General features: G+C 42.1%; 1 protein-coding gene across 1 annotated transcript; it reads left to right on the forward strand.

The window, feature by feature from the left end:
• Positions 1–63,631: 63,631 nt before the first annotated feature.
• On the forward strand, positions 63,632–102,047 carry LOC122665554 (heat shock factor protein HSF8-like). Its single transcript, XM_043861708.1, has 2 exons — positions 63,632–64,100; positions 100,648–102,047. Exons 1-2 carry the CDS (start codon positions 63,840–63,842, stop codon positions 101,944–101,946), a joined length of 1,560 nt encoding a protein of 519 aa, XP_043717643.1. The 5' UTR covers positions 63,632–63,839; the 3' UTR covers positions 101,947–102,047.
• Positions 102,048–144,179: the final 42,132 nt, after the last annotated feature.

The raw sequence follows: 144,179 nt of genomic DNA on the forward strand, positions 1-144,179 counted from the left end.
ACCCAATAGTAGAAATGAATTGGATGACAACTTTTTGTAAATGATAAAACAAAAATTAAAGACAACGCAAGTGTAAGGGAAGATAGAAAGAGAGACAATGGAGAGACACTAGCAACTTAGAGCGGTTTGAACTTAAGTGATCATACGTCCACTAACTTGATCACGGATCAATAATTTTACTCCACTATTGACCCCTTTTTTATAGGAATCAAGTCCTTCTACACTCAATCATAGTCCCTCGGATTGAGGATTCAAGTCACACAGGCGAAAAGTTTCTTTACCCATGCCACACAAGCCAATGGTTTTGACCCTAGCAATACAAGCTAAGGATTCCTTTCACAAGTACACGAAGTACAATTAAGCCACATAGACTTCAATACAATTCCTTTTTCTTTCAAGCAGTAGCTTCATGTTTAAGTGCAATAGTAGCTTCTTTCTTCAAGCAGTAGCTTACGTTCTAGCTCACAGTTGAGGCTTCTTCTTCAAGCAGCAACTTAACACATTCATCACAGTAGAATCTAGGGGTGTAACCGGTCAGGCTCAGTCGGGCCTAACCGGGCTTCACCAATTTTACAGGTTGCACCGTGTCCGACCGTTTAATCATTCGGGCTTGCAACAGTCGATGTTCAGTCTTTAATTGGGGCAGCCTTATTCGGCTAAAGGGCCTAAACCAGGCCTAAAACGGGCTAATGAGCCTTTTAACTCTAACAAACTCTAAACGGTGTGGGCTTACTGATTGGCATGCGACCAAAATTTTAAAGTTCAAACCATTACCATTTGGGTAGGCAAGTGAAGGCTAGTTTGCATCTAAACTACTAGTAAGGTCTAAGATTTACAAATATAAATTTGAAAGTAAATTATATGAGCCAATATATGAGAGAGAATCCAGTTAGGCATTCTACAGACGCCCATTCGTAAGATGCTCAAGCCCATGAAGATTTGACTCCAATTGGTGCATGGGCTTGGGCATCACCACATCACCCTTTGACTTGATTGAGTCCCCATAGAGCCTGTGTTACATGTAGCAGTGTAGCATAACCTGTTGAATATCTAATTGAAAATAACTTCCACCATTTTTCTTTCAAAACACATCAAAACTATCCTAATTGACAAATTAAAGACACTGTTCATCTTCTCTTGAAGAATACATGCTTCTTCATCAATCAATTCATATAGCAGAGCAGCAGTGCAACGTTTGAACCTAAATTCAGCAATCAATATATACAACACAAAGAATCAAGACTTCAAGAGAGTAGAAATTAATAAACTTAAGTCTCCCAAGTTTGAAACAATTATGTGCAATGTTCAAAGTCAACGAGATACGAAACTAGAAGGCAGCTGAAAATAGAAGTGAAAACAAAGATGCCATAGACTTCTAGTATGAAATGAAAATTGACTTGAAGATTGAGTTAGAAGAACTAGAAGATAGACTGACAATACATACAGAAAGATAGTACAAGTTAAAAGGTAAATGTAATAAAAGATAGGACAAGTCAAAACGTAAGAAGAAGAAAGACAATACCTGCGGAAAGTCATCTAATAGACTAAACAACATTACTTGCAACCTACAGTAGAAGTAACTAAAGATCCTTGAGTAGGTACTGGAGCATCATTGGCTACAACACTCTCATTCATAGACAACACATCTTTTAAACTATCGGCCAAATCATTGGCATCATTACCCAGTTCAGCTTTAAAGAAATACAAATGAATAGTACACATAAGATAATAAGAATATGACCAAAAAAAGAGATAAATTAATATCAATTTAACAAAATGTACACTCAAGAGTTTTGAAGCCTACCATTCCCTTCCCCTCTTGAACATCACAACCCTACTTGAAGAGTCCAAGATCAAGATTCAGAGACAGCAATCCGGAAATCTAGGCTTGACAACGAAGCATTAAAGTACAAGAGACAAGAGAAGCCGTTCAAGCGGCGACTTGCTCAACGTACGAACCTCCTGAGTTACACAAGGGAAACCTCCACACCTCCACTTTGATCTTCTCCTAATTAGGTAGGCCATTTTTTTTTATTCTTAATCATCCAATATACATTATTTTCACTTTTTTCGTTTTGCATCTCTGGAGGAAAGTGATCCCACCTCTCTAGATGGTGATCACATTTACTCATTGCTTTTCTTTTATTTTTTTGTATCATGTTATGTCTCATGCATGCATCTTCATGTGCCCCTCATCCCCTATAGTCTAAGATTCCACCATGCTCGCACCTATATTACTTCGTATCTACACTTCCTTCACACATTCTCGCATCATCTCATTTTAGCTTGCATATCTATTTTCGTGTCTTTCACACTTGATCTCCATGCTTCACCATGTACATGTATAAAAGTATCATTTTCGGATCTTATGTTTTTCCCATCACTATGTTTAGATTAAGGCCTATCATGCTGAGGTTCAGTAAGACTTGATTCTCTTACTTTTACATTCCTGTATACTAATCCTTGCCTTACAGCCAAACCTCCGGGTATGTGTTTCTTAACATCTCGTGTATCTTATTTTCCCATGATTTTGTCTGCATTTACATTCTCCCAAATCATGTTATTCATTCCACTATTGATAGCATACAAAGTGCGATCCAGCGGAAGCGAATACAAGATCATGATATCGATGGGAGATGTCATTCAATAACAGAACAATATAGGGATCGAACATTACCTCGAGCCTCACAGATGCAAGACCTCCAGCCGATGATAGCCCTTTCGTGATCGTTCCTCGCACCACACAAGCTTTGCGTTTCCCACACGATCAAGCTATCTCCTTCACACTTCCAAGGAACACAAGGCCTTGGATTTCCTCTAGGATCAAAACACTAAGAGAGCAAGAGGGAGAAAACGGATTTTGGAGAGGGAGAGAGAGCTCCACATTTTGGGTCCTTGTATATCTCTTGTGTGATTTTGCAATCCCACAATAATATATATTTGCACCTCACACAATCCCAAAAGGCTAGCTCACATGGGTGTGATATATTGAGTTTCCAATTGTGACTCAATTATCTACCCATCCAATCTTTCTCAATGAGGAAAGATCTACATTACTAGAGGAATCCAATATTGGGTTGAATATCCAATATTCACCCAATGAGTTTTCTTTTCTAACAATCTCCTCCATCCTACTGTAAGATCCAATCTTACAAGAGGATCATGAAAAGGAAGCCATGATCAACCGTTACTGCGTGAATGAGTGGAACCGAAAGGAAAGGGGTAGGATCACAATGGGATTCTACTCAGTTTCCAAAGTGTTCATCACCGAAGATGCTAAGCAGATGTAATAATCAACACCCAAGGTAAGTAGTTAAAACACGCATCAATCCTCCCACAAAACAATGTTGCATGGTTCAATATAAGGCATGTGCACGAGATTGTCAAACCTCAATGAACCGATACACTGATCGAGAGATTCAATTACCTTGATTGGACCGAGGAAACACATTTCAAACAAAATGTTGAAGAAAATAGATAATGTTTTGTGTATATATCTAAAAACATTTCAAAAACATTTTGAAAATGCTACCGGAATCGGATTTGTGTCCAATCCTGTATAGAATACTCTCCTCAACATACTCCCAACGTATGGGTTGTGGGTTCTATGTTAAGCATCTCTTTCGAACACAGTCAAACATTGAGAATCCAGTGCACCGATATATAGTCAGAGAGAGACATCAACCGTTGGTACACCAAAACTCTCAACATATGAATGCATCGATAAGGACCCCTCAGGTCAAGGGACCAATCGTGAACTACTTAAGAGAATCTCATTTTCTTTATAAACTGACAGTACACCACATGTGAAATTCTTAAGTGATCCAGTCCAATGTACACTCACATTTGTATCTTGGAAAAATATCCTCCCTAAGCACACACAATGTGACCACCATGCCGGACGGGATGTCCAGTCCCATCCCTAGTGGTGAACAGTTTTAGGTATTAATACCTATGGACAATAACTGAGCTCAACAAATGATCATGCTAATCAAAACCAAATTTATTAATTCAAACAGAAGGAGTTTTGTACATCAGTGCCAGTTACCCATGAACTGCACCCCCATATTCCCAACATGTTTCTCAAAAATACTAGGAGACAATGCTTTAGTCATGGGGTCAGATAAGTTATCTGCAGTATCAACCTTAGCTATGGCTATGTCACCACGCTAAATAATCTCATGAATCAAGTGATATTTTCGCTCCACATGCTTGTTCCTTTGATGAGCTCTTGGTTCCTTCGCTTGTGCTATAGCTCCCCTGTTGTCACATAACAATTGTATGGGTCGGTCCACTAGCTCAGGCACCACCCCTAGGTCTGTCAAGAATTTTTGGAGCCAGACACCTTCCTTGGTTGCTTCACTAGCTGCCAAGTACTCAGCTTCTGTTGTGGAATCAGCTATTGACTTTTGTTTGGCACTCCTCCAAATCACTGCACCCCCACTAATCATGAAGACCATCCCAGAGGTAGACTTTCTATCATCCTTGTTAGTTTGGAAATCCGAATCTGTATATCCAACTACTGACAACTAATCACAACCATATACAAGGAAGTAATCTTTGGTCCTCCTCAGGTACTTGAGGATCCCCTTGACAGCTGTCCAATGTTCTTATCCTGGATTGGATTGATATCGACTCACAATTCCTATAGCATGACAAATATCTGGCCTGGTACACAACATGGCATACATCAGACTTCCTACCGCAGAAGCATAATGAACTCTCTTCATAGTCTCAATTTTCTCAGGAGTTTGAGGACATTGTGACTTGGATAGACTGATTCCATGTCTGAGAGGCACATTACCTCTCTTCGAATCCTGCATGTTGAACCTCTCAAGCACTTTGTCAATGTAGGTGGATTCTGACAATCCCAACATCCTCTTCTTACGATCTCTCACAAGCTTGATTCCTAGGATGTAGCTGGCTTCACCCAGATCTTTCATTGAGAATGTTTTGGATAACCACATCTTTACAAATGAAAGTAACTCCACATCATTTCCAATGAGTTGTATATCATCCACATATAGGATAAGGAAACAGACGGCACCCCCACAGATTTTCTTATACACACATGGTTCATCAATGTTTTGTTCAAACTCAAATTCCTTGATAGTTTGATCAAAATGGATGTTCAGCTTCTGAAAGCTTATTTTAGTCCATAAATAGACCTCAATAACCTACATACATTTTTTTCCTCCCCTGGGGAGACAAAACCCTCTGGCTGACTCATGTATATGACCTCATCAAGATAACCGTCAAGGAAAGCAGTCTGTACATCCATCTGTTAGATCTCATAATCGTGATATGTAGCAATTGACAATAGAATTCGAATGGATTTAATCATCACTACCTGTGAGAAGGTTTCATCATAGTCAATACCCTCTTTCTGAGTGTATCCCTTCGCCACCAGTCTTGCCTTGAAACGTTCCACCTTTCTATCCACACTTCTCTTCCTCTTATAGATCCATTTACAGCCAATGGGTTTTACCCCTTGTGGTAGATCTTCAAGAGTCCAGACATAGTTAGAATCCGTGGAATCTATTTCACTGCGCATAGCTTCCTGCCATTTCACCGAGTCAACATCCTTAAGAGCCTTAGCGAAAGTATAAGGATCTATGTCTGAACAATCAGACACCATGTGGAATTCTTACACCTTTTCATCCTCCTCAATGAGAAGGTTCAAACGAGCTAGTGGTCTAATAGACCTCCCAATCCTCCTAGGCTCTTGAGGTTGTTGCTGCTCTACTGTGGGTTCATCAACTGAAATTTTTGTCAACGCAGAGGGCACTTGGTTATTAGATACTTCTTTAATGACCACTGGATCTGATCTTGGTGAGATCATGTCATCCTCAAGAAAAGTCGCATGCTTACTAACTATGACTTTCTGGTTAACAGGGTCATAGAAGTAGTAGCCTATTGTAGTCTTAGGGTATCCCAAGAAATAGCATCTGTCTGTTTGGGATTCCAACTTATCTGTCTGTTGTTTTCTTACATGTGCTATGCAACCCCACACCTTAAGATGTTAGAGACTAGGCTTGCGTCGATACCACAATTCAAAAGGTGTTTTGGTCACAGACTTTGTTAGTACCCTGTTCAATATATAGATGATAGTTTCCAGTGCGAAACCCCAAAAACTCAATGGCAATTATGAATAACTCAACATGGATCGAACCATGTCCAACAAGGTTTGGTTCCTCCTTTCTGAAACTCCATTCTGTTGACATGTTCCTGGGGCAGTCAACTAAGTTATAATCCCAACTTCTTTCAGATAGTCCCTGAACTCATTTGATAAATACTCTCCTCCTCGATCAGATCAAAGGCACTTGATGCTATTACCCAACTATTTTTCAACCTCCGCTCGGAACTCCTTGAATTTCTCAAAGGTTTCTGACTTGCGGTGCATCAAGTATATGTAACCATAACGAGAGTAATCATCAGTGAAGGTTATGAAGTATTCGTAACCATACCTCACCTGGACGTTAATGGGTCCACACACATCAGAGTGTATCAATTCCAACACAGCTTCGGCTCTTCTTCCTTTGTTAGAGAAGGGTTTCTTGGTCATCTTTCCTTATAAACATAACTCACTGGTTGGATAAGGTTCTACCTTCAATGATTCCAAAGGTCCATCCTTCACCAACCTGTTTATCCTTTCTACTCCAATATGACCTAACCTCAAGTGCCAAAGCTATGTTAAATTATCTTAGGCTGATTTTCTTTTTATAGAATTATTGGAGATCTCATTTACCTCTAGTACCGGTTTTAAGAGATATAATCTGTTATGCAATAGGCCAGTAGTAACAAAGGAGTTATTAAATCGAATAGTTAACTTATCACTAAAAAGAAAAGTATAACCATCTTTTACTAGCCTACTAACAGAAACAATGTTCCTCCTAAACAGGGGAACATAAAAACAATCTCTCAAAATCAAAGTATTATTACAAAAAATTAAAGTAAAATCTCCAACGGCCTCAGCACCCGTACCCGTTTTTAAAAGAACTTCATCCTTACTCAGCCTTCTTGTTAGCTTGAACCCTTGCAACAGGTTACAAATATGAGGGGTAGACCCTGAGTCCACCAACCATGTGTTAGTAGGTTCCTCTGACAAATTAGACTCATAAAGGACTAAGGTTTCAGAAATACCTTCTTCCTGTTTCTTCTACTCCTTTTTCTGAGCAGCCAAGAAAGCATGACATTCCTTCTTCCAATGTCCGTCCTTCTTACAATAGAAACAAGTCCCCTTGCCCTTGTTCTTCTGAATTCCCTTGGCACCGACCTTAGGGTTTTTGTCCTTGTCAGCCTTCTTCTTCTTCTTCTTGCCCTTGGGCTTGGAGGAAGAAGACTTGCCCTCTGTAGTCAAGACCTCCACTTTCTGCTTCTTGGATGCAGCTTACACCTCTTGCAATATGTTGCCCAGCTCAGGGAGTTCGATGGAGAGTTTATTCATGTTATAATTAATAATAAAAGATCTATAGATCTCCTGAGGCAAAGAGTAGAAGATGACATCCGTCTTATAATTCAGCTTGAAGGATGTCCCAAGGTTCTCCAGTTCTTGGAACAAGTTCCACATTTTCATCACGTGATCTATAACCGGAGTTCCTTGAGCCATCTTCGTGCTATGGAGGAGTGTCACTAGTTGATGATGGGCATGTCTTTCTTCTCTCCCATACATCTCCTTCAACTCCTCCATCATGTTATTGGTCAAGTACAGGTCCTTGACCGAATCAGCGATGGTCTTTTTTAGAGAACTTAACACGAGGAGTTTGGCCTAAGAGTTTTTCTGTCGAAACAACTCATAGGCCGGCTTAGATTCAGGGTTTTCGTCATTAAGGAATTCAGGCTCTTCTTCATCTAGGACAGACATTAGACCTTCTGCAGACATAAGTAACTTGATATTCCTCCTCCAATCAACATAGTTTAGGCCGGTCAAAATATGGTCTTTAATAAGGGTGGGATAGTTGATTTGGGTTGACATTATTAAATCTACATGATGTACAAAAATTAACAATTAGCATGATCTACAACCATTGAAATAACTGGGGTAAGAACAATCAATGGTCAATCACACCCTAAGCTTCTCTCTAGCTTATAGGGCATGAATTAGAAAACCATCAACCCTTATGCTCCTGACTTAGCCTATCGGAGTTCATCATTCGTATGTTGGTTGGATGGACTATTCTGTCCGTCACTTAGACTTCCAATGTGATTTGGCCACCTAAGTGTCATGTCCATTCCTATCGACTGACACACACTCAAGTCAAGTGTTTATCCTTAATTTTGGAGGGAACTATGGTGTTTGTGGGTTAATGCCTATTATCATAGTACATATACCACTGACCACATTCTCTACCTATCATATGTGAGATGAGTGCGGATAATTTCACCAATTTATCCAAATATTGTCCTATCGGCATTTACAAGGGTAGATCGATAAAATTTCTACACTTACCAACTAAGGGAGGCCATGAGAATCCCACCAACCAGGGTTTCCCATATCATACTTGTATTAAAATTGAGGAATAACGGGAACGCATAAAAAACCACAATCATACATCCAATGTATAAGCATAATAGCAAATCCATCCAAGGAAAAATATAAACACCAATGCTTATAGGATAGCATCTTTAATCAACATGAGTTCATATCCATGATAAACTCACTTTGATTAAAAGATGGATGGGAGCAATCATAGCCTCATATGTTACTCTCACCCATGGCAATAATAGTGTGATAATGCATATGCAATTAACTATTACAGGAAAAAAATTCCAAAACTGTAATAAAGTTGGACACTTCAAGTGAACAAGTTCTTCCTTCAATCTTCTCTCCAACGAACTGGCAAGATCCTTGATCCACGATTAAAAACACGATCCCGATCTCAACACGATCTCCAAGCGATTATAATAAATAATTTAAACTAATTCAAAAATTATTACAACCCTTTCCAAATAAAATTACAAAACAGGAAACCAGTCCACCAAAATTGGACTGCCTGGAGGATAAAAAAGGAAATTACATATCAAACCACATCCATGCCATGCCTAGCACACACATCCATCTAATGCATGTAAATTTTAAATCCCATAACCATGGTCCTCATTACATACATGATGCTCAAAAATTAATATTCTAATATTTTATGTGAAAAATGCCAAAAATACATAAAATCATCATTACCATGACAATCCAAGTCATATGATCATGTGCATCCAATGCACCCATCATATAACCATTACCATGACAACTTATGTCATAATGATTATGTGCATCACATGACTATTACCATGACAATCCAATGTCACAATGATCATGTGCATCATATAGCCATTACCATGACAACTTATGCCACAATGGATATGTCATATACCCCCACAATGTAATCACATACATGCTTAAAATAAAATTAATAAATCATAAAATTATGATAAGCCATTATGTCTATTGGGGAAGGTGGGTGAAGGAGAGAATCTCCCCACCCATCTTCTCCAAAGAATCTCCCTTCAATAAGCAAACCAGAATTTTTTTAATTAATTTTTTTTTTTTTTTTTTGAAAAACTGCTACACAAGGTAGCCAACGGAAAAGCATAGAGAAGGGAAGATCGCATGCGCAGAGTGCACAATGGCACACAAGCACCATCGCACGCGGCAGGCTCCTAGACCGTACACGCGGCAGGCAGCTATGGCACCCAACAAGGGGGCAGGCCGCAACAAGAGAGGGGGGTTGGGGTGCATGTGGTATGTGGGGAGCGCGCAGGGTAGCAAGCCAGCGGCCCCTCCCTCCCTTGCATCTCAATCCCAAATTTTTTTTTTTTTTTTTTGATAATAAAAACTGAATAAAATTTAGAGCATCACATGTATAATGAAGAAGAGAAGACAACCCCATCGATAATGAGGCTCTGATGCCACTGATAGCATACAAAGTGCGATCCAGCGGAAGCGAATACAAGATCATGATATCGATGGGAGATGTCATTCAATAACAGAACAATACAGGGATCGATCATTACTTAGAGCCTCACAAATGCAAGACCTCCAGCCGATGATAGCCCTTTCGCGATCGTTTCACGTACCACGCAAGCTTTGCATTCCCCACACGTTCAAGCTATCTCCTCCACACTTCCAAGGAACACAAGGCCTTCGATTTCCTCTAGGATTAAAACACCAAGAGAGCAAGAGGGAGAAAATGGATTTTAGAGAGGGAGAGAGAGCTCCACATTTTGGGTCCTTGTGTATCTCTTGTGTGATTTTGCAATTCCACAATAATATATATTTGCACCTCACACAATCCCAAAAGGCTAGCTCACATGGGTGTGATATATTGAGTTTCCAATTGTGACTCAATTATCTACCCATCCAATCTTTCTTAATGAGGAAAGATCTACATTGCTAGAGGAATCCAATATTGGGTTGAATATCCAATATTCACCCAATGAGTTTTCTTTTCTAACAATTATGCCTAGCAATAGAGAGACCGGCAAGTCCGGACGGACTGGGGTGCCTAATACTTTCCCCAGACCGTAACTTGACCCGTACCTAGACCAATGGATCATTTAATCCCCTAAAAGGACTTAATATGAGAGTCATACATTTACAATTTGGGTCCTAGACCCTCCTCTAGGTGGCGACTCCCTTACATTTCATCCGCCTATCTCTTCTCCCCAAATAGTGATGAGGTGGAGGACCACGTGGTGATCCCCTGCCATGTCATTGCCCTTATAGTGGCGACCCCATTGGAGAATAAACTTTTATTTGTGTAAAATAGGTTAGACTTTTGAAGTGCTTAGCATATATGTTATACTGTTATAACATGCTTTTTCTTTCATTGCATGCTTTTGGATGCTAACTTCTATGCACTAATTTGCATCATACTTGCATACATGATCACACACTGTTGGTCATCCAACTACTATAAAGTTTAACTCCATTATTTACACCTTGTAGCGTAACCCTAGGTCCGGTGTGTAGACACGCGGTTTACCCTTGGTGAAACTACAACTCTTAGCACCGTACCGTTTGGTATATCAAAGCGGCTTGCGCCACTGTACCGCTTGATCATCTTACTCGTAGGAGTGGTGAGACGTATATAGGAGCACCTTGCTAAGGGAATCCTTTTTCGATCCTATTATCCTCTAACCAGCATGCATCATCTAGGGTAAATTCCGATTTGAACCTAGACTTGAACCCAAAGATTCTTCAAGCTCCCCCGCCCCCCTCATCTCCTTTGAATGTTTTTCTCTTTTTTCTTTCCTATGGTTAGGGTGTGTGGTGAGGATTGGTGTTTTGAACTTTGGCGTAATATATAGGTGTGAGATCCCATCTTCAAAATAGAAGGCCAGATTTCAAGTTGTCAATGATTGATTTGGTCTTTAAAGCTGGACAGCAAGACTAGGAGACCTGCAAAATCTGAGTAATGGGGTCTTCTTTAAAGAAGATAAGGTTGACAGGGTTTAGTCTCATCAAACCTTCTCAGATCTCACAACATCCATCTCTATCATATTCTTTCCATATCAGGCTTTGCAAGTGGTTCCTAAATGATAAGAAGAGCAAAACCCGCCTTGCCTCTCTCTCTCTCTATTTCCATTTTAAGACTTATTTCCACCCCCTTTTGACCATTGCAAGGGCTACTTACTTCTCCCCTCCTTAGTATTGTAATGTTGTGGCATAGCTAGATTTAACTTTCTACAGTCTCTTTTACCTCGAGGAGTGCTTCAATTGAGTGCTTCATCTTCTGTTTTAATAGACTATTATTACTATCACCCAAATGCAGTTTACCAACTTAAGTTAAAGTAAAGAAAGCAGAATTTCAGAAGGATTTTAGTTCACCCAGATTGCAGTTTACCAACTCTATTTTAATAGACTATTATCACTGTAAGTAATTTTCAAAGTTATGGGCTTAATTAATTACTTGGACTGGTTAATTGGTGGGGATCCTATTACTGGAGCTGGTTCAAGCATGTCACCCGGTTCTATTTGGGATGGGCCAGCTCTAGCCCATTGTGGAAGTGGGTTAGGGTCTTGGGATAGTATTTTTATAAATACTAATAATGAGGGTCCCTGTTGTCACGTCATTCACTTCCCTATTTCTCCCACAAGAAAAGGGTACCCACAGTGAAAACGGGAGACTGCAGAAGATCCCTTCAAGGTTTATTGGTCTAAGGCTGCAGATTAAGGAGGAGCTCAAATTGGGTATCTATTATTATTCTTCATCAACATACAAAGGTGAAAGGTACAATCCCTCCCCTTCTATTTTCATTACTGTTATGTTCTAGGGTTCATATGGGCATGATAGTTCTAGGGTTTATCCTTGTTTAAACCCAAAGGGATTGGATTAGTCTAACAAGTGGCATCCGAGCCATCCCATATGACTTAGAATCAACAATGAATGTTTTGCATTAAAAAAAAAATTTAAGGTGTTTCAGCCGCCCGAATTGGGGTTTATTTATTTAATAGTTTCTAATTTGTATGCTCGGTAAGGGATTGAAGATGACAAAGTAAGATCTCATGAGCAAACAGATGAATAGAGATTATTCAAGATGGGTTGAGGGTGTGAGATACCTCCTCTTTTATAGCGGTGCATGGCGGAGTGGAGAGTCCCTAGTTGATGTGGAGTCTTCTTCGTAGATGGAAGAGTGAACCACAGAGTGGATAGAGTTCCTGAGTAGCAGGGCTCCTCCCTGGTTGGTTGTCTTCCCGTGAGACTTAGTGTCCCAGTAGGGTTGTCCTTCTTGAAGGATAGATCCTTCTACGTGGTAGATAGGGTCCCTGGTGCATGAGTCCATCTAGGTTACGCAAGTGGTAGGTGAGGGCCCGGAGCCTTCGTGGTGGTGTGTATCTTGTTGGCGACATGGTGGTCATGAAGTCCCACTCGTACTTGCACCCTGTCGAGGTCCCAACTCTTCAGTGGATAAGGCCTGAGGGGGAAGGATGTACAAGTCAACATTGGCCCAAGGGGGATGACGCCCAAGTGTGGGTGACACCCTAGTGGGTGGCGCCCAAGTGTGGGTGACGTCCTAGTGGGTGGCGCCCAAGTGTGGGTGACCCCCCAATGGATCTCATGCTGTCGGTGTCCGGGTGTTCTCCCGCTGTTCCAGGACATGTGGTATCTTCTGATAGGTTGGGATGATTTGTGCTTCATCATTTGCCCCCCACTCTCTTGGAACAATGTGCTCAAGAGAGTCCTCCATACACTTGTAAATTATCTAGGGGGTTGGTAACAAATAATTTCTCTCAGGGGGTAGGTCTGCAAATTGGGGGTTGAGGGAGAGGTTGTGGGTTCAAACCTCTCCTCTCACATCTTTTTACCTTTTTTTATTTTATTTTTATAGAGATACACATTCTCCTTTTCCCCATTCACTTTCCATTTTCACTCATTTCTTTTTCTCCTCTTGTCTTCTTCCTTTCACTTTTTTGTCTTTTGGCTCTTCTCTCCACCTTATTTTTTGTCCCTCTCTTGGTGTGCCCCCCCAAGTGTTTGTCACATGTCCTCCTTTGCCCATTAGCCTTGGGACTTGGTGTCTTGTGGCTTGCCTTTGTGGTGCCTTGTGGCTTGCCTTGAGCTTGCCTTTGTGGTGCCTTGTGGCTTGCTTGTTCGTCACCTTTCGGCATCCGTCACGCACCCACTTGTCTGACGAGCCCGTCGCACCCATTGTGCCATGTCGTGCCCTATCCGTGACGCCCATCGTGCCTACGATCCGTCACTCTGCATCGCGCCCAATCCATCACGCCTGTCGTGCCCGCGATCCATCACGCTCGTGCGCCCATTCCATCACGTCTGTCACGCCCTTGTGGGTCACGCCCGTCGCGCCCGCTCCGTCACGTCCATCGCACCCCTTGTGCATCATGCTCGTCGCGCCCTATCATGCCCTCTCGTGTGTCATCGCGCTCGCCTTGTCATTGTCACGGTCACGGTCCAGGCCACAGTCACGGTCACGATCACGGTCACGCCCGCCTGCCATCGTCTCGCTCGCCTTATCACTGTCACGATCACTTGGTCATTTTTCTCTCTTTTTTTTTTTTTTTTGAGGTGTCTTTCCCTGATCAGTTCACATGTTGGTGGTTATAGGTTGACATCCCTCTTCGGGCACTGGAGATTTGTTGCTCCGAGTAAGTAGCTTGATCCCTCCTTCTTCATTCATGTCCTCTCCTGACGATTCTAATCCGGCCACGGCCCTGCTTGAGTCTCCTGGGGGGTCTTTGTCTGGGTCGCCCTCCCTTGCGGGTACTACCTTGTCACTGCCCTCTCCCCCTGCCAGTGATGGGGAGGAGGAGGCTCCTAGAGGCCCTGCCTCTACTGTCAATAGGGGTCACAAGGTTCCCCGTGCTTCGTTTGGGGACCTGTTTGAGTTTAAAATAATAACCGCAAGCGTACGGGTCAATCGTAGCTACGGGTCGAACACGAGGAGGTCAACCTTGAATAAATTTCCACTTTTAATTAACGCGAAGTGTACAACTTACCAAATATGGAAACAACCTATATATAGAAACTACCAATTATGAAAACTAGCAAATATAGAAGCAACTAAATTACCAAAGATAACAAATTAAAAATAGAAACTAGGGCAACCACTAAGGTAATGGATGAATTAAAAATAAGAAAGTCACTTGAGAATGAGTTCCACCATGAGAATTAGGGCAGATCAATGACTAGCATATTAGGGCAAAGCATGCATACGGCCTAAGTCTATAAGATATGCGGCACGGCTCATATACGGCTAACATATCCTATGAAAACAGTGCTCATACAACATACAATGTAAACAAAAAAAAATACATGAACATAATGGTGTCACAATGGATACGGCTAACGAACATGTATATAGTTCCCCTTGGAATGACATACAAGCTGTGGGCGGTCATCCATCGTAAGTCCAATATTGATCATGTCCATTAATCACATAGACAATGCTAGCCATCAATTCTTCCTTCTCTCATGGTTTCACCCACTCCCAAAAGGAGAGGTTTAGCTAGCCATGAAAGCAATGAAGAGGGAAGAAAGGATTGATGGAGAAAAAGACATAGAAATTATTAAAACTAAAATTTATAAGAAGAAGAACTTAACTGATTCGAATAACTCCAATGAAGATGATTCCATCACTTGAATCCCATCACTTGAAGCCGCATCCAATATTGAAGAACAAATTACCAAAGTGTATAATGAAGATTACACATATGATCGAAGGGATGGGGAAATAAAATTTATCCTAACAATGATTCTAAAAAAATAAAATTACATATGATAACCTAATTACATAAGATCTAAAAAAAAAACTCAAAAGAAAAGGAAGATGAGAGAATCGGGAATGGGAAGAGAGAGTTATCTAAAACTTCAATTAAAACCAAAAAGTTGAAGGGAAAAACGAATTGGAAGCTTGCTGTTCATTACATGAAAGAGAAATAAGAACGAAGACCAATAGAAGAAACATAAAAATCCCAAAAAACAAAGCTCTCCCGAGAAGAGGGCGCTTGCTGTTCTTATATGCCCATCGTGCTCTGTGTGATGTCCTCTCTACCGTTCTTTTTTTACAAAGGAAGTGAACTCCCAATTGGAAACTACTAAAACCGTGGTTGATTACCTTCCAATTCCAACTCCCTAAAATCCATGTGAGAATGAGAGAGAGAGATTTTTAATTCTCAATCTACAACGTGTTATCATATGAGAGAGAGTGAGAGATTTCTTTCTTTTTATTTTTATTTTTTTATTTTCTATTCCTTCATCATAAATAACTTCACTAAAATTCATTATTGGGCTATATCTTTGTATCCTGAGCCCAGATGGAACCAGCCCGAGAATTAAAGTTGCACCGTTTTGAATTCCAGACGATATGAGCCCAATATCCGCTATTTTCCGAAAGATTCTCAATTTACCAAAATTACCCTTATGCCCCTATGCTTGATTTTACTCTCTTCTTCTTCTTCTTGTTCTCTTAACTCGGATCGACTTGCTCTGGTCTTCAGCTCCTGTCTTCATTGAATCTTCTTCTTTTCAGCTCCTTTAGCTTTATTACTCCACTTCTATTAAAATTATCCTAAAACCAGAAAACACAGAAAATACCTCGAGTAGCTCCGTAAAATGTGAGTAAAATGCATGCTTATGACCCTAAGATTTCACACATTACTGTGCTCATCAGGACCCTCACAGTATGTTGGCCCACACTGTTAGTGTCTTGACCACCTCGGACCTAGCTTCCATCCATCACAAGTTCCATATCTCTCCCGATCATTCTTCGTGTCCCCGGTCCTGACGACCGTGCCTACTCCCATAGAGAGGACGAGGTTTGCCTTTACCGTGTTTTCTTCAGCTATGGTCTTCGTCTTCCCATCTCCAGCTTTGTGGAGTTGGTCTTGGAGCACTGGTGCCTTACCCCTGGGCAGGTGGCGCCCAACTCATGGTGGATTATTTTAGGAGTGCATGTGTTTTTTGCCCAGGCGGGGCGTGTCGCCACTGTTCCCCTGTTTTTGTACTTCTATAAGCTGAGGAGGGGAGATGGAGGGTGTTACCACCTCACCCGTCGTGTTCCCAAGGGGGCTCTTGCTACATTTGATCCTATTACGGGAATTATTGACTCGGTGAAGCGCTGGAGGGATCGCTTCTTTTTTGTTACAGTCCCTCGATGTGTGTTGCGGTCTACCTGGGAGGCCGTTGATATCAAGGGGGTGAACCGCCCTCTCGCGTTGAGTGACTCTGAGCTCGACACCCTCCGACAGTGCCAAGGACGTGATCCGTTCGACGTCCATCAGTTGGATTTCGAAGCCTTCTTGTGCCTCTGGAAGTTGAGTCCTGGTAAGATTTTTCCTTTTTTGCCTGCAGCCATGTTTATCTTCTAATTTGTCAGCGATTTGACTTGTCCTGTGGTCTTGGTTTGATGTTGTTATGTAGTGAGTATACGGCCGGACCTTGACGTTTACTGATCCCGCATGTGGAGGAAGGGCTCTTCGATCATTCCTCCTGAGAGTGGTTCTGGTTCTGGAGCTGCTGGTGTCGACATTCCCCTGGTCCCTGCTCCTTCTTCTCTGGCGGTCGCTAGGACCAAGGGGAGGGGTGGTCCGGACTCTTCCAGTGTGACGAGGTCTGGCGTACGTGTCATTTTTCCACGCTCTTCTTCTTCCGTCGCTGCTGCTTTGGGACCTCCTGCTCAGCTTCCCACTATTGCTCCCCTAGGGCCTTCTACTCTATCCCCCTCTAAGGGGAAGGGGGTGAGTTCTTCTTCGGTCTGCACGGCTGTCGATCCGCCCGTCGCTTCGTCGCTGATGCTTTCCTTGGACCTTGAGGAGGGTGCGACACTGTCTGGGCAGGGCATGCCCCGGGAGTGGTTGGATAAGGGGAGGCTCCCTGTTGTGAGTTTAGCCCTACAGGGGCTTAGTGACGCGTGTCTGGCACAAACCCTCTATCATGACATGGCCTCTGTGAGTTATTCTTCTCATTCTCTTTGCGTCATTGCCTCTCTTGTACTTGGGGTGTTTACTATCTGCTATGTTGGTGCTAGGTCCAGTACCGTGTTACTGAGGCGGTGCTTCGACTGGAGGGTCATGCCTTCCATGAGATCCAGATAAAGCATGCACTGCAGAACGTGGAGAGGGAGCTTCAAGGGCATACGGCTGCCCACGAGAGGGTTAAGGCACACGAGCGGAGTGTGTCAAAGGAGCTCGAGGTGGCATCTGGGAAGCTCATGGTGGTGTCCGAGGAGCTCTGAGTGGCATCTGCTGTGGCGGATGAGAGTTCGACTAGAGTCCATGCCCTGGAGGAGAAATTCCATGCGTTGAGGGAGAGTCATGAGGTTGAGCTGTTAGTGGCTGGGGAGTGAGCTATGGCTGAGTTTCGGGGGTCTCGGGCGATGATAGACTTGTTCCACGAGAGTGCCCAGGACGTATATGAAGGGGGTGTCCGTGATTTGGCGACTCGTGTTTTGAAGGAGACCCTTGGCTACGATTTCTCGAGATTCTCTGAGTTTGTCTCAGTGCTGTCTGCGATGACTCACGCTTCTACTGGGGATGATGCTGCTGTGCCTAGAGTGAGTGCAGTCTTGCCTGAGGAGACCGTGGCCTTGCTTAAGGAGAGCATGGTCGTGCCTGGGGAGAGTGTGGCTCATCTTCCTGAGGACGACATGATGTCCCCCACAGGGTCCGACGTGACTCCTCCCATCGATGACCCATGATTTTATATGTATTTGTGAACAGCGAACCTTTGAGATTTTGAACTTGGCTGTACTTGTGATTCCCGTCACTTGTAGTAGATTTGTTTTCCTTCTACTTGCCTTCTTGCTACGTAGGATCTTGATGGTCTTCAGTCCCTGGCAGTCGAGAGATGCAGGTGGCCTCCTGTCGTACTGGTTGTCAGACCTTGGTGGTCGTTGGGCCTGGGTGGCCTTATGCCGTGGTGGCCTATGGGCCTTGGTGGTCAGCGGTCCTTGGTGACGTTATGCCTTGGTGGTCATCGGACCTTGGTGGCATTACGCCTTGGTGGTCAGCAGACCTTGGTGGCATTACGCCTTGGTGGTCAGCGGACCTTGGTGGCATTACGCCTTGGTGGCCTACGGGCCTTAGTGGCATTATGCCTTGGTGGTCAGCGGACCTTGGTGGCATTATGCCTTGGTGGCCTACGGGCCTTGGTGGCATTACGCCTTGGTGGTCAGCGGACCTTAGTGGCCTTACGCCTTGGTGGTCAACGGACCTCGGTGGCATTACGCCTTGGTGGTCAGCGGACCTTGGTGGCATTACCCCTTGGTGGCAAGTGGACCTCGATGGCATTACACCTTGGTGGTCAGCGGACCTTGGTGGCCTTACACCTTGGTGATCAGCGGACCTTAGTGGCATTATACCTTGGTGGTCAGCGGACCTCGGTGGCATTACGCCTTGGTGGTTAGCGGACCTTGGTGGCATTACGCCTTGGTGGTCAGCGGACCTCGATGGCATTACGCCTTGGTGGTCAGCGAATCTTGGTGGCATTGTGCATTGGTGGCCTACGGGTCTTAGCGGTCATCGGACCTGGGTGGTCTTGCGCCTCGGTGGTCATCGGACCTTGATGGTAGTCGGCCAACAAGCAGGAGTAGACAAGTGTATCCCAATTTCCCAATATAAATTTCAAATAAAATTTTTAAATAACTCTTGAAAATCTAAATCTACTGTGTATCATGACTGACTGCCGACTCTGCTACTGCTACTTGGCTGACTGGTGACTCTGCTACTACTGCTGCTAGTGTTTCTCTTACTGGTAGTACTTCTTCAGGTGTTCTGAGTTCCAAGTGCGCTCTACCTTCTTGCCCCCCTAAGTCTTCAAGCGGTAGGTCCCTGGACGTATCTGCTTGGAGACTATGTATGGTCCTTCCCAGTTGGCTGATAGCTTTCCTTCTTTCCTTGGCTAGGAAGCACTGGCCCTTCTCAGGACCAAGTCTCCCTAGTGGAACAATCTCTCTCTTATCCTGGTGTTGTAGTATTTGGCGGTTCATTGCTGGTAGGCTACATTCCTTAGGAGTGCTTTCTCTCGGACTTCATTGATGAAGTCTAGGTTCGCCCGTAGTCCATCAACGTAGGTGCGCTCGTTGAAGTGTAGGACTCGATGGGACATAGCAAGGACTTCGACTGGTGCCAGTGCTTCTATGCCATATGCCTGGCGGAATGGGCTCTCCCCTGTGGGTATCTTGACTGTGGTCCGGTACGTCCACAGTACACTTGGTAGTTCCTCGACCTACTTCCCCTTAACGCCCTCTAGCCTCTTCTTGACCCCTTCTAGTAATGTTCTGTTGGTCACCTCCACCTGACCATTGGCCTGTGGGTAAGCTACCGAGATAGGCCGATAGTCGATGTTGTAGCTCTGATAGAATGCCCTGAACTTGGGGTTATCGAACTGTTTGCCGTTGTTCGATACTAGGATTTGTGGCACGCCGAATCTGTAGATGACTTCGTCGCAGCTGAATTTCTCCATTTCACTCTCCGTTATCTTGGCCAAGGGCTTAGCCTTGACCCACTTGGTGAAGTAGTCAATGGCGACGACCAGGTACTTCCTGTTTCCTTATGCTACCGTTAAGTCGCCTAGGATATCCATCCCCACATGGCAAAGGGTATAGGGTTGAGGATTGATGTCAGTTAGGTGGCGGGTAGATGGGGTACTGAGGCGAATAACTGACACTGCTCACACTTCCTAACATACTGTATGGCCTCCTCTTGCATTTGTGGCCAATAGAGTCCCTGGCGGAGGACCTTGTGGACTAGGGCTCGTCCTCCCATGTGGCTGTCGCATATCCCCTCGTGGACTTCTGCTAGGGGGTACTCGGCTCCCTTGGGTCTCAGGCACCGGAGTAGTGGTGCTATGACGCCCCGCTTGTATAGCACCCCGTCCAGGACGGTGTACTTTGTAGCTCTCATCCTTATTTTCCTTGCCTCGATCTTGTCTTCTGGTAAGACATCGTTCTGCAAGTAGTTGAGTATAGGGTCCATCCAGCTGGGCCCTTCTTCGATGGCATTGACCTGCTTCTCTTGGTACGTTGGTTCATGTAGTACTTCAATGTACACCGCCCCTGCCAGGTTCCAGAATTCATCATTGGCTAGCCTGGATAGAGCATCAGCAGCAGTGTTCTCGATCCTGGGAACGCGAACCATCTCGATTTTCATGAACCCCTAGATCAATGACCGGGCATGTGCTAGGTATGCCGCCATTCGCTCGTCCTTTGCCTCATATTCTCCATTCACCTGGTTCACTACGAGCTGGGAGTCACTCCTGATGGATAGGTGTGTTACTTGGATGGCCTTGGCCACCTGGAGCCCAGCCAATAGTGCTTCGTACTCTGCTTCATTGTTGGATGCCGGGAAGGTGAATCAAAGTGCATACTGGATCCGGAATCCCTCGGGGCTGGTGAGTATGAGGCCTGCCCCACTTCCTATTCCACTACTCGAACCATCCATGAACATCATCCACTGTCCGCGGTCCTGTTCCTCTGGTTCCTCTTCCTCTAGTTCAATCTCAGATAAGGTGCACTCGGCGACAAAGTCCGCCAGAGCTTGACCTTTGATGGCTGTCCGGGGTTGGAACCTGATGTCGTGTTTACTCAGCTCTATCGCCTAGGCCACTAGTCGCCCAGAGACGTCTGGCTTATGTAGCACCTTCTTCAGAGGTAAGTTAGTGAGGACCCTGACGGTATGGGCTTGGAAGTATGGTCGTAGCTTCTTGGCTGCTACCACTAGTGCATAGGCTACCTTCTCGATCCTAGTGTACATGGTCTCTGCGTCAATCAGAACATGGTTGACATAGTAGATAGGTCTCTGGACCTTGCCTTCCTTTTTCAGGAGTACTGCGCTTACGGTGACCTGGGTGGCGGCTAGGTAGACTCGTAGGTCGTCGTTGGGTTCTGGTCGCCCCAGCAGTGGTGGGCTCTCCAGGTACTCCTTCAGTTGTTCGAATGCCTTCTGGCACTCCTCTGTCCACGTGAAGTCCTTTGGACTTTTGAGGTTCTTCAATGTCTTAAAGAACTACAGGCACTTGTCGCCCGATCGTGACACGAACCTCTAAAGGGTTGCGATCGTTTCGTTCAATCTCTGCACCTCTCTGACTATCCGAGGGGGTGCCATCTCCTGGATGGCCTTGATCTTGGACGTGTTGGCTTCTATTCCTCGTACTGAGACCATGAACCCCAGGAATTTTCCTGACGTTACCCCGAAGACACACTTTGTGGGGTTCAGCTTCATCTGGTTCCTTCTCAGTACTGTGAAGGCTTCCTCTAGGTCGGTGAGGTACTGGTGGGCTTGGACGCTTTTCACGAGCATGTCATCCACGTACACCTCCATGTTGCGCCCAATTTGTTCCTCGAACATCTTATTGACCATCCTCTGGTAAGTGGCCCCTGCATTCTTTAGCCCGAATGGCATGACATGGTAGCAATAGTTCTCCTGGTCTGTCCGGAACGCCTTGTAGGGCTCATCGTCCTCATGCATAAGGATCTGGTTGTACCCCGAGTAGGCATCAATGAAGCTCAACATCTCATGGCCGGCGGTAGCATCGATCAGCAAGTCGATCCTGGGTAGGGGGTACTCATCCTTTGGGCATGCTTTGTTCAGGTCGGTGTAGTCGATGAACATCCTCCACTTTCCATTAGGCTTAGGTACCATGACCACGTTCGCGAGCCAGGTGGGGAACTTCTCTTTTCGGATGAACCCTGATTGGCTCAATTTCTCTACCTCTTCTTTGATGGCTGCCTGTCGGTCGAGGGTGAAGTTACGCCTCTTCTACTGGACGGGCTTCCTGGTCGGATCGATGTGCAACCGGTGCTCTGCTATGGAGCGTGGTATGCCTGGCATGTCAGAGGTCGACCATGCGAAGACATCCATATTGGCTTGGAGGAGGTGCCCAAGGTCGTTCTTCTGCTCGTCGCTCAATAGTGAGCCTATCTGCACAACCTTGGAGGGGTCATCCTTGCTGAGTGGCCATGGGACGAGGTCCTCCACCAGTCTACCTCTCCTCTCTGTCAGTTCATCTCTCTGGTCGCTGACCAGGTTCTCTAGGTAGAGTGCCATTCCTTGGGTGTTGCCTTTGTTCTTCTTTATGAAGGTCACATAGCACTCCCTTGCTTTCTCTCCTCGGACCTCACCTACCCCATTATCGGTGGGGAACTTCATCTTCAGGTGGAGTCGTGATACGACTCCTCTGAGGGCTATCAGGGATGGTCGCCCTACGAGGCCGTTGACTGACACTACGGACTTGACAACCATGAAGTTCACCATGATCGTCACTTGCTAAGGTTGTACTCCGAAGGTGACTAGTAACTCTATGGTGCCTCTAATGGAGGCAGTCGCGCCCGAGAATCCATGGAGGTAGGTAGGTTTCAACTTGAGCTGATCGTCCCCAAACCCGAACTGTCTGTAGGCTTCCAAGGAGAGCACGTCTACAGATGCCCTTGTGTCTATCAGTACCCTGTGTACAGGTCGGTTGGCTACCTCCACCTGTACCACCAGGGCATCCTCATGAGGGAAGCTTAGTCCTTCCAAGTCTTCATCCGAGAAGGAGATCACCGTCTCGATCTTGGCTATCTTGCTTGGCTTCTCTGTAACTCCCACAAACCGGGCATGGGCTTTGGCCTTCCTGGTGGACTCCTACCCTGGCCCTCCTAGTATGGTGAGGATGGGGGCTCCCTTGGTGCCACTAGGCTCTGTTGCATCTCTCTGCTCTTCTAGGAGGTCCCGATCTGTTCTCCTTTCTTCTCTTCTGGGTCCTTCTCTGTCTTGGTCACGACCCCTATCACCCTGACCCAAACGGCCATCACGTCTTCCTCTAATGTACTTATTCAAACTCCCTGCTTTCACAAGGCCTTCTATCTCCCTCTTGAGTTGGTAGCAGTCCTCTGTATCATGCCCATTCTCCTTGTGGAAGAGATAGTACTTGTTAGGGTTACGCTTCTCTAGTCTGGCTAACATGGGTCTTGGCCAATGGAGTAGGTCACGGTCTTGGATCTGCATGAGCATCTGGGACCTGGTGGTGTTCAGTGGTGTGAACTCAGGGTTGCCTGCTCTTTCACTCTTCTCTGGTCGACGGTTTGTCCGCCTAGATGGGCGGTCATCCTTCTCTTGGCGGCGCTCGGTCCTGGACCTCTTACTTTCTTTACGGTCATCTGGTGCTGACCTCTTGTTGTGTTGCGGCTTGGCCTCGATCACCTTCTTCCTAGCCTACAGCACCTCAGCCATGTTGGCAACTTTGTTACACTGCTCTAGGAGCTCCTTCATGGTCCTGATCTCGTGACGTGCCAGGTCCTTGATCAGGTCCAGGTCCCTGATGCCCCCTGCTAAGGCAGCATGCTGGGTCTGGTCGTCCAAGTCTTGAACTTCCAAGGACTCTTTGGTGAACCTACTGACATATTCCCTGAGAGATTCCCCAGGGTTTTGTACCACGCTCAGTAGATTGATGGTGGTCTTCTTTTGTTTGACGCTGCTCTGGAAGCGGGTGACAAATTATTCACACAACTCTGCGAACGAACCTATGGACCTCGATCGTAGCCTGGAGAACCATGAGGTAGCTGCACCCTTGAGGGATGCAGGGAATGCTCGACAAGAGATGACGTTCGATCCCCCGTATAGGGTCATCATCCCATTGAAGTAGTTGATATAGTCGTTAGGGTCAGTGGTACCACTGTAGAGCTCAAAGGTAGGCAACCTGAACCTGGAGGGGAGTGTGGCGGACATGATCTCCGTGGAGAACACATAGTGACCTGGTATGGAATGTGTCTCGCCCTTGGTCTGCTTCTTCAACCCTTCCAGCTTCTAGTCCAGGTCGCGTAGTCTTCGATCTAGCTCCTCATCTCATGTCTGTCCTTCATGCCTGGCAAGCCGTTCACTGCGACCTCGTTCCCGTCCTCTCCTTGAAGTTCCCTCCTACCTTGAGTGCTGGCGGGATGGTGAGTGGTCGCGCCGTGACGAACCCTGGCGTGAAGGTGAAGGGCTCTCCTCCCAGTAGGTCCGGCTACGTGGTGGTATGGGACTTCCTCCCAGTCAACCTTCGAACACGGACCTCCGGATGGATAGCTCCGGGCTTGGCACCCTTGTCCGGGGTGTTGGTATCCTCCCACGCTCTCACCTTACTGGGAGGTCTTCCGTTCTTCTGGGATGTTGGGATGGATCCCCCTGCTGGTGTACACGACTTGCTTGTCCTGCAACTCTCCCCGATCTGTCACCCCTGGGAGAAGACCTCCTAGGGTTTGATTATTGTCGTGGTACAGGCTCTGCTCTTAGTGATGACGATGTTCTGCGGCAATGGGACGTCGCCCGCTGCCTCAGGTAGTCTCGAAAGAGTCCCTGTTCATCAAGGATCTGTCTCTGCAGGTCGTTAATCTGACCCATGGTGGCTGGTGCATTGGGGTCAGGTACCACCTCTACCACTACGTCGTTTGCATTATCGTTGTTGGGCTCATCGACTGCAACTTGGTCATCATGTGAGATCTCTTCCTCCAGGGGGACATGGTCTTGGTCATTGGCTCTGCGCCAAGAGCACTCTGGAGGGGGTGATCCATTCCTTACTACGTGGTTGGTGGAAGCGAGCTAGTAGGTATGATGGCTAGCATCGGTTCCCACAGACGGCGCCAATCTGTTGCATCAAGAAATCATCGAGCGGTCCTGCGAGTGCCGTCACCTGTAAAAGGACCAAGGGGTCACCAGAGAGAACCGGTGTGCTTCCGGCCTAGGGCTCTCCGATGCCAAAGTGAGATCTCCTGAGCAAATAGATGAATAGAGATTATTCAAGATGGGTTGAGGGTGTGAGATACCTCCTCTTTTATAGCGGTGCATGGCGGAGTGGAGAGTCCCTAGTTGATGTGGAGTCTTCTTCATAGATGGAAGAGTGACCCACAGAGTGGATAGAGTTCCTAAGTCGCAAGGCTCATCCCTGGTTGGTTGTCTTCCCGTGAGACTTAGTGTCCCAGTAGGGTTGTCCTTCTTGATGGATAGATCCTTCTACGTGGTAGATAGGGTCCCTAGTGCTTGAGTCCATCCAGGTTACGCAAGTGATAAGTGAGGGCCCGGAGCCTTCGTGGTGGTGTGTATCTTGTTGGCGACGTGGTGGTCATGTAGTCCCGCTCGTACTTGCACCCTGTTGAGGTCCCAACTCTTTAGTGGTTAAGGCCTGAGGGGGAAGGATGTACAAGTCAACATTGGCCCGAGGGGGATGACACCCAAGTGTGGGTGACCCCCCAGTGGATCTCATGCTGTCGGTGTCCGGGTGTTCTCCCGCTGTTCCAGGACACGTGGTATCTTCTAATAGGTTGGGATATTTGTGGTTCATCACGTAGGATTAAAACACTTAAGTTTTATGCATTGATTGGAATACAATGGTATATGCTTAAAATTTTTATAAAAAAAAAAAATGTATCCTTTTTTGGTACGAGATACTTATTGTCTTACCAAAAAAGAAATACGTATGCTATAATTGAAACCCCACCCTTTCGTCTTCTCGCCTCACTCCCCTCCCCCAAATCACTCTGACCGCGGAGGTGTTCTAGGCTTCTCAGCTGATTCGTGCTTCCCACTTTGAATCTCATCAACAACCTGTAGGAGAAGAAGTAAAAGGTACTACGTCTGCTCTCTTTCTCGCACATGTTATTTACTGCAACTGCTAGGGTTTGAGTTCGCTCCCAGTAGCATAGGTGTAGCTGAAATTTTAGTTACCTACAGTTTGGAGATTCTAAACATTCCTTTTCTGCTGTAGGTATAATCGACCATTACAGGGTTCCAATCTCTGCTTCGTGTAACAATCTGGTGGAGGTCGTTCTTCTATTGCTCTAGTGCTAAACCCTACTCTGCTTCAGGTTCTCTCTCTGATGTGCTCTAAAATCCTTCCCTCCCTCAGCAACTGTGCGAGAAAATAAATCCCTATGCACTAGAGCAAGAAGTAAAAGTTTCCGAAGTACGAGAGATCACCAGTAGAAAAGAAACCATGCTTGTCCAACATGATGAGAATGTCAAGCAAGACCACTATTGCAGCATTGAGGAAGCTCAGATTTTCTTGCATAGCAGGTAACCTGCTTGGGCGCCCAAAAAAAACGTTGTTGCTATTTTCTGCCCCAAGGTCGGACCTTTATATGTTGTTGTTTTTATGTTTTTATTATTAAATTTAAAAGTTCCATGAATATTTGCTTAAGATCTTCTCTATTTTTGATAGATTTAGTTCTTTGATTTAGCCTGCAGACTGCCCAGATTTTGACCACGTTTCCAGGCTCTCATCAATTGTACTCAGTGACTTCGGAGTTGTGAGGATGCATTCAAAGGTACAAAATTTTCCATTCTTATTCCAAACAGATGCTATAATGTTGTCTGCTATTTAATTTTTCCACTCAGATGGAAATCTTCCTGTTACGTGTTTCTCACTGAACTCAGTCAAGATGTTTGGAACAGGCTCTTTGATTAGGATCAATTATGACTTTCTTCCCTAATGAATCACCTTGTTTATCCAAAGTTCAACAGTTGGAGAAGTACTTCTGCTTTCACGGGATTGTATGAGAATTATCTCTTATAGATGGAAAGGTACTTTCTGGGGTTTCTTACATTTGTATTCAATTGAATGTCATGCATACTAATGCCTAGACAAAACTGAATGCACTGGGCTTATTCCTTGTTATGTGTTTAGTCTCCTACCCCCCCTCCAAAAAAAAGTCAGCATAAAAATAATTCTATTATGTATCACTGTGAATCATGATTTTTTAGTGGCATGTTACCCCATTAAGGTTCCATAACTCAGGGTTCCTCCATCTCATAACATCAATCGGAGCCCAAAGATAACTGTTTTATGCTCATTTATATTGAATTTGGAAATGCTATTAAATTTTTCTGGCAGTTACATTATCATTGTCCTTTCACAAAATATCTTGTTATAGGTGCAACCAACTAACAATTTTGTCACAACAAACTCTGAGATTTACCTATGACAAAATTTTGTTTAACATCATTGATTCTTGTCAGCTTTACTTCCAGTGTAATGTGATTGGCCAGTCAAATTGCAATACTTGGTATTATTTGCTATCTAGAGTTATCTTAAATACTTGGTATGATTTCCTATCTAGAGTTTCTTAATTAACTTTCATTTATTTGATTAGCTAATCAACTATCAATTCTTGATATGGTGCATCTCCTACAGTTATTTTCATCTAACAACCATTTGTTCCTACGCCATATTTCCATATATTTGAGTATTCATTTGTATATAGCCTTGTAAAGATTAACAACTTCATTGATAGTTCGTTCACAAGTTTCATCAGCTTCTCGAATTTGACCAAGGAAAGCAAGGTTGTCATAGACATTTGTTGTTGTGTATATGCGACTCTAGATTAAATATGAATCTGATCTTATTGAATCAAAATTTCTTGTGTTGTCATGGTATGATCTTAGTTTAAACTATCTTACATGCTCTTTCCTGCGATGCTTCAGCATATTGTATTAATTTTTTTTTTCAATCAGCTTCTCACCAAGCAGACAAGTTAGTTCACATGCATATTTCAGTTCTTATATTAGTTTCAACACCAAATTTGAACTCTTTCTCTCTCTCTCTAGAATCATTTCGTTTGAAGCTGATACCATTAGTTCTCCGATTTACATTCACACTCAGGTCCCATGGCAGTGAAGATTTACAATTTGACATAGTGGAGGTGAACTACATTGGGTGAATCTCCAATTATCTCAATCAGGTACCATTTGAATCCATCTTTACCCCAACATTTACTTGATCAAAATCCAACAACAAGCAACATAAACAGAATATGGATGTTTTTTTATATAGGAAACAACCAAAACTAGATAAACAGAAAAATATCAAGATTATCAGTTAAATCGAACATTAAGTTTGTCGATTCTAGCTCGAACCGCCAAGTTATGAGCTACATTTATATAGTTCTTGTCCCGTTTAATAATATAGACTGTAGAAAATAACTTAACGACTCTACTAACTCTTGACTCCCAATGATCTTGGTTTTGCGACCCTCAGAGAATTCATGTTCTTCTGCCCTTTGCACTCCCTGCATAACCAAATCACACCTAAATTGATTCTATATCAACAAACTGGTTTTTGAAGATGTTTGAGATCAATAATCTTTACTAGATTGTGGCTATGAACCAAATGACAATCTATGGAAATGACCTGTGAATTAAAGCATGAAAATAGATCATAGTAACTACAAAGAATAGCATTCAATCCAAGGTTGGAAATCCTTTAGTTCTCCATTCAATTCTTCTCCAATACATGGGAGTTCCAAAAAAAAAAAAATACCTCCACCAAGGGAATTTATCCTTCGAAAGTAGTACAATGCCATTGCCTGTATATGTTCCCAAGATATACAATCAAAAACATTTCAATCTGCCAAATAGAGTGCCCCATCCTTGTGAATAATGACCTCCCTCTTCAGAGACAGCAATCTCCTTACAATTGAGCACATAATTGATCCTCCATAAGTGAACTTATTGATCTTGCTTCCAATGTTAGTGGGTTCAATTAAATCATATGGTTTTCCCTTCAGCAGCCCAATCTTACCGGTCAGGATGAGTTTCATGATCATGTTTAGTTCGCTTTATCCAAGGATCAATCCATGCAAGTACCTAGAAAAATGAACAATACAAGTCAAGTTCTTATTAAAGGCCAACCAAGGTGCATTGAGAAGTAGAAGTATGAATTCCAATTAACTTATGTTATATACTAATGAGAAGATGAGAGAGTGAGGAAAAGAACCTCAGTTATGGTTAAATACCAAGTAAGTAAATACATAGTTACATGTTTTGCATTGCAATGAGCACTCAGCATTGTTTAGACAACAATATGAATCCCATAGTAATATGAATCCTCACGTAACATACACCCACTCATCAACCCCCCCCCCCTCCCCCCCCCAAAAAAAATAATTCACCAGCTGTATGAAGTGCTAGAATAAATAATGTAACACTAAAAAATCTTAGTACATGTAGCAAATGATTGAGTTTCAACCATGTGCTGTAATGGATATGGACGATGGACATAAACAGAGGAAATAAAACATTGGGTGGCGATCCCCCATCAATGGATAAATTCGTCCCTATGCATAGATGGCTTTCTGATGATGGATCATCAACTAATACTACCCAACACAGAAGTATCTCTCATGAAATATTAAATATCTACATAGAGGAACCAGGCTGGCCTTCAATAACAATTGAGAAAGGCAATAATGGAATCTCAGGTTCAATACAAGATGCCAAGGCAACGAAGTAATCGAGCCCTGCTACGGTGAAAAAACACTTCAAGTATTTGGACTGATGTTCCATTGCAGCACAAGTGATCCATGTCAACTACGAAGAGTGAAATGGGAGTTGGTTTGCCTCTTCGATTATACCAGTACATGTATCAGATATAAGTACATTAAAAAGGATGTAATCTTTACAATGAAAAAGTGCTGATGTGCGCAGTCCATAATTATGCAAAATCTAGCACAGCCCAACTAACCATTCAAAGCCAACATAAACATTAAGAATTGGAACTTACTTGAAGGTACTTAGGGAAGAAGCCTAATGAAAGCTTTTAGTTCATAATCTTCCGAAAGAATTTTCCACCATTTGGGTTAGGCTTCTACAAATCCATTACCTACTCCCTTGCTTCTTATTTATTTACAACAGTTCAATAAAGTGGAGACAGTATTCTTTACCTCTTTTCCCATATAACTTGTCAGAATTACCTAGGGAAAGAGAAGCAAAAACAGGAAAACAAGATAAAATCAACAACAATGAAAAGGAATTAAAACTTACTTGAAGCTACTTAGGGAAGAAGCCTAATGAAAGTTTTTATTTCATAATCATCCCAAAGAATTTTCCATAGGACTCAAACATGACAATGAATAATTAGAAGAGCAGAGTTAAACTTTGGCCTATTTTAACTGATTATAAATTCCTGATAGAAATAGTAGAGTTTAGAATTGAACGATCATCATGATGCAACTGAGCATTAGTGCTTTATACCTCAGTAGCTTGACTAGCAGCATTTCTCTTCCACTTGTGTGTTACCAAGCCAATCCAAACAAATACCTCAGCACCACAGTCTAGTAAATAGCACTTCTTGTTCTCTAACATCGATTTAGAAAGTTTACCCTCTACCATCTTCAACTTACCATCAGTAATGCTACAACAACCAATGATCACAAGTAAGCACATTTTTTAATGAAAAAGCACATACATTATAGAGCATTAATATGTTTCGTAATACTAATCTACGTAACATTTTCTGGAAAATCAGGAGTTTGTGAGAGTGAGAAACAACTTAGAAAATCCTCCAAGAACATTCTTTCTGGAGTAGTGTTCTCAAATTAACAGGTATGCATAGTTTAAAAAGAAAAAAAAGAATAAGAAAATTCATAAGCAAAAGAAGATTAATGAAATCAAGGGGGTGAGTGTACAATTGACATTCTTTCTGGAGCAGTGTTCTCAAATTGTACAATTGCATCATTGACAGCCAATGTTTTCGTGAAAAAAGTAGCACCTATGGTTGATTCTTGCACCACCAGAAAATAAAAAAATATATATAAGCCCCCATAAATCCAAGGTAAAATATTTAAAATAAACGTAGAGAACTGAATGAAATGAGAATAGGGAAAAACCTGAAAATCAACAAACTGACCTTTAACAAATGCTTTCCACTACTCCTTAAAAGCATAAAACAATAAGCATAGGCTAGCTCTTACCTGCGCGTGGAATTCCTTTGGTTCATCACTAATAATATGCTTAACATCAACCTACAGAGAGGATTTTACAAGAGAATCTTACTATTATATTACTAGCAGCATTTATTCCATTCACAATTGTAACACATATAGCTGACAGAGCTATAAGACTCACCATAAACTACTTCAAGCAACTCCACAAGAAAGAAAACTGCAATGGAAACAGGTCTGGAGTCATAATGTCCTAATTCAGCCTGACTACTACAATACAATAATAAAAGAACAAAAGAATAGGACTCTAAGTGATCCCTACAATTTTGGTGAACCAGGTCTAAACAAGAAAACTGGTTCAAACAAGAATGTAAATGATGATTTCTTTTATTGGCACACCAGGGGAATCCCTAGTAATCTCCAAAAGCTTCATGTCAGAAGATTGCATTTACCAACTCCCAGAAATCAAAGTAGAAATGTATCAGTCCAAATCAATTTAGTAGGTTATCTACGTGGATGAAAGCAAGCTTATTCTCCCCATTAGTCTATTAACAGACAACCATTTTCAAACAAAATCCAAAACCTGCTCTATGAGATGCTGATTTTAAGAAGCTATCTAACTGAGGCTGCTTATAACCAAGTGTTGATCCAATGTCGTTTGATACAACAATCAAACTCAATTTATCCAGTTCCACATGGTTAACCTCACTTACTGAAGACTTAGCAGATTATCCACATAACTGACAACTAAATACATGTCATCCATCACCATATTCAACCAAAAGAGAAAAAAATAGAGGACTTATAGATTTTTTTTCCACCTCCAAAATTGTCCATCCTTCCACAGGAATGTACTTTGCCTACGTTCAATCCGTCTCTAATTGACCTTTTGATCCATTAATAATGATATAAAATTTCTTATAGATGCCTTTGAGCGCAAAGTAATAGTAGTACAAAATATGAAATAGAGCTAGGCACGATGACAGCTTAAAAAACCAAAAACAGTTTGAGAACATAGAGAACAAACTACCCATTTGGTACTTTAGTAGCCATAAAAAATTTTGATCGTAGATTTTTTTATCAGCATAAACAATAAATTATGAAAAAGATCAATAAAACAGAGGCAACATCTGAAAAATTCTAATGTAATTGGTTTCCCAACATCTATTAAACCAGCAAGCAGTAGCATATATCAGGTCAAAGGTGAAAAGGTTAAAAAAAAAAAAAAACAGACTAGAAAGTAGGAAAACATGTAAAAGGGAAAAGTGAACTTACAGAAGAGGGGAAGCACCGGAGAAGGGTAGGTGAGAGGAAGGGTGGACGTGGGTGACCCTTTAGAGGGAAGGGAAAGGAAAGGGCTGATGCCAACCCCATCTATCAGTGCAGAGACCAAGTGGCAAGTGCTGCCGAAGAAGGAAGGGAAGATGACGAATCCATGGCACCTATGACACTGTAACCCTAATCGATGAACATGAAACCCTAACTGCACAAATCTTACCAAAAAAAAAATAATTAAAACCTAAATCGGACTAAACAAGACAAAGAGAGCAAAGAGAGACTCTGAGACAGAGTGATAGCGAGAGGGAGAGAGAGGGGAAGGAATACCTGCAACTCTTTCTTTTCCCCTTGCGATACTCTGCAACTCCTTTCCACGAAACTGAAGAACCCCATGGACTTACCTGTAGATTCTAGGGTTTGAAACGACGGCTAAAATCGCAGGGATGAGAGTGAGTTTCACTCTTCAAAACAAAATCACTGTCTTGCCTGAGAAAAATAGGAGAGGTTGGGAGGAAATCTTGGAGTAGAGAACACCTCAATCGAGAACGAAGCGTTCGCCAAGAGAGAGAAGGAGAGAGAAGAAGTGTATTTGGGATCGTATTTCTTTTTTTTTTTCCCGATAATTGGCATCGTATTTCACTCAAAACAAATTGACATATAATCGTATGTTGTATGATGTTTTGGAATTCAATTAACAAACAAGATCTATCGATACCAATTCCATGGATCAGATTACTCCCAACCATGGATTCCTTTATCTGCACTGCCGACCAGAAAAACTTTTACCAAAAAAAAAAGTTCAAAAGTTTGAAAACGGATTTCAAAGTTTGAAAAAGGTAAAAGTTAAAAATTAAAAAGGTAAAGTAAAAAAATTAAAAGTAAAAAGGTAAAAGAAAAAAAAAAGGTACCTTTTAACTTATGGGTCAAGTCTGACCCAGTCAACTTGACCTGACCCATTTTCAACTCAGTTAAAGATTCCTGCCCCAGTCAACGGTAATCTGACCCGAGGCCCAAGATCCGAAATTTCTATCCATTTTTAACCTAGCGACCCGACTTTTACCTTTTACTTAGTTCAATTCACCCAGACTGGTTTGAACTAGGCCGAACCAGAATTGAACCAAAGTTTGACCAAGGAGAGTGCAATCACTCTCCAACTTTGACCGGCTCGTGTGAGCTCATGCCAAGTCCGTTTTGGCTATTTTTGGACTTTGTGGTTTCATTTTTTTTAGGCCTACGTCGTGGTGTCCTCTGTTGGTCAAAATAGTAATTTTAGGGGCACATTTTTTTAGGTTTGTGTTCCTCCCTTTGTGGGATTACTTTTTTTAATTAAATTTTTAAATTTTGGCATTATGTTGATTATTTATGGGAACTTAAACTTGTCAAAACTTCTGTTTGTGCATGACATCATTACACTAGAACATTGATAAATTTGTTTTAATTTGTGTAATTCATATCATTCCACCTTTTGATTGTAAAATATTATTTATGGGAGCCGTTGGGGAATGAGATGTTGACCACCAAAGTGGCACTTCAAGTTTCTCTATAGTTTGTCAGGGCAGCAAAGTTGGTAGTATTTACCCAAAGGTGATACTTTCCAAGTTTAAAGAAAATATATATATGCACATACACTTTTGGGAAGGAATGATAATTTAGGGGTTCTATATACCCAAAGGTGAGTATTATGAGAGGACCCCATCTTATGCCCCAAAAGGTAAAGCTGTAGTGCGGTTGAGACTCTCATTTGGATGATAGTACTAGTATTTTATATTATCTCTAATAGTAGTTGATTTGATTATTTTGGTATGTTTATAGCATACCTAAGTTATGCTCCCATAGATTTAGTGTTTATACTTATCTAAGTTATACTGTCTCCAGGATGTCTATTCAGGGTAGTCTATTTTTCATTGTCACTGTCCTATCTGGAGACAACTATAAGAAATGGAAAGAGGACCTGGATGTAGCATTATGTCTGATGGAGCTGGACTTAGCTTTTAGATAGCCTAAGCCCATAGTTACAGCCACTGGCACTATTGAGGAGAAACAGAAATTAGAAAAATGGAAAACTGCTAACAGAAAGTGTGTCACCTTGATGAAAAGATCTATCCCTAAGAATATGAAAGATAGTATGGAAGAGATGAACATTGCAACTGAATATCTAGCTGCCATCAAAGAAGTTTTTGAGATTTTCCAAAGTGCTGAGAAAGTGGAATTGATGAATCAAATCCTCTCAGCCAAATTTGATGGCAATGGAAGCGTATGAGAGCATATTCTGGAGATATCTTCCATGGCGAAGAAGCTGAAAGATCTAGAGACTAACCTGGATGATGATTTTTTTGTCTCTCTTACACTGAAATCTCTTCCAGAGCAGTATATGACTTTGAAGACCACCCACGCGGCCTTGAGGAAAAAATGGACCATGAAAGAGTTGGTCTCCATTTGCACATAAGAAGAGCAAAACAAGAAAACTTAGAAGAAAATTGAGAGTGCAAATGTCACCACTTCTAAGGGTGGTGTTGGACCTTATAGGAACAAGAAGAGGTTTAGCAAGAAAGGCAGGGTTAGACCATATGACAGGACTAATAGGGATAAAGCACCTCAACGGGATCAGTCTCAAGCAGGCAAGAAAGATATGGGCGGTCTAGAGTGTTTCTGGTGTCACAAGAAGGGGTATATGAAGAAAGACTGCAGGGCTAGGTAGTCCTGGTTGGCAAAGAAGAAGGATTCTGGTACTCACTTGTCCCTTGTTTGCTTTGAATCCTTTAATGTTAATGCCTCTATGGATTCATGGTGGATCGATTTTGGATCCTCTATTCATGTCACTCATTCCTTGCAGAGGTTCATCAGAAGGAGGACACCAAGCAAGGATGAGGTGGCGGTGTTCGTTGGTAATGGAGTAGAGGTTGCTGTTGAAGCCATTGGAGTAATTAGAATTTTCTTGTCTGGTCGTTTGTTTTTGGATTTAGAAGACATTGTGTATGTTCCCTCCATGAGGAGGAATTTGATTTCTGTTTCAAAACTTTCGAGAGTGGGATACTTTTTCAATTTTAATAAAGATGGCTTCAATTTATTACATAATTCTGTTGTAGTTGGTAATGGTAGTCTTGTTGATGGACTTTATAAATTAAACTGTGATTTTCCAGCAGTTTTAAATGTTGGTTCCAAGTGCTCTATGTTAGATGAGTGATCTTCCATGTTGTGGCATACGCGCCTGGGTCATATATCTGTGCAGAGGATGGAGAGACTGGTAAGAGATGAGATCCTTATACTATTAGACTTCCATGATTTATATAATTGTGTGGATTGTATGAAGGGAAAGATGACTAAAACAAGGAGGATGAAAGCAACTCGTAGTAGTGGTTTACTAGATCTAGTGCATACAGATATTAGTGGCCCATTTCCTACTCCTTCACTGGGTGGTCAGCGATACTTCATTACCTTTATTAATGATTTCTCATGTTATGGGTACCTCTATCTCATTTTTGAGAAGTCAAATTCTTTGGATGCCTTCATGATCTACAAAGCTGAAGTGAAAACTTTTCTTTCAAGGAGAATTAAGACAGTGAGGTCTGACAAAGGAGGAGAGTATTATAGCAGGCATGGAGATTCTTCCCAGCTACTTGGTCCCTTTGTCAAGTACTTACAAGAGCAAGGTATTATTCCCCAGTATTCTATGCCAGACACACCACAACATAATGAAGTTGCAGAAAGAAGGAACCGTACTCTGAAAGACATAATGAGAAGCATGCTTAGTAACACCAGTCTTCTAGAGTCCCTTTGGGGGGAAGCAATCAAGACAGCTGTTTATATTCTAAGCAGAGTACCCAGTAAATCAGTTCCGAAGACACCTTTTGAACTTTGAACTGGAAGAAAGCCTAGTCTCAATCACTTGCATATCTGGGGTTGTAGAGCTGAAGCGAGGTTATTTAAACTACATGAAAAGGTATTGGACCTTAGGACGGTCAGCTGCTTCTTTGTGGGATATCCTGAGAGGTCCAAGAGTTACAGATTCTACTGCCCTAATTCAGTGAACAGGATTGTAGAAACCAGTCATGCCAAGTTCATTGAGGATGGTGGTGGATTTCCTAAGCCTAGGAATCTTATTTTTGATGAAGAGAACACTGTTTCTTTTGATGTTGTGCCTAGTACCAGCCTTCAACTGCCTATTATTATTGATCAGCCTGCACCTGAACCTGCTGAAGAGGTGATTGTTGAGCCAGTGGCACCTGTTGAGCCAGTGGCAGTAGCTAATCCTTTTGATCCCATTCAGCCAAAGGAGGTTTTGAGAAGGTCTACTAGACCTCGTAAGTCCGCCATCGGATCCGATTATATGTTATACCTAGCAGAGGGTGATTTTAATATTGGGCAAGAAGAGGATCCAACCAGTAACAAGCAAGCTGTCAATAGTGCCAATTCTCAGAAGTGGTTGGAGGCTATGCAGGATAAGTTGTTGTCTATGGATAACAACAAGGTTTGGAAATTGGTTGATCTTCCAGAGGATTGTGCACCCATAGGCTCCAAATGGGTGTACAAAATTAAAACTTATTCTCAAAGTAGAGTAGAGCACTCTAAGGCCAGGTTCGTAGCAAAAGGCTTCACACAGAAGGAAGGTGTGGACTTTCATGAGACCTTTTCCCCAGTATCCACAAAAGAATCTTTCAGGATTATCATGGCGTTTGTAGCTCATTATGACCTAGAGTTACACCAGATGGATGTTAAAATGGCATTCCTGAATGGAGATCTAGCAGATGATGTCTACATGGTTCAACCAGAAGGTTTTGAGATTACAGGGAATAAGAGGAAAGTTTGCAAGCTAAAGATGTCACACCCCCATCCCGACAAGGGATAAAATATAATAAAAAAGGTATGACTAAGATGCTTACCAACATCCTAAACCTCCTCCAGGATCATGGACGTAGTGGCTTACCTCACAGTCATATAAATGAGAATCAGATCAATTATCAGAATAGCGGAAGACTTATAATAAATACTGTTGATCCTCATTTAGGGAATAACTACAATGGTAATAAATACATAAGGTGGATTATCCTTGAATTTAAAAGTTAATATAACAGAAGTTCTTTGATAAGTACAAAGAAAGGAAAGAAACCTACATCAAGAAATGTAATATTCAAAAGTAACAAGGAGAAGATAAACATCAACGGTCGTAGACCAACTTCGCATCCACATCCTTTACTAGGTCCTTTATCATCCACCGGTACTGTACAACCTGCATCATATTCTAAAAAGAAGGATTCCCTGAGGGGTGAGCTTCAACTAGCCCAATGAGCAGGAAATTAAATCCACACACACACAACATATATAAGACTGCAAGCCGAACCTAATGAGCAAACATCCTTGACGTCCCATACCACCAATGATGATTTACACATCAGATCCGATTTACAGTCATGCGACAAACACAACAATATGATTTGTAATATGAATAATGATGATGATTATGATGAGATGAAATGTATGCATGAATGCTATGCTATGTAGAGTAATGGAATTGTATCCCTGGTACCGGAACACACCCTCGATCCCCAACGTATACCCCTAACTACGTCAGTGGAAGCCTATCGGTCCCAGAACACACCATTGGTTTCCCAGCAAGCCTCCGACAATCTCAACCACGGTACCAGAACTTACCCTTGATCCCCGGGTTGGATTATCAGTAAGGTGATACGGCGTAGGAACTTACACATCTACCTTCCTGTAAGTACTGCGGTCCTTCGGGACAAAGATTTCCTCTGCCCTCGCCCTTTGTTGGTATATGGCGACATAGAGTTTTGGGAGATACATGTGTGTGTGTATGGATGTGGGTAACATTGTCAATGTATGATATCAATAAATGGGGGATTGGGATCATGCATTAAAATATGCTAATACAATGAGAAGTCGCCACCTAGGGTTAGGGCCTAGGACCCATTAAGTGTAGCCCTACCCGTGGTGAGCGGCATCGGGCTACGTGACTTCATATGGTCCGACCAAAGGTTCGGGTAAGGGGTCAGGTTACGAGTGTAGGAAGCTGTTAGGCACCCACCTCGCCCGGCCAAAGCCGGTCTCTCTGTGTTAGATGTTACATAAGGACGAATGTTGTCTCTCTCTTATTACGGGGATGGGGGATATTATGAACTACATCCAGATGCTATGAATTGAACTAAAGCATAATAAACTACATTATATATGTGAAAAATGCGGACTAAAACGATAAAATATGAAAGGACTACATTGGATCAACAAAAATGCAATAATTATACCTGTATGGTTGTATGCCCCTGGCTTAGGGGAGATGGACGAATGGACCGACGCTGCTTCTTTCTCGGTAGAATAATGGCTCTTTCGAGTGATTTGGAAAAGAGTAAACAGACAGAATAACGTCTGTAACAAAGGAGTTTCGATGGTTATCCGTGCACAGACGGGATACCAAAGCCAAGGAGCCAAAGCGCTCTATACTCAGAGGGACAATCGAAGGATCTGTCCACCACAAGAAAACTTCAAATATTCACACACTCATGAGAGAAGGAGGGGAAATGAGGGTGAAAAAGGGGGGAAAAGAGGCTAGGAATCACTTGGGGAGGGTCTCTCCACCCAAAATTCCTTGGGAAATGTGGGAGGGGACCCTCCTATTTATAGGGAGGGACCCTTTCTCTCTCCTGGCCTGATAAGTCCTCCACGGTGCCGTGGAGATGTCCACGACGCCGTGGGGGACTTTTTCACGGTGCCGTGGGTGACGTCAGCAGGCTGATGTCACACCCCCTCATGGCGCCGTGGAAATCCGGTACACATCCCCACGGTGTCGTGGGAAGGTGCCCACGGTGCCGTGGGAAGGCGTCCACGATGCCGTGGGAAAAGTCCACGACGCTGTGGGAGCGTAGTGCCATTTTTCTTTGTTTTTGGGTCTAAAATGGGCCATTTTGTGCTCAGCATGGTTCTTGGTCTTATGGGTCAGGTATCTTTGGGTCTGAAAAGAGGGAGAGTGCGTCGTCCATCGTCCATGTCCCTTTGTCATCATTGCCAATCAGGGGGTGACAAAAAATCAGCGTCTACAGTTTGCCCCTCTTTGACCGAGGCCTGTGCCAACAGCCGAAGGGTAAAGACAAAAGACCAACAAATTTTGTCACCAAGAGCATGTACTGCTGACGCTTTGCTCAAAGGCGGCAGAGTTGCTAAAAACAGGCGGTTAATCGCGATGAAATCTTTCGATAATCTTCAAAAGAAAAGCTCGGACAAACCAAATCTTTATCTTGTGAGCATTGCTCAAACAATTTTTTAGGGTGATAAGGCACCGCTCGACCAAAGACCTAGATAAGGCACCGCTCGGCCCGAAGATCAAATTTGAGGGTGATAAGGCACCACTCAACCAAAGACCTAGATAAGGCGCCACTCGGCCCGAAGATCCAATTTGAGGGTGATAAGGCACCACTCGACCGATGATCTAGATAAGGCACCACTTGGCCCGAAGATCAAATTTGAGGGTGATAAGGCATCACTCGACCGAAAGTCAAACTTGGATGGTTATAAGGTGCCACTCGACCGAAACCATCAAGTTTGGAGGGTGATAAGGCACCACTCGATCGAAAGTTAGTATTGAGGGATTTCACTGGGGATTTTTTTTTTTTTTTTGGTCCACGGCGCCGTGTGGGGGTCCGCCGGCCCCGTGTATGGGCGGCACCGTGCATGCATGGCCCCGTGTGCACGGCTCCGTGCCAGACTTCATGGCTCCATGGGCAAACCTCCACGGCGTCGTGGGCCGCTGTTCCACGGGACCGTGGAGAATTCCACGGCGCCGTGGGCGCGATAGAGAATTTATAAATAGAGGGCTCCCTCCCTCATTTCTTCACTCTCATTTCTGCTGCGAAGCTCTGCTGTTTTTTATTTTTGACTTCAACCCCTTTTTATCCGCTCACACCATGTCTTTCCGCCGACGAGGACGCCAGTCTCACTAGGAGCCATTACTCGGTACTACTGCTCGCGATGCACGGGCTGTATGGTATCTTTCAGGGGTCACCCTGGTCGACACTGCCTGCCATGGTTGCCGCTCCATATGGGGCCAGGTCAGTATTCTTACTCTTTCCCTTTCAATTTATGCATTTATTTATATTAGCTTCATACCTCACCACATAGATTAGAGGTAATGTCCCCAGATTCTGCCCCAAGCTCCTAATGGCACGTAAATCCAGGTAATGCCCCTAGATATCATCCTAGGCACCTAGTGGCACACAAATCCAAGCGAGGCCATCAGACAATACCCTAAGTGTCTTTTGGCATGCAAATCTAGGTAACACCTCTAGATACCCTCCTAGGCACCCAGTGGCACGCAAATCAAAGCGAGGCCATCAAACACCACCTTAATTGTCCTTTGGCACGCAAATCAAGGTAACGCCTCTAAATACCCTCCTAGGCACCTAGTGGCATGCAAATCAAAGCGAGGCCATCAGACACCACCTTAAGTGTCCTTTGGCACGCAAGTCTAGGTAACGCCTCTAGATACCCTCCTAGGCACCTAGTGGCACAAAAATCAAAGCGAGGCCATCAGACACTACAAATTTAGGTAACGCCTCTAGATACCCTCCTAGGCACCTAGTGACATGCAAATCAAAGTGAGGCCATCAGACATCACCTTACGTGTCCTTTGGCATGTAAATCTAGGTAATGCCTCTAGATACCCTCCTAGGCTCCCAGTGGCACGCAAATCAAAGCGAGGCCATCAAACACCACCTTAAGTGTCCTGTGGCATGCAAATCTAGGTAACGCCTCTAGATACCCTCCTAGGCACCCAGTGGCACGCAAATCAAAGCGAGGCCATCAGACACCACCTTAAGTGTCCTTTGACATGCAAATCAAAGTAACACCTCTAGATACCCTCCTAGGCAACTACTGGCACGTAAATCAAAGCGAGGCCATCAGATACCACCTTAAGTGTCCATTGGCACGCAAGTCTAGGTAATGCCTCTAGATACCCTCCTAGGCACCCAGTGGCACGTAAATCAAAGCGAGGCCATCAGACACCACCTTAAGTGTCCTTTGACATGCAAATCAAAGTAACGCCTCTAGATACCCTCCTAGGCACCTACTGGCACGTAAATCAAAGCGAGGCCATCAGACACCACCTTAAGTGTCCATTGGCACGCAAGTCTAGGTAACACCTCTAGATACCCTCCTAGGCACCCAGTGGCACGCAAATCAAAGCGAGGCCATCAGACACCACCTTAAGTGTCATTTGGCCCACAAATCTAGGTAACGCCTCTAGATACCCTCCTAGGCACCTAGTGGCACGTAAATCAAAGCGAGGCCATCAGACACTACCCTAAGTGTCCTTTGGCATGTAAATTTAGGTAACGCCTCTAGATACCCTCCTAGGTACCTAGTGGCACGCAAATCAAGGTAACACCTCTAGATACCCTCCTAGGCACCTAGTGGCACGCAAATCAAAGCGAGACCATGAAACACTACCTTAAGTGTCCATTGGCACACAAGTCTAGGTAACGCCTCTAGATACCCTCCTAGCTACCCAATGGCACGCAAATCAAAGCGAGGCCATCAGACACCACCTTAAGTGTCATTTGGCCCGCAAATCTAGGTAACGCCTCTAGATACCCTCCTAGGCACCTAGTGGCGCGCAAATCAAAGCGAGGCCATCAGACACCACCTTAAGTGTCATTTGGCACGCAAATTAAGGTAACGCCTCTAGATACCCTGTTAGGCACCTAGTGGCACGCAAATCAAAGCAAGGCCATCAGACACCACCTTAAGTGTCATTTGGCATGCAAATCTAGGTAACATCTCTAGATACCCTCCTAGGCATCCAGTGGCACGTAAATCAAAGCAGGGCCATCAGACACCACCTTAAGTATCCTATGGCACGTAAATCTAGGTAATGCCTCTAGATACCCTCCTAGGCACCCAGTGGCATGCAAATCAAAGCGAGGCCATCAGACACCACCTTAAGTGTCATTTGGCCACAAATCTAGGTAACGCCTCTAGATACCCTCCTAGGCACCCAGTGGCATGCAAATCAAAGTGAGGCCATCAGACACCACCTTAAGTGTCATTTGGCCCGCAAATCTAGGTAACGCCCCCTTTTACAGCCTCTCCCTCTTTCTCTTTTTGTTTTTATTTAATTGTTTAATTGTTGTCCTCATTATCTCGGCTAACCATTTGCCTTATTTTTCTTTGCAGGGCAGCTCCCTTCCTTCGCCCAAGAAATATTGTGGGCTGGAGGCTGTTTCAGAGTGGTACCACACACTTTGCCCGATGGTACAGTCGTGGGTTGTTCGGACCGGGCTGGGGCACATCGCCTCGTCCCTAGCCCCCGAGTTGGACAGTCCGACTGCGAGGGCTCTGATGGGGAGGTGGTGGTCGAGCACCCATACATTTCACCTTCCCTATGGTGAGGCGACGATCACCCCCCTAGATTTCTACATGATCACGGGACTACCCTTTGGTGGATTACCCTTGACTCTGACTCCGGAGGAGAGGATTATAGCCTCGGCAGAGCCATCAGAGCGCCTGGAGTACTACAGGCAGCAGTTGGGGATTGCCATTACAGGGAGAGAGATCCCCGAGTCGGTCCTGAGGGGTAGCTGGGATGAGAGAGTCGTTACAGACCAGTCGCCGTCCATCCTTTAGGATCAGCAGGCTCGATGCTTCCTCCTATTCTTGCTGACGGAGGTGATCTTCAGCGATATGATGGGTACGGTGATAGTCGATGCCGCATATGTTCGCTTCTTTGAGCATTTTGATGTGGTTGCGGGCTACGATTGGGGGGGCTCGGCGTACGCCTACTTCCTGGATATGTTAGATTATCTGGTTGTGGGGTCGCCGAACCTGATCGGATGCTGCTATGTCTTATGGGTTAGTTCTCTCAACTTTGCCTTTTTCTCTTTCCTTTTTTATTTTTATTTTATTCTTACTTTTTTGAGCTCATTTATGATTGCCTATTGCAGACGTGGAGCTATGAGATCCTTCGGTTCCGGGTCCCTACTTTCAAACCTGCAGATGACCCCAGAACCACCTTTCCTCAGACTACGCGATGGCGTAAGTCCCACTTGCTCAAGAGCGGTCGCCATAAGGACCTTGGGTCCATTCGCGGCCTCCTGAACGAGCTGCAGTCGACCAAGGTAAATTTAAAGTGGTTGTTTATCTTATTTTCTCTTTTCTTCTCTTCCTTTTTATTTTTGCATTGATCTTGACTCTTTCTTGCCAGGCTTCTCTCCGTCCTTATTTGGGGGAGGTGATTTTAGAGCCGGACATGTTTGACAGGGCCTTAGCTCTCTCCACTCGCAGGGTCCTTTTTGAGGGCCCATGGGGGTTTGCTTTTTACTTGGGAGAGCGGGTGTCCCTGCAGTGGTCTGAGGCTCGCTTGGTGTCCTACCCTCCTCCTGCTCGGGTCCATCAGCCAGCCTTGATGGATCGGAATGAGATCAGGCACTGGAGGGTTGGTGAGCCCGCGATTGGGCTGGTGCTAGCCGAGATGGACTATATTGACTTCCTTCTCCGAGAGACAGTCTGCGTCCCCCTCACCCACGAGGGTCCTCAGGTAAGATCTTCTCCATTTTCCCCTCTTCTCCTCAGATTGTTAATCTAGCTTTTATTCTGATGTGTTTCTCTTCTTGACAGTTTCCAGGTCGCCCCATGATTCCAGGGGTCTATGGTGGTGGGAGTTCTTCTCGCGCCTCCCGAGTAGGGGAGGTGGAGTCAGGTGTTGGGCCTTCTAGAGAGGTTCCAGCCCTGCGGATTGCTGGTCCAGATGACCACATTCCAGGGTATTGTTCATGGTTCATTTGCCACCACGAGCCTGGGATGGTTGAGGTCATCTTACCACCCCCTCGGGCTGCAGATACGGACCTAGGCCTCCCTCTTCCTTATAATGGGGTAAGCACATCCGACTTTCCTAACTTCATCTGTTATTTTTCAAATTCTTTACATCTTGGGTGATTATCATGTTTAGGTGGATGCAAGCCGATACGCCGATATGAGGCGCATGATGGCGAGCATGGATGAGATGATCATCTCGCTTGTGGACGCGGGCCATAGTATGGTAATGCTTCGTCTCTTCCCCCCCCCCCCCCTTCTCTTCTTTCTTTTTTTTCTTTTCTTATTTCAATTATTTATTATTTTTTTCCTTGCTTATCTTTTGATTTTCCTCTCTCTCTCTTTCTCTCTCCTTTTTTAGAGGGTTGAGCTCGACCATTGTCGGAGAGAGATTGAGAGACTCAGGCTTGCAAATGATCAGCTGCAGTTCAACCTTATGCAGGTTGAGGTCGAGAGGGATGCCCTGATAGCGTCCCAAAGTGGAGAGGGGGGAGGCTTGGATGTTGACGATTACTCCCCTGAGTCATGACCGCTCCTCTCTTTTTTTTTTCTTTTTTTTTTTATTATTTGGAAATATTGTTACAACTATGTACATTTATGTTCCTTCCCTTCTCTTTTTTTTGTTTATACATTTTGGTATGGATATTGGTGCAATTTTTATGTACACGTTTCTTCTTCTTCTTTTTTTTTTGTACACATAAACGAATTGTCTATGAATTTATTGGATATTTCTTTCTTTGAAATGCACATGAGACTCCATCCCTTTCCTTAGAAGCACAAATTCCATTGGTAAATGGTTCCATTACACGAGCAAGGACAGAGAAATTGAGAAAAGACAGACAAACAAGTAAAGATAGGAACATCCAATTGATATCACTTATTTGTAACATTTTTCGGATAATAGCATCACCACTTCTTGTGTCACATCTCTGGGGTTCTGAAATTTTCCATCTTAGGTTGTTCCTGCCTCGGAGATACTAAGGAAGTGATATAAAAACTGATGTGAGTTAAACCCATGAATCTCACATAATTGTTCCCTGATGTTTCTGATTTTTCTCTCTCGGCCTTCATCCAAGGGCAGTTCCATTGGATTTCTTGGACATCTCTCTCCTCCAAATATTTCTTCCAGTCTTGGACCTTGTGGAATTCTGACTTTTCCCTTTGTATTTGATAATGCATAGGCCGGAGGTGAGGACACGGAATTGGTGTGACCAATTTTAGTTTTTCCATCAACCACATTTGGAATACCGCCGGTGACCCATGAAGGAAGTCTGTACCGTATTTCTGAGACTGACTCATGGTATCAAACCCTTTGAATGTTTCTGCTAAAACGGTAGGAGCGATGTCGCATCCTTCTTTAATTTGCCTCACCACTTCTGCAATTATTGGCGACATGCCTTTTCCTGGAGATGCTAACAAGTACCTCACAATCATACAGAATAAGTATGCCCACTTTCTGCATCGGATCTGTCTTTCTTCTTCAAATCCATTATTGTTGAAGATCTTCACAATTTTCAACGCATCCACCTTGTCATAATTGAGAACTTGCTTTAACTCCTTATTCATGGCAAAGAAATCTCCCAAATTTTTTAAGAGCTGTTCTTTCTTCATAGTTGGGAGGAATGACTTTCCTCGAGGTGGTGACATCATGCAAGCCCAGAATTCTTCAATGGTCGGAGCCAGCCAGACTTTTTCGCAGCGAAACGCGTGCAATTGGGGGTTCCAGCACTTTGACACTTCCCTTAGTAAATCATGATGGAGCTTGAAGCAACCGATCATTCCCAATACTATCAGATGGTGATCCTCTAGGAGTGTAGGCTCGTCTACATTCATCCGGAGAGTCCACTGACGCAACTGTTCGTCGAGTCCTTCTTTCTTTGGTCCTCTCATGCTACCTGTATCAAGGATTGGGTTAGCATTTTGTGACACAAAATGAATAAATCCTTTGTTAATAACCAGCTCTAGATAACTTTTACTCCTAAGCTAGGCCAAGGAATGGAAGGCCAAATGGCGAGATTTACCCATATGTGCAAGGGACGCCGGCTGGCAGAATTTATGGGAGGAAACCGATACAATGCCTTCTTTTTTTTCTTCTCTCTTTTTTTTCTTTTTCTCTTTTTTTTTTTGAGACCGTACCCGAATACATCGAGTTGCCTACGTATCCCTTCGGAGGAATCAGGTCGAACGTAGTTCAAATTGCTTCACATATCTCAGACAAAATACTTCTTTAGCTGGTCCATATTGACCAGACCCCGAAGATCTTCTCCGTCAAGATCAGAGAGTTGGACCGCCTGTCCTGGCAATATGGTTTTGACTTTGTAGGGTCCACTCCAATTGGGTCGAAATTTTCCTCTTGGGTCGTGGATTGGAGCTCGCTGCTCTCTAAGGACCAAATCTCCTTCTTCAATGCTCCGAGTGCGGACACCCTTATTGAATGCCCTAGCCATTCTTTGCTGATATTTCTTGAGATTATCCATGGCCTTCATCCTTTTCTCATCCAGGAGATTGAGCTCTTCGCACTGGCCCTTACCCATTCCCCTTCGGCAATTGACTATCGAGTAAGACTCGAAGAGAAGGGACCAATTTCTACCGTATCGGCTTCCATCCCATATACCAGGGAATACGGGTAGCTCTGGTAGAGGTTCGGATGGATGTCCGATACGCCCATAAGGCTAGTGGAAGTTTCTCCGCCCAGTCGTTGTGTGTATCGACCATCTTTTGCAATATGACCTTCATATTCTTGTTGGCTGCTTCTACTGCTCCATTAGTCTGTGGCCGGTAAGTAGTAGACTTATGCCTCTTAATGCCAAATTGGTTACAGAGTTCTTCCACTTTTCCCTTGAAATGCAGGCCTTGATCTGAAATCAACTGTTGCGGCACCCCGTATCTGCAGATGAGATTCTCTTTTATGAACTTTGCCACCTTGGCGGAAGTTAGAACTGCATAAGATTGAGCCTCAACCCATTTTGTGAAATAGTCGATGGCGACTAACACGAATTGATGTCCATTTGAAGCCTTTGGAGTTATTTTTCCAACTACATCAATTCCCCAGGTAGAAAATGGCCAAGGGGCATTTAATGAGTGCAACTCTGTCGGAGGAATATGAATGATGTTGGCAAATATCTGGCATTTATGACATCGCCTTACGAAGGCAGCACACTCAGCTTCCATAGTGACCCAATAGTATCCCATCCTGAGAATTTTCTTGGCCAGCATCCTTGCATTCATGTGTGGTCCACATATTCCTTGATGGATTTCTTCCATAATGATTTGAGCCTGATTCTCATCTACACATAATAGTTGGATACCATCATAAGACCTCTTATATAACAAGTTTCCTTGGAAGATGAATTGAGTGGCATATTTTCGTAAATGCCTCTTCTCTCTTTCTGAAAACTCTTCAGGATATCTCCTTTCCTTGATGTAGTCGACCACTGGAGCATACCAAGGTCTTCCATCCTCCGGTGAGCGTATTTGGTTCTCCATATCTTGGGCAAGTCCTTCTTTCTATTAGGAAGGGCTGGATCTTGTCTCGAGTGTCACATTCTACCATGGACGCCAAAGTGGCTAAAGCATCGGCGAATCGATTGCTATCCCTGGGCAGATACTCAAAAGAAACTTCCTTGAAGCATTGCGCCGTTGCCCAGATAGACTTGGTAGGGCTTCAACTTCTCATCCTTAGTCTTCCACTTTCCTTGTGTTTGATGGATCACCGCAGAGGAATCTCTGTAAACTTTAATTTTGTCAACTCCTACAGACAGAGTCATTTCTAACCCAATAGCACAAGCTTCATACTCTACTATGTTATTGGTACAACTAAATTCCAATCTGAAGGCCATTGGCAAGTAAAAGTCCTCTGGGGTTATCAATAACACCCCTGAGCCAAATCCTTTTTGATTGGCGGCTCCATCAAAGTACAATTGCCACCCCCTAGTTGGTCCGGCTTCTATGGAGTGCAAATCTTCATCTGGGAAGAGGTCCTCTGTTACTCGGGAATCATCCTCTGAGGGAAATGCTGCTAGATGGTCAGAGATTGCTCGCCCTTTCACAGACTTTTGACTGACATAAGTTATGTCGAATTCTGATAATAGCAACAACCACCTAGCCATCCTCCCTATCAATGCTGGTTTCTCAAAGAGGTACTTAATTGGATCCATATGAGAGATCAACCTGACGGGATGTGACACCATGTAGTGCCTCAGGCGCTTAGTTACCCAAACCAGAGATGTACATGTCTTTTCTACTGGGGCATATCGAGTTTTGTACTCGATGAATTTCCTGCTCACATAGTAGATTGCATGCTCTTCTCCATCCGCCTTGCCAACTTGATCCATCATTGATCCGACCGCTGTTTCTCCTACTGACAAATATAGGAGCAAAGGTTCACCGAACACTGGAGGGACAAGTATGGGAGGAGAAAGTAGATACTCTTTGATCTTCATAAAGGCATCTTGACATTTCTCGTTCCATTCTTTCGGCTCTTTCTTCCTTAGGAGTTTGAAGATAGGTTCACAAGTGGATGTCAACCAAGATATGAATCTGCTGATGTATTGGATGCGGCCCAAAAACCCTCGTACCTCTTTTTCTATCCGAGGTGGTGGCATTTCCGTGATGGCTTTTATCTTGTCGGGTCCACTTCTATCCCTCTTTACGACAAGAAATCCCAGTAATTTTCTGCTTTGGCCCCAAACACACACTTCTGAGGGTTCAGCCTTAGCTTGTATTCTTTGATTCTTTCAAAAAACTTTCTGAGAGCTGCAAAATGGCCTTGTCGGTCAATAGATTTGACTATCATATCATTGACATATACCTCTACTTCTTTGTGTATCATGTCGTGTAGGATAGCCGTGGCCGCTCTTTGATATGTTGCCCCAGCATTTTTCAACCCAAAAGGCATTACTTTGTAACAAAACGTGCCCCAGGGTGTGGTGAAGGCGGTTTTCTCCCTGTCCTCCGGGCACATACTAATTTGGTTATATCCTGAGAAACCATCCATGAAGGACAGTAGAGCATGGCCTGCAGTGTTGTCTACCAAAATGTCGATGTGGGGTAACGGAAAATCATCCTTCGGGCTGACCCTGTTTAGGTCACGAAAATCCACACATATTCTGACCTTCCCATCTTTCTTAGGGACTGGGACGATATTGGACAACCATTGAGGGTACTGGGTTACTTGAAGAAATCCTGCATTCCATTGTTTGATTACTTCTTCCCTGATCTTCTCACTCCATTCCGGCCGCATCCTTCTTAACTTCTGCTTGACTGGGCGAGCCTCCGGATATGTTGGTAATTCATGTTGCACAATCTTTGGATCGATGCCGGGCATATCCTTGTAGGACCACACGAAGACTTCCTCAAATTCCTTGAGGAGAGAGATCATTTAGGATGTTTCGTTATTGTTGAGAGAAGCACCAATTTTGATCATTCGAGGGCATTGATTGGTCCCTATATTTACGGGGTGGGTATCCTCTCGGACTGGTTGAGCTCTTCTTTGCTCCAATTGTTCTAACAGATTACGATGTTCTAAGACATTATCATCATCAGAAGAATAGGAAGAAGAAGAAGAAACATACTCAAAATCAGTAATTTCATTCATGATAAGGGGAAGAGTACAGATAGACCCAATGGACTGGCCATTTCCACCGGACTCAGATACAGACTCAGAGACAGACTTAGACAGGACTATGCTAGAGCTAGTTACAACTTCAGACTCATTAATATGGAAATCTTTCATCATTCTTGCCCAATTCGCTATGGATCCTTGGAGAGGTTGTATGAGAAGATGTGGTGCCAGTCCTTCTTCTTCTTCTTCAATGATCACCGCTACTTCAAACAGTTTGCTAATCCCTTGATCCCCTGTGACTTCCTTCTTGCTGGCTTGATCCAATTCCATGGCTATCCAGTCTACTTCGTTCTTAAAGAATATTTCAAGTCCTGGTAGACGTTCGCCCTGCTCTTGATTGAACCATGGTTCTGGATTTCCACAGTAAGGGAAGTCTTCTCCCTCTTTCACGAAGTACCCGTTCAGAGTCTTGAAATATGGCTCACCATTTGCCGTACTATTCTTCTGTCCTGTGGCTTTCTTCCTTGGGTTCTTTAGGTTAAACCCTAATCCACAATGGTTGGCATTGGCTGGTATCTCTGGGAACGCCGGTACCCCCTGTTGGTTTTTTCCCAGTCCTAATCCAGGGAAATATTTCATCTTTCTCATAATCTTTACAGAGGCCTCGCTCCACATCGTCAAGAATTTCCCTAGACTCTGGTCTTCTTCACTTGCAGAGGTAGTACAAATGTGGCCGATTTCAAACCCACCCAGCTGCACTTCTTGCGAGGATGAACCACCTACTTCAATGTTGGCCAAAGTGTGTACCATTTCCAGGTCTCCAAAAATGGTAATCACTTTCTGGTCATATATGAATTTCAGCTTTTGATGAAGACTTGATGCTAGGGCTCCCGTTGAATGCAGCTATGGTCTTCCAAGCAACATATTGAAGGATGCTTGAATGTCGATGACTTGGAAGTCTATGGTAAAACAGGCTGGTCCAATCTTGATACTGGTGGTAAGAATCCCAATTACCTCCCTTCTGGAATTGTCGTATGCCCTGATGGTTTGACTGGACGACTTCATTTTGTCTAGAGATAAACCCATGCATCTGGCTGCTTTGAGGGGCATCACATTGAGGGCGGACCCATTGTCTATCAGAACCTGGGGGACCTGATCCATGTTACATTCCACCGTAATGTAAAGTGCCCGGTTGTGATTCTTTCCTCCTGGGGGTAAATCCTCTTCTGAGAAAAAGAGTGACTGAATGGCATAAGTGGCCCTCACTATGTGAGATAATTCCTCATGCCCCATTTCTATGGGTACTTAAACCTTGGTAAGAGCTTTCAAAACAGCTTCTCGGTGGGTTGGTGACGCCATTAATAATCCCCAGATTGAGATGTTGGCTTGGGCTTTCTTCAATTGGTCTAGTACTCGGTTTTCTAGCTCAACAACCGCTGTTGATTGGCTAGACCGATATTTTTCCACTGTCAACTCTTTATTCTTGAAGTTTCGGCCACTCCTGATTTCCGCCACCTCTGACTCTCTTTCTTTAATGACCAACCGGACTGGGCAAAAGTCCCCATCTTCTTCATCACTATCAGTGATGATAAGAGGACCCTTGGGACAAATTCGGGTTTTACCTCCTTCATCTGACAAGGCCACGATAGACTTCCGGGCTTGATTTAGGATTCCTGACGGGGTTTCTGCAGCAACTTTCTTTGATTGTATGGGATTCTTACGGTATCAATTGGCCAATGGCATGAAAGGCTTCCGAAGCCGCTTGGTACATCTTTCTTGCTTCCGCCAATGACTTATAGAAGCTGCGATCCTTCTTTTCTCCTTGAGAAATTAAACTTTCAGATCTCTTTTTTGGGGTTGAAATAACTGGGTGGATATTCCCTGTTGGGTCATTTACTGCTTCTCCCTCATTGACATGACACATATAGAAATCATCATGTGCTCTTGCCCACGCGCGGTATTCTCTGTCACCCTAATACGGAGATAGGGGAGGAGTCCCACATAGGTCTTGTGTCAAGGCCAAAGTTAACTTTACAGAGTTTTTCAAATGGCGAATTGCTTGAGGGAGCGCCCACTGTTCTCTAACAGGTTCCAGCTGTTGAAGCTCCTCCTGGTACTTATCATCCAAGACCGCCGTTCTCATGAGTGTTTCCTGGATTTTATCTACATCCTGGTGGATCTTGTTCACCCGGAATGATAATTCCCATGGTGCGGGTCCGCAAATGTTCTCATACTTCTCCAGACGTGTCCTTGGTTGCCAAGGTTCCTCATCCTCCGTTTCTTCTTCCCCTTCGGACACTTCAACATTGGATTCCTCTGATGCAGATTCTTGCTTACTTTCATCTTCTTCAGATAATTGTTCTTCTTCCAACGGCTCTTCCCTTTCATCGTCGATGTCCATAGGAAAGATACCTCTGGTAGGGTCAATATGAAATTCTCCGAGGCTGATATCATTGATCCATGCGTCCCATGTTTCACTTCTTCGAGGTGGATCTGGATAGGAGAATGAATCTGAATGCAAGACCAGGTCTTCTGGAGGAGTTCCGAATAGATCACAGGCCAAAGCATTGACTAACCAAGTCATGTTTTTTAGCTCATGGAGGGTTCAAGCGAGTTCATCGCTCTCATTTGGCATCACCAAGCTCTCACAACATGCTGCGAAGTTACTACACACCAAATCTAGAAATAGAGAAGTAGCCTTATACAGGATCTCTTGAGTATGGGTGGAAACATCAAGTATATCTGCGACCTGATAGAAGGCGCTCATGTTCCAACGCTCGAAATTTTCTCTGGACACCGTCCAATCGCCTCTGGGAACCTCTGGAGATGATATCTCCTCATCATCTCTGCTTTCATACTCATCTGATGATACGGGTTGAATAAGGCTGGTAGGGTCATTATTATCATCGCTTCCGATGTTATTTACCCAATCCATCGCTTCTACTCCTTCGTCCTCCATCGTTGGACTTTGCTCGGCATACTCTATCCATCCCTCGTGGATATCTTGGTCGTCTTCCTCATCTGAGCTGTTGTCAATATCTCCCCCTATATGGGCAAGAGAGACTTCTTTGGTCAGAGCTTGTCCAATAGCTAGTGCTGAGACTGCTTTAAGGAGCTGAGGTGTGACTCTGGTGATTTCAGTCCCTTCTTCTTCTTCAGGAACCAGGTGAGATATTTCGGATGATGAGAAACCATACTTGCACAATGGTGTCATTATCTCGAGACCCTCTAATCCATACTCCAAGAAATCCAACTTTCGAAGCCGGTTGATGGATACTATACCTCTACCTTGGTCACATGGTTGCCCACCTGTTCGGATATTCCCGTCACAGTTGGTTCGGGCGCAATAAACGCAAATCTGCATCCTTTCTGCCCGTGCTTGCCATGACTGCTCATCTCTTCCTGAATACCACGGGATGGGCTGGATTAATGTAGTAGGATCTTGGAATGGTGTCTCTTCCTGCAGCATGTTCACTGATCCTGTAGACGACTCTGGGGAATAGGTCCCCTTCACCAGTGGTTGTGAGATTTTCCATGCAGGTATCTGGTATTCTACCTATGTGGCACCTTCTGACTTTGGATGATAGAAAGGGGAATCGACCCGATCCACTTCCTGAGACACCTCTTGTCAAATCTGTGGTTCTTTTTCCTCCTTAAGTTTCTTGGTCAACATTACTATATAGACGTGTGCCTTCATTAGCTTCCTCTTTCCAACTGGATGAATCAATGTGGTAGGATCTGCTTGGAGGATTTGTGGTGACATTTGGCGGCTGCTGCTTCTGAAGTTCAATTTTACCCTCGTCAATCAAGTCCTGGATCGCATGCTTAAGAGCTAGGCATCTATCCGTATGATGGCCTTGTTGGTCGTGGTAATGACAGTACAGATTGGGCTTATACCAGGTAGGTGGATTATTCAAATCCACAGGCTTAGGAGGAACGGAATTGATCATTCCCTGTTTCTTGAGCTTGGTGAATAACAACGAGGGCATCATTCCTTCAAAGTTGAAATTCCTCCTGGATGCTTCAGATTCAGTTTGGATCACAAGAGGGGTGGATCTTGTGGCTACCACCTGGACTTCTGCCGCCTGGCTGCTTGTCCCTACAACATTTCCTCCTTTGGCTCTTGGGCTTTTCCTTGCTGAATAGCTTCCTGATGCTTCACGGGTCATACCCTGATTCTGCCTTTCTTTAAAGATCTTATCTTCAATCTTCTTCCCGATTGTCATAAGAGCATCAAATGTTTTGATGTCTTTGGTAGTATATCTTCTCACGGTACTCCCCATACAGATTTTCTAACAATATCTCGACCCTCTTGCTCCTCGAGGGCGGTTCCACATTTTCGCGGCCTTCTCCCTGAACCGCATGATGTAGTTTGAGAACTCTTCACTTGGTTCTTGCCTCAAGGTTTCCAATTCTCTTCGAGTAATATCCATCTCAGTGTTGTATGAATATTGCTTAGTGAAGGCTTTAACCACAGAGGTCCATGACTGGGTTTGGGTGTGATCAAGCTGGGTTAACCACCTCAAAGCAGATTCGGCCAAAGAATATAAGAACGCCTGTCCCATTTGGTTTTCAGAAAGTCCCCATGATCTGGCAATGGTGGCAAAAATCTTGAGATGGCCCTAGGATCTCCTGATCCGTCGAACTTATCCAATTTCCATTTGAAATCTTCGGGGATTTTCCCTTCGGGAAAGAACACTAGGTCTTCTTCATCTTTTTCTTTGACTTTGCCCTTGACAACCACTTCCAACTCGGCTACTTTTTCTCTCATTTTCTTCTCCCTTTCAGTCTCAGGAGGGTCCATAGGGTGGCTATCTTCCCCTTCTTCTACTAGTATGATGATTGGAGTCTTGAGGGTTGCAGGGTTAGTTTTCCGGACTTCTTGCTCTACTGGTCCAGCTATGGATCCGCCCCTAGATAGTTCATTGACCGACTGAACTAGTTGTGCCATGAGTTGCCGCATTTTGGCCATGTCTACTTGTAGCCTATCCTCTCGATCTTCGACATGACTTTCAGATAAGTGATCCTCCGGAGGATTCATGTTACTCACAAGTGATATCTCAGAAGATGAACTAGAAGATTGAGAAGGAATCAGGGATCTTGAGGAGAATGGTGGGTTGGCTCGAGTCAACCTTCCGTCGCGTCGGACCCAGATGGATAAGGACGGAATCGTGCTTCTACAAAAGAGAGAAGAATACCTAGTTTAGACCCTAAGAAGGCTAAAGAAGAATTTTATTTTATTTATCTATTTTTTTTTTTTATCTTTTCCTTTTGAGTTTTTTTTTTTTATGATTTTTTTTTGGTATTTTATAACATTTGTTTCATTTTATTATTTTATTCAACTCAAGTAATCGGAATGGTCATCAGGGTTTCAGCAGACTCCTTCTGAGACCAGACTTCGAATGCCGTCATTGCCCAAGCATTTTCGAACACAACAACAAAAAACAAACAAGAGAAAGATCCTAGTTACCGGGTTATTGATGATTATGCCTGGAGTCAAGATGAGATGCCTTCTTTTTTTTTTCTCGAGGGACATGTAAGGTTCCATTATATGGAAGTGGACTTCCATTTTTCTTTGAGGGACCATCGTGGGACTATGGAATTCCTTATCTTTGGTGGTATCTCATATCAAAACCAGGTTAATCGTCAAATGACCTTAAACTCGGTCTTTCTTACAGCTAACAAAGGTTAGTTTGTGTCGTACCCTAATCATATGTGGTCTATTTTCCTACATGATGCATGTAATGGGTAGGCTTCCATAGGACAGAACAAGGCCACCCTTGACAGAACCGATATACCTATCGTTCGTGTTCGCGAATTGTAGGCACGTGGTTCTTTTGATATACCTGGAGAATAGGTCACACAAACTCAGAGTAATCGAGCTAGTGCCTTTTTTGAGTGGCAAAGCACTCCACAACACACTAGTGAATACCCTCGCTGGTGATTCTAAACTCGTACAGTAAATATCAAGGGCTGTAGCTTCGCCGCGAATTACCCATGACTACTCATGGGGTCCAACGACTAACTACGGGGGTAAAAGGAGTTCCCATGCAGTGTATGTGTGCAAGAAAGTGGTACAGGAAGCGGCTATCATCCGATCTCAGAGTACTTAGCATGACGTGCCTCACCTCCACGGGGGTAAATGCACGACAGGGAGTACCCTCGCCGTTTGATTTCACTTTGAGCACTATGCATGATGCGGTTAGTACACACAAGGGTTAGCCGGACAAACATATTATGGTATTTATTTATTCATTTATTTATTTTTTGTATTTTGTTTTGTATATATATTTTTTATTATATTCTTTTATTATCATTATTTTTTCCCTTCTTTTTTTTTTATAAAAGTTTAGAGAGAACATTCTGTCATTTATTGATAGCACCTATTTAGAGAGTTTGACCTCGGATGGACATTTGCCCACCACTTCCCCAGTGAAGTCGCCACTGTAAGTACCGCGGTCCTTCGGGACAAAGATTTCCTCTGCCCTCGCCCTTTGTTGGTATATGGTGACATAGAGTTTTGGGAGATACATGTGTGTGTGTATGGATGTGGGTAACATTGTCAATGTATGATATCTATAAATGGGGGATTGGGATCATGCATTAAAATATGCTAATACAATGAGAAGTCGCTATTAGGGCCTAGGACCCATTAAGTGTAGCCCTACCCATGGTGAGCGGCATCGGGCTACGTGACTCCATATGGTCCGACCAAAGGTTCGGGTAAGGGGTCAGGTTACGAGTGTGGGAAGGTGTTAGGCACCCACCTCGCCCAGCCGAAGCCGGTCTCTCTGTGTTAGATGCTACATAAGGACGAATGTTGTCTCTCTCTTATTACGGGGATGGGGGAAATTATGAACTACATCCAGATGCTATGAATTGAGCTAAAGCATAATAAACTACATTATATATGTGAAAAATGCGGACTAAAATGGTAAAATATGAAAGGACTACATTGGATCAACAAAAATGCAATAATTATACCTGTATGGTTGTATGCCCCTGGCTCAGGGGAGATGGACGAATGGACCGACGCTACTTCTTTCTCGGCAGAGTAACGGCTCTTTCGAGTGATTTGGAAAAGAGTAAACAGACAGAATAACGTCTGTAACAAAGGAGTTTCGATGGTTATCCGTGCACAGACGGGATACCAAAGCCAAGGAGCCAAAGCGCTCTATACTCAGAGGGACAATCGAAGGATCTGTCCACCATAAGAAAACTTCAAATACTCACACACTCATGAGAGATGGGGAAATGAGGGTGAAAAAGGGGGGAAAAGAGGCTAGGAATCACTTGGGGAGGGTCTCTCCACCCAAAATTCCTTGGGAAATGTGGGAGGGGACCCTCCTATTTATAGGGAGGGACCCTTTCTCTCTCCTGGCCGGATAAGTCCTCCACGGCGCGGTGGAGATGTCCACGGTGCCGTGGGGGACTTTTTCACGGCGCCGTGGGTGACGTTAGCAGGCTGATGTCACACCCCCTCATGGCGCCATGGAAATCCGGTACACATCCCCACGGTGTAGTGGGAAGGTGCCCACGGTGCCGTGGGAAGGTGTCCACGGTGCCGTGGGAGCGCAGTGCCATTTTTCTTTGTTTTTTGGTCTAAAATGGGCCATTTTGTGCTCAGCATGGTTCTTGGTCTTATGGGTCAGGTATCTTTGGGTCTGAAAAGAGGGAGAGTGCGTTGTCCATCGTCCATGTCCCGTTGTCATCATTGCCAATCAGGGGGTGACAAAAAATCAGCGTCTACACTTCCGTATCCCTTTAACATAAATATCAAATCAAATATGCAACATGCTATATAAAACTATTGTATCGAGAGGTATTCCGAGTGCATCGACGTCCCATACCATCTAGTACCCGGGTACCAGCACGACACGGCATATGACAGACCAAATATAATATATGAAGAAAGACATTAAACACACCACAGTATCATCTCATACAATTTCAACCACATTTGTAACACATAGTCATCAATTATCACACACATGAACACATTCATAGATAAACAGTATAAACATGTATTTATGCATGAAGTGCATCACATAACATGAATGCATCAAGCACAACATTTAATCATAGAAACACTCAAAATAAAACAAGATCCAATCCCCACTCACAATATAGTTCATGTTCCGTTGATTTGTTTTGCCGTTCGATGTCCACTAAGTGCATTTTCTCACACAATTAATAAAGCCTAGGATAGTGTAGTAGAGTGTTAGAAATGGTGGGGGAAAGTCCCTTAGGGGAAACCCCATAAATTACATAGCCTGCAGGCCTTTAGGGTAGTACGGATGCAAGCACGGTTGTAGGCAAGGCTTTGCATCCGCCCTTGCATTCGATCAAGGCATGATACGATTTTGAAGCTATTCTTTAACCCAATTTATCCCACTTTGATCTTTAAGTCCCAAGGACAAGGGAAGGGTGTCCTAGGGTCCACTAGGGCTTGGTTACATCATTAAATTCATTGGGTGTAGAGAACTTAAGGGATTGAACTCCCAAAGGTCACATTCTAGGGTTTTAAGTAATGCAACCCAAACTAAGCAATAAGGTTGCAAGGAGGGGTTTTAGGGTTGTACTTAGAGGCAAGGCCTTACTAATGAGGTCCAACATTGAACCAAGGTCACCCCTTAGGTTCCAAGTGGAACCTCAAGGTCTAACCTTAATTTCCAAAGTTTCCCAATCCAAAACCAATGAGGGAAAAGGATTTTAAGGGTATCGAAGGTAGATCTTGGCACCATAATAGATCAATTAATTACTATAATTAGGGGCACCTTAGGTTATAGTTAAAGCCCCCATTAAACCCTAATAAGTTCTACTTCAATAGCCACGAAGTAGGCAATGTCACCGACATAAAACTTAAATTCTAAAGTTGCTGTCTAAACACATCAGTCAGGTTTGAATCCACTTTTAAGGATCACACACTCATATTGGGTCCAAGGTTTCTTCATAATAATTGTAGCCCTTTGAGTCTAGTTTATAATGCAAGTTGAATCATATCGATACAATATGCGTAGACCAAGTTATGATCAAAACAGCGGGTTAAGGTCAAATGTCAGTAGTTCTGGAAACAGGCGGTTTTATGGGTGGTTTTTCTCAGAACATGAAACCGCACGTAAATTTGACTTTAACAGGGGCTCAGGAAGGGTTCTTCCAGGTGCGGTTTTATGTGTGGTTTTACCTCAGATGTGAAATCACAGGTAAAACCGACTTCAACAGAGAGCTTCTTAAGAGATGATCTCAGGGTGGTTGCAGGGGTGGTTTCTCGTAGGTCTTAAAACCGCAAGTAAAACCACCTGCTTTCAAACTCCAAAATCAAAGGATTCTTCACCAAGGCTTCCATTTCCAAGTATATTGGAGGAAAGAAAACACCAAGAAGGCTTTCTCCTTGGCACATTAGGGTCCTAAGATCCCATTAGGCCTATGCAACCCATTGATTCAATAAAGGAAAGAAAGGAGAACCTCATTTAGGGCATAATAAGGTAAAAACCTTATGTCTATTGATGGGGATGGGATTGGGAGCTTTGAGGTTAGCCAATGGAGTCAAATAGTTCCACCATGATCATGGCCATGAACTCACATCAATCCTTGGGTCTTAAGACAACCCTAAACCGATTTCTCTACCATCTCCCAACCCCAAAACCCAAAATGAAGAAGGAAGAGGGCCTTAAAGACTTATCTACCTCAAAGAAATTACACCCACGTTGAGGCTCCAAGAAGCAAGATCCTCAAGCCTCCCTATCAAGCTGCTCCACCCTTCTTCCTCCCTTTTCTCCTTCCTCTTTCTCTACTCTTTCTCTCCTCCACGATTTAGGTTGGATGGGAGAAGTAATGAGGGATGAGTGTTCTCTCCCCCTTTAGACTTATTTGTAAAAAATGGGTCTTGGATCTTTTAAATCAAATGGGTCAAGAGGTAATGGGTCGACCCATGGTCTTATTTGGGGTAAAGGAATGGGTTAACCCATCTTTGGGTCAAATAGAGTCAAATGGGCCCTCAAGTTAAATGGGCCTCTTAACTAAATGGGTCTGCCCACAGGTTTCAAATAGAAAAGAACTCACTTGGGGATGGGTCCATCCACCATGGGATTATAAGCCCATCACACGCTCCCATAAATAAGTGGGACCCACAAATGGAATATTCCCTATACCATTAAAATAGCTCGGACGGTTCAAACCTTGACCCGTACTTCGAGAACATTGAAGGAAAGGATAAATAAATAAAATTAAGGGCTAAAACTTATTTCTCAGCCGTCATGGTTTGTCCCCCATGACTCCAACAGTCTCGCCACGGTAGTGTCAAGCTCATCACTGAACGAAGTGTCCAAGTGAGGCGACGCTCCGAGGTACATGCTCTGGTACTCTTCACTTCCCGGACTAGTACTTGGAGGAAAATCAACGAAGTCGCCGTCAACGAATTTCCCCCACCGACGGTTGAGGAACCTTTCCTCCACAGGCAAGCCCATACTGTGGTCAATGATTTTGCAGCTAGGTTTGACCATCAGTGAGAACAGCTCACCAGCATATATGGCAGCGGTAACCACACGTCACAGGAAAAAAATAATAATTAATTATACTCCTGGGGTGCGGGTATAACAAAAGAAGTCTTTATATGATTTGAAGCAAGCCTCAAGAGAGTGGTACCTCAAATTTTATTAGATAGTAGTCTCCTTTGGGTTTTCTGAAAACCCAGTAGATCATTGTATCTACCTGAAGGTTAGTAGGAGTAAGTTCATCGTTTTGGTGCTTTACGTTGATAATATCTTACTGACATGTAGTGACATGGCGTTGTTACTTGAGACAAAGAGTTTTCTGTCAATGAATTTTGAAATGAAGGACATGGGTGAGGCCAGCTTTGTCCTTGGTGTTAAGATCAAACGCGACAGGAAGCGGAGATTTCTAAGGCTGTCTCAGAAGATTTATATTGAGAGGGTTCTCAAAAAGGTTTAATATGTCTACTTGTTCAGCTGGTGATGTGCTAATCAGCAAGGGGAATAGACTGAACAAGATGCAGTGCCCTAGAAATGACATTGAGACGAGTTCCATGGCTGACAAACCCTAAGCTTCTGCAGTAGGGAGTCTGATGTATGCGTAGGTTTGTACTCGCCCAGATATAGCCTTTGTAGTTAGTGTTTTAGGGCAGTTCCAGTCTGGTCCTGGGTTAGCACATTGGGGGGCAGCAAAGAAGGTCATGAGGTACTTGCAGAAGATCAAGGATCATATGCTAGTCTACAGTAGGGGTGACACTCTAGAGGTTGTGGGTTTTTCTGATGCTAACTATGGAGGTTGCACTGATGACTTGAAATCCACTTTTGGTTACATCTTCAAGTTGGTAGGTGGTGCTATCTCTTGGAAGAGTGCCAAGCAGTCCATCTTGTCATCTTCTACTATGCAGACAGAGTTCATTGCTCTTTTCAAGGCTACAAAGCAAGTTATCTGGCTCAGGGGCTTCATCTCAGAGTTGAGGGTCGTAGATTCCATAGCTAGACCCACGGTGTTGTATTGTGACAATACCTCAGTAGTTTGCTTCTCCAAGAACAACAAAAAGTCTACAGATTCTAAGCACATTGAGATAAAGTATGTCATGGTGAGAGAAAAGGTCAATGAGAGGCAGATTATTATGGAGCACATTATGACTGACAACATGTTGGCAGATCCTTTGACAAAGGGTTTGCCAGTGGGAGTGTTCAGGAAACATATTTCTTGTATGGGTATTGTTGAGTCTTTTGACATGTTTGTCTAGTGGGAGTCCTGTATTGGTTTGCCCTTACTTTTGTCTTTCAGACATCTATATGAGCATGGTTATTTATTTATATATGTGCTGTCTTACTCATTTGTTTTGCACATGTGTGACTTATTTTGATTCATTCATCTAATATATCAATTATTAGTGGCTTGCCAAAGTCATTGGCGGTTTGCCAAAGTTGTAGATGGTTTGTCAAAATTATAGGCGGTTTGTCAAAGTTCAATATTAACCCAAGGTTATGGCGGTTTGCCAAAGTATTGGTTAATATCAAAGAGTGTGTCTATAAGGTTGTTCAAGGCACTCTGATTTTGTAATCAGATATAGGACCTAAATGAAGTTTCAGCTTCATGGTTACACATCTCAAAGCGGTTTATTTGACAAGTGTACCCTGTTCATGATGACAGAAAGTTGTATACCGTATATTGAGGTATATCTTTTGTTGTTATTCAACATGGTATGTTGTTGAGTAAATCAAAGTTGTGACATATAAAGGTAGAGGGATTCCATGGCCACATCAATTGATATGGTCTTAGTAATTAATCTAGCCCAAGTGGGAGATTGTAAGTAATTTCGTTATGGGCTTAATTAATTACTTGGACCGCTTAATTGGTGGGGATCCTAATACTGGAGCTGGTTCAAGCATGTCACCCGGTTCTATTTGGGATGGGCCAGCTCTAGCCCATTGTAGAAGTGGGTTAGGGTCTTGGGATAGTATTTTTATAAATACTAATAAGGAGGGTCCCTGTAGTCACGTCATTCACTTCCCTATTTCTCCCACAAGAAAAGGGTGCTCACAGTGAAAACGGGAGACTACAGAAGATCCCTTTAAGGTTTATTGGTCTAAGGCTACAGATTAAGGAGGAGCTCGAATTAGGTATTCTATTATTATTCTTCATCAACATACGAAGGTGAAAAGTACAATCCATCCCCTTCTATTTTCATTACTGTTGTGTTCTAGGGTTCATATGGGCATGATAGTTCTAGGGTTTATCCTTGTTTAAACCCAAAAGAGTTGGATTAGTCTAACAAGTACATCCATTATACATAACCTTTTTTTTTCCCCCCATGAGGAGTGGAAGGGGACCACGCAAAAATCTAACGACTTGAGTCAGCAACTATTCAGAGTACGGAATTTTCAGTTAACAAAATGAATTTAAAAATAAGAGCTTTCTTAACAAAGTGAAATTCAAAATAATAGAGAAAGTTCAATGGAACCTGGGTAAGAAGTTCAATCTTGATTTAAAAATGAAGCTTAATGAAACCCTAGGTCACTTTCGAAAGGTTGGTAAGAAGGCCATATTTCAAGTTTATCCCACGATAGACTCATAGGAGGTATTCCAGCTTCTCTTAACAAAATAATTTTAAAAAAATGGGTGCAACAACCTTGATTGAACAGTGACATTGATCGAACAATAAAATATGGAAAGAAGTTTAATGGAACCCTAGGTCACTTACATTTTCTTGTTTCACTTTCTACAGATGGATGATGACGAGTTACCGCAGGTGATGGTTGTCGGAGATGGAGTTACAACACTTGATTGTCGTCGGAGCTAGAGCTGGCGTAGGTGATGGTCGCCCAAAATGGTTTTGCAATAGTTCTCCAACAGTAAGAAGATGCTCCAACAATAACAATAGGGAAGAAGAAGGAAAAAGATGGAATAAGTTGTTATTTTTTAAATAACTAAAGGAGTTAAAATGGACATTTCAACTTTGGGTGCTACCTGTGCTTAACGTCAGGGGTAAGGTTGATATTTTGATAGCTTTTAAGGTGTACGTGATATATGATATACTTATAGGGGTGTCCGTGAAATTTTACCAAAAAAAAAAAGGTGCAACCGCAAATAACCGGTCACTGGGGCATTTACCTCGTTTGGGACTCGATTACACAAACCCAACCCGTCACGACCTAGATATCTCTGAAGCACCGGTTCGTGTCCGTTTCTTCCGTGCGTCTTCCTGACTTCCTCTGTTACAAAATCCTTTCAGCTCTCTCTCTCATCCATTCAACGTTAGTGATCGTACAACTGCAACTATCCTGTAATTTAGGGTTTTTATTCTTCCGCCTTTAACAAATCTTAAATCTTCAATAGTGCATCACTACCTTATGTTTTTGATATCTTTATTGTTAGCCAAGATCGAATCGAATCCTCTTTGTCTCTGTTTCTCATTTCAGTAATGGCGCCATTTCCTCCTTTAAACCCATAGTTTCCATTAAAGGGAAGGGAAATCTTCGTCCAAGAATCTCAATATTGCGTGATTAATTCTCGACAATTCGGTTTGATGATCATCCTCTTTTGATAAGTGGAGGTCATGGATGGGGTTCATGGAAACACTACCACAGCAGTGTCAACCACGACCACGAGCTCAGTTCCGAGCGCGAATACTCTGCCCCCCTTCCTTAGCAAGACCTATGACATGGTCGATGATCCGTCTACGGATTCGGTAGTTTCTTGGAGCCCTAGCAACAACAGCTTCGTTGTCTGGAATCCGCCTGAATTCGCCAGGGATCTTTTGCCCAAATATTTCAAGCACAACAACTTCTCCAGTTTCGTCAGACAGTTGAACACATACGTACGCCTTTCTTACGTCCATAATTAAAATTTCTTGTATTAAGCCTCTGATTTTTGCAATGAAATTGCTGGTTCATATGTAAATTGTAAATAGTGTTATTGTAATAAAATGAAACGGAGTGATTGGTTGGGAGAGTAAGCAGTGTAACTGGAGAAGACAAGTTCGAGCTGTAGGATATATGTGAGGTTAAATAAACTTACAAAGAAAACTAGTATTGCAGATAGAGGTTTACTGGATCAATTGCTCACTTGATAGGTTACTTTGTTAATTATTTCAGGGATTATATTCTGTCTTCATCAGAAGCACTAGTAAACTTTGCAATATAGATGTGGGATATATTTATGGCTTCTGACTTTCCGGTGCCCTAAACAGGTGCATGGACCGGGAAACTTGCAAGATAAGATAACCACAATGTGCTCTGGTCAAACTATCTAGATGAAAACTAATGAATATATGTAGTAATCCTGTGATATTTCCTGATAACGTTCTGATCTTTAGGTTGTTTGTGTAGAGACTAATTGTTAAAACCATTTAATAAAATGCTTCGAGGCATGTGAAGTATTCAGCTTCTCTCTTTCTTTGATGATTTAATATAATATATGGAGTTTTGTTGCATTTTCCTGCCTCCAGCGATACTTGATCTATATTGGGAGTATCGAGGTGATTAATTGCTTGGTCATTGCTTCTAGTAGCTAAGTGCATGTCTTTGTACTCTTACGATGTAAATGAACATTATAGTGTGGCAGCTTCTAAGCTAATGGAACTTATTTTGTGCTTGAGTCCAGTTTACATGTCACCCTTTCTGCACCTCCACCCTCAGCGGCCCCAAAAGAGGATGAAAGTATGTCGAATTTTGTTACTTTTGTTTTGAAATGCTTTTGCTTATGTTTGTATTCCTAATATTATGATCTGAGTGGACTTGCCAACTCAAATGTGTTTGATTGATGTTATTTGGTCATCGACATTGTACCATGCAAAATGGTTCTTTTTTTAATGGATTCTTTTGGGAGAACCGGTTGCTGTTTGCAACTTGTATAATTTGTTTTTTTTTTTTCTTTAGGCTTTTTGCCTTGAGCAAAATTATCTTGTACCATACTATGTTAACTGTTTACGATGACAGTAGTATTGGGTTTGTTGTTGATCACCACATCTGCACTATGTTTGTGTTTGAGAGTTTAGTACTTGATGGATTAAACCCAACACTAACTAGGTTTCAAAATCCTATCAACAGGCAGAACTGTAGGAGCTCCAACTGGCAGTAGGAGATCTTCCATAACTCCCAAAATAAATCTCAGAACAGTACCAAATCACTATCGTATAACTAGGTCCATAGTACTCCAAACCCTCAAAGTTTGATTCCAATCCAATGGTTGGATATAGAGATATGGATAGAAGAACCAAAATAGAAACTATATTCCAGAATTAGAAACAAGGCTATCACTTCAGATCCACAAAGCTGATCAGCATCAAGCAAGAACCAAATTCTCCATTTATCCTTTAGAATACAATATATAAGAACCAACTTCATCTGATGGCCAAATTCCACAGTTCATCAACTCAACAAGATAGAAACTAGATTGTAGAATTTAATAACCACCAGTAATTCTCTATCCACTGGATAGATCAAGTCATCCAGTACCAACTTGGGTCGAAGGTAGAGTTTGGGTACCAGCTCGAAACCCCAAAATATCTCAGGGTTCCAAGGGCTAGATGTTGAGAGTGCTCTAACATTACAATTAAAGAACAACAGAAACAGGGAACCACAGGTATGGTTGGCAGGCAGTAAACCAGCAGTTTTTTGAGATCAGTGAAGTCTCACTTAATGGTAATGAAGAGCCTTTAATAACCACAGAAGAATCACCAAAATAACTGAAACAAAGGAACTTTACTCACTTATATTGTAGGATAAAATGAAGGAAGAAGATAGAAGGGAAGGGATATGACTTGAACTTCTCATTCAAGCCTGGATCAGCATCTCACTTTGCAGAACTGCATCTCTTAGCCATGGGAATGTAGATCTCACAGATGTGACAGGCTAAAGCCAAGGTTATTAACTTCATCGAATCTTGGGGGTAGTTCTCCCCCTTCTTTCTTTTCTATAACTTTGAGAAACGAACAATGTAGAAGCCTTCCTTGTGTGTCCTAGAAGATCCGTACAACCTTGGATGCTTAGGAAATAGAAACTTTTCCCAAGTAGTAACTAATATGGCTTACTAAAGTCCTACTTTCAATCACCCAAAAAAAAAAAGTCCTACCATCTAACCAAACAATAAACACCAATTAACTTAACAACTTAGAACAAGCAGTAATTTAATAACAAAAATAGAAATTAATTACTATCATAGTTGTCAAGGCGGCAAGGCAACCTATGGTGGTGGAGGTGTGCCTAAGCGCTTGGGCGACTAGGCGCCCGCCTAGGCGCACAAGTGTTATTGTTTTATTTCCCTTCTTTTCTAACATTATTTAGTATGTTACATTATGTGCCTTATATCATCAAAAATCAACCTTAAGCCACATCAAGTCATAAAAAGTCAATATTAAGCAACAACAAGTCATCAAAAATCAAGATTAAGTCACTTTAAGTAATAAAAATTCAATATTAAGCCACATAAAGTCATCAAAAATCATCATAGAACTAGAAGACAGCAGAACTGAAGAAGCAAGCTATTGGAAGTTTGAACCAATCAAAACATACATTTGGTTTATATTGTTCTTAGAAAATATGATCTTATCAATAAGTACTTAAACTGCTCTCGATTTAGAGAAATGTTCTTGTTCTCTAAGAAGTTTGACTGATGGAATGATTTTATTTTTACATGAGAAAACCAAATGAATATTTTACCGCACTTTGGGTTTTTTTAGCAATGTTTTACCATATTAAGATTTATGAAATTTTTAGATTTGAGAAAAAACTCAGCATTAGAAAGTTGAAAATTTCATCTACCGCCAAAAATCTAGTTTTGTTCTTGAACTGGGGGGCTGATTTTTTATCCTTTTGGAATTTTATTTTTTAACTATTTTTATTGGATTCTAGTAGAGGGTATTTGCAGTATGGCGGCAGTTGCCTAGGCCCCTAGAGATCCTCCTGGACGCCCCCTTGATAACTATGATTACTATTAATAACCCTCCCACGCAAGGACTAACGGACGAACTATATAATACTCGAATCTGGTCTAATACATGGACCCCAAAACAAACTGCAAGGTCCAACTAAGCTTCCAATTGTGGGATAAACTTGATTGGCTTGTTGAAGCCCTTCTCTTCCGTTGTGATGAGATCTGCATCAGTACTGCTTACTGTGACATTAGTATCATGTTTGTTTTGGATCACCAATGGTTCAGCTCACCAACTCACAATAGATGCACCAAGACCAAAGGCGTGGCAGAAACCATGCAGATCCAATAATTTATTATGTCTATGATATGATGATGCAGCCATCCAGCCCAGATTCCATATTAGGAATCAGCGATTTGATTGGCTCCAACACAGGCCTGGGTATAGGCTATTTTCCTGACAAACCAAAGGCTGTGAATCTTGCTGGTTAGTAAATTGCCTTGGATCAGTCCTATACTAGGTCACAATCAACCCATAACTTATCAAAGACAAAGATCGAAGTCGAGAAACTCGTCGCTCATGCTTCCAACCTGTGCTTTCAACCATAGAAACACTTCGCTAACACACACAAGATCTTCGCCGGGTGTCCGAGCTGCCTGCGATGGGAAAGATAGAGAGAATAAAGATGGGAAGAAAGAGGAGATAGGAGGGCTGTTTTGGACTGTGAATGGTACCCATGAACAGTACCATAAACAGTTATGCGAAGAAAAGTGAAGAAAGCGGCAGGGGAGAAGAGTTAACAGCTCACAAACTTTCACAAATAAAATTCTATTCAAAAATAGAAATCTAGTAAACTTCAACATTTCAAACAAATTTTAACAGAATTATTTAAGCACCAAGTAATCTAATGGACTTATACACTACTGACTTATAATAGGACTCCTTATCACTCTTCTATATTGATTTAATTAAGTAAACTCAAAACAGAACTCTACCTAGCTAATTAGTATCCTAATCTAACTCTGACACTTAAGACACTAGTCTTGTGTACCTTCTATGGACCTAAAGTTTGGGCCATATAATTGCACCCATTACTAGTAAAATCACTTAAAACAAATACCCATAACTAAATACTAGCAAAATAAGACCAATTTTTTGGACCGGGCCTACATCACAAGATCCATTCAATCTTGTTGGTTGTTTTTTCCTTCATACTCCTTGCAATCAAAAGATTAGAACCATTGAAGGCCTAATTGAGTTGCCCAACTGATGTAGTATCGAGTGTAATATGGGTATAAGGGTAAATCTGTCCATAGGGGAATTAATGTACTTGTACCTATATGTCACTCATTATAAATACATAGGGCTGTCACACTGGCAGTCTAATCATTCCTCTCAACCAAACATGGTATCAGAGTTGAGATCCACCTCGTGATCCTAACCCTAGCCTCTGCTGACTCTCTTCTTCCACTTCTCCCAACATCTTTCTTGATGTAAACTGGCTGTCTAAAACCAGCCGCAGGTGTAGGGATTCTTCCCTACACCAGCCTAAGTAACCATCGGGTAGGTGTAGGGATGAATCCCTACACTAGCAACAATCGTGGGGATTTTTAGTATTTGTTTTATTTTTATTGAGTTGTAATCTAATTAGGATTCCTAGTGCAAATCTGAATCCTAATTAGAAGTCCTAAGTCCTAGTTAGCATTCCTATTTTGAGTCCTAGTCCTAGTTGGCATTCCTATTTCTATTTTGAGTCCTAGTTATAGTTAGGATTTATTTTATGTCCAGCCTTGAAGGCTATATAATGTAAAGAGCTCCATTGAGCCCCCCACGATTTAATGAAGAAGATTATTGCTCTAATGCATTCCTTGTCTTGAGATATTTGTGAAGGTGAGGTGAGATAGCCTTCACTAGTTCTTCATGTTTCTCTCCTTCGAGTGCATTCAAGTTTGTCAAGTTTGTTCTTGCCGATTGTGTGAAGGTTCAAAGATTAGTTACTCGATCTGTTCTCAGTCCAAGGATCCATCCAACACAAGTAAGCTTTCATCCCAACCCCCTAACCCTTCTTCTCCTATCCGTACCATCAAACCCTAACTCCATTAACCCTAACCCTCAGTTCATCTAATCCTCCATTCTGCCCTAACCGATTGCATTATACCCAAGCAGATTCTGGTTCTGGTTTTAGTTGGATTGACATCCATCTGGAATTACATTATTTCTTCTCTCAATTTCATCTTCTACTCTTGAAAGGCCTATCCTAGAGTTGAAACTCAAAGGTAGATCGAATCTGGTAAGAGAAGAGTATACAGCAAGAAGAAGAAGAAGGAGAGAAGAGATGAGAAGAAGAGAAGAGAATGGGAGAATCGATTGTGTGTGTTGAGAGTGATTCTCAACACACATATTAGCTTCATTCATTAAGTCTTCCAAATTACACAAGCCTCCCTAGGGAGGTAAGGAGAAATAAGACAATAAAGTAAAAATACAACTTAGTCATGTCTTATAACTAGACAATGACAGAACTACCCCTATACAAGATATTCTAACAACTCTAACACTCCCCTCAGTGGAGAATAAATGTCATACATTCCGCTACTGCATAATAGAGTACTAAATAGACTAGAGAGAGACCCTTGGTGAAGATATCGCTACTTGATCTTGTTTTCACAAAGGGAGTACAAATGCACCGAATCCAACTTCTCTTTGATGAAGTGACGATCGACCTCAATATGCTTGGTTCGATCATGTTGAACCGGATTATGGGCAATGCTTATGGCGACTTTGTTGTCACAATAAAGTCTCATTGGCCCTTCGATTTCAAAGCTCAAATCGTGAAGAAGTCGTTTTAGCCATATAAGCTCACATACTCCATGGGCCATGGCCCTAAACTCGCCTCAAACTAGATCGAGCAACAACTGGTTGTTTCTTGCTCCTCCAGGTAACTAGATTACCACCCAAGAAGGTACAATACCCAGTAGATCTCTGTCCGAGATCGAACCAGCCCAATCAGCATCTGTGTAGCCTTCAATCTGTAAATGGTCATGCCTAGCAAATAAAAGGCCCTTTCCTGGGACAGGATTTCAAGTATTTGATGATGCGATATACTGCATCCAGATGTCCACCCCTGGGAGCATGCATGAACTGACTCACCACTCCAACTGCATAAGAGATGTCGGTCGAGTTAGGGAGAGATAGATTAGTTTCCCAACTAACCTCGGTACTTGCTTGCATCTATAAGAGAAGAACCACATTCATCACCAAGTTTATGATTCGGATCAATGGGGAAGTAGCTGGTTTGCACCCCATCATCCCTGTCTCTTTCGGAAGATCAAGACAAATTTCCTTTGGCAAATGTTGATCCCTTTCCTTGATCTAGATACCTCAATACCCAGAAGTATTTTAAGATTCCAAGGTCTTTGATCTCAAACTGTTTAGCCGGATAAGACTTCAATCTATCTATCTCAAGCAACATCATTCCCGATACCACAATGTCATCAACATAGACAATGAGAGCTGTAAGCGTACCATTACCTCTCACGATAAACAAGGTGTGGTCAGCTTGACTGGGAATACCCATTCTTCGAATGGCTTGTCTAAATCTCTCAAACCAGGCCTTAGGAGACTGCTTTAGGCCATAAAGAGCTTTCTTCAACAAACACACTTTCCCTTGGTGAGGGACACTTAAAACCAGGTGGAGGCTGCATGTACACAACTTCGCTAAATCTCCATGAAGAAATGCATTCTTCACATCTAATTGGTACATAGGCCAATCTTTATTGGCTGCTACTCGAAAGAAGAACCCGATGGAGTTATGCTTGGCTATAGGGGCAAAAGTCTCCTGGTAGTCAATGCCATACACCTGACTATACCCTTTAGCAACCAGCCGAGCTTTGTACCTTTCCACTGTACCATCGGATCTATACTTGATTGTATAAACCCATCTACATCCAACTGGAGTTCTCCCCTTGGGAAGATAAACAAGTGTCCAAGTATTGTTCTTCTCTAGAGCCACCATTTCCTCAGTCATTGCTTGCATCCATTTTGGATTGGATAAGGCCTCTGTGACATTTTTGGGAATAGAAGAAGACTCAAGAGCAGTGGAAAAAGCAACACCTGTAGGAGAAATGGAGTTATAGGAAACAAACAGGGCTATGGGATTAGTACAGGTTCTCTTCCCCTTTCTAATAGCAATGGGAAGATCTAATTCAGAAGGAGAGGAATTACCTGACTGAAGAGGATGAGACTGAGGATGTGGATCCAAAGAGGGGTTTTGGCAGGGTCGCTTGTACCATGGTTGCTTCCCTTTTTCCTTCAACAAGCATTCACCTCTTGTGAATACACCATCTTCTTTAAATCTTATCCCCTTGTATTCCTTTTGTCTGCTAGCATCACCATCACCAATACCATCAACATCAGCATCATCCACAACATCCACTTCTTTATACTTTCCAATATCAAATAGAAATGGGGAAGTAGAGGTAGGTAAAGGAGATAGGAAGGGAATGACATCCGCATTACTTCATGCTAATACTCTCCCCACAGAGAATGGCGAGGGAAGAAGAAAAAAAGGAATAGACTCAAAGAAGGTGACATCTTTGGAGAGAAATCGCCCGGGAAGAAGGATGGTAGCACTTATACCCTTTAGTGGAATCGAGTAGCCTAAGAAGATGCACTTGAGAGCTTTGGGATCAAGCTTAGTGCGGGCTGATTTGTTGACATGTACATAACAAACACTGACCAAAGACGCGTGGAGACAAGGAAAAAGCGAGGATTGAGGAGAAAAGAAGAGCGAGGGGATTTGGAGCAAGAGTGGACTTGGCATCCGGTTAATAAGAAAGGCAGCGGTAGAAGTGCATCGGACCGGAAGGTCTTAGCGCGTGCATACCAAAGAGAAGGCCCCTAGTGATTTCCAGCAAATGGCGGTTTTTGCGTTCAGCCACCCCATTTTTTGGGGTGTCAACACAAGCTTGATTGATGGATGATGCCCTTATCGAGAAAAGAATTGTTGGAGCCCCCATACATGTACTCACCCCCTTATCGGATCTAACAATTTTGATGTGAGTACCAAGCGATCTTGATAAAGTGATAAAACTCCTTAAAAGCATCACAAACATCACTCTTTTGTTTTAACAAAATAGTCCAAGTAGACCGAGAATAGTCATCCACAAATGAAACAAAATAACGAAAACCAGATAAGGAAGTAGTAGGAGAAGGCCCCCAAACATCAGTATGAACAAGGGAAAAAGGTGCAGTAGATCTATTACCACGATAAGGATAAGATGTGCGACAATGTTTAGCAAAAATACAAGATTCACACTGAAAAACATAAGATGCAGGAAAGGAAGTAAACAAGTGGGGTAAGTGTCTCCTCATAACAACAAAAGAGGGATGACCCAAACGTTGATGCCAAAGCATAACAGACTCCAAAGCACTCCGGTCGTGCCGACCACAAACATAAGCTGCAGCAGTAGATTGAGCAGGTGACTGTGGCTCAAGAAGATAGAGTCCTCCTTTCTCAGTCCCACTGCCAATAACCCTCTTTGTCTCCAAATCCTGAAAGACACAATAAGAAGGAAAGAAAGTGACACAACAATGTAAGGATTTGGTTAGGTGACTCACTGATAATAGGTTAGTAGCAAAGTCGGGAACATGAAGGACAGACTCAAGGGAAATAGAAGGAGTAACCCGCACATTACCCTTACCAGAGACAGAGGAAAGGGAACCATCAGCAACCCTTACCTTGTCCCGGCCAGAACAAATGGAATAGGAATCATAGAACTGGGACATACCAGTCATGTGATCGGAAGCTCCAGAGTCAATGATCCAAGTGGATGCAGTAGGGGTAGCAGATGAGACCTGCAGAGCTGAGGCAGAAGTAGTCAACCCCCCAGAGCTAGAACCAGTAGCTGACCCTCCAAGGTGAGACATCAACCGACGTAGGGCTGCAATATCATCCTGTGAGAGGGAATCAGGAGCAGGCTGCGGTCCAGGTGGCTCGGACTCAGATGTCACAGAATGAGCCTTAGCTCCCCCTCGCTTGCCTCCACGGGCATGAGATGAACTACCACGCATACCAGGGGGCTGCCCATGAAGATCCCAGCACCTGTCCTTGGTATGTCCAAGCTTGCCACAATGGTCACATTTGTATCTCTCACGGCCTTTCCCCCCACTTTTCCAGTCTTTTTGGGAACTGGAAACAAGAGCAGACCTCTCTATTGATGGTACAATATCCATAGTGGTCCTCCGGGTTTCCTCACTTTGCAAATAACGCACACATCATCCAGAGATGGAAATGGAGCCCTCCCCTAAGATTTCTTTGGCGAAGGGGCTCATATTCAGAGTTAAGACCACCAAGCAAAATAAGGATCCTTTCCTTTTCTTGGCTCCTGTAGACTTTTGCCTGATCCTCAGCATTGGACAACTGGAGATTGGTATAATGATCATACTCCTCCCACAAGCTAATAACAGAGTTGTAGTACTCAGATATACTCCTATCACCCTGTTTCATATGAATGATTTTTTGGAGAATTTGATACACTTTCGTGGAATCTCCAACTCTATCAAAAATTCTGGATACACCATCCCAAATATCTTTAGCAGTCTCCTTACTCATAAATCTCCGACCTATCTCGGGTTTCATGGAAAAGATCAGCCAAGTCATGACGGTGGAGTTTTCGGTCTCCCACTTGAGATAACCCGCATCGAGTAGGCGGGAGCGTGATAGACCCGAGTGTACCCCAACTTCCCCTACTACGTAGAGACAACTTCACGAAGCAGGACCAATCCAAATAGTTGGTATTGTCCAACTTCACAACCGAGATCCGGGTGTTGGGGTTATCAAAGGAAGCCATGGTTGGGAAACCACCACTTGGGCTGCCGGCTGTAATGGTCCATCGACCTCGGAATCTTGTCGACACGAGTGGACATAATAGGCAAATACTTCAACAATCAATATAAATTGTTTTGCGCAAGTGGGAGTATACTCAACCCAAAACAAGGAGACAGACCAATACAAAATATGGTCCCAAATCAACCAAACCACAAGGTGAGGCCAAGCCTAAAAAACAGCAAGCATATGAAGAGCAAAAACTTGTATAACTCAAACCAAATTCTGCTAGTAGCCAAGAACCTTTAGTCCATAATACCCAATAAGTGTATCAAGATGTAATAGTATCACATTCAGCCATCCAATACAGCAGACCTCGAGAGAAGACAAAAACAGAGCAGCGATACATGGTAGCAAGAGAAAAAACAGATAGCAGTCCTCGACCCTCCACCTTCAAGGCGAGGCTCTTAGGGCTTCAAAAAGCACTCCCATACGACACAAATGGGACAAGTTCCAAGGTCATCCAAGCGCCAAAGCGAGAATCAAAGCGAGACACTCCTAGGTGGCGGAAAAGCGAGCCTGGTTTCAAGTCTTCAAAAACATCTAGCAAGAAGGCAGCATTTCTTTTTCAACAACCAAGAGCTTTGGGTCGAAACAACACCCCTAGGCGATGCAACTCCAATAGGTCTCATGCCAAGATGTGGAGAAGAGAAGGAGAACCAAGAAGAAGCTTCACAAGCGCGGTAACTTGCGCGTCTTCCTCCATTGCTTCAAGTCACCTTCAGCGACTCGAAACTCTCTCCAACTTAGGGAATACCACTCCCAAGACTGTAAGGAGTATAGGTTTCACATATACTGACCTCCAATGGAACCCCCTTTACATTTATAGGGTTCCAAAGAGAGGAGAAGATGAGGTGAGCTCCCGACTCTCAAACCAGAGATGTTGGCTCGATACCAAGTTGAAACTCAAAGGTAGATCGAATCGGTAAGAGAAGAGTATCTGCAAGAAGAAGAAGAAGGAGAGAAGAGATGAGAAGAAGAGAAGAGAATGGGAGAATCGATTGTGTGTGTTGAGAGTGATTCTCAACACACATATTAGTTTCATTCATTAAGTCTTCCAAATTACACAAGCCTCCCTAGGGAGGTAAGGAGAAATAAGACAATAAAGTAAAAATACAACTTAGTCATGTCTTATAACTAGACAATGACAGAACTACCCCTATACAAGATATTCTAACAACTCTAACACCTAGACCACAAAGGGTCTTCCTCTCTCCTACTGGGCTCTCAGATCTCCCTTGAATAATGATCTGAGAGACTTATATATGAAAATCACCTTTTCTTTAGGGTTTGAGATCGACTTTTCTCAGAGTTTTGGGGTAGATAGACTTTTTCAGGGTTTTGATCCCTTTTTTCACCTTTTGTTGGTCCTTTGTGTTGCTCTTCGATCTCTTCAAGGCCTCACTTGTCGATCTACCTCTTTCATCAATCTGAGTGGTAGCTATGTCGGCTGATTCTATTGCATCCATTGGGATTGAAGGATCGGGTCGTGGGACTCATAATGACTTCCCTTCATTCCCTGTTAGCTCTGTTCGATTGGATGGGAGCAACTAGCTGTTGTAGTCTCGCTTCTGTTACCTCTTCATTGATTCCCTTGGCTATACAGGTTATTTGACAGGTGACATTGCAAGGCCCACTGTTGCTGATGCTTCACAGAGGAAGTAGAGTTCTGATAACTCCCTGGTGATGGCCTTTCTCATCAACTCTATGCAACCTTAGATTGCTCGAGGTTATCTTCTACTGGATACTGCTGCCAAAATCTTGAAGGCAGCTCACAGGACACATTCTCAGGTTGGGAATAATGCTTAGGTTTATGAGTTGCGCAAGAAACTTCATGAAACCAAGCAGGACCAGACTCTTTCCCAGTACTATTCTGAGCTATGAAGTTTGTGGCAGGAGCTTGATTTCTATGATACTTTTCAGGCAACTTGTACTGCTGATGCGACCACGTTCAAGAAATAAGAAGATAAGTTTTAGGTTTATGATTTTCTAGCTGGGCTGAATGTTGAGTACGATCAGATTCGTGCCCAGGTTTAGCTGGGACCTTTTCCCTACTTTGGAGCAGTCTTACTCATTGATTCAGTTAGAAGACAGTTGCCTCAATGCTATGCTACTACACACTACTTTGGACTGATCAGCCTTAATCTGGGTCCACCCAGCCTAAGGGTGGTCCCCCTCGATCCAGTGATCGCTCTACTAATCGTGCCTCCTCTGATAGGGAAGCAGTTAGGTGTTATTACTGTGCTAAGGAATGTCATACCCATGGTTTAAAGTATTTACCGATACGATTCAATACAAACTCATACGTATCAGTATCGGTTGATACTGACATAAATTTTTTTTAGAAAATAGTATGTCTCGATTGGTATTGTATTGGCCGATATGGACCGATACGATATGATACACATCGATACGATACGATACGATACGATACATACCGATACGATGCGATACGTACGTTAAAGGTTTTGTGAGAGTATCAATACATATCGTCCGATACGGCTCGATACAGACCGATACAGCTCGATACAACTCGATACATACCGATATAGTCGATACATATTGATACATGTTGATATGCCCATTAAAGGCCAATGTGACTATCAGACTATGATTTTGTTTTTTAGATCAAAGATTAAAGGAGATTTCATAGAAAAAGGATTTACAAAAAAGGTAGGTTTCAGAAAAACTTAATTTTTGTGTTTAAATCATGGCTTTTAATCCTATTTTTTGGTATAAATCCATAGGTTTAGATAAAACTAAGTTTGTTGATGCATCAAACTTGACCATTTGGAAGGATTTGTACTCAAATCGATGAAAGTCTCTTGTCTTTGTATACGTTGATCTCTATTTTAGTGTTTATGCGTTATACATGTTATATATTGCTTATTTATATTGTATTTTGCTCTGAAAGTATATTTCCATGTGTATCTTGACCATTTCCATGCGTATCTGTAGCGTACTCTATGTATCTTCGATACGATACGATACGATACGATACGATACAATACAATACAATACGCCTTTTAAAATCACCCTTCCAATACGATACTCGATACTTTAAACCTTGGGCATACCAAGGACTTTTGCTGGAAATTACATGACTGTACTACTTCCTATTCCTCACGAAGTCGTGACCGTGGTCGATCCTCCCAGGCTGTACATCACACAGAAGCTTCTAAACCGGTTCTTGATAGTACCAGTTGATAGTACTAGGACTACCAGTACCTCTGTTTGCTATGATGAGCTTGCTATGCTTAGGTGTTTGATGACTCGCTTGGAGCCTTCCACTGCTCCCGCTTTCGCCTCTACATCTACTCTGATTTTCTCTGACTCCTACCTTGCCTACTCAGGTATTTCTTTTGTGCATTGGTTGTCTCTCGTCCAAGGTACTAAAACTCGGGTCTCGGCCCTTGGAAAAACTGAGTTGAGTCGAGATCATGCCGAAATCTCGCCGAGTTGGCGCATTTTTTTTCTCTTCGAATTGAAGCCTCAACTCGGTGGGTTTTAGACCTAGTTTGGGTCTGAAACTTGGTATTTAGCCTATTTTAGGCCATTTAAACACAGTGACACTATCAGATTTTGCAAAATCAAAGTCCCAATTTGAGTTTCAATTCGGACCATAGGTTGGTAGGCGATGACGTACTAAAATACCCTACTCTACACATAATTTAGTAATAGAAAGCAAGCAAAACAGTTAATTAATAGCTAAACAACTTAAATAAGAATTAGAAATGTTAAAGTGATACATCAAACAGTTTAACAGTGTTACAACTATCATCGCATAAAATGACTTTGAATCAAGTATTCAGTCCCTGCTAGTGTCACATAGTCTTCCCATGACATAGTGTTGCTGTAATGTTGCATATAGTGCTCCACATCAAGCATATAAGAGTTCTGTCGAGTTAGGTAAGTAAGTACATAGTAGATGGGTCATTTCCATGGGTCAACCCGAGATCCAAGATCTCACTGAGATATGGCGAGTTTTTGCCGAGATATGTTGACTTCTGTCAAGTTAGGTAAGTAAATACATAGTTGAAGGATCATTTCCATGGGTCAACCCGAGATCTCGGCAAGATATTGCACTTTTATGTATCGTATGCCATATCGTCTCGGTTTCTTAGAAAACCGAGACGAGAGCCGAGATTTCGCTGAGTCGAGACGAGTTTTAGAACTATGCTCTTGTCCTTGGATTATTGACTCTGGTGCCACTGATCATATGCCTGGCTTTTCTAGTGTATTTTTTCGGTATTCCCCTTGTTTTGGTAAAGATAAGTTTATTGTGGCTGATGGTTCTCTTTCCACTGTTTCTGGAAAGGGTTGTATCACTTGTTCTCCCTCTTTATCTTTGGCATCTGTTCTTCGTGTTCCAAAATTTTCTACTAACTTTCTTTCTGTCAATCATCTACCGACCTGAATTGTAAAGTGACTTTTTTCCCTTCTCATTGTGTTTTTTAAGATCTGGTGAGGGGGAAAACGATTGGCTGTGGTAGGGTGCATGGTGGTCGTTATTTGCTTGAAGATGACATATCTCTAGTGGATCAAGCTCATCAGACTGGTTCTCCTTCAGTATCTTCTGAGTTACTTCTTTGGCATAGGCGCTTAGGCCATCCCCCTGTTGGCACTTTGGTCAAAACTTTTTAATGTAAGACTAGAATGCTAGTCCTAAAAACCCACAGAAATTTGAAATAAGAACAAACTCAGAATTAGAAAGTTAGGGTTTCTAGTCAAACCAGCCAAGTGATGGTCACCCAACTTGGATCGAGTGTAGATGATGTTAAGGGGATATTTAACTCCAAATTTGGTTCAGTTCTGATGGCCTGATGTGGAGATATCAGTGAAACACCAAAATACGTTAAGAGAAAGGAAATTTGGCTCTCACTTGGCAGGCTCTCAGCAGCCCTCAAGTTTTTGCTTTTTCAGCCATGCCCTCTGCCCTTCATCCTTACAATGGGTTAACTAAAACATGCTCAAAGCAATCTAAGGAACTTCATTAATTTGTGGGGGTGCCTCTATGGGCAGATTACAATATATAAATAGACTTAAGGGGATTAGTCAAAAAATAGAAAGAAATAAAAATTTTTATATGGCTGAGACTTGTTTTACAAGTAATGGGACCAAAATAGAAAGTAATTAGAATAGAAACTCCAACTCAGATAAACAACTAAATAGAAACTCTAATTTTAGAAACAAATAACTAACAAAATAAAAACTAGATCTATGCTAAAATAGAAACTAAACTACTCCTAAATCCCCATGCATAAAGTACCATGCAATGATCTTGGGCTCCACAGAATCTTCTAATAATATTCTCACCAAGCCAAAATAAGGGACTGTGACACTGTTCATGTGAACAGTAATGTGAATAGTATTTTTGCCTCTTTTACTTCATATTTCGATCTACATCACTTTTCCTAGTTTATTTCATCATTGTAATCCCAAGGATTTCTTTTGTGATGCTTGTGTTTTAGCCAAGCAAACTCATGCAACTTATTCTAGTTGGAATAATAGAAGTTCTTCTCCTTTTGTGTTAATTCACTCTGATGTATGGGGCCTTGCCTGTTGTTCTTCTATTACTGGTTAACGTTGGTAATGTAGTCCTAGAATAGGAAATAATCCTACTAGGAGCCAAGTAAAAGCAAGGTCTGGTCAAGCCTGCTGTTTAGGGCTGATTAGGGCAAAATTAGGGTTTAGAATGGAAATTTGGGAATGGGGTTTATATGGTTTTATTCTGCAGGTTTAGGGGGTCATTATGATATAAAAATATCTGGATTTGAAACAGTTTTGAATTCCTGCAGAAATTAGGGTTAGGGTTTCGGGTTTTAGAATTAGGAAAAACAACAAAAACTAGGGTTTAAAGTAGGATTCAGGGGCTGGGGTTGAGGCCGAGTGTTAGAGGGATTAAGGGGAAGGTTCAGCTGCAATATGGGGAATTTCTGATGGCTGAATATGCCTAAACAGAAATTAGGGTTTCTTAGGTTTATGGTGATTAATGGGGAATTAGGGTTTAGGGTGATGGGAAGGGGCAGCAGCTTAGATCGAGTATAGGCAGGGGTGTGAGGGGGCTGTGGACTGAATCTGGTTGGATTCTGATGAGGGATGAGTGTTTAAAATAACCTAGATGATCTAGGGTTTCAGAAATTCAACTAGAAAACAAGAGGGATCGAATGGGGGGAAAGAGGAATGGAACAGATTTAGACTTACAGCAGATATCCATGGCAGCAAATCTAACACTGAAGGATAGAACCACCTTCACAAGGAAAGCCTCCCAGCCGTCACAGCGTAAAGAGTCGCAGGATTCCACCCACCCTTCCACCTTGATGTACCCACAAGGATGCAAACACTCTTGAAGAGCAAGGAGCAGCAGCAGCAGCAATCGGCCAGCAGCAGAAAACAATGTTTTAATTCAAATATCAATATGTGGGGGAGCCTCCCACGATCCCTTTACTTATAATAAAGGCCCAAGGCCAAATCCTATTACAACTTAAAGGCCTCTCCTTCACAAAATCGTGGAAGGGAGAGGTTTAAATCTAATTGGACTAATTTAAAACTTAAAATGTCCTAACTACCCCTACTAACTTAAAATAAAAGAATATAACTTAAAAACAACTAATTTAAAGAAGATTCCATAGCAGCCAATAGGATATAAGAACCTATTAACCAATAGGAACACTTCACTTAAATTAGACCCATTGAACCAATTGGATGCAACCAATTCTAACCCGGTTCAATCGAAAAACAAGAAAATAAACTAAGTATGGAAAATATAAATCCTAACCTACGGCTCCCTAGTCAAACCCTAGGTTCAGGGTTTCTTCTTCTTCTTCTTCTTCCTTCTTGGAGCTGCATCAGTTGGTTTGTGATTTTTATTGATTGTCATACACGGGTCACTTGGATTTATTTTGATGCATCAAAAGGGTGAAGTGCTTTCTTGTTTTCAGCTTTTTCATACCATGGTCCGTACCCAATTTAACTCTACCATCAAAATTCTCCATAGTGACAATGGTGGGGAGTAACTTGAGGGATCCTTTTAGTCTTTTATTGTTACTCACTCAGGGATCATCAATCAGACCAGTTGCATTGATACACATGCTCAAAATAGTGTTGCTGAACGCAAAAATAGGCATGTGTTGGAGATGGCCTGTGTTCTTTTTTTTGGCTCTGACTCCTCTTCTCCAGTTCCTTTAGTCTATGGGATTATTCTCCTATTCACATTCAGCCGTCCATGGAAGTTTATGTCCGTCGTCATCGTGAGCAGCAAATAGACACCACCCCAGTGGCTTGGCTCCTGTGACATCTGCATCACCACCTAGCCAGCTATTATCGCCTGATCTAGGTCACAACTCTCGGTTAGGTAATACTTACTCTAATTCTCCTATTATTTTTGACCCATCTCTTGACTTAGCCATTGGCATTCAAAAAGGAACGAGATTTTGTACTCAACACCCTATTGCTAAGGTGGTTTCGTACAATTCTCTTTCTCTTTTATATCATACCTTTGTGTCTTGTCATCTATTTCCATTCCTCAAAATTAGAAGGAAGCTATTAAAAAACCGTAGTGGAAGGTAGCCATGTTGAAGAAATGCAAGCCTTGAAAAACTATGATACTTGGGATTTGTTCACTCTTCCTTAGATAAGGACACTAAGTTGCAAGTGGGTTTTCACTGTAAAGAAAAATTTGGATGGGACAGTGGACCAATACAAGGCTAGGTTGGTTGTAAGAGGATTTACCTAGAGTTATGGTTTGGATTACTAGGAGACATTCGCACCAGTTGCAAAAATGACTACCATCCGTGTGATTCTTGTGCTATGAATCTAGGATGGGATTCACCACTACTTGATGTCAAGAACGCATTTCTTCATGGTGAATTGGAAGAAGAGGTGTACATGAAAATGCCTCGTGGTTTCTTATGCCTGAAAACTGAGGGAAAGGTTCGCAAGCTCAAGAGAGCTTTGTATGGGCTGAAGCAGTCTCTTCGTGTTTGGTTTGGGAGATTCCACAAAGCTATGGTACCCGTAGGTTACATACAAAGCAATGCTGATCACATCCTGTTCATTAAGCGAACTGGCTCCAAGATTGCTATCCTCATTGTGTATGTTGATGACATTATTGTCACTAGGAATGACATAGAGGAAATTTCTCGCCTAAAGACTTGGTCAAGAGTTTGAGATCAAAGACCTAGGTAAGCTGCGCTATTTTCTACCAAGGATATCTTTCTATCTCAATGGAAATATACCCTTGACCTCCTATCTGAGGCAGGGATGTTGGGTTGTAGATCTTCAGATACTCCTCTTGAAGCGAATGTTCGTCTCACTAGTAAGACTGGTGACCCGGTGGATAAGGGACAGTATCAGAGATTGGTTGGAAAGCTGATTTCCTATCTCACACTCGTCCTGACATTGTTTTTGCTGTTAGTCTGGTAAGCCAGTATATGCATGATCCGTACTCCTCACACTTGGAAGTTGTGTTCCAAATCTTGCGCTACTTGAAATCTACACCAGGAAAGGGAATCCTTCTCTCTTCTCATGGCCATTTGTGAGTTGAGGCCTTTACTGATGCTGATTGGGCCAGCTCTCTAGATGATTCCTTTGTTGGAGGCAACTTGATTACTTGGAAGAGTAAGAAGCAGGCAGTTGTTGCTCGGTCCAGTGCTGAAGTTGAATTTCGTGCCATGTCTCATGGCATCTGTGAGTTGACGTGGCTTTAAGGTCTCCTGAAATACCTAGACCTTCATGTTTCCCTTCCTATGATTCTATACTTTGACAGCAAGTCCGCAATTATCAGCCCAGTTTGATCGCACCAAGCATGTGGAGATAGATTGTCAATTCATTAAAGAAAAGCTAGATCAAGGGCTGATTTGTATTCCCTTGGTAAAATCTGGAGATCAGTTAGTTGTTTCATCATATTGTTTGCAAGTTGGGCATGTGTGATATATATGCACCAACTTGAGGGGGAGTGTTGTAATATCGGGTGTATTATGGGTATAAGGGTAAATCTGTCCATAGGGGCATTAATGTACTTGTACTTGGTGAGTTATGCCCAAAATACTTATTTGTACTTTATGAAATAGTTAAATACTTTGAGTTATGACCAAAATACTTATTTCATTTAATGTTATGAAGTTCATTTTAAAGATTTCTTTTTATTCTTATGGTATTTGGTAGGTCAGAAATTGTAGTTTGGGTTGATTTAGGAGTTGGTACTTATGGCTGAAGTTGGGTTGAATATACAAAGTTGGTGTGAATAATGTTATTATCTGGTATAGTAATATTTTGGAATTGTTTGTTGTGGAAGTAAGTACATGTTTTGCCATGCCTCTCCCCCCAACCAAAAAATGTTATCTTTCTGATGTTTAAAATATGGAATTAATTCGACTTATTGATGTTTGGAAATTGGATTAATTGGAACATTTACCTAATTTGGGATGAATCTGCAAAGGGATAATATGATTGGTGTTGAACTGGCTTCAACACAGTAAGAAAGGAGCGGGGGGGGGGTGAATCAGTACTTCCAAAAATGTTTAACCCCATGCTGTACGCTTGTGCCTAGGGATGTAAATGAATAGCCGAAATCCGTTTCTGTATCCGTGTCCGTATCCGTATCCGTTTAGCACTATTCGAATCCGTTCGAAAGCTAAACGGATGTGGATACGGATAGGTTATAGCTATCCGAAAAGCTATATTTACATGTAAACGGATAAAATATCTGATCCGTATCCGTGTCTGTATCCGTTTAGCACTATCCGAATCCGTCCGAAAACTAATCGGATGCGGATGCGGATATAGCACTATCCGAGCCGAATCCGATCCGTTTACATCCTTACTTGCGCCAACAGTCGCTATGCACCTCTGACACACTCACACACTTGCAGCCAAGATTGGCCAGGTCTAACGGGACCTGCTTGCCCATCTTGCAAAACAAATACACTCTAATTCCAAGCATACAACCATAACACAGTTTTTACGTGGTTCGGAAAATTGTCTACATTCACGGAGCAATATCGCTTGGGGTTTTGCACTTGCTTAATACACCACTGAGTATCAATTGCAACAACAACTAGGACTCCTACCTTTCTGTATTTGATCGTACAAAGACAAGGACTGCAACTCCCGACACATCCATAATTGTGGTCAAATTCTCTACTTGACAATTTATCAAACACCTTGGGAGCCCCAACTCCAAGGTCCCGTACAATGATGATCAAATGATAGAAAATGTAACCTCCTAATCAAATACAGTCTACAACTACGGACACCATAGCTTTGTCCCCAGCCTCCTCCACATGGTCGTCCAAAAAACAGTAAGGAACTTGGTGTCGAGGTTGAAACAATAGAAGTGGGTACATCATGGAGCCTCACAATCTCCTGGAAGAATAACTTAGGCACATGAACTACATCCAAGGTCTTCCGACAAGGAATGAATTGTACCATCTTCGAGAATCCATTGACCGCCTTGGACACGGAATCAACACCCTGTTGGGTCCTGGGCAAGCCTAACACAAAATCCATACCAAGGTCCTCCCAAATATCCTTTGGTATCGGCAGTGGCATGTACAACTATGTGTTCTGACCCTTGACACACTGGGCAGCTTCTCACGACGGTTGCGACGTCCTTCAGTTGGGGCCAATAGCACCTCTCCTCGAGACTCACCACCGTTTTATCATGCCCCAGCTCCAATTGTCCACTTAGCCCACTACCATATAGGTCTCGAATCACCTTCTCCCGCAAGGACATCCATGGGATCCAGAGCTGATTCCTTTTGAACAAATAGTCGTCTTACACATGAAAGTCCCTTGCATGTTGCTTCTATAAACATTTCTCTCAGTTCTCAGTAAGTCTTCATCAGCCTCATACAACTCCAAACATTCAAACTAGACAACCTCATTGCTTAATGCAACTAGAAGAGTAGCCCTCTGACTTGGTGCATCAGCAACCCTGTTAGTATCACCCGATTTATGCTTAATCACATGAGCAAATTGCTCATGATTGCATGCATTTTGTTGATGTGTTTATGACCCTTGAAACACTTGAGGGATTGATGATCAGAATATATCCAAAACTCCCGTGGAATCAAGTAACTCTCTTAAGTCTTCAATGCATGAAACACTGCACACAACTCCTGCTCATATGTCGACCATTTCAACTTGGCTTCATTCAACTTCTTACTTTGGAATGCTATTAGTCGACCCTTTTAGGATAAAACAACACCAATGCCCACTCCACAAGCATCACACACAAGCTCGAACACTTTCTCAAAGTTGGGTAGAACAAAACTGGTGCAATTGTCAACTTCTCCTTGATCAAAGCAAAGCTCTATGTAGCATCGTTGATCCACTAAAACTTCCCTTTCTTCATGCAATCAGTGATTGGGGCCACTGTGCTATTCAAATTTCGAATGGATTGGCGATATAGAGTTGCTCTCTCTTAGAAATTGTTGATTTTCGTAACAGTAGTTGGGATTGGCCTTTTTCTGATAGTGCACACCTTTTTGTCTTCAACGTGAATTCCTTCGGCACTAACCACGAACCTCAGGAGGATCAGATGATCCGTCATGACACATCACTTCTTTAGATTGATGTGCAATTTATTATTCAGTAGCTCCGTCAATAGCTGTTGCAAATGACCCAAATGTTCATCCTCATTGTTACTGTAGATCAGGAAGTCATTGAAATTCACCAAGACAAACTTCCCAATAAAAGGCTTCAATACCTGATTCATCAGCCTTATGAAGCTATTGGGCACATTGGACTATCCAAAAGGCATCACTAACCACTCATACAGGACTTCCTTGGTCTTCAAAGCGGTCTTCCACTCGCTTCTAGGCCTAATATGAATATGGTGATATGACTGATATCCATTGCGAAGGTCTATCTTTGTGAACACCTTGGAATCCCCCAGTTTGTTTAGCATGTCATCTAATCGAGGAATCCATAGTTGTCAAGACGTCGCTTAGGTGGTGTTAGGTGTCCAGGCAGATTTTTGATGTCTAGGCGGTTGTTGCCTTTAGTGGTATTGAACGCCTTGGCCCTTATTCATACCAAATATCATTTAAGTAAATGTTTTTTTTTTTTGTTATTTCATTTACCTAAGATATTATTCATAAATAAGGATGGGGAAAAAACATATTTGCCCTAAGATAACGTGGTGGAGATTAAAAGGAGAGTCCTTGATTCCATTTACAGATAAAGTGGTCAAACAAGGAAAGTGGGACCTTGAGGGACACCTCGATACGACGTGGGACGAGATGATGGCCTGCATTAAGAAGGTTGCCATAGAGGTTTTAGGAGAAATGAGAGGCAATTGACAAGCTCCTAGAGAGACCTGGTGGTGGGATGATGAGGTCCAAGCAACCATTAATACCAAGAAAGCTTGTTTTAAAACATTGCAAAGGTCTAAAGAGGTAGAGGATCTAACAAGATACAAGCTAGCCAGAAACAAAACTAAGATGATTGTGGGGAAAGCAAGGGCGAAGAAATATGATGATTTCTATGATAATCTGAATTCGAAGGACCATGTTAGATGTATTAAAAGTGTGGATGGTAGAGTTCTAATAAAGGATGAGGACATTGAGGAGAGGTGGAAAGAGTACTTCTACGAGCTTCTTAATGGTGACTCCTTGAGTGGTATGGCTGCGGAAAGCGACATTTTTCATTGGGACACTTCGCGCAGATATATATGCAAAAAAAGGATACATAAAGTTAAAGAAGCGATAAGAAGGATGAAAGTAGGCAAGGCTCTAGGCCTAGACGACATCCCAATTTAGGTGTGGAAGATTGTAGGATTTTGTGGTCTTTCTTGGCTAACCAAGTTGTTCAACAAGATTATGACCACTAGGAAAATACCTGATGAATGGAAGAGAAGCATTGTGGTCCCAATTTATATAAGCAAGGGAGATATTCAGAACTGAAATAACTATAGAGGCATAAAGTGAATTAGTTATACCTTGAAGATATGGGAGAGGGTTATTGAAACCCACCTGAGAAAACAGACAACTATTACGGAAAACCTATTCGGATTTATGTCTGGAAGATCCTCGATGTTGGCAATTTTCCTACTTGGGAGACTCATGGAAAGATATAGAGAGGGCAAGAAGGATCTCCATATGGTCTTTATAGACCTAGAAAAAGCCTACGACAAAGTTCCTAGAGAGCTAATCTGGAATATGCTAGAGAGGATACGAGTGTCATGTAAATACATAGACTTTATTAAAGATATGTATGCTAATGTGGTGACTAGCGTTAGAACGGCCGGGGGGGGGGGGGGAGCAAGGAAGTGAATTACCAATCTCTATTGGGTTACACCAAGGATCAGCCCTAAGCCTTTATTTATTCACGCTTATCATGAACCGGAGGCATACAAGATGAGGTCCCATGGTGTATGATCTTTGCAAATGATATTGTATTGGTAGATGAGACAAAAGTAGGGATTAACACCAAAGTGGAACTATTGAGATCAACCTTGGAACGATAAGTAGAACTAAGACCGAATATCTAGTGTGTAACTTCAGCAACTCTGAGATGGAAAATGAGGTGGTGAATATTGGTGAGAGGGAGATCCCGCAAAGTGATCACTTTAGATATCTGGGATCAATCGTAAATAAGGAGGGAAACATAGTAAACGATGTTACCTAACGGATTAAGATAGGGTTCATTAAGTGGAGAGGTGCGTCTGGGGTTGTATGTGATCAGCGTATTTTGTTAAAGCTTAAAGGAAAATTCTATAGGATTGTTATTAGAACAGCTATGATGTACGGTGCGGAATGCTAGGTAGGCTGTGAATAAGTGTCATATAGGTAAACTTGGTGTTGCAGAGTTATGACGATGTTAAGATGGATGTGTGAGAAAATTAGGAAGGATAAAGTATGGAATCACCATATTAAAGATGGGTTGGGTGTAGCTCCGATCAATGACGAACTTAGAGAGAGTCGTTTGAGGTGGTTTTGCCATGTTCAACGAAGACCTCCGGATGCCTCATTTCGGAGGAGTGACCTGATTCAGATTGAGGGAACCAAAAGGGCCAGGGGCAGACCTAAGATAACCATTTGGACAAGTGGTGAAGAAAGAATGCTTAGCTTAAGCCTTGTTCCTGGTATGACTTCAAATAGAGCTGATTGGAGAGCAAAGATCCATGTGGTTGACCCCACTTAGTTGGATCATGATGTTGTGATGCTGTTGTTGTTTTACACTCCTTTTTTGAGGCCTTGAGCAGAATGTTGGGCGGTTAAGAAGCTGTACGTTGCTGAAAAGCGTCGATGCCCTAGAGTTTGTCGATGTTGAATGCCACTTCCCTTTCTATATTCTTAATAGTTTCTCTTTTTGGATCCGTGTCGATGTTGCATGCCATTTTCCTTTACTTCTATATTCTTAATAGTTTATCTCTTCTTGGATCCATGTAGCCGACCCCATTAAGTTGGGATCAGATTGAGTTTTGTTATTATTCATAAATAATCTAATACACACCCTAATGTAGTCTTAGATTGGTAGGAGACCAACTAGGAGCCAATCAACCAAGATCTGTTATGAACAAGTGAATCGGCTAGTCCAAAAATAGGTTTTTGGTGAAATTAGGGTTTTGGGTTTTAATTTGAGAAGGTGGTAAGGTTTTAATGGAAGATGGTGGCTGGGCTTAGGATCGAGTGGAGCTTGATGGTGGAGGAGTATGTGGTCTGAATTTGGGTTTTCGTGGATATTTAGACAGATCTGGTTCAATGGTTAGTGTTGTAGAAGTGAAAATAATAAATGGGGATTGTTAAGGTTGGGATGTGAGAGGATTAGAAGAAGAATATTGGGGATGGGGAATACTTCTAACTCACTGTTGTTGCAGAGAATTCTTGGCAACAACTTGTTTGAAGAAGAAAACTTAAATAAAAATTGAATCTTGAACTAGAACTTGAAGGAGATCTTTAAAGGAATGAGCCGGGCTTCACACAACAAGGTGTTGATTGGATCAAACACCAATCCCACCAACGAACCACCCGCAAGGTGTCAATCGGATCAAACACTCAAAATAGACTCCTACACTAAAAAGGAAATGCTAACCCAATCCTTGACCTATTAGGTAACCTAAAATGACTAGGAAAGTGAAGTAACAATAGAAATAGACTCAAAACATGACTGGACTTATAGAGTCCTAATCCAGCCCAAGTTAAATAGTCACAGGACCACTTGTCACATCACCACATAACCAAGTCACACGATCGCTTAAGTAATCACATAACCACTAATTACATAAAAATAAAACTAAGGAAGAAATCCCGTATGCAACCTAATTACCCATATTTTAGGCCCATAAAAGTGGCCTATTACAGAGAAAACACATGGGATCAAAAGCCCAACATGCATATAACATAACCCTAGACTTATTCCCATAAAAATAAGCCTCTTTTGGTGATGTATCTACATCAACTCTCCCCATCTGGAAAAAACAAAACGTGGGTTGCAGACTTGACCATTCTAAAACAGAATTCTGGTTGCTTGTAGACTTTAGGAATGTAGTCTTCAAGGCTTGGTGCGTTCTTTTCAAAGAACCACGGCGGCAGAACAAACTCTATGTGATCTACCTTTGAATCAATATCAACCATGAATAAAGGCCGCACCCAGTGGATAAGGCTCCCATGTTTAGCAGGGTCTGAGTCGGATCAACCATCAATATCAACCATTAATGTCGTACGAATAAAGTCTTCAAGAGCAGCATCTTGGATATCGATGATTTCTTGTGGAGTGTTCTCAACGACCTCTTCATCTTATGCTGTTTCAGCTTTGTCTACTTTGATTTCTTCGACATTAACCTCTTCAGTAGAGAATCTTCTACATGTTGACTTTCCGTCTTTGAAGCTATAAGCTCTACCTCTTCAAGAACAACATCTTGAATGTCGATGAGTTCTTGTGGAGTATTTACAACCATCTCTTCAGCTTGGTCTACTTTGATCTCTTCGACTTTGACCTCTTCAATAGAAGCTTCTACTTGTTGACTTTCCGTCTTTGAAGCTTCAGGCATTGTCTTTTTCTTTTCATCACAATTCACTGTGATCACTTCAGCTTTGTCTTCAACTTGTGCTCTCTCAATTTCCATTGACAAATTAAATATGTATTCAGCCGTTGACTTAACATTGGCGATGTCAGTTTCCAACACTATTCAACTTGCAAACTGAATCTTATTGATGGAGGCTTCAAGTTGTTTTCAGGTATGGAGGTCTTTTGGTGGTAGTGATGTCGAAGGGAACTTATTTGACCTTGCTGTCGAGTGCTGAATGTTCGTGATAAATATTTTTTACTTAGGTCTTCCTTCATCTCTGCCCATGTAATGGGCGCTCTACCACGGTAGTTAAGATAATTCACATGAGTTCTCCACCAATTATGTGCTGGTCCCACTAGCTTAGTACGTGCTAGTGTCATCTTTCTATGCTCAAGCATATCAGACCAATCAAAATAATCATCTAAAGTAGCTATCCAATTATAAAATACCTGTGGATTTGGTCTGCCATCATAGTTCCTCAACTCGAACACCTCTGGAGGTAAAGGTTGTTCCCCTGTAGTCTTTGTATTCTCTGGTCCTTCTATTAGGGCGATGAACTTGGGATTGTCCTTGATATTTGTCCTCTTCCATGGGTAGATTGTTGTCCCTAATTGGAGGGAGTAACCTGTCGTTGCTCAATTTGTTGTAATTTTTTATTCATAGCTCTCGTTTATCCAACTATAGTCCTCTGTTCGGCTGAGAACTTTTGAAAAATCTCATGTATTGTTGCCAAAGGATCGGGTGCTGCTGGCAACAATGGTCTACTATGTTCATCCATGGCTCTGATACCACTTAATGTAGTCCTAGATTGGTAGGAGACCAACTAGGAGCCACTCAACCAGGATCTGTTATGAACAGGTGAACCGGATAGGCCAAAAATAGATTTTTGGTGAAATTATGTTAGGGTTTGATGTATGGGTTATGTCAAGTTGAGGTAGGGGAGTCTATCAGTGAAGGTCCTGAGATATTTTGATGGGAGACCAACTAGGAGCCAATCAACCAAGATCTGTTATGAATAGGTGAATTGGCTAGGCCAAAAATAGGTTTTTGGTGAAATAAGGGTTAGGGATTGATGTATGGGTTATGTCAAGTTGAGGTAGGGGAGTCTATCAGTGAAGGTCCTGAGATGTTTTGATGGATGGAAGTGTGTAAATTTGAATGGGCAGCAAGTTAGGGTTAGGTTAGAGTTAGGGTTTCGGGTTTTAGAAAAGAGGAAAAGATGGATTTCTAGGGTTTGGCTAGACAGAAGTTAACCAAATTTGAATGGTTTTCTTAGGAGGGTATGAGGGATAAACAGTCAGATTAGTATACTGTGCTAACGGTTGGTTTGGGCTGGGCAGAAATTAGGGTTTTGATTTGAAAAGGTGGGATTTTAGGGTTTTAATGGAAGATGGTGGAAGGGCTTAGGATCGAGTGGAGCTTGATGGTGGAGGAGTATGTGGTCTGAATTTGGGGTTTGGTGATGAATAGACAGGTCTGGTTCGATAGTTGGTGTAGTAAAAGTGAAAATTAAAAAGGGGGATTGTTAGGGTTGGGATGTGAGAGGATTAGAAGAAGAATAGTAGGGATGGGGAATACTTCTAACTCACTGATGTTGCAGAGAAATCTTTGCAATGGCTTGGTTGAAGATGAAAACTTGAATAAAAATTGAATATTGAACTAGAACTTGAAGGAGATCTTCAAAGGAACCACCCGGGCTTAACACCGCAAGGTGTCAATTGGATCAAGCACCAATCCCACCAACGAACCACCCGGGCTTCCCACTGCAAGGTGTCAATTGGATCAAATCAATTGGATCAAATACCGATCCCACCAGCTTTGATCAGACATAAGACAAAAATCTTCAATGGAGAAGAAGAGCAGCAAAAGTTTTTCATTAATATCAAAATCCGTGTCCAATACTTTCTCCCTTACAAGCTTGTATAAAAGACTAAAAAAAAAGACTCCTATACTAAAAAGGAAAGGCCGAACCCATTCCTTAACCTATTAGATAACTAAACTGATTAGGAAAGTGAAATAACTAAAGGAATCGACTCAAAACATGGCTGGACTTATAGAATCCTAATCCCGCCCAAGTTAAATAGTCACATGACCACTTGACCAAATCACATGATCACTTAAGTGATCACATGACCACTAATTACATAAGAATAAAACTAATGAAGGAATCCTGTATGCAACCTAATTACCCATATTTAGGCCCATTAAAGTGGCCTATTATATAGAAAACCCATGGGATCAAAGGCCCAACATGTGTATAACCAAACCCTAGATTTATTTTCATCAAAATAAGCCTCTTTTGGTGATGTAACTGCATCACCTCCTATTTGAATCCAATAAAAATAGTTAAAAAAATCAAATTCCAAAAGGATAAAAACTCAACCCCCTAGTTCAAGAACAAAAAGAGGGATTTTCGGCGGTAAGTAAAATTTTCAACTTTCTAATGTTGGGGTTTTCCATAAATCTTAATATAGTAAAACGTTGCTAAAAAACAAAAGAGTGGTAAATTAGTGACCCTGGTTGTACCGGTCCACCCTCGCCAAAAAATTGAATGACCTAAGAAGCAAGGGAGGAGTTATTGTTGAGTTGAGCAGAATCCATGAATCAAGGTGACCTCTATCCGAATATCGTCCCAAGGATTTAGAACTTTGTACACTGGCTATTGAATCATCTGGGCCACATCGACAGAACCTTTACACATTTACACTTACAGCTTTCGTGAATACGTAAATAAGGGGGTTGGGCTTTCGCTTCCTTAGATGCTGTTGTTGGACCCAGAAGATTTGGCTATGGATTTTTTATATCTAAAAAAATATTTTCCTTTAGATGGATTTTGACATCATTTTCGCACACCAAATAAGGTTTGACTAGAACATATCTCCTTCAATATAAATCAGATTTAAGCAATCTTGGATTTGTTGGATAGTCAGTTTTGTGCTTTACCTAGTACAAAAAGTCTCATGTAAAAACAAAGTCATTTGACTAATCAAATTTCTTAGAGAACAAGAACATTTCTCTAAATCTAGAGTTGTTTAATTACTTATAAATAAGATCAAATTTTCTAAGAACAATATAAACTAAATGTGAGACTAGGCATACCATGACAATGACCATTCCAAGAACAGTATAAACCAATTGTATGTGTTGATTGTTTTATACTTCCAATAGCTTGCTTCTTTAGTTTTACTGTCTTCTAGTTCTATGTTGATTTTTGATGACTTGATGTGGGTTAATGTTGATTTTTTGATGACTTGATGTGGGTTAATGTTGATTTTTGATGATATAAGGTATATATTGTAACATACTAAATAATGTTTGAAAAGATGGGAAATAAAGTAACACTTGGGTGCCTTGGTCGCCTTGGCAACGCCTAAGCGCTTAGGCACCCCTTTACTGCCTTGGGTCGCCTTGCCGCCTTGAAAACTATGGTGGAATCGATAACCGGTACTTGATTATTATTTTTTTAATAGCCCAACAGTCCACGCACATCCTTCACCTTCTTTGGTGTAAGGAGGAGGGCAGGAACAACGCATGGACTCATGCTCTCTTGAATGTGTTCCTTTTGTAGCAACTCTTTGATTTACTCTCCTTCTGGATCATTTGGTAATGCTGCAAGTTTGGCAAACTAGTCCTAGGAATCAGGTCAATATGGTGTTGGATATCCCTCATAGTAGGTAGCTTGTTGGGCACATCGTCAGGGTTGATTTCTTTGAACTCCTCCAGTTTGAGCTGCACTTCAACTGGAATATCAATTGGTTGGGCTGTTTCCTCTTTTACCACCAATGCGAATGCCATACCGGCCTCTTTATATCCGCAATGAACTCACCACGACAAGCAGAGATAGAGAGGAACGAATTCCCTACTGCTATGAAGTGTTGTGTTGGCTGACCTTGCTCTTCTCTGGTACAATGGCAATCTTCTTATTCCACTAGAAAGTGTAAATATTTTGCCTTCCCCAATGGGTGTTAATATCATGTTTCCACAGTCTATCGAGCAAAAGATGGCACACATCCATATCCACAACATCACAGACAATATCCTCACTATAGAAACCGGAACTCGACATTTTTCAGTTACCTCAATGAATGGTCACTTCTTGATCCAGCTGATCCGATAAGGGAGAGGTTGTGGTTCTGCTAACAATTGCATGTGCTTGACACCTTCAGACTGGTTCTTGCAACTCCCGTTGTCGATCAGATTGCACACCTGCTTCACCGAACATTGAGAGTGGAATATCTGATGGCGTTGGGACAACTCGGCCTGTTGGGGGGTTGACAGTAACTTACTGAATGACGCACGAGACCAGCTCGTCCTCTCCTTCAAGGAACTCAACATCCTCTAGTTCCATCTTTGTCTCGTCTATACCCTCTTTGTGGTCGGTTAGGCCAATTGGTCGCCGCTTGGGACACACTTTGGATCTATGACCTCTCCGCATTTATAACACTTATTGAGAGCCCCTCTACTCCTCGAGTTGCTCCCAACCACTTGCATGTTGTTAAACCACCATTAATAGAACTTTTACTAGGGTTAGGAGCAAAGATCTGGCGGGAACAGTAGGCAGTGACCTCTCCCTACAGGGTGATAGACGCGAGGTATCCATCTGGGAGCGATGCGTAGGTTGCCTTGTTGATTGTCGTTTTGCCTTCAGGGCCATATTATGAGCCTCACCCATTGAGAGCACATTTTGTAAATCCATGCGATATTGGATCAAGTACTTTAACCCGTTGATATATCGTGCTGCTTGTTGCTCCTTTGTTTTCGACAAACAACGAGAAGACAACCAGAGATTCTTCTCTGTATGCTGCCACGATCGAGCACCTTGAATGCAATTTTGATACTGCTGGAACAGGTATTGTTGGTAGTCTGAAGGCAAAAACTTACCCTGTCGTTGGCGATAGTTTTGTAGTTGATCCCACAAAGAAGCAGCTCCTCGTGCAACTTGTATGCCACTATCTTGATTTTATCTTGATTTGTTTCTCTTCTGGTACAACCATCATGTTGATGAACTTCTCTACCTCATAGACAAAGTTTAGGAAGGCTTTGATGGCCAAGTTTCCAGAGAAATTAGGTACATCCACCTCCAGGCGGTACTCATCGATGTCCTGATTCTGCCTTTGTGCTCCCCTATGTACTGCGAATCCGCTCTCCTCATCTTTTGAATCATCATCACCCAAGGTCTACGAGGATTAATCGGACCCTGATGAACAACAGTTTCACCTGGGTGAAGACCCTCAACACAATTATTCCCTCTATGATTCTCATTGAGTCTCAGGTTTGCAATAGCATCATGGATCTGCTGAAACTCACGCTCCATGGCCTGCTATTGAGCCTCCAACGCCGCCCACAGGGCTTCAACTCCATGCCTGGTTCTGTTTTGGTGAGGTGCTTCTTCTCCGTCGTTCAACATGCTATGTCGCTTTGACATAGTTGGAAATGTGGTGGGCTAAATGTCGTTCTAGCACTGACGAACCCTTGAATCCACAAAGTAAATGAAACCCTAGTTCCAATGAGGAAGAAGAGCAAATCCGAATCTATTGGATTGAAAATGGATGTTAGCCTTACAAAAGTCCTCAAGCAACCTTATATAGGTAGGTCAGCTTACAAGGAAGAGCAAAAACGTAAACACAGGAAACTAGGAAAAACCCTAAATTGCGTACCAAACTTCTCGGGCCCTGAAAACCCCTAAAACAGATGATTTCGGCCAATCCACAGCTGGACCCAAAAACGTTAGTTTTTGGGTCGCCGATGCTTGTAGAGCAATGGCTGCCATTCCCAATTGGGGTTATGACTCTCGTAACTCCACCTGAGTCAAAATTATGGTATAGGCAGTGAGGCTGGCAAATCAGTACTTCTGGCCCGACTGCGTGGCCTTCTGCCGGTCCAGACGATCCAGGATCTCGTCTGAGATCTCCTCTGCATCACTAAGAGTCCAATAAAAGTTGGTGAAATCTAGTCTGGCAGGTAAACAGGCTGAGAGAGGTGGTTTTAAATCTGAATTTCTTGCAACATAAAAGGATTTCGGGAGTTAGAATTGAGGGCTTGAATCATCCCATGGAGCAATGATGTTGCCCCAAATCTTAGACCCAACTGATTAGGATCCAAAGAGTTCTAGCAGGTTATGCTTAGTCCCAGAATACAGCAGGTAGCAGGAATAAGAAAAAAAAACCAGAGTATTGATAAGAAAGAGGAAAAGAATTTGAGAGGAAGGAGGAATTGATCGTACCTTAGACTGTAGGAATTTGGAGGAAAAACAAAAAGAAATACAGCAGGGGAAGAAGGGTAGGATCAATGATGAAGAAGTGGATAAAAAGGAGAAGAGAGATGTGCGAGACAGGAGGGAAGGAGAACAGTCAGCCAACAGGCTGCTTTCAGGAGACACAGGCACACTGACACTACTCGGTATTTCATTCTTGAATCTGTCCAATACGTGGGTTGCTTGCATATTAATAAAAAAGATGGCACTCCAACAAGGAAACTTTAAGTAGACTTAAACCCTAAACCCTAAACCCTAAACTAGATTTGGACCCTGTTTGTCTCTGTTTGGGCTTCCAAATGGATTTATGCTGGTGCAAGACAGCTTTACTGCATCACCTGGGAATCACCACCGAAGGTGTGGGTTGGAATCACCACCGAAGGTGTAGGTTGGAATCACCACCAATCATCCTGTAGAATCACCACAGCAGGTCCTATTGAATCACCACAACAAAATTCTGATTTCCACATGATTAAAACTCTATCCAAAGAAGGAATATGAGTTCTATTCAGGCAAGACTCGTTTTTATCCCTAACAAACAATTAAATAACAATAACTTAATAAAATAAAGCAACTTAAACTAAACCCTATGATTGGAGTAAACCAGACTGAAACATGGTTCAATTTTGAACCAGAAAATGGTTCAAAAACTCAACTGTGATCCATCATTTGGTTCTGGTTTTCCTCCTGCATTGGTACTTGAAGTACCAATGATCTGCATCAATATCATTTACATCGAGAATCAATATGTATTGATCGGTTTAAAGGCTATTTCAAATATTATTCTTTAATTTTTTCTTCATTTTATTTTCATATTTGTCCTTGTTTATTGCCAAAGGAAATAGGATCTAGTAAATTTCTGCTTTACAGAGGGGAGTTCTTTCATGAGCATTTCTTCTTCCTCCAGGCTGGACATCAATTAAAAATGGATTAGCTTCTCTGTTTGTTCCTTATTATACCTAGTTTTTTTTTAGTCTTGATGCAGAAGCATCAACACTAACTGATGGCATGGCCATGGAGTTCAGGCCAGCAATGCCTTATTCATTTGTGGGGTCCCACTGGATGACTGGAATTCCTTAAGGGTCAGGTAGGCTGTTGGGGTGTCTAGTGGGGTTATTTACACTGTGCTGCTAGGGTAGGTTTTATTTTTTTGCTAGTAGTTTCTAATTCTTTTTTCTCCTTAATAAAGAGCCACAGGACTATTTCTGGAAAATGGATTTTAATTTTAATTTGGTTATTTTAGTCTTATTGGGTTTGGTTTGGAATTTCAGTCACTGTAGGATTTTGAATTAAAGACAATTTTATGTAGGGCTGTAAGAATCAAGGTCACATTCTATGGTTACTGAAATTCCAAATTTAGGATTCATGTCTCAATTCTGGTCCTTTGGTTGGCGCCATGGTTGTTTCCTTTCTTGCATGTGTTTCTTATGATTGTGGTATTTGTTGGTTCGTTGCTGCTGGAAATTCATATTATGATACTGCTGGTGAAATCTAGTCTCAAACCCTACTCTTTATCATCTCTGCCTGCTATCTCTTCCTGCTATCTTCTTCTTAGATAACCAAAGTCAATAGATAGAGAAAATCATGTCCAGCGTATGCGTCTTGACTTGAAAATTTGTGGATCAGTATTTATTGGTTACACAATATATCTGTGAACCTTTGTGTTTTTTTGGATACTGGTATATTTTCTTTCTTGATTTTGCTTTTTATAGGATAAAGGATCATATATGAGGGCTTGTTATTTTGTATATATGTATATATGTCTTGTTCTTATCTAGTGAATGAGCCTTGCCGCAACAGTTGAGTTGTGCTATTGCAACCTGTTGGTTGCAGGTTCGAAACTTGGAAACAGCCTCCCCTGCGAAGCACGGGGTTAAGGCTGCGTACATTTGCCCCTCCCAGACCCCGTAGTAGTGGGATCTTTGTGCACTGGGACGCTCTGTTTTTTTTTTTTTTGTTTTTTTAAAATACCTTGCTCTTATCGCCACATTATTCTCTCTCATAATCCCATTGGCCTCCCTTAAATGTCACAAGCATATCTGTCCACCCTAAAAGCTCTTTTGCTTTCTCTTCTATCCTCTTCCTGAATTAATCTCAGCAACAATTTGCCCCTTCCCCTTTTTCAATACCTGTTTATTTTATTGTTTTCTGAAGTTAGTTCTTCCACCTGGGGATCTTTTTTAATTTTTTATTTGGTTAGTTTGTGGATCCGTCCCCACCCAAAAAAAAAAAAAAAAAAAAAGGAGAGAATGAGAGAAATACCTTTTTTTTGTGTCACCTTGCTCCTTGACATGAGATCTTCCTCTGTTATAGTGAGCTGGGAAAATGAAGTAATTGTAGGAGAAAGATCCACTTATTGGACTTTCCATGCCAATGAAATCTATCCTCAATATGCAAATAGGCGTCTTTCTGTGAAATGGTCAGACATGCTTACAGCCTTACATTAGGATCTTATATGTAGTGTTCTCATCCAAGTTATCGTTTGTCATGAAACAGCCTCTCTGCAAAGTGGGGGTTAAGGCTGTGTACATTACGAGTCTATGACCCTCCCCAGACCCACTGTACATTGTGTCAATTTTGTGATCCATCTAGACCATATTGTCACTGGCATATTTTTAGCGGAGTCGACATACCCGTGTGGCGCCTTGGATAACGCTTAACCAAGGCCAGCCAAGACCAATCAAGTGTTCATAAGGATCCCCTCATATGATTTCATGACAACCGGCAGAGCAATACTATTCAAGGCTCACTCGACCATCTCGGGACTCTTCATTGTCCCCCCAACCTGTCTCTACATCGAGAGTTGAGGCTTACTCGACCACCCTGGGATTTTTCACTATTCACCCAACAACATGTCCCTCGTCGTGTAGCCTAAGCTAGAACCACACCAAGTCCACCGTCATGACTATGCTCAAGGAGTAAATCAGCCCCACTCGAACGGCACAGCACATACCGAAGGCTTACCACACCTACGGCATCCTTGCCCATACGATACCACCACTGTCCCCCATCTTTGGCTAGTATAGCACCATACAGATACGCCTGAGCAAGGCCAATGCTAGGCCAAACTAAGGACCGGCACACCCGCATGCTAGACACGGGATAGCCCACTCGTTCCTGCTTACTTGCCACTGTCGCATAGGGTATGCTAGTGACACACAAATAGGAACCTCTACCTCTGCGGCAGCGCCTTCCGCTTGCCCGTGGTCCTTGTCAGTAACCAAACCTACAGAGGAAACACCCATCTGCCACTTCGGCTACGAGTGCCCACCCATGGTATCCACCCATGGAGTACCTGTACTGTTGGTGCATGCGCGGCTAGGCCAACCTCGCATATAATGCCTTGCCAGTGACAGCCTTGTTGATGCTTGTGGCCTGCCACGATGCCATGCTAGGAGCCATGACACCAAGGGGAATGAGGCACACCATCCCTCAAGGTAGCTCTTATGCTTTTCATGGATTTCCAGAAGGAGACATGAAACCCCTCGAAAAATCATACTCATGGATAACGAAACGTCACGAGGCAAGTGACTCGCGCTCCAAGCAACGCCATGCTCACTTTGAGCCCCAATCCAAGCCACCCTTCGAGCTACCATGCACACCCATGTGTGCCAACCAACGTGCCACGGCCATGCCAAGCAATATGTCCGTGACAATATGGCTCACTGTGCATGGAGCCTTTTTTACTTGTATATTCAGTGGTTAAATTATTTCCAAAATTATGTCTCTTGGCAAGTGTAGTTTCCCATGTCAATCTTTATGAGGTTCGTTTGGATATTATGCTCCTACAGTTTATTGTTCGGTTCAGCTGCTATGCGACAAACCAAGGCTTGTGCAGACTGCAAAGCACCTCTTTGCATTCCACGGAGACTGGGTTATGTTTCTTAATTTCCGAGGAAGATGAGAAGTAATGATAAAAGGAACCTAGATATTTCTTGCTGCTAACATGATTGTAGTGACTTTGGACTATGAGCATATCTTTGTTCCTTGGGGGCTGTTTGTTCAGGTAGAAGCCCCTGTAGAAGGAAAAATTTCAACTTAAATCCCAATATGATTTTTCTTACAAATTTTCCTTTGACATGGCTTTTGCCTGGAAACAGAGCATTAAAGGAACTTTAATGTAGTTTCTGAACATTATTCAGTGGTCAATGGGATGCTAGAAAGCATCCTCACGCTTTTTAATGTTCTGGCTATCCCTGGTAATAGAATGGAGTTGCTGATCAATATTTCTTCATTCTTAATCTTTTCTAATGGATGCTTGTGGTTGACGGCTTGATTCAGAGTTATTTCTTTAGTGCTAGGTAATGCTGATATTGTATTTTGTTTCATTTTCTTTGAGCAGGGCTTCAGGAAGGTTGATCCAGACCGATGGGAATTTGCAAATGAGGGGTTTCTAAGAGGGCAAAAACATTTGTTGAAGAGTATTAATAGGAGAAAACCCTCCCATGTACATAGCCAACAACAGTCTCAGGGGCAGAGTTCTTCCGTTGGAGCATGTGTTGAGGTGGGGAAGTTTGGGCTTGAGGAAGAGGTCGAAAGACTCAAAAGGGACAAAAATGTGCTTATGCAGGAGCTGGTGAGGCTGAGGCAGCAGCAACAGGCAACTGATAACCAGTTGCAGACCATGGGGCAACGCCTTCAGGGAATGGAGCAGCGGCAGCAGCAAATGATGTCATTCCTGGCAAAGGCCATGCAGAGCCCTGGTTTCTTAGCCCAGTTGGTGCAGCAGCAGAATGAAAGCAACCGGCGTATAGCTGGAGTGAACAAAAAACGTAGACTCCCCAAACAGGAAGATCACTCGGAGGTTGAGCATGCTGCGGCTCCTGATGGACAGATTGTGAAATTCCAGCCTCTGATGAATGAGGCAGCTAAAGCAATGTTCAGGCAGATTCTTAAGTTTGATGCTTCTCCTAGGCTGGAATCTCCAAGCAGCAATCCCGATAGTTCCTTTATTGATGATGTACCCTCACCATCCAGTGCATTAGATAGTGGGAGCTCTTCGAATAGGATCTCGGGGGTGACTCTCTCAGAAGTCCCACCCACTTCTGGACAGTCGTATTTGCCAGTTACTACCTTGGGGTTTCCAGAAATCCGCCCCTCACCTGCCATGTCTGAGATCCAATCAACTCCTGTAGTGAAAGACATGGTGACTACAACAGCTCCATTCTCAGATATGAGTGTTTTGGCTGGGGTGCAAGATGGCCCCATTGTCTCATGCCAAATAGACATTGTTATGCCCGAGTTTACCCACATTCCGGGAATGGTGCCAGAAACCGATGTTGATATTACTGGTGCAGGTTTTATTGGGAATGAGACTGGCAATGGTGAGTTCATGGATCCAATGTCTGTTGGGGTAGATGGGACAACACCAATGGAACGTGATAAGTTCTCACCTGACCCAGATATAGATAATTTGCTTGATGGGATTTCTAAGCTTCCAGGTATAAATGATGTCTTTTGGGAGCAGTTTCTCGCCGCGAGCCCGGTTTCTGGTGAGACGGATGAGATTGACTTGAGTACACCTGAAGGTGCTAACAAGGAGAAAGAATCAGCAATGGAGAATGGATGGGACAAGGCTGAGAATATGAACCAGCTAACAGAACAGATGGGGCTTCTTACATCAGAAACCAAAGGTGGATAATCTTGTGTATATTGTCCCTCCCTAGTCATGGGTAATCTAAATTCACTCTTTTACAATTCACTATTGGATATCAAGCAGTTACAAGAGAGAATACAACCCTATGTTCAAGTACAGATATAAGGTTATGTGCTTACAGGAAATTATTGCTCTTTTTGTTTTCCCCTTTTATCGCAGGTCGTGCAGGGTAAACGAATTAACAAGCAGAGAAGGTAAAGGGCTCTTAGTGGTGTTCTATTTATATCTGTACCGGTTGTTGTCCTGTTGTAGACTGGCTTTGTTTGAGAGGGTAGTACTGTAAAATCGGTTATAGTGGAAGCTGTCCAAAATTTGTTCATCTTTTGTAGTCCACACCAAACCCCCCCCCCCCCCCCCAACAAAAAAAAGAAAAGAAAAACAGGATATCTTTCAACGTCTGCAATTGTCTCAATTGTCTTGAAAACCTATGGCTATCAATTAAAATTGTAGACGGTAGTTGAAGTTTTGAACGTTGACCACTCAAGTGTGACACGCTTCTTAGTTTGATAGTAGAGCCAAGTTCCACAGAGCAGTGCAGGTGCATTTGACCAATACATGGGAATGTCGTTAAGCACAGACACTGGTAGAAGCTAGTCTATGTTCATGTGACATGTGTTACATGAAATGGGGACCCAAGTTTATGGACATGTAGATCCTAGCGCATCTTAAATATGTATCAACGTTTAAGCCCAAAATAGTATGTCATGTTGTAGAATAAAACTTGGAAGATTCATCGTAAAAATCAAGCCTCTTTGGTAGCACACACTGTAGGATCGAATGATAACACCCTAGAGTAGAAATGAATTGGATGACAACAAAAATTAAAGACAATGCAAGTGTAAGGGAAGATAGAAAGTGAGAAAATGGAGAGACTAACAATTTAGAGTGGTTCGAACTTAAGTGATCTACGTCCACTAATTTGATCATGGATCAATATTTTTACTCCATTATTGACCCTTTTTTGGTAGGAATCAAGTCCTACACTCAATCATAGTCCCTCGGATTGAGGATTCGAGTCACATGAGCGAAGGGTTTCTTTACCGATGCCACACAAGCCAATGATTTCCCCCCAAGCAATCCAAGCTAAGGGTTCCTTTCACAAGTAGTACACGAAGTACAATTAAGCCACATAGACTTCAATACAATTCCTTTTTCTTTCAAGCAGTAGCTTCACATTTAAGTACAGTAGTAGCTTCTTTCTTCAAGTAGTAGCTTACGTTCTAGCTCAGTTGAGGCTTCTTTCTTCAAGCAGCAGCTTGACACATTCAGCACATTAGAATCTAGGGGTGTCAACTAGTTGGGCTCGGTCGTGCCTAGCCAGGCCTCATCAATTTTACAGTCTGCACCGTGTCTGACCGTTTAAGCATTCGGGCTTGCAACAGTTGGTGTTCAGTCATTAATTGGGGCAGTTTTATTAGGCTAAACCAGGCCTAAAACGGGCTAATGAGTCGTTTAAACTCTAACAAGCTCTAAACGGTGTGGGCTTACTGATTGGCATGCGACCAAAAATTTCAAAGTTCAAACCATTACCGCTTGGGTAGGCAAGTGAAGGCTAGTTTGCTTTAAACTACTGGTAAGGTCGAAGCTTTACAAATATAAATTTAAAAGTAAATTATATGAGCCAATATATGTGAGAGAGAGAGAGAGAGCGAGAGATGGTCCAGTTAGGCATTCTACAGATGCCCATTAGCAAGATGCTTAGGCCCATTGAGATTTGACTCCAATTGGTGCATGGGCTTGGGCATCACCACATCACCCTTTGACCTGATTGAGTCCCCATAGAGCTTGTGTTACATGTAGCAGGGTAGCATAACCTGTTCAATATCTAATTGAAAACAACTTCCACCATTTTTCTTTCAAAACACATCAAAGCAATCCTAATCGACAAATCGAAGACTTTTCATCTTCTCTTGAAGAATGCATGCTTCTTCATCAATCAATTCATATAAAAAACTTCAAAGTACTAGCATAGATACAACAAAATTCTGCATACAAGTATACTAATGTGTGTCTATGCTTGTGACAACAAAGATAGAACAAAAATATAAAGGTATTATGAGTCCCATATCTATAAAGTACAAACAGAAGATGAAACATCACACACAAAATGCAACATCAGTTTATAACAAATCACATTTCACAAGCATTCTCGGTAACCCAAACACACGGTTGGCTTCTCTAGGAGTCCAACGATTGCTGTCTTTGTTTGATGAAGCGAAATAACTAGAAGAGACCTACATAAAACAAGAGATAGTTAGAGTAAATAAAACTTTTTTTTTTTCATGTTTTTGCCCCGCGGCGCCGCCAAACGCGATTTTTGCCTTCAAATACCCCCTTCACCTCTCATTTCAACAAGTTCCAAGTTGAGGAGAGGGGGCACCACTAGAGCTCGAGTTTTGCTTTTTTTCCTTTTCTTCCTAGTTTCGGGGCCTTTCCCTAGTCCAATTTCAAGCCTTCAAGCCTTATCCCTCTGTCCAGAGTCCGGGTCCCCCAGATCTGCCTTCCCTAACCTGTTTTCGCCCAAACCCCCGAAGTCTCCCATGGCCTAGTCACCCTGTCTGACGTCCTAATGCCTAGTTTCCAAAGCTTTCCGACGCTGTTATTCTGTCCGAGGTCCTAGTGCTCGACACTTGTGAGCCGTTACTCTGCCCGACATCCGGGAGATTACTTTCCACAGCTTTCCGACGCCGTTACTTTGTCCGAGGTTCTAGTGCCCGACACTTGTGAGACGTTACTCTCCCCGACATCCGGATGATTACTTTCCAAAGATTTTTCGACGCCGTTACTCTGTTTGAGGTCCTATTACCCGACATTCGTAAGCGGTTACTCTATCTGACGAAGGGCAAAGCCAGTCTTTTGCTTCCACCTGACCTGGGGGACGCGATCCGTTCCATATAATTATATTATTTTAAAGCATACAGGTACACATCTCTTTCATTGCATTTTAATTTCGTAACAATGTAGGCTTTTAAATTACTCTTGTGTAGTGTACAATAGTTAATTTAAATTAGTTTAGCTCTAAGCAGTTTGTGCATCATTTTAGCTATACATGTGGGAATAGGACATTTATAAAGGGAGAATATTCAAAAACCAGAATTTAGTAGAAAGACCGATTTACCCGGGTAAGGTGGGTGCCTAACACCTTCCCACTCTCGTAACCTGACCACTTACCCCGAATCTCTGACTAGATCAAACGAAGTCCTATAGCCCTTCATAGGGCTACACTAATGGGTCCTAGGCTCTAATCCTAGGTGGCGACTCCATTTCACTTGATTGTATGACCCCATCCCCCGATAAATCATAACCTTCGAGAAGACACATTCCTTCTCTCTCCAATCGAGGAGCATAACGCAAACCCCCTGAACCAAACGTTGGAACGCGCAGATCTGGGAACGGATCCTCACAGTGGCGACTCCACTGGGGATTGATGGTCAAGCTTTCAATACTAGATGCTACCGTTGAACGTAAGAATATTCTCCCTTCCACATTGTTTGATTGATAACATGTTTGGCTAACCCCTTTTGTTGTACTAATTGCATCATGCATCCTGTTCGACGAGGTTACTCCCTGTTGTGCCTCTACCTCCGGGGAGGTGGGGCACATCATACTAAGTACTCTGAGATTGGATGATAGTCGCTTCCTGCACCATTATCATGCACACACTCACGACATGGAAACACATAGCCCCGTGGTTAGTTGTTGGACCTCATGTGTAGTCATGGGTGCCCAGCCACAGCCCTTGATATTTATTGTACAGGTGTAGAATCACCAGCGAGGGTATTCACTAGTGTGCCGTGGGGTACTTCACTACCCAAAAAGGGCATTAGGTTGATTATTCTGAGATCGTGTGACCTATTCCCCAGGTATATCAAAAGGATCATGTACCCACAATTCACGATCACGAGCGATAGGTATATCGGTTCTGTCAAGGGTAACCTTGTTCTGTCCTATCAGCCTACCTATTGCATGCATCATGCAGGAAATTAGACCATATGTGATTAGGATACGCCACAAACTAACATAGTAGGGCTGAAAGCGAGATTCCCAGTAGTATACCTCTACTAATGTGCATTGCCTGTCATGGAAAAGAGCTCTATCCGTCCCTCGATAGTCCCTGGTCAAAAGCGACATATCTATCTGGATTAGTGTATCAAAAATGTTGCCTAAATTGTCCCTCAGAGAATGATACACTATCCAGTATAGTACGTCAACGATAGAGCTCTGATTATCTCGCAATGAAAGGCACTCTATATTAGCAAAGGATAGACCGCCAAGAAATTTTCATTTAGGCCATTTTGTTTGTTGCGGTGTGATAATTCAAATTTAACCTTGAAAAACCATCCAACAACGAAGGATTTATGGTGTCACTACATCCACTTTGAGATTCTAAGGGTATTCCTTGATTAATCATGAGTGCCAGTGAAATTGCACCATGGACTACCTGAGTAAGATGGAACCAAGAGGTTAAAGGCAAATCATTGCAGACTAACCTTGTTTGTAAATAAAAAAATAACAAAAAAAGATAAATATAATAAAATAATAATAAAAAAATCTTCTCAAGTTCCAATATAAGTTTTGTAAAGCACAATTCACATCAAGAAAAATTCCTATTACCCGTATGGGCCCGTCATGACGAGGGGCTAACTCGAATTGGTCTGTTATGATCCCAGAGGTCTTAAGTACTTCCATTCCTCCACTTAGACAGAGTCTAGTAAGGTCATCATCCAGTGTGGCCCCCATGGATCCATCAAATGTCAGCCTGTCCATTGAAGTACTGAATCAGGAAATGGTTAGCATGCGAAAGAAAATGACAGAGATGATACAGTTGGTCATGCAGATGGTTCAAGCAATGCAGGGCCAGTTTAGAGGAGAAAATACGCAAAGCCCCGAAGAACCTAGGATGACACCGAAGGTACCTAGGGTGTAGCCCAAAGTTGTGATAGAAGAAGAGGAGGTTGTGGTTGTCAATACCCTATATAATCTGCCTGAGACTGAAAGGGAAAAGCAAATGAGGGAAAAGGTCGAGAAAATGGAGATCGCCATGAAAGTCAAAACAGTTACGAAGCTAGAAGATGATTTGGATTTCGTTCCGACGGGATGAATACCCTAGGATTTCAAATACAAGCTTGACAAGTTCGACGGAACTGGAGACCCCAAAGCCCACTTAAAAATCTTCATCACTGTGGCCAAGTCATGGGAACTCACAAAAAACCAAATGGCTCAGGCCTTCCTTTACTCATTAGCTGGATCAGCTCTGAGGTGGCTCACCCAGTTAGACCAGACTCAAACTCAAACCTGGTCGGAAGTTCTGAAGGCATTCACAAAGCAATATTCTTACAACACTGAATTGGATATCACACGACGAGAGTTGGAGACACTAAGACAAGGGCCGAATGAAGGGTTCTCCAATTTCATCATGAGGTTAGAGAGAAGGTCGCAAAGATATGGAGCAGCCTGATGGAAGCAGAACAGGTGGAGATGATCTTGGAGAATCTGTATGGAGAATATCATAATTGTCTCTAATGTCAACACCTCACAACTTTTGAAGCACTTATAGCCATAGGGAAGCGCATTGAAGATAAATTATTCAGAGGTACAAACGACCAGGACAATCACACGATGCAAAATCAGAACCAAAACCCGGAGGTGAATATGGAAAATTCAAGTCAATGTGAGTTCACTAATTTGGGCATGACTAGGTCTATGGCATACACCGAATTAAAGAAATTAGGGCTTTTGGGCACGGTCCATGTCACACCCCAAACCACCCCCTAGGCGGGTCGGGCGGGTAACCCTGATATCGAACCACATTCGGCGAAACTCCAGGATCCAGAAGCTAACATCACTCAACAGACACACACCACATTTATAATATAATATTGAAAATAGAGTGCAACGGAAGCTAAAGTGTTATCTATACATAAAAGAGCTACCAAAAGTACATTGTTCGATAGTAGCTCACAACCAACAATACTACCATAATTACTTTGTTTAACAGAGGCTCGCACCTACAGTGCATCATAACATCTACATACATGGCATTTTCATAGCCCAGCATCATAAAACAAAATACATAAAAGCTGCATCTGTAAGCTATACAAAAGAAAAGCGCCAATCGGCTATCCACAAAAAGAAAGTTCTATGAACATCAAAAAGAGAGGAAAGCCACCATCAGATAAGCTCCTCCAATCTAATCCTGTGCACCAGCATGAGAGGGATCACCTCCGTAGGGGTCCACACCAGAATGTTCACGATCACCATCACCAAATTGTCCGTAATAATCCTCCCACTCAGGGAAATGTCCACCTACAAAATCATCTAAAAGAAACAATCCACGAGGGATGAGCTCCACCGAGCCCAGCAAATGAATAATAGATCACACAAGCAGCTACAACCATTATCATCAACAATCTACATGCTGGGTTCAATTTTTATTACTCTAGTCCACCTAACATCACAACTAAGTCACTAGGTATATGCTACTTGCAATGACTCGGGCGACAACCTCAGTTGCTTCTCATCCGTTCTTCGATTGCCACCTCAATCATTGCAGGTGGAACCCGCGCTGGTCTGGGAGCACCGACTACCTCCCTTGGCAGACCCTAAGATAACCATGATAACTTATCTTGGATTCTACAACTCCTCAGCTTTCAGGAGGCCACAGTCACCCAACACCTGCACCCCTGTTGGGAAGGGCTGTAGCATAGGGGTATGTTCACCTAGCCCAATGATCTACATGATAAGTATGAGTTGAGTGGTGTCAATCGTATCCCATTCTACGGGCTACCACAAACCTCATTTCCAGTATGAAATGCACGATGCACTCGTAGCCCATACTACGGCTCACCATGCCTTTCATTTCCAAGCCGTCTATTACGACATCTAATCTAACAGTTCACATAGCATGCATTTTAGTCAACAATCAATTTATCAACATGCTTATATTCACAATCCACAGTTACATCTGAAATTTCAATGCCCAAAAGCAAATAAATAATAATATAACATAGATATTAATAATGAAAAGTAGTATTGTTATCTTTGGCATAGTCACAAGGTTACACCTACAAGGATGCTCCAATATCCACTCACCTTGATTGTACACCGCTGGTTCTGAAAATTACTGATTCGTAAAAGTGCTCGGATGCGCGTCGTCGGTCAAACAATCACAGCCTAAGTAAATAAATTAGAAGAATTATATTAATGCACCATTTAACCCTAAAAGTCTAGGGGTGACCTTGGTCTAACTCCCAGACCAAAGTAGGACACAAAACTGCCAGGACAGCAGCAATGGTTGATTGGCACTGGTCTATCCAATGGACCAGTGACAATGGACCAGTAGGCTGTTGTGGCAAAAAATCAAAAGGGGTTTATGGTTTTATACCCAAAAGGGTGCCTAAGTACTGTTTTAAGTAACTACAGGGGTTAGGGTCATGTTCTCATCAATGGTTCACACTGGTTGGATTGGACTGGTCTATCCAATGGACCAGTGACAATCAACCTATAGCTCCCAGTGTAGGCACAGGGCTGAGTTAATGAGTTTTAGGCTAGGGTTTATGCCAAAGGCCCAGAAAAGGGTGTTTCAGACCTTGGGTAGGTCACGGATAGCACCGGTTTAGGTTCCCTGTAGTGGTTGATTGGTACTGGTCCATCCAATGGACCAGTAGCAATGGGCCAGTAGGGGTTATAGTCACTGAATTGGAAAGGGTTCACACCAAGAGTTTTTGTTGGCATTGTAGTGGTTCCATCAGTGGTTTGAGTCATGGTCCCATGCCAAATATGAGGTTGGTTGCCCGAGACCTGTCCTGGGGTGTCAGATTGGTCCTAAATAGGGTACAGTGCATTATTTTTAGCTGGGATTTCGTGTAGAACCCTATGCAGGGGATCACAAACCCAAAGACAGGCTAGGGGTAACTCAGGTTTCAATTTCCTATAGTGGTTGATCCAATCGACCAGTGCATGTGCAGTTCAAAAAATTCAAAAGATAAAGCTGTTTTGGCTTAGATCTACAGATCAGGAGCATGCATGGATGATCAGGGGTTACAGTAGGGTTCCATGCATGACATCCAACCTATACATGGTGATAAATCAAACATGCATGGAGTTTTGAGGTCCGTGGCCCATATGACTAATCATTCATGGTTGTTCAAATAAGAGACTACAGAAATCAACTTAGAAGAGTTCAATTACTTCAGAATCAGTACTGTTATGAGCGAGAGATCTTGGAGTTGTCATGTACATCAAGAGAAAAACATATCCTACACTAAGAGATACACTCAAAGCTCTATATGGACATGGAAATTAACCATCCAAGGCTGGATATGATGGTTATAGAATATAGAACATGGAAAAAAAGGAGGATGAAAGGTTAAGAATGATAACTCCCTACATGCATGCAGGGATCCATGCATCGAAGGTTAGCAAAGCATGCTTTTTACTAAAGAACTCATGGGTACATTGTTGTACAGCCATAAACAGAGAAGATTCATAGATTACAACCATGGTAATGGCTAGGAAGCAGCACCAATAGGTGGGTTTAGGGGGATTACCTTGTTGGATTCTAAGCACAAGGGTCCAAAGCCTTCCTTTCCTCTTCTTCTCCTCTCTTTCTCCTTCTCCTTCTCTTCTTTCTCTTCAACGAATTAAGCAGGGGAGGCTTTTGGTCTAAGGCTGGCTTATTTATATGCCCAGCCACTAAGGCCTGTTTGCCAAATGTGTTTTATGAAAAACACATTCTTAAAACCCATTCTCCCGTGCAAATGGCTTTAAAGTGGGCCCCACATGGTCATATTGTTAGGGCAATATTTCCATGGGTCATTCTGAGTATGGAGAGGTGACCCGGGGTGCGAAACACTGGGCCCCATGCATCTGAGATGAATTTTGAGCAGTATAGCAGTACTGGTCGATCCAATAGACCAGTAGGGATGAACCAGTAGGTAAAACCCTATTGTTTCTGCATTTGGGTCTCACAGAGGCCTTTGTCGTGCCTAGGGCATTGTCCTCATATAATATGTGGCCATTAAACCCTATTTAAATATTAAAAAATGAATTTATTCTTGTTTTGGTTAAGTAAGGGCTGTACCTTAGGTTGTCCATCAATTTGTGTATGGAACAGCAACACAAGTCTGGTAGCTGCCTCCGGATCGGTAGGTATGACATCATCAGAGTTTCTCCCTCAGAAATGATCACCGGGTCGGTGCACCACCTGTTGCTAGTGGGTAAGACCCATGATCCATCGAATTCCAGACCAACATTCGGAGTTCAGGTCAAGGTCCAGGTGCAGATGTAACATCTTCCTCCCCTTATAAGAATTTCGTCCTTGAAATTGATGTACCTTGTTAGCTGAAAGGGTGAGGGTATTCTTTACGCATTTCTTCCTCTTTCTCCCCCGATGCTTCCTCAGGGGTGTGGTTTCTCCATCGAACCTTGACGTGAGTAACGGTACGGCTGTGGAGCTTATGTTCCTTCCGAGCCAGGATCTCTTCGGGTTGCTCCACATAGGTCAGATCAGAGTCAAGATGTTCTGCTTGGCCGAAAGTTCATGTGTTGGGTTGGTAATGTACTTCTTTAGCATCGACACGTGAAACACATTATGTACACCTTTAAATCTCGGAGGTAGAGCTAGCCAATATGCTACTGGTCCAACTCTTGTTAGGATTTCGTATGGACCAATATACCTCGGGCTCAACTTCCCCTTTTTGCTGAACCGTGTGATGCCTTTGGTTGGTAATAGTAGAAGAAATACCTTTTCGCCTACCGTAAACTCAATATCCTTCCTTCTGTTGTCAGCGTAGCTCTTCTGCCTTGATTCCTTTCCTCTATTCATGTCCACCTTCTCACATGTGACCTGTACTAACTTCGGGCCTATCATGCGTCGTTCTCCAACTTCATCCCAGTAGAGAGGCGTGCGGAATTTCCTCCCATATAGTGCTTCGTAAGGTGCCATTCCAATGGTGGAATGACAACTATTATTGTAAGCAAACTCTATCAGGGGAACTTGCAAGTCTCAACTATCCTTCATCTCCAAGGTACATGCCCTGAGCATATCTTCTAATGTCTGTATGGTCTGTTCAGATTGTCCGTCGGTCTGAGGGTGAAAGGTAGTACTTAGGTTTAACTGAGTGCCCATAGCTTGTTGAAGGCATTTCCAAAATCTTGAGGTGAACCTAGGGTCTCGATCAGATATGATGCTGACCGGCACACCGTGAAGGCGAACCACACCATCAATGTATAGCTGGGCCAACTTGTCCAACGAATAAGTAACCTTTATGGGAATAAAGTGCGCCGACTTCGTCAATCTATCAACGATCACCCAAATCGCATTCATGCCCTTCTTTGTCAATGGTAGACTAGTCACAAAATCCATAGTAATATGGTCTCACTTCCACTCAGGGACCGGTAATGGCTGCAATAGCCCATGTGGCCTATGCCTTTCCGCCTTTATCTGTTGGCAGGAGAGACATTCAGAAATGTACAATGCTACGGTTTCCTTCATTCCAATCAACCAGTAGTACCCCTTTAGGTCCTTGTACATCTTGTGCTACCCGGATGTATGGAGTATGGCGAATTGTGGGCTTCCTTGAGAATTTGATTATGCACATCATAATCGGCTGGGACGCACAATCTATCTCTAAATTTCAGCGCTCCATCACTAGCAATTGAGAAGTTGGGATCTTCCCAAGTTCCTTGTTGGATGCCTCTAATAATCTTCCACAACTCTGGATCTCTCGGCTATTTTTCTATTATCTCTTCTCTGATTGACGATTGGACATCTAGGGCTGCTAACAATACTGCTGTCCCGTCAATCACGAGTTCCAAATCAAACTTTCTGGCTTCCTCAATCAATTGCTCACTAACAGCTAGGGAGGCAAGGGATTATGTCTGAGCCTTCCTGCTTAATGCGTCTGCGACTACATTGGCCTTTCCAGGGTGATATTGTATGTCTCAATCGTAATCCTTTACTAGTTCCAACCACCTTCTTTGTCTCATGTTCAGATCCTTCTGTGTGAAAAAGTATTTCAGGCTCTTGTGGTCGCTGAAGATTTCGCTTCTTTTGCCATATAAATAATGCCACCAAATTTTCAAGGCAAAAACCACCGCCGCCAACTCTAGGTCATGAGTGGGGTAGTTCTTCTCATGTTCCTTTAGTTGCCTTGATGCGTAGGCGACCACCTTCCCTTTTTGCATCAATACACAGCGCAAGCCAGTTCTAGACACATCTGTGTACATAGTCATGCCACCTGTACCATCAGGGATGGTTAAAATCGGAGTTGACACCAATAATCTTTTAAGCTCACAAAAACTTTTCTCACATGCATTCGACCATTCAAACTTTGCTCCCTTCCTGGTTAGGCGAGTCATGGGCGTCGATATTTGTGAGAAGTTTTCAATGAATCGACAGTAATAATCGGCCAGTCCCAGGAAACTTTGGATTTCCGTGGCATTCTTCGGTGTCTCCCATTTGAGGACCGCTTTGACCTTCCCAAGGTCGACTTCAATGCCCTTACTTGAGACTACATGTCCTAGGAATCCTATCCGGTGGAGCCAAAACTCGCACTTGCTAAATTTTGCGAACAATTGATGTTATCTTAGCCGTTGAAGTATGAACTTCAGGTGATGTGCATGTTCCTCTGCATTCTTCAAATAGATTAAAATGTCATCTATGAAGACTATGACATACTTGTCCAGAACGTCATAAAACACTATTCATCATATCCATGAATGCTGCAGGGGCATTTGTCAATCCAAAGGACAGCACCAAAAATTCGTAGTGTCTGTACCTCGTTCTGAACGTAGTCTTATGGATATCACTACTCTTGATTCTCAACTGGTGATACCTGGATCTGAGGTCAATCTTTGAGAAAACACTTGCACCTTGCAGCCGATCGAATAGGTCATCGATGAGCGGCAACGGGTATCGATTCTTGATTGTAAGTTTATTCAGTTCCCGATAATCGATGCACATACGCATACTTCCGTCCTTCTTCCTTTACAAACAGGATCGGCGCTCCCCAAGGCGACACACTAGGCCGGATAAACCCTTTCTTTAATAGGTCCTGCAACTGAACTTGTAATTCCTTCAACTCTATTGGAGCCATAAGATATAGTGCTTTAGACATCGGGGCTGCTCCAGGGACCAGATCTATTGCAAATTCTGTTTCTTGCTCTGGTGGCAGTTGAGTTAGGTCTTCGGGGAATACATCAGGAAATTCCCGAACTACATCTAACTCCTCCAATGGCTTTACCTTTGCTTCCGTATCCATAACTATAGCCAGATACCCCTAGCACCCATCATCCAATAGCTTCTTTGCTTGGAGTGCGGATATCGTCACCTTCTTGGGCTTCCTCACTGGTTCACTTTTGTAGGTAAATTCATCTCCTTCCTTAGTCTTAAACACGATCTTTCTTTCTGCACACATGACATTTGCTCCGTGAGCGGACAACCAATCCATTCCTAGGATTACGTCAAAGTCCTTCATGTCAAACTTGATCAAACGTGCTATCAAGTTCCGCCCATAAATTTCTATCGGGCAAGCATCGAATACCTCCTTTAAACTTATAACACTTCCGGTTGGGGTGCTTACTGCAAACTTGTGCCCTATACTTCTTGGAGTTATGTTCATTCTACTTGCAAAGATATTAGAGATGAAGCAGTACGATGCGCCCGAATCAAATAGTACATATGCAGGGATGGATGCTAGGTTTAGCGTACCTAATTTGGATTAAGTTAATGGTGCAATCAAAAGTATACCCTATATCATATAACTTATCTAGGCTTGATTTGATGGTTCTTTTGGAAAAATACCTGTCATTACTTTCGGATCTGCCTCTACTTCCTCGTTGGTCAGCGCATACACTTTTCCTTGAGTCCGGCCGTCTTGGTGCAGATAGGGCCAGCCAGATGATTGGAATCTTGATGGTACGTTGTTTCTCCGACGCATACAGTCTCTTGAGAGATGACCTGGTTGGCCACATTCGAAACATCGGATGGAATTGACAGTTTGGAAAGGAGGCGCAGGGTGAGCAGATTGAGAAGAAGCTTGACTTGCTTGGCTTGTCGCCGACTGTGGAGTCTGGATAGAAGTTGTAGCTTGACTAGAAGCTGGGCGAACATACTGATTTGACTGATTATAGACTGAACGGTATGGTTGCAGGTTTTGACCCTCCTCCGGCTGTCGGTATTGCAGTGGACTGGGGCTGCCAGGACCCTTGAAAGTCTTGTTAGGCCAGTTGTAATTCTGGAAATTGCTACGCCTCGTAGTTGATCCTTGCGATGCAGTCGACTTATCATTCAGTCTGTCTTCAATAGTCTTAGCCTTATCAACCATTCGAGCATAGTTTTCAATCTCCATGATTGACAACATAGCCCCTATTTCAAGTTTGAGTCCTTTCTCAAACTTCTTGGTCTTGCTTGCCTCATTCTCTAGGTGATCTGGTGCAAAATGGAGCAGATCTTCAAATCGTTGTTGGTATTCCACCCTTCGTCTTTCTCTAGGTGATCCTTGTGTAAGGACTGAGAATTCTGCTTCCTTTCTATCTCTGAGGCTCTCTGGAAAGTAATTCTTGAAGAATACCTCTTTGAACTAATCCCATGTTAGGTCAAGATGAGTTGCCTCGAGATTTGGCCGAGCTGATTTCCACCATGCCGCGGCTTCATTTTGCAACTGGTACCCAATGCATATCAAATTCTGGGCATTGGTACATTTTAGCACTTCAAAAGCCTTCTCCAGGGCACTAGTCCACCTCTCGGGCTGTAGTGAATCTGATTCAACCTTAGAGAAAAACGAAGGGTGGAGTTTCTTGAACTTCTCCATCACTTTAGCAGTGGAGTTTTCTACTGTAACCTGAGGCACCGGAGGAGGAAAGTTTAGGGGACGGTTAGGTTGCGACACTGTTCTCTGCTGTGTGGCAGCCATGAGTTGTGCGTTCATGCTAGTCATCAGCTCTTGTTGTTGTTGCTGAATCTGTAGTTGAACTTGCTGCTGTTGTTGCATGGACTGCATCATAGTAGCCATGATTGCAGAGATCTCTCCGGCGGTCATAATTGGTGGAGATGGGGGTGCTTGTGTCACGCCCCTATCCCGATGTAAGATATTTTACCACATAGGGGTATGACTGGGACAATCACACATCATCCCAACACCTACCAGGATCACAGATGTAGTGTCCCGAGCCACAGTCCACCCTGTCATCACATTATGACGATAGAAAGGAACGTACCAAAAGAAATAAATCGTTCCAATCACAGAGTTAGCAGAAGTGAAATCCAATTAAAATATGTGAAATTATAGAGCATCGGTTCTCTAATGAAAACACATAGTACAATATTAATGTTCATAACCATTCAATCTCTCCTAATAATTAAACATACAGTTTATACATGGATGTGAAAGGAATACATAAATTAAATAATAATAAACCATCACCCCAAGGGCACAAATGCTTGGGTGTACGTCTACATCCAAGTCACAATCATCAACTCCACTTGATCCGCATCCAACGGTGCTCGTCAAGAGGTTATCTGTAAATAAACTAAAAAGTGGTTGTACAACGGGGTTAGCTACACTAGCTAGTGAGAGAGCAAAGGGAAATGCGCACACATCACACAATCAATGTCAAACAGAATGATGCATGCTAATGTTAGATTCATTTTCCTCCTAGTACACAATTCTATCGGTCAAGTATATGCTACTGTGATAACTTGGGAAACACTGCGGGTCACTTATCCTATCGCCCCAGTGAGACCTCAATTATCACGAAGGGACTTGCGCCGGTAGAAGCTATCATGACCACCCAATGGAAAACCCTGATAGCCATCACTACCCTTGCCCTGGCCTCTCCCACCTCCACAGACCGCAGGTGCTCAGACTATCCAACACATAAACCCCTGTTGGCAAGGGTCGTAGCATAAGAGAACAAGTATCCTAGCCACAGATATACTATATGCAGGTCCTATCGTCCTGAGAGGTATTCTGGGTGCATCAACGTCCCATTCCATCTAGTACCCGGGTACTAGCATGGCACAGCACATACAGTTCAAGATGACATACAACAGATTTCATAATTAAATAAATTAGGGTTTTGGTATCAGCACGCCCGATACAATGATGAGCATTATACTATCATATTCATAACAGATCATAGTTAAATAAAATGCAATGCGCACCATGCTTATAAATATATATAGCATGCTTATTATTAACAATTGTATAATATTTAAACCCAACAAAGTCACCCAGAACCCACTCACCAGGCATAGGTGTCACCGAGCGTGATTGACATGAATCTCCCCGAGCATCGGGTGTCATCCGGCGTGGTTCACATGAATCTCACCGGTGCACCAACCTAACATACAAAAGAAAGCATTAAAATAGGTATAGAAGGGTCCCATGCTAGGCCCCAATGGTTAAAACCAAGTTTCAACCAAGACAGCACGAGCGGACTCACGGGCAGTCTCAGCAGAGGTGAGTCTGTCCCTGACTCCATTCAGGCCAAAAGGTCAAGTCAGAGTGAGCAGGCCCACGAGTGGATCTTCTTAGTTGAATCCGGTGGTTGATCCGTTCGACAACTGAGACACACTTAAAAGGGAGCGGATCCACGGGCGGATGTGCTTCTTGGGTTCGGCCCTGCATCCGTTCGATTCCTAAGACAGGACCCAAGAGCAACAGGTTTCGGGCAAAGGCAAACAGAGTGAATCCGTGCCTTCATCCACTCAGGCTATTACGCAGGGTTTGTGCTGGGTGGACTGACGGGGGGTACCACAATAGATGGATCTGGTCGTTCGTCCGTCGATAGTCTCTTCCGAGATTTCAAGGAGTTTCAGCTCCAGCTTGGAGCTTGGAGCTTGGAGCTCCTTAGCATCCTAGAAACAGGGGGGGTGTCTAACCATCCCTAGGGTCACTAGAACCTAAGCTTAAGCTCATGGATCCAAGATCCTACAAGGTTGGGTCTCAATTGGGGTCCAAGGGTTGGGTTTCAAGTTTCAAAACCAAGGCTTCACAGCCATGGCTGCAATTGCAGCACCAAGGGGTTAAAACCAAACCTAGGTCAGCTCCATTAGAGCTCCAACTAGGGATCGAGCTCTACCTTGAGTCCCAATGGAACTCTAGTTCAGTCCAAGCTCAAGAAAACATCCAAACAAAGGGGAAAAATGGAGGAGAATCAGGTTTGGGGAGCTTACCTTGGTGAGATCCTCCAATGGAGGGTGGAGTCCAAGGCTAGGTGAGCCTTCATGCTCTCCTCCCTTCCTTTCCATCTCTTCTCCTTCACCTTCTTCTTCCTTCTTGGTCGAGTCAGTAAGAGAAGGAGATGTGGGGCAGCCAACCATTTTGGCATAGCTCCCATCTTCTTCCCTTCCCCTCTCATTCCTCTTCCACTCCTACTTCTTCCCTCTTTCTTCCTCCTTCTCCTCTTCTTGTCTCTTCTCCTCCACAGTTTTGGGGAGGGGGAGAGATGAGAGAATAAAAGAGGTTCTTTTAGTTTTAATGGGGTAGAAGGGACCTTAGGGTGTGTTTGGTTAGGGGTCTTTAGGATGTGGTTTAGGTCCTTAGGTTAGAAATGGGTTTTGGGTTAGGTCTTAGGCCATGTTTGGTCTAAGTCATGGCCTTTAGGTCCATTTAGCTAGTTGGGGCCTGTTTGGATTGGGTCCAAGCCTCACTTAGGCCTATTAGCCTCTAGGTCTTGTTTGGTTTTAGTTAGGTTGTTAAAACCCATTCTTTATCTAAATTAGGCTTTGTGGGCCCCACCTGACCAATAACTGGTAGGGGTAAGGGTCCACTTGGTCCAATGGTTCAATTAAGGTTCTGGGGCACAAGCATGTGGGTCCCACAGGAAAATAATCCAAAAAGGTTGATGACAGCACGGGCAGATCCTCGAGCAGATTCAGTAAGAGTGAGTCCGTTCATGACTTCGGTGCTGCTGTCATGGCCTAAACTTCAAGGAAAGTGGTGGGGCTTTGGCCCACACTTCCAGGTCTTTGAGGGGGCTCTTAATATACTAATTTCAGTTCAAGGTCGTCAGGGTTGACTATGGTCATAAGGCATTACCCATTGGGTAAAGGTCCAAACTGCCCCGGGTATAAGGGAATACTTGGGGTGCGGGTGTAACAGCTTGAGCTAGAGGGATCTCAGGTGCTGGAGGGACCTCAGGCACGCTCTCAGAGGTAGCAGATGTTTCAATGGTCGGGCCCGGATCACTTGATGGTCCCGCTTCTCGCACGAAATGAGATTGCGCCTCGCTACGAGCCCTCTTGCTTGCCCTTGTCCCAACCATGATTACTCTCTAGACTTAGCACGCTAGGCTCTGGAGTCGTTGTCCGGTCATATATGCGTGCAGGTCTAGGTAGAAGATATTGTCTCTAGCTTATTCCGCTAACGCGAGGAAAAACTCTCATTCCTCGATCCTACAGACTTCAGCCCAATCTAGGTGTTCTCTTAGTGCTCTCTTGGCTGCAGTCTTGATTGCACGAATTCTAGCTAGCCTTTTCCTTAATTTCCTAAGGTAACGCATGCTATTGGAATTTTGCCAAGTCGTTAGTTTCCTGTCATAAAAAAATAAAATAAAATCAGTCGTTAGTTTACTAGGGATCGTCTATTCTATGATAGGCTTCGGTCTCAAGTCCTTTTCAATACACACAAATAACTATGTTTACAGTAACATAGCAGCATACTTATGGAGGGTCTTACACCACCATTTCATTTCAGCATAGTATATAGTTTGGGGCTTACATACCCAAATTTTAAATTACCCATTCCCCCAAGTGTTCCATTCTAAGTAATTTATCATGTCCACCCATTAAATTTCTGTCCTAGTTTAAAATGGATGGACGACGTTAAGACTGCTCAATCATAAACTACTAAGCACCGCTGTATCATGCATTTACCTCCCCCTTTCTTTTCTTTTTTTTTTGGTTTTATAAAATCTTGTATATTTATTTATTTGTGCATGAGTACATGTATGCATATTATATTTTTTTCTCTAAACAGAAAGTGGCAAAGCCCAAATTTGACCATGTGTTGCTGCATAAGAAGAAGACTTGAAATTTCTGTTGTTGCCCATCTACTGGTCGTTTGGTACTGGTCAATTCAATCGACCAGAGAATCGGGCAGGATATAAAATCAACTCGTGGTTCATTTCTCTCAAACCCAATCTCTGTTTTGGCTGAGGGGAAGCTCCAGGAACGACCAGAGAGGCTTGAAGCACTCATCCCCAACCATTCCTAAGGGTTTTCTAAGGATTCTTGCATCCAATCTTCAAGATTCAAGGTGAGTTCTCATGAGAACCAAAATTTCCTCCCAAATTCCTGCTATTTTCGTTTTTCCCTCCTACTTCTCCCAAATAAACCTAGGGTTTTGCATCTCTACTAGTTTTCTTCAATTCCAAATGCAAATCTTTGTATATTTTTGGGGGTTCTTTAGCTTATTATTATTTGCATTTTTTTTGGAACCTATCTAGTATGAAATTTGGGAAGTAGTACTTCCAGTTTTTAATGTAATGGCTTAATGCCCCCTCTAAATATTATGGAATTCGAAGTTATGGACTTGAATGAACTTCCTATTATGTCTTTCTATTTTCTCGTTGTCTATCTATTATTTTTCTCATATCTAGTTGTCTTTAATCCTATTTCTGCCATCTGTGAGTTTAGAGAGCTTCTGGCTCTGATACCAAGCTTTGTCACACCCCAAACCACCCCCTAGGCGGGTCAGGCGGGTAACCCAGATGTTGAACCACATCCGTCAAAACTCCAGGATCTAAAAGCTAACACCACTCAGCAGACACACACCCCATTTACAATATAATATTGAAAACAGAGTGCAATGGAAGCTAAAGTGTTATCTATACATAAAAGAGCTACCAAAAGTACATTGTTCGATAGTAACTCACAACCCACAGTACTACCATAATTACTTTGTTTAACAGAGGCTCGCACCTACAGTGCATCATAACATCTACATACATGGCCTTTTCATAGCCCAGCATCATAAAACAAAATACATAAAAGCTGCATCCGTAAGCTATACAAAAGAAAAGCGCCAATTGGCTATCCACAAAAAGAATGTTCTATGAACATAAAAAAGAGAGGACAACCGCCATCAGATAAGCTCCTCCAACCTAATCCTGTGCACCCGCATAAGAGGGATCACCTCCGTAGGGGTCCACACCAGAATGTTCACGATCACCATCACCAAATTGTCCGCAATAATCCTCCCATTCAGGGAGATGTCCACCTGAAAAATCATCTAAAAGAAACAATCCACGAGGGATGAGCTCCACTGAGCCCCGTAAATGAATAATAGATCACACAAGCAGGTACAACCATCATCATCAACAATCTACATGCTGGGTTCAATATTTATTACTCTAGTCCACCTAACACCATAACTAAGTCACTAGGTATATGCTACTTGCAATGACTCAGGTGACAACTTCAGTCATTTTTTGCCCGTTCTTCGGTTGCCACCTCAATCATTGCGGGTGAAACCAGTGCTGGTCTGGGAGCACCGACTCCCTCCCTTGGCAGACCCCAAGATAACCATGACAACCTATCCCGGATTCTACAACTCCTCAGCTTTTAGGAGGTTACGGTCACCCAACACCTGCACCCCTATTGGGAAGGGTTGTAGCATAGGGGTATGTTCACCTAGCCCAATGATCTACATGATAAGTACGAGTTGAGTAGTGTCAACCATATCCCATTCTACGGGCTACCACAAGCCTCATTTCCAGTATGAAATGCACGGTGCTCCCGCAGCCCATACTACGGCTCACCATGCCTTTCATTTCCAAGCCGTCTATTACGACATCTAATCTAACAGTTCACATAGCATGCATTTTAGTCAACAATCAATTTATCAGCATGCTCATATTCACAATCCACAGTTACATCTGAAATTCCAATGCCCAAAAGCAAATAAATAATAATATAACACAGATATTAATAATGAAAAGTAATTTTGTTATCTTTGGCATATTCATAAGGTTACACCTACAAGGATGATCCAATATCCACTCACCTTGATTGTGCACTGCTGGTTCCGAAAACTGCTAATCCGTAAAAGTGCTTAGATGCGCGTCGTCGATCAAACAATCACAGCCTAAGTAAATAAATTAGAGGAATTATATTAATGTACCATTTAACCCTAAAAGTCTAGGGGTGACCTTGGTCTAACTCCCAGACCAAAGTAGGACACAGAACTACCAGGACAGTTGCAGTGGTTAATTGGCACTGGTCTATCCAATGGACCAGTGGCAATGGACCAGTAGGCTGCTGTGCCCAAAAATTAAAAGGGGTTTATGGTTTTATACCCAAAAGGGTGCCCAAGTACTGTTTTAAGTAACTACAGGGGTTAGGGTCATGTTCTCATCAATGGTTCACACTGGTTGATTGGACTGGTCTATCCAATGGACCAGTGGCAATCAACCCATAGCTCCCAATATAGGCACAGGGCTGAGTTAATGAGTTTTGGGCTAGGGTTTATACCAAAGGCCCAGAAAAGGGTGTTTCAGACCTTGGGGTAGGTCAAGGATAGCATAGGTTTAGGTTCCTTGTAATGGTTGATTGGTACTGGTCCATCCAATGGACCAGTAGCAATGGGCCAGTAGGGGTTACAGTCATTGAATTGGAAAGGGTTCACACCAAGAGTTTTTGTTGGCACTGCAGTGGTTCCATCAGTGGTTTGAGTCATGGTCCCATGCCAAATATGAGGTTGGTTGCCCGAGACCTGTCCCGGGGTGTCAAATTGGTCCTAAACTGGGTATAGTGCATTATTTTTAGCTGGGATTTCGTGTAGGACCCCATGCAGGGCATCACAAACCCAAAGACAAGCTAGGGGTAACTTAGGTTTCAATTTCCTGTAGTGGTTGATTCATAGTGGTTGATCTAATCGACCACTGCAATCGACCAGTGCATGAGCAGTTCAAAAAATTTAAAAGATAAAGCTATTTTGGCTTAGATCTACAGATCAGAAGCATGCATGGATGATCAACGGTTACAGTAGGGTTCCATGCATGACATCCAACCTATACATGGTGATAAATGAAACATGCATGGAGTTTTGAGGTCCATGGCCCATATGACTAATCATTCATGGTTGTTCATATAAGAGACTACAGAAATCAACTTAGAAGAGTCCAATTACTTCAGAATCAGTACTGTTATGAGCAAGAGATCATGGAGTTGTCATGTGCATCAAGAGAAAAACATATCCTACACTAAGAGATACATTCAAAGCTCTATATGGACATGGAAATTAAACATCCAAGGCTGGATATGATGGCTACAGAATACAGAACATGGAAAAAAAGGAGGATGAAAGGTTAAGAATGATAACTCCCTACATGCATGGAAGGATCCATGCATCGAAGGTTAGCAAAGCATGCTTTTTACTAAAGAACTCATGGGTATGTGGTTGCACAACCATAAACAGAGAAGATTCATAGATTACAACCACGGTAAGGGCTAGGAAGCAGCACCAATAGCTGGGTTTAGGGGGATTACCTTGTTGGATTCTAAGCACAAGGGTCCAAAGTCTTCCTTTCCTCTTCTTCTCCTCTCTTTCTCCTTCTCTTACTCTTCTTTCTCTTCAACGAATTAAGTAGGGGAGGTTTTTGGTCTAAGGCTGGCTTATTTATATGCCCAGCCACTAAGGCCTGTTTGCTAAATGTGTTGTATGAAAAACACATTCTTAAAACCCATTCTCCGATGCAAATGGCTTTAAAGTGGGCCCCACATGGTCACATTATTAGGGTAATATTTCCACGGATCATTCTAAGTACGGAGAGGTGACCCGGGGTGCGAAACACTAGGCTCCACGCATCTGAGATGAATTTTGAGCAGTATAGCAGTATTGGTCGATCCAACTGGTTGATCCAATAGACCAGTAGGGATGGACCAGTAGGTAAAACCCTGTTGTTTTTGCATTTGGGTCTTACAGAGGCCTGTGCCGTGCCTAGGGCATTGTCCTTGTATAATTTATGGCCATTAAACCCTATTTAAATATTTAAAAATGAATTTATTCTTGTTTTGGTTAAGTAGGGGTTGTACCTTAGGTTGTCCATTAATTTGTGTATGGAACAGCAACACAAGTCTGGTAGCTGCCTCTGGATCGGTAGGTATGACATCACCGGAGTTTCCCCCTTAGAAATGATCACCGGGTCAGTGCACCACCTGTTGCTAGTGGGTAAGACCCAAGATTCATCGGGTTCCGGACCTACATTCGGAGGTTGGGTTAGGGTCCGAGCACAGATGTAACAGTCCGTCCACTACCAGTCATAGATCCTCCTCCTTCTTAGTATGACCCGGATCACTACTGTGACTCACACAAAAAAAGGGCACCCTACTGATGAATGCATTGCACTCGGGCATGGTATCCAGGACCTACTAAAAGCACGAAAGTTCAAGCAAGGGACAGACACTGATTGAGGACATCACTATTACCCGAAGGCGTTAAACTACGATCATTAACTTGATGAGCATCAATCTCGCTGGCCAAATTAAAATGGATCCAGTACCTAGCTCTGGTTAGAAGAGCATTTTTGATGGTACAAACTGCTTAGTCCCGTGACAAAGTAGTGATAGTATTTCACTCTTGTGTAGACAGGATCGCACTAAAGACATCATTGGGTCCGCGTCCCTTAGGTCTTTAGGTCTTTTCATTCAGTCAAATTTCCTTCTATAATCTCAACCATAGTGTATTGTCCATTAGCTGTCAATGAACATGTTTTCCTTTCCATCTATCCAATCACTTTCTTTTTACTTTCATTCGAATAACAGTTTAGGACGATCTCCTAACTGTTAGTACAAAAAAAATCACTACCCCTTTCCCTGATTTCAAAGTCTTGTTGGTCAAAGATCTTGAGCTTTCCATACATCTGCTCCCCTTCAAATGAGACAAAAGCTTAGATGAAGATTTCATCTTGTAAAGCATATTAAGGGAGGCCCCCTTTGGCCACAAGTTATCCTGGATAAATCCTAAGACAGCAAAGCCCGCTAGTCCCCCAGTTGTGCCTTAGCCTTTTCTAAAAAAAAAAAAGCCTTTTCTAAAAAAAAAAAAGCCTTTTCTAAAAAGAAAAAAAAAAAGACTCATCTTGGCCCACCTACACCCCATTATCCATATATCCTCCTGCTTATCAAATATCCTACTAGCTTCTAGGGTCTGACCAGAAGAAGTCTCCGTGTTGAAGGAAGATGTCACAAGGGAAGGATAAAAAATAAAAAAAAACAAGAGAAAAGCTCCGTCTCCAAAACCAAAGTTGAGCCAATAAAAAAAACGAGAGTAAAAAACAAAAAAGAAAATGATGAAAGATCCAAAAAATAAAAAGAAAGAAGAAGAGAGAATTCGAAAAAAAAAAAAAAAAAGAAAGCAAAAAAAAAAATTAGAGTAAAATTTTTTTTTGAAAAAGAGAGAGGATGCATTGCCTTAAGATCTTGTAAACAATTGGGAGCAATTAGACCATGGTGCAAAAATTGCCAATTTTCCTTCGGAGACAATATTGTGAAAATTGTCAGTCAATCTTCAAGGGTAAAGCCCTCAATTAAAACGAGAAGGATTGCCTAACTTCTCGATTACACTTCTGGAAAGAAAAATTGTCAAAATCCCAAAAAAAAAAAAAAGAATTCAATTCCCAGATTCCTAGTAGAATTTTGGGAGCAGAAGTGTCAAGTCATGGTTGGACCCTAGGGCACATTTGAGCCTTTACCATCCTTTGGAACCCAGTCCTAAGCCCCATTACAACCTAGTAAAGTCCTCCCGGGCTAAACGATGATGAGATTCTCCTCAGCAACTCCAAGCTCACCTGGCTATGACGGAATTTAATTATTAAGGCTTTGACGTTGGGACATCTTTGTCCTGAACTACGTTTGACCTGATCCCTAGTTAGGGTACGTAGACAACTTGATAAAAGAACAATCAAGTTGATCATCTCACATGTATAGTCCTCCGTCCATCCATTAACTTCTCTATCTTTTTTACCCTCCATATTTCCACTCTATTCTCTTCTTTGTCAATATCTCTCTCTTTGATGCGACCCAATGATAAAAAAAGAAAAAGAAAAAAAAGGAGTCTGTCTACCAAGGTCAAGGGAATTTATGGCTTGGAACATCAGCAATAGTGTACTCACCCTTTTAACCATCAAGGTGATCAGGGGAATTTCAGAAGAAAAATCAAGTTGTCACTGGGGCAATCTCTATTCGAGATGATGGGGGCATGAGGAAGAAAGTTTATTTCCCTGGGGCAGTCTATCGGGAAAGAGCATTTGAAATAAGAGGGGCATCCTATCCATGTAGATAAGTTCCTAATCGTTAAAGAACCTCGATGACCACACGGAAAAGAAAGACAATGCTACTGTTTGAGTTAAAATAATACCGCAAGCGTACGGGTCAATCATAGCTACGGGTCGAACACGAGGAGATATACGCTACTCTATTTAATTAACTTAAAAGTAATGCAAAGTGAACCAAATTAAAGTGTTAAATTAAACTAATTAAACTAATGAAAATTAATGCATCCTAACTCATAAGCATCTAACAAAATTAAGGGATTAAATTGGCGTCCTGACACATGAGCATCTAACCTATCAAACTAAAGCGAATTGAAAGGAATAACAAAATCGCAGCCACACTTCATAATCACATAAAAAGAAATAAGGGAATAAAAGTGCATCCACATACCACAACCATATAAAAAAAATAAAAGAAATAGAGGGAGAAGAAGAAGAAGATAGAGAGAGATAGAGGAAAGGGAGAATGAGATTAAGGGTTTAGAGAATGAGATACCTTGATGTGTTTGAATACTTGAATAAACTCACCATGGCTTCCTCTTCTAAATCTCCATGTCTTGTCATCAACATAGGAACTTAGACTAGGAAGCTTTAAACTATAACTATTACAACCATTAAGCTAGACTTATGAAATCAAAACTAAGAACTTGAAATCAAAACTAAGAACTTAAGCCAAAAATAGGAAAAGAAGAGAAAATTTCACTAAGTGAATGAAGTAAAAATTACACTAAAAAAAACTGAATTAAAATTGAACTAGAAACTAACTAAAAAACTGAACTAAAAAACTAATTCCTTACAACCCAAAGGGCAAGGGGTATTTATAGGGGAAGAGAGGAGAAGAGAGAAGGGGAAGTGTAGGAGAAATATTCCCTAAGAAAAGAGAATATTCTCTTCTCCTTCCTCTTTTACAATGCCTTGAATCCTAAGAAAAAAAGAAAAAAATAGAAAGAAGAAGAAGAAAAGATTATTTACATAGACCTTCTATTTTTAGAAAAATAAATTTCTAATTCTAACTTGTGCTTCCTTTTCTTTGTAGATATCTTCTCCAAGCAATAAAATCAAAGCATCTTTGATTTTTCAACCTTCCATAGATGAGAAAATATCTTTCAAAATAAATCTATCCCAAGTAGAGTTCCAGAAGTGCCCTTGAGAAGTTGGAGGAGAGAGAGAGTAAGGTTGATGACTAGGATTCCTTCAAGAATAAATAAAATACCCATTCTGTCCTTCAAAAAACGTGGAGCATGGGGTGCTTATATAGGCCTCACCATTGTGTTCCTTGCGAAAAATCACCCAAAATAGACCCAAATTTGATCCAATATGGAGTTCGGGAGCCCAAGATATCTCAAGTTGAAGTTGGACTGTCCAGAGCCCTCCAAATGGAATCTTTCGGGTACAGGAAATATAATTTCTGGTTATTGCGTTAAGGCCCCTGCAATCTGAACTTTCGCTTCACTTTGTCCCCAGCCGACTGTCAATAATTACAAATAAACCCCTATAGACCATTTTCGTGTTTCGTTACCGAAAACGACCATAACTTCTTCGTTTCAACTAGGAATTAAGTGCCGTTTGAACCATTGCGAAGCTGAGTCGATGGGCTATGCATCCATTTACACTTCTAAAAAGCTTAAAAACATCTCCTTAGCATCATCTCCTTCATTTTTACAAGAATTCACCTAAACCCTGAAAAGCATAAGAAAGCACCGAGTAACTCTGTTCAATGTGGTAAAATGTATAATTTATGCCCTAAAATTTCACACATAAATGTGCTCATCAGATTCTCCCACACTTGAACGTTACTTGTCCTCAAGTAAAGCAAAAACAAAAACTAACCTAGAATGCAGAAAATCCTAACTCACTTTCGTAGGAATCACGGTTGCACTTAGCATGTGCAACAAGCCTTTAAACCCCTAGGTTACCCTTAGTGGACGAGTTGTGTCTCGTGAGTGTTTGCAGTGAATATACACCCAAAATTCAATTGTAAATGAATGATGTAAATTTTAATCATGGCATAAGTAGGACAGTGCACATAATCCAAAAAAGTGCTCAATTAAAGATCAAGGAGCCCAAGGTTCCCCCACACTTGAATTTTATCACCCAACATCAATTCAAGTAACAAGTATGCATCAAGTTCAAGGGATCTCCTCATATTTTCTGAACACTACTCACCTTCAAGTAAACCCCCCATAGCATCGATGGAACCAAAGACTTAGGCATTGAGTATTGTTGACCATACGTTTTTTTTTTTTAGGCATTAAGGCAAAAGTTTTTTTCTTTCTCAACCACAAACTCTATTTCTACTCCACTACTGTTCTCTGAATGACATGGTGGAGCATACACCAGACACCCAAATACTTGATAGCTTCGCTTTTTGCATATATCCATAAGACATTGAGACATTGATGCAAGAGTTTTTTTTTTTTTTTTTTTTAGTTTCTTTCCAAAGAATTTCGATCAAGTCACCCTGCTTCATGAGGCACAGTGCCCTGTCTAGTCCCAAGGAATTCCACTTGCTTTTCTGTTTCTTGCTTCTTCTTTTTTCTCATTCACTTCCACTTTCATGCCTTGCCTTGCCACAAACAAATTGGTCTCAACTACTAGCCAAAAGATCAAAGGATCCATAAAACACATAGAGGAATCTAGCCATCAAATGAAATAACGCTCATATTTTTCAATTCAATCCCTCTCACCGGATACAAACCAATTACCATCCTTGAAAAGGGATTTTTTATTATTTCGCATGCTAGGACACCTAATTCCCTCTTTCTCTCGCTTTGCAATCAAAGAGACATATGCACAAAACCAAACTATTGCCACAATCAAAATTCACCAATTAAGCCCAACATCCCCCCCCACACTTAATTCATGCAGTGTCCTCAATGCATGCATAAAAGAAAAAACATAAGGACAAGGGAGGAGATGAAGGTGCTTACCGGATATAATCAACAACGAGGATCATGAAGAGTCATGAGCTCTATAAAAAGTGCTAAGAGCAGCAAGAAATCTCAATCCATGGCCGATAAATGGAGAAATAGCTTGGACCCGGAAAACACTCGACCATGAATTTTAGTAAAGCGAGAAATAATATGGAAGTTAAGCACAAAGAGAAATATCCAATAGAAAAATCTATCCTCATGGGACAGTGGAAAATGAAGGCATTAAAACTCAGGCCATAAATTCTTCCCTTCTCTCCCATTTGCAATGTAGAACACCTATCATTCTTTGAAAAATCAATCAAAAACGGATCACAATAAGCATAAAAAGGATTATGAATAACCTCATCTAAATAATCATCAAAAATTGGAGGCTTACTCAAATCAATCCTAGCAATACAACTATCCGCTCTTTGCATAACTTGGTTTGCCAAATAAGGATCATGGAAATATGCTTGAAAGGCATTATGACTAACATTGTCCTCCTCAATAAAATCGTCAAACCTAGGAGGTTTGGACAAATCAACATGTGAGACAATGGAATCCTCAAAATGACAATTATCTAAGTTTTCCAAAGAGAGAGGGGGAGATCGAATTTCCTGGCTTTCTATGTTATCATGAAAATCTGATTCTAAATCAATAAATTGACTAGGCTCACTAAAATCAGAAATTTCAGGCAAAAGGTGGACTTCCCCAGGTAGCTCATCAAACCTCGCTTCACTAATATCTTGAGGAGACTCAATCTCAACAAATAAATCACCATGAAAAGCAGCTTGTTGGGAATGACGCTCATTAACCTCAAACTGGGGTGGTGGACTTTCAATATCATTAAACTGGGGATGGGGCGGTTCAGGCTGACTAGGTAATATACCCGTTTCCTCCTCTTGCACCATGGTTATCAGTTGAGAGAGTTGCTTCTCCATGGTATTTTGGCTTGTTGTGAGAAGGTCTATGTATTTCTCAAGCTCATTCAATCTGGCCTCCTCACCCATGTTTTGAAACTCAAGGGGTTGGTGATATGGTTTAAGGAGAGGTGGCACATTGAGATTTAATGGAGGGTTGGGCATTGGAGGATCAAACTGACCATGATATTGGAAATTGGGTGGTCCAGCTTGGTTATTCCATTGATCCCACAAAAAATCGGGATGATCACTCCACCCCCGATTGTAAGTGCCAAAAGAATTGTATTGAAATTGAGAACTCACATTCTCATTACCATAGCTACTCCCATAAAGATTAGGGCATCCTTCCATAACATGGATTGTCTGGGGAAGTGACCAATCAAAATTTCTCGAAAGCCCATAGTTGGGTTGGGGAGCAAAATTGTACTGGGGTGGTGCAAAATTGTTCTCTCTCTCACTACTTTTGGCTTCCCTAACCTGTTTAAACATTTCCTCCAAAATCATGGTTGCCTTAGCATAGGTCCATCTTTCCCCCAAAGTCTTATTTGGAAGTGTATCTCCCATTATTCTAAATTAACCACCTATCCCAAATTGAGGTCTCCCATAAAAAAAAATTTAAAGAAAAATAAAAGACTAGAAAAAAAAATACTAAAAACAAGAGGGAGCCCAAGGTAGATAGTGCATCTATCCCTCGAAATCGAAACAATGGTTCCAAAGCTGTAAGGTTGCCATATAGGTTGACAACAAGGGAACCCGTATAGTCTTCACGAGCCACCTACGGGCGACTCCAAATGGATTCGATGTAGGGTGGAGGACTACTATACGTTTATGTTTCCAACGCTCTCACTATGTCGCTTTCCTGTTATCAAGAGTGGTCACCTCCAAAGATAAGTCACATGCCAATCCAAACCACCCAACGAATCAAGGGCCACCAAGATTGGCTGAGTTTGGGCATATGAAGGACTTTAGATTGGGCACACACTATTGAAACAGAAAAGAAACAAGAGGAGGTTTTTAAATTTTTTTTTTTTTTTTTTTAAAAAGAAAGAGGAGAAAGAGAAGAAACTAAAGCACTTCGAATTACTTAAAAATCAAAAAAATAAAGTGGTCAATAATCTCCCCGGCAACGGCGCCAAAAACTTGTTTGAGTTAAAATAATACCGCAAGCGTACGGGTCAATCGTAGCTACGGGTCGAACACGAGGAGATATACGCTACTCTATTTAATTAACTTAAAAGTAATGCAAAGTGAACCAAATTAAAGTGTTAAATTAAACTAATTAAACTAATGAAAATTAATGCATCCTAACTCATAAGCATCTAACAAAATTAAGGGATTAAATTGGCGTCCTGACACATGAGCATCTAACCTATCAAACTAAAGCGAATTGAAAGGAATAACAAAATCGCAGCCACACTTCATAATCACATAAAAAGAAATAAGGGAATAAAAGTGCATCCACATACCACAACCATATAAAAAAAATAAAAGAAATAGAGGGAGAAGAAGAAGAAGATAGAGAGAGATAGAGGAAAGGGAGAATGAGATTAAGGGTTTAGAGAATGAGATACCTTGATGTGTTTGAATACTTGAATAAACTCACCATGGCTTCCTCTTCTAAATCTCCATGTCTTGTCATCAACATAGGAACTTAGACTAGGAAGCTTTAAACTATAACTATTACAACCATTAAGCTAGACTTATGAAATCAAAACTAAGAACTTGAAATCAAAACTAAGAACTTAAGCCAAAAATAGGAAAAGAAGAGAAAATTTCACTAAGTGAATGAAGTAAAAATTACACTAAAAAAAACTGAATTAAAATTGAACTAGAAACTAACTAAAAAACTGAACTAAAAAACTAATTCCTTACAACCCAAAGGGCAAGGGGTATTTATAGGGGAAGAGAGGAGAAGAGAGAAGGGGAAGTGTAGGAGAAATATTCCCTAAGAAAAGAGAATATTCTCTTCTCCTTCCTCTTTTACAATGCCTTGAATCCTAAGAAAAAAGAAAAAATAGAAAGAAGAAGAAGAAAAGATTATTTACATAGACCTTCTATTTTTAGAAAAATAAATTTCTAATTCTAACTTGTGCTTCCTTTTCTTTGTAGATATCTTCTCCAAGCAATAAAATCAAAGCATCTTTGATTTTTCAACCTTCCATAGATGAGAAAATATCTTTCAAAATAAATCTATCCCAAGTAGAGTTCCAGAAGTGCCCTTGAGAAGTTGGAGGAGAGAGAGAGTAAGGTTGATGACTAGGATTCCTTCAAGAATAAATAAAATACCCATTCTGTCCTTCAAAAAACGTGGAGCATGGGGTGCTTATATAGGCCTCACCATTGTGTTCCTTGCGAAAAATCACCCAAAATAGACCCAAATTTGATCCAATATGGAGTTCGGGAGCCCAAGATATCTCAAGTTGAAGTTGGACTGTCCAGAGCCCTCCAAATGGAATCTTTCGGGTACAGGAAATATAATTTCTGGTTATTGCGTTAAGGCCCCTGCAATCTGAACTTTCGCTTCACTTTGTCCCCAGCCGACTGTCAATAATTACAAATAAACCCCTATAGACCATTTTCGTGTTTCGTTAACGACCATAACTTCTTCGTTTCAACTAGGAATTAAGTGCCGTTTGAACCATTGCGAAGCTGAGTCGATGGGCTATGCATCCATTTACACTTCTAAAAAGCTTAAAAACATCTCCTTAGCATCATCTCCTTCATTTTTACAAGAATTCACCTAAACCCTGAAAAGCATAAGAAAGCACCGAGTAACTCTGTTCAATGTGGTAAAATGTATAATTTATGCCCTAAAATTTCACACATAAATGTGCTCATCAGCTACCCATGGAGGAAGGAAAGAATGACCTACCCATTCGACCTTGGTCCCTCAATATTTGACGAGCCTATGTGTGTAACAGGGATGTGAATAATATGCCTATGTGGAATTGTGCAATAGGGTTTCAAAATAAATGCTTTTGTAAAATAAAATGTTCTTTCAAGAAAAAAAAAGAGGAAAAGAGAAAAGAAAAAAAATAAAAAAGTGTAAATCACAATCATGGAAAATGCTTGGGTGACTCCCAGATTGTCTAGGTTTTTTATGATGCCATCGCAATTGTTCGCTAACCTTTTGTGAAGAACAAGTGTTGTGTAGTACAAAAAAGAAGGATATTTGGTAAGCATCTTTAATTGTATGTGATTGCGTTTCATTTGTCCATGTTCGCATCATAAACATTTGCATAGGATTGTTTTCTCTTTATATAAAATGTTTTTTTTATTTACATAGGATTGTTTTCACTTTTGCAATTTAGATTATGTTTTGTCACTGTAGTACCCACAGACTACTTGACTTCTCATGCTATATATATTGGATTGCTTTTCAATTTTCATCATGCACATGGATTACATTGTCATATGTATCATCCAGTGCTTTGATTTCTGTTATGCTCACATGCAACCTACTCATTTGATCACCATTGAACTTGTATACAACCTGATCTTATATCGTTTAGCTTGACGAAACCTTCGATCTCTTCTGCCCTTGCATGCAATTTGATTATTCACCCACTATTGAATTCATCAATGACCTTTAAAAATTCTGCACTCTTGTGCAACTTGATCCTATTAATCACTACTATGCTCATGTATAGCCTGATCATTCATTAAACTCACTATACTCGTGTATAATTTGACTGCCCTACAAATTTGATCCCCTTGTACTCATGTACAAGTTAATCATTGACTTTTCTGATCCTCGTTATACTCATATATAGACCGACCTCCCGTGGTCTTTTGATTTCCTCTATACTCGCGTATAGACCGACTTCTTATGGTCTCTTGATTTTCGTTATACTTGCATATAGATCGACCTCCCGTGGTCTCCTGATTTCTGCTATACTCGTGTATAGACCGACCTCCTGTGGTCTCTTGATTTTCGCTATACTTGCGTATAGACCGACCTCTTGTGGTCTCCTGATTTTTGCTATACTCGCGTATAGACTGACCTCCCGTGGTCTCTTGATTTTTGCTATACTCGCGTATAGACCAACCTCCCGTGGTCTCCTGATTTTCGCTATACTCGTGTATAGACCGACCTCCTGTGGTCTCTTGATTTCCGCTATACTCGCGTATAGACCGACCTCCCATGGTCTCCTGATTTGTGCTATACTTGCGTATAGACTGACCTCCCATGGTCTTTTGAGTTTTGCTATACCTACGTATACCAACCTCCCGTGGTCTCTTGATTTCCACTATACTCACGTATAGACCAACTTCCCGTGGTCTCCTGATTTCTGCTATACTCGCGTACAGATCGACCTCTCGTGGTCTCTTGATTTCTGCTATACCCGCGTATAGACCGACCTCCCGTGGTCTCTTGATTTTCACTATACTCGTGTATAGACCGACCTCCCGTGGTCTCCTGATTTCTGCTATACTCGCGTACAAACGACCTCCCGTGGTCTCCTGATTTCCGCTATACTCGCCTATAGTCCGACCTCCCATGGTTTTCTAATTTCCACTATACTTGCGTGTAGTCCAATCTCTCGTGGTCTCCTGACTTCTGCTATACTTGCGTATAGTCTGACCTCCCATGGTCCTCTGATTTTCGCTATGCTCATGTATAGTTCAACCTCTTGTGGTCCCCTGATCTCCGCTATACTCGTGTATAGTCCGATCTCCTGTGGTTTTTTGATCCCTGCTATACTTGCTATGGCTCGATCACTCGGTGACCCTATCTTTTCGGTTACAATGCCATCTTATCGCCACTTTTTCAAAAATCGGCCCCGATGCTGTCTCATCACTTTTCAAAATTTGGTCACGATGCCATCTCATCGTACGTTTTCAAAGATTTGTCACGATGCCATCTCATTGTACATGTTTCAAAATTTGGTCACGATGCCGTCTCATCGCACGCTTTAAAAGATTGGTCACAATGTTGTCTCATCGTACTTTCTTCCAAAAATTGGTCATGATGCCATCTCATCATACATTTTCAAAAGATCGGTCACGATGCCATCTCATCGTACATTTTCAAAAGATTGATCACGATGCCATCTTATTGTACATTGCCAAAAATCTATCACGATGCCATCTCATTGTATGATTTCAAAACTTTTCGGTCACGATGCCATCTCATCGTACATTTTCAAAAATTCGGTTACGATGCCATCTCATTGTACATTTCCAAAAACTGGTCACAATGCCGTCTCATTGTACGATTTCAAAACTTTTCGGTCATGATGCCATCTCATCATACATTTTAAAAAATTGGTCACGATGCCATCTCATCGTACATTTCCAAAAATTGATCATGATGCCGTCTCATCGTACGATTTCAAATTTTTTCGGTCACAATGCCATCTCATCGTACATTTTCAAAACTTTTTGGTCACGATGCCGTCTCATCGTACATTTTCAAAAATTGGTCACGATGTCGTCTCATCGTATATTTTCAAAACTCGATCGCTATACCATCTCATTATACTTTTCCAAGAGAAATTCAGTCACGATGCCTTTCCAATCGAGCGATGGTCAAAATGAGATCCCCGATGAGTGTCGCTCAAAACCAAAACTTTGATGAGCATTGCTCAAAACTTTACTGAGCATTGCTCAAGTAAAATTCCAATCGAGCGATGTTCAAAATCAGATTTCCACTGAGCGTCGCTCAAAACCAAAACTCTGTTGAGCGTTGCTCAAAAGAATGCTGAGCATTGCTCAAAACCAAAGATCCTTGTCGAGCGTTGCTCAAAATCAAAACCCCATCGAGCGATGTTCAAAACAAAAATTCTTGTCGAGCGTCACTCACAAATCAGAATCCAGTAGAGCGTCACTCAAAACCATTACTCCACTTGATCTATTGATCACCATTGTCATCCAATCCTTGAATCGCCTATTGCCATTTGATTCGTTGATCACCGTTGTCATCTGATCCTTAGATAGCCTGTTGGCATTTGATCTGTTGATCACTGTTGTCATCCGATCCTTGGATCGCCCGTTGTCATTTGATCTGTTGATCACCCAATTGTCATCTGATCCTTGGATCGTCCATTAAAATTTGATCTGTTGACCACCCGTTGTTGTTTGATCCTTGGATCGCCCGTTGCCATTTGATCTGCTGATCACCCATTGTCATCCGATCTTTGGATCGCCCGCTGTCATTTGACTTTGTGATCATTCCCTATCATCCAATTTGTTGATCACCCATTGCCGTCAAATCTTCGATCTCCCGTTGACACCCGATCCTATAGATCGACTGATTGAGCATCCGTTGCTACCAAACCATTTGCTGAGATAGGTTCAAAATTCCAAAACAAAATATTTTTTGAATGGTTTGCCGAGATAGGTTGCATCGTTCAAAACAAAAGAATTTTTGGACGGTTTGCCGAGATAGGTTTTAGCGTTCAAAGCAAAAGATTTCATCGGATGGTTTACCGAAATAGGTTTTATCATTCACCGAGTGATTTGCAGAATTAGGTTTTATCATTCAAAACGTCGTCACCTATGAGCAAAGTGGCGATAGCAGTTGCTCGACCTGAGAAAGTTTATCGAAAGGTTTACTAAGGGACCTCCATTACCTTCGAGCAAAGTAATGGAGTAGTTGCTCAACCCAAGGAGGCTTATTGAAAAGTTTGCCGAGGGAACACCGTCGCCTATGAGCAAAGTAACGGTAGTAGTTGCTCAAAAGATTTGTCACATGGTTTATCGAGATGCGGTTTTTATCGTTCAACTCCACCACCATTGAGCAACGTAGTGGCAGTACATGCTCCTGGTGACAAAATCAAGTGGTCTTTTGTCTTTTCCCTTCAGCTGTTGGCATAGGTCTCGGCCAAAGAGGGGCAAACAGTAGATGCTGAATTTTGTCAACCCCCCAGCGATGACGATAATTGGATGTGAAAGACTAGCAAAACCCTCCAAGCCCATTTTTTGGAGTAACCCAGATAACCCCTGTTCCACCTCGAAGGCACCCACAACCCCCTAGTATCTTTGGTGTGGCCCTACGCAAAAACCGTGGCCCCGCATGGTGGCTCGAATAAAAGATTGTGGCCTTGCACAATGGCCCCGCATGGTGGCTCGCATAAAAGATCGTGGCCTTTTAACAAGTTCCAAGTTGAGGAGAGGGGGCACCTCCAAAGCTCCAGTTTCCTTTTTTTTCCTAGTTTTGGGGCCTTTCCCTAGTCTGAGTTTGAGCCTTCGAGTTTCGTCCCTCTGTCCAAAGTCTGGGTCCCCCGGATCCGCCTTCCCTAACCTATTTTTGGCCAAACCCCTGAAGTCTCCCATGGCCTTGTCACCCTGTCTAATGTCCTAATGCCTAGTTTTTGAATCTTTTCGACGCCGTTATTCAGTCCGAGGTCCTAGTGCCTGACACTTGTGAGTCGTTACTCTGCCCGACATCCGGGAGATTACTTTCCAAAGCTTTTCGACGCCGTTGCCCTATCCGAGGTTCTAGTGCCTGACACTTGTGAGCCGTTACTCTGCCCAACATCCGGGTGATTACTTTCGAAAGATTTTTCGACGCTGTTACTCTGTCTGAGGTCCTATTACTCGACATTCGTAAGCCATTACTCTTTTCGATGAAGGGCAAAGCTAGTCTTTTGCCTCCACCTGAACTGGGGGACACGATCCATCCCATATAATTATATTGTTTTCAAGTATATAGGTACACATCTCTTTCATTGCATTTTAATTTTGTAACAATGTAGACTTTTAAAATACTCTTGTGTAGTGTACAGTAGTGAATTTAAATTAGTTTAGCTTTAAGCAGTTTGTGCATCAATTTAGCTATACATGTGGGAATGGACATTTATAAAGGGAGAATATTTGAAAACCAACATCTAGTAGAAAGACCGGTTTTCCCGGGCGAGGTGGGTGCCTAACATCTTCCCACTCTCGTAACCTGACCACTTACCCCGAATCTCTGACCAGACCAAATGAAGTCCTATAGCCCTTCACAGGGCTACACCAATGGGTCCTAGGCCCTAATCCTAGGTGGCGACTCCATTTCACTTGATTGTATGACCCCTATCCCCTGATAAATCATTACCTTCAAGAAGAAGCATTCCTTCTCTCTCCAACCGAAGAGGATAACCCAAAACCCTTGAACCAAGTGTTGAAAAGCGCGGTTCGGGGAGCGGATCCTCACACAAGGCTGGAAGGGCAAGCTCTTGTCCATGGTTGGTCAGGTAGAGCTTGTGAAGTCTATCATCTCAGGGATTCGAATCCATAATTGTTTTACTAGGCTTGAATATTTGATCAAGACTATGGAGAGTAGGATGAGGAACTTCATTTGGACCATTTGGGAAAAATGAGGGCATTTGGTCAATTAAATAAAAAATTTAATGTTTAATGTCTACAGTTAATGGATTGGGTGTTTTTGTTACTTAGTTTGAACCTCAGGAGAGGTACATGAAATTTTCTAATCCTCACGGGTGAAAGTGTAATTAGGTCAAACCCTAGGGGAGGTGCACAAAATTTCCCTTTTTTTAATTTTCTATGTGAGTTACTCTCTCTTGCTGATGGAAATAACGAAGGTGGGGGAGAATAGCTCATTTTTCTGTTGATGTTTCTGGTTGTCCAGTCTGTTATTGTATGTTCTATTTTTTTTTAATAGAATTGATCTTTCTAAGAGAAAAAAACCATGCATTCACACACACACACACATGTGCACATTATGCATTCATATCATGATCAGCATCCCCTGCATGTCATCCATACCAGCATACGAAATGGGATGATGGGGTAGGGCGGCTATGCTAATGGTGGCCTCTCTCTCCTCCTCTACACTTTCTCTTCTTTGTGAGAGTTGGGATTTTGAACCTTAGTGTGTAAGGATTGTTTTTGTTGTTTGATATCTTGCTCAATCATTGATCGAGAGAACCCATTGATTTGCAAAGGGACACGTATTCAAGTACTAAATTTCTTTGGAGCTACTGCGCTTGTGGTATTAAGATGGTAACTCTAAACTCCTTTGTGTTTGCCTTAATGCAAGCAAGGAATGATTAAGGATGTAAACAGATGGAACTCGATTGGATTGTGGCATTATCATATTCATATCCGATTATATTCAGACGGATTTAGATAATATTCTATAAGTTTTTGGACAGATTCAGATAGTTTCAGGATAGTGATTTTTTGAATACGGATTCTCCTAAATGGATATGAACACAGATAGAATATGAATTTTTGACTATTTGTTGACATCTTTACTGTTTTGTTGATGAGGGTTAGGGTTGAGACTTGAGAGTTCAACAACTACCCTTTCTTCTACTATTTTTAGGCTTTGATTTTCGTACATTTTTTTACTTATTATTTTATCTTGTATTTATTTTAATAAATATGTGATTCCATAAATCACAGTGCATAAAATAATATATATAAACCAATAGAAAATCTAGAAAAAGAATCACATTATCTTAACTTATAAATTTATAAAAATAAGAAAAAGAAATCCAATAAGGTAACTTAATTTCTTAGACGGACACTATTAGAGCCAATCCCATAATCGAAGGAGCTGATTTCTCTCAATGGCAGCATGGCATACGCGCTATTACAATCAATCCCCAAATCAAATGAGCTGATTTGCCTCAAGGAATTTTATCCACAACGGATCAGCAAGACTTACCTTCAATTGAGAATGCCACACTTGGAATGAGAATAAGTGATGAGAATCACATTAGCCTTGTTTCCTTAAATGGATGAACCTTCCCTCTCAAACAATGTACAACGTCCACAAATAAGGACTCTATTGAATGGAAGAAATAACTAAGAAAGCTATTTACCGTGGACGTAGGTTTATCTTAAACCAAACCACGTTATACTGTTGTGTCTATTTCTTCTTTTCCATCTCTTCTTCACTTTCTCAACATGGCATCAGAGAACCAGGGGTCCTTGGGATTGACTATGTTAGGGTTTTGGGTTTAAGCATAAGGTTGGTTAAAGCAATACACCCTGCATATCAAGTTTGGAATAATACAGGTTGCTGCCTCCAGCTAGTATTTATAGGAAAGACAAGGGTTTTTAGGTTAGATGGGTTCTATCCAGTGAGGCCCAACACACCCCGATTTCTTATTCAAGACTTATATTAAAACATATATTAGGATTATACAATATACCCAACAATCTCCTCCTATGTTCTACATATAGTCAGCACCAAGAATAGATAAACATTGTTCAAACGAAATATTGAGTCAAATAAACAGAATGTTTAAAACTTTAACGGATCATAAAGTAAACTTCAAGAAATAAAACCTTTGAGTTGTAGATCGAATCTAAACCCAAACAACAAGAAGTTCCACATGCAAGTGAAAAATTAAAAAGAAAAAGATCCTTGCAATCCTTAATAACTTTACTCATTAAGTAAGTCATCATCATCGAGATCTAGATTTAAACGTTCTCCTCCATCTTCGCCATCCTCTGTAATTTATCAAATATGAATTTCATAAGAAAAATGAATTCAATCATTTGCATAAAGATATAAGAGTATCTAGTTCAATAAGAAGAACTTAGTACAATTCATATAATGACTAAAAATGAATCAAAATTCAACAATAAGCATTATCGTCAAGTTTCTATACAAGAACAAGACCCTATATAGTCTCTTTCATAAGGACCATATCATGTTTCTTTTTGAAATATTATAATCGTCATAGCAATCACAGATGTTGTATCATCAAGTTGGAATGACACATCATACTATGAAGGACTGAAAGACAAATACAATATCAACGAAATATATCAAAACAATTTTCATATTTCTTTGTGGAATAACAAAGTAAGGAAACATCATACAAAAATTTGCTACACCATCAGATTTGAAATGGTTTCACAAACTTCCATACTTAGTAACCTTACCAGATTATCTGAAATATGTAAATTATCACAAATGCTTATTATGGCTAGATGAGATTCAAATAATTCAAAGTAACATAAGATTATATTAAGACCTGTCTAAAGGATCTTTAATCCCATTTCCCCCGCAGTTTTGAATGTTTGATCTTTGTTCAGTCCCATTATAAGGACATTTGCCATATTATCCTTCGATCACACATCGATTAAAATGATGATTCCGTGTTCTGTCAGATAATTAAGCATGGCCTGTTTTAGCCTGATATGCCTCCTCTTTCCATTAAAGAGTGAGTTATTAACAATTATTTTCATAGGTTGATTATCATAAAATATAGATAGAGAGTTTAACTTCAAACTTCTCAATAAAATATCCATAATTAGATCTTTGATCCACTCTGCTTCATTTCCTGCAAAAGCTAGAGCAACAAGTTTCGATTCCATAGATGACAGAGCAATACAAGTCTCTCTTGGATTTCCATGCAACAACTGGTCCACCCAGTGTAAATACATATCCACTGGTAGATTTACTGTCTCCCAAATCTGAGCACCACGATGCATCAGAATATCCTTCCAAAATTGGAGGATGTCCAGTATAGTGTAAGGCTTACCTTAGAGTACCCTTAAGGTATCTCATGAGCCTCGTCAGAGCATCCCAATGCTCTTTGTCAGGGTAACTAGTGAATCAACTCAGCATACCTGCCGTAATGGCTATGTTTAGTCTAGTACAACTCATTGCATACATGAGACTACCAATCAGTTTAGAATAATCCAACTAATTCACAGTTTCACCTGTATTAGATTTCAACTATTGGTTATAGTCATAAAGTGTCTCAATCGGTTTGCAATCACTGTATCCCCATTTAGAACGTAGTTTCTCAATGTAATGAATTTGACTAAGAGTGATCCCTTGCCTATCAAAACTTACTTTCATACCAAGAATGATGTCTACTACATCAAGATCCTTTAAGTCGAATTCTTTGGATAAGGTTGCTTTAATGTCACTCACTATAAAATGATTAGAACCAAGAATCAACATGTTGTCCACATACAAGAAAATAATCGTAACCTTATTTGACACAAATCGAAAGTAGAGACATTTATCCAAGTTACTGGTATGAAAACCAAAGCTCTTTACTGTTCTGTCAAACTTTTCATGTCATAATTTTGGTACTTGTTTAAGACCATATAGAGATTTGTTCAATTTACAAACTCTCTTTTCAAAACCTTCCATGATAAGCCCTTCATGTTGGTTCATGTAGATTTCTTCCATTAGGTCTCCATTAAGGAAGGTCATTTTCACATCCATTTGCAACATAGTGATCAATAGATGTCAAAGCAAGAAGAATCCTTATCATAGCCAAGTGACAGACCGGTGAGTAGATATCAAAGTAATCTATCCCACTAACTTGAGTATATCCTTTAGCTACTAAGCGTGATTTATACTAGACTATAGATCGGTCAGGATTAAGTTTCTTCTTCAAAATCCATTTACAACCTATCGTTTTAGTCCCTTTAGGCAAATCAACAAGCTGCCTGATCTTATTATGCATTAAAGAGCTCATTTCTTCATCAATGGCTTCTTTTCATAATAGTGAATCCTTAAATCTCATCGCTTCCTTAAAGTTGGATGGATCAACCTCTAAATGGTAAGTCACAAAGTCCTCACCAAAATTCTTGGGTACTCGATCCCTAGTAGAAACATGTCTAAACTCTGATTCAGATTCCAAAGATAATTCTATAACCATTCCTGTCAGACCTGGTAAGGTTATGCCTTTGTCTTTGAAAAATTTATCCTCAAAAAACACAGCATCCCTAGATTCTATCACCACATGGGTTGAGAGATCCAAAAATCGGTCTGCAGCACTGTCTTTTGCACATCCTAGATACACACAAGTATTATTTTTAGTTCCCACTTTAGGTCTTCTTGGGTCTTGTATACTTACATAAATTATACAACCCCAAGTTTTAAGAGTGTCAAATCTACAGGGATGGTTATGCCAAATTTCATAAGGAGTAGAAGTCAACTTAGAGTGTGGTAACCTATTCAGAATGTGATTGACAGTCAACATTGCTTCTCCCCAATAACAAGCAGGAATGCCAGCTGTCAATAACATGGAGTTTAACATTTCTGTCAACATCCTGTTCTTACATTAAGCTATGCTGTTTGATTGAGGTGAGTAAGGAGCAGTAGTTTCAAGTATTATGCCCTGAGAGGCACAAAATTCCTTGAACTCTGATAATTTATATTCTCCTCATCTATCAGTTCTAAGTCTTTTAATCTTTAAGTTCAACTGATTTTCTACTCGGTTCTTGAAAATTTTAAAATTTTTAAAAGCTTCATCTTTCGATTTTAAGAGATAAATATGACAATACCTAGAAAAATCGTCTATAAAAGTAATTAAATACTTCCGACCACCTCTGGTAGTGAAACTTTTAAAATCACAAAGGTCAAAATGTATCAATTCAAGAAGTTGTGTACTTCTAGAAACCGAACGAAAAGGTTTTCTAATAATTTTAGTTTGACCACACACTTTACATTTGTCAAATTTTATCGAAGTGTCTAATGACAAATTATGAGTTTTAGCTAGTTTGAGCAATTCCCTATAATTCATATGTCCTAATCTGCAATGTAATGTTTTAGAATTAAACAAATTTGAGCCAACTTGATTAATTGCCTCATTTGCTAAACTTAATCTATACATGCCATTGACTAAATAAGCACAACCAAAATAATGAGAGTTAACAGACAAAGTTACTCTACCACCATGAAAAGAAACACACATGCCAGCATCACATAATAGGCTAAGTGAAATTAAATTCTTTCCAAGATCAGAAACTGTTTTAACATCTTTCAAAATTAAAGTTTTACTTGAAGACAAGACCAAATTTGCAGTTCTTTTCTGAGTCACCTCCACTGATGCTTCATTGGCAACTATAACCGTCTCTACAACTTTAGCCTTCTCAATCAGCAAAATCCTATTATTGCACACATGACAAGTTGCTCCAAAATCTAACCACCAATCTGAAGAAGATCTGACCTCACCCTTTCCAACCATGGTAACAAAATTTGAAGGCTCAGTCTTATCCACCATTATGTGGACTTCCTTCTGTGGTGTGACAGAATCCCCCTTTTTAGGATATCTACACTCAGATGTATAGTGACCTTACCACAGTTGTTGTCACACCCCAAACCACCCCCTAGGAGGATTAGGTAGGTGATCTGATTGCACTGTAGCAATCCACCACATCCCATGGATCTAGAAGCAGT

This window comes from Telopea speciosissima, chromosome 6 (genome assembly GCF_018873765.1).
Source record: "Telopea speciosissima isolate NSW1024214 ecotype Mountain lineage chromosome 6, Tspe_v1, whole genome shotgun sequence".
Classification (NCBI taxonomy): Eukaryota; Viridiplantae; Streptophyta; class Magnoliopsida; order Proteales; family Proteaceae; genus Telopea; species Telopea speciosissima.

What these genes read in the sequence shown, in the direction of transcription:
- LOC122665554 (XM_043861708.1), top strand. Translation starts at nt 63,840, where the DNA reads ATGGATGGGGTTCATGGAAACACTACCACAGCAGTGTCAACCACGACC. An exon ending in TCAGACAGTTGAACACATAC is followed by an intron (nt 64,101 to 100,647) that starts GTACGCCTTTCT and finishes TTCTTTGAGCAG; the next exon opens with GGCTTCAGGAAGGTTGATCC.